This window comes from Culex pipiens, chromosome 3, assembly GCF_016801865.2.
Source record: "Culex pipiens pallens isolate TS chromosome 3, TS_CPP_V2, whole genome shotgun sequence".
Classification (NCBI taxonomy): Eukaryota; Metazoa; Arthropoda; class Insecta; order Diptera; family Culicidae; genus Culex; species Culex pipiens.
Window position 1 is genome coordinate 152,029,553 of NC_068939.1, and position 144,179 is coordinate 152,173,731.

General features: G+C 36.7%; 5 protein-coding genes and 1 long non-coding RNA gene across 8 annotated transcripts in view; all 6 read right to left on the minus strand.

Moving 5' to 3' along the window:
* LOC128093404 (uncharacterized) overlaps positions 1–12,522 on the minus strand; it is a gene marked incomplete at both ends in the record, with an annotated part of 23,593 nt that extends 11,071 nt beyond the window's left edge. Inside the window, 2 exons of the mRNA XM_052710002.1 lie at positions 3,923–3,985; positions 12,451–12,522. Of these exons, the coding sequence (XP_052565962.1) occupies positions 3,923–3,985; positions 12,451–12,522 (135 nt within the window). The remainder of the gene's footprint in view (positions 1–3,922; positions 3,986–12,450) is intronic.
* Positions 12,523–15,278: 2,756 nt separating this feature from the next.
* On the minus strand, positions 15,279–15,759 carry LOC120427303 (uncharacterized; the record flags this gene model as incomplete). Its single annotated transcript, XM_039592155.1, has 2 exons — positions 15,279–15,353; positions 15,703–15,759. Coding segments are annotated over 2 exons (132 nt in total), but the record flags the coding sequence as incomplete, so codon positions are not given.
* Positions 15,760–17,356: 1,597 nt separating this feature from the next.
* LOC120427304 (uncharacterized) lies at positions 17,357–110,183 on the minus strand. 3 transcript variants are annotated; one of them, XM_052709460.1, is made up of 6 exons: positions 24,878–25,447; positions 24,565–24,815; positions 24,220–24,400; positions 23,581–23,760; positions 17,567–17,635; positions 17,357–17,503 (listed from the first exon to the last, which is right to left on the minus strand). In XM_052709460.1, exons 1-6 carry the CDS (start codon positions 25,211–25,213, stop codon positions 17,372–17,374), a joined length of 1,149 nt encoding a protein of 382 aa, XP_052565420.1. In that variant the 5' UTR covers positions 25,214–25,447; the 3' UTR covers positions 17,357–17,371. The 3 variants fall into 3 exon arrangements, with proteins under 3 accessions (XP_052565420.1, XP_039448091.1, XP_052565419.1); XM_039592157.2 differs by lacking the exons at positions 24,565–24,815; positions 24,878–25,447 and adding an exon at positions 109,511–110,183; XM_052709459.1 differs by lacking the exons at positions 24,565–24,815; positions 24,878–25,447 and adding an exon at positions 80,816–81,408.
* LOC120427305 (uncharacterized) lies at positions 31,467–32,584 on the minus strand. The gene is made up of 3 exons (XM_039592158.2): positions 32,032–32,584; positions 31,720–31,973; positions 31,467–31,632 (listed from the first exon to the last, which is right to left on the minus strand). Exons 1-3 carry the CDS (start codon positions 32,365–32,367, stop codon positions 31,617–31,619), a joined length of 606 nt encoding a protein of 201 aa, XP_039448092.1. The 5' UTR covers positions 32,368–32,584; the 3' UTR covers positions 31,467–31,616.
* LOC128093273 (uncharacterized) lies at positions 32,819–33,493 on the minus strand. The gene is made up of 2 exons (XM_052709461.1): positions 33,130–33,493; positions 32,819–33,065 (listed from the first exon to the last, which is right to left on the minus strand). The coding sequence occupies exons 1-2, from the start codon at positions 33,487–33,489 to the stop codon at positions 32,826–32,828; spliced, it is 600 nt and encodes a 199-aa protein (XP_052565421.1). The 5' UTR covers positions 33,490–33,493; the 3' UTR covers positions 32,819–32,825.
* On the minus strand, positions 36,252–36,818 carry LOC120427306 (uncharacterized). The gene is made up of 2 exons (XR_005606849.2): positions 36,482–36,818; positions 36,252–36,420 (listed from the first exon to the last, which is right to left on the minus strand). It is a non-coding gene; the product is annotated as an uncharacterized LOC120427306 (long non-coding RNA).
* Positions 110,184–144,179: the final 33,996 nt, after the last annotated feature.

The window sequence follows — 144,179 nt, forward strand, 5'->3', positions numbered from 1 at the left end:
GAGTTGAGTTGATGAGTTGTGTGAGTGAGATTGAGTTGTGAGTGAGTGAGTGTGTGTGAGTTTGAGTTTGAGTGATGAGTGTTGTGAGTGTGAGTTTGGTGAGATGAGTGAGATGTGTTGAGTGAGATTTGAGTGAGTGAGTTGAGTGTGAGTGAGTTGGAGTTGAGTGAGATGTGAGTTTGAGTGAGTTGAGTGTGTTGAGTGAGTGAGATTTGATGTTGAGTTGAGATTGAGTTTGGTTGTAGTGTGAGTGAGTTGGTGTGAGTTGTGTTGTTGAGTGAGTGAGATTGTTGATGTGAGTTTGAGTTGAGTTGTGAGATTGAGTGTGAGTTGTTGTGTGAGTTGTGTGAGTTTGATGAGTGAGTGTGAGTGAGTGGATGAGTGATTGTGAGTGAGTTGAGTGAGTGAGTGATGAGTTGGTGAGTTTGTGAGATTGAGATTGAGTGTGTGTTGAGTGTGAGTGAGATTGTGTTGAGTTGAGTGTGAGATGAGTGATTGAGTGTGTGTGAGATGTTTGAGTTGAGTGATGTTGAGATGAGTTGAGATTGTGAGTTGAGTGTGAGTGTGTGAGTTGAGTGTGAGTGGAGTTGAGTGAGTGAGTGATGTTGAGTTGAGTGATGAGATGTGAGATGTTGAGTGAGTGATTGAGATTTGAGTGTTGTGAGATGTGAGTGTGTTGATTGTGTGAGTGATGAGTGAGTTGAGATGTGAGTGAGTGAGTTGTGATTGAGTGAGATTTGAGTGAGTGATTTGAGTTGTGAGTGTGAGTTGAGTGAGATGTTTGAGTGTGTGAGTGAGTGTTGTGAGTGAGATTGATTGTGAGATGTTGATGTGAGTGAGTGTGAGTGTTGAGTTGAGTTGGTTGAGTGAGTGTGAGTGAGTTGAGATTGAGTGTGAGTGTTTGTGAGTTGTGAGATTGAGTGAGTGTTGAGTGTGAGATTGTGTTTGTGAGTTGAGTGTGTGAGTGAGTGAGTGAGTGTGTTGAGATTGTTGAGTGAGATTTTGAGTGAGATGTTGAGTTGTTGAGTTGTGAGATGAGTGAGTGTTGAGTTGTGAGATTGAGTTGTGTGAGTTTGATGAGTGTGATGTGAGTTGAGTTGAGTGAGTTGAGTTGTTGAGTGAGTTGTGTGAGTTGATTGTGAGTGAGTTTGTGTGAGTGTGAGATGTTGAGTGTGATGAGTGAGTTGAGATTGTGTGAGTTTGTGTGATGAGTGTGTGAGTTGAGTGTGAGATGGTGAGTGAGTGAGTTGTGTGAGTGAGTTGAGTGTGAGTTTGAGATGTTGAGATGTGAGTGTGAGTGAGTTGAGTGAGTGTTGAGATGAGTTTGAGTGTGAGTTGAGATTGAGATGTTGAGTTGAGTGATGAGAGTGAGATTGAGTTGAGATGTTGTGTGAGTTTGTGTGAGATGTGAGTGAGATGTGAGTTGAGATGTTGTTGAGTTGTGTGAGTTGTGAGATGTTGAGATGAGTGGTGAGTTGAGTTGTGAGTGTGAGATGTGAGTGTTGAGTGAGTGATTGAGTGAGTGAGTGGTTGTGAGATTGAGTGTGAGTTTGTGAGAGTGAGTTGTGAGTGAGTTGTTGTGAGATGTGTGAGTGAGTGTTGAGTGAGTTGGAGTTGAGTTGTGTTGAGTTGTGTGAGATGATGAGTTTGAGTGAGTGTGTTGTGAGATTGAGTGTGAGTTGAGTGTTGAGTGAGTTGAGATTGTGAGTGAGTTGAGTGTGAGTGTTGTGAGAGTGAGTGTGAGATTGTGTGAGTGAGTTGTGTTGAGAGTGATGAGTTGAGATTGTGAGTGAGTGAGTGTGAGTTGAGTGTGAGTTGAGTTTGTGAGATGTTGTGAGTTGATGTGAGTGTTGATGAGTTGAGTGATGTGATGTGTGTGAGTTGAGATTGAGTGTGAGTTGTGAGTGAGTTGTTGAGTGAGTGAGTGAGTGATGTTGTGAGTGTGTGAGATTGAGATGTTTGAGTGTGTGAGTTGTGTGTGAGATTGTGAGTGATTGAGTGTGAGATTTGAGTTGTGAGTTGAGATTGAGTGATGAGTGTTGTGAGTGTTGAGTTGAGTGAGTTGAGATGAGTTGTGAGATGAGTGTGAGTGTGAGTGTGATGAGTGTTGAGTGTGAGTGAGATTTGAGTTGAGATTGAGTTGTGTGAGATGTGAGTTGTGAGTTGAGTTGAGTGTGATGTGAGATTGAGTTGTGAGTGAGTGAGTTGAGATTGTTGAGTGTGAGAGTGAGTTGTGAGAGTTTGAGTGAGTGTTGAGTGTTGAGTGTGTGAGTGTGTGAGATTGAGTTGAGTGTTGAGTGAGTGAGTTGAGTGTGATTGAGTGAGATTGAGTTGATGTGAGTGTTGAGTGAGATTTGAGAGTGAGTGAGTGAGATTTGTGAGATTGTGTGAGATGATGTGAGTTGAGTGAGTGAGATGTGAGATTGAGTTTGAGTGAGTGTTGGTGAGTGTGTGAGTTGAGTGAGTTGAGTTTTGATGAGATTGAGTGTGAGTTGTTGAGTGATGAGTGAGATTGAGTGTGATTGTGAGTGAGTTGTGAGTGTGTGAGTTGAGTGAGTGTGTTGAGTGTGAGTTGTTGAGATTGAGTGTTGTGTTGAGTGAGTGTGAGTGATGAGTGAGTGTGTGAGTTGTTGTGTTGAGTTGAGTTTGAGTTGTGAGATGAGTGTGAGATTGAGAGTGATGTGAGTGAGTTGAGTGATGAGATTGAGTGTGAGTTGTGAGATTGAGATGTTGAGTGAGTTGAGTGAGTTTGTGAGATTGTGATGTGAGTTGAGTGTGAGTGTGAGATTGTGAGATGTGAGTGAGTTTGAGTGAGTTGAGTGTGAGTTGAGTTTGAGATTGTGTTGAGTGAGTGAGTGTTGAGTGTGTGTGAGTGAGATTTGAGTGTTTGATGAGTTTGAGTTGTGATTGTGTGAGTGAGTGTTGTGAGTTGAGATTGTGTGTGAGTGTGAGTGTGAGATTGGTGAGTTTGAGTGGTTGAGATGAGTGAGTGTGAGATGTTTGAGTTGTTGATGTGTGAGTTGAGTTGAGATGTGTGTGAGTTGAGATGTTGAGTTGAGATTGAGATTGAGTGGATGAGTTGAGTGAGTTTTGAGTGAGTGAGTGTGAGATGTGTGAGTGAGTGTGTGAGTGTGTGAGATTGAGTTTGAGTGATGATTGAGTGTGTGAGTTGAGTGAGTTTGGTGAGTGAGTGAGTGTGAGTTGAGTTTGAGTGTGTGAGATTGTGTGAGTGTGAGATTGTGAGTTGTGTTGAGTGTGAGTTGTGAGTGTGAGTTGTGTTGTGAGTGTGAGATGTTGAGGATTGAGTGAGATGTTGAGATTGAGTTGAGTTGAGTGTGAGTGTTGTTGAGTGAGTTTGAGATTGAGTGTTGATGTTGAGTGAGATTGAGTTGTGAGATGTTGAGTTGAGATTGAGTGAGTTGTGTGAGTGATGATGAGTTGGAGTGATGAGTTGTTGAGTGAGTGTGTGAGTTGAGTGTGAGTGTGAGATGTGAGTTGTGTGAGTGTTGAGATTGTGAGTGAGTGAGTGTGAGTTGTGAGATTGAGTTGAGTGTGAGTGTGAGTGAGTTGAGATTTGAGTGAGTTGAGTGTTGAGATTGTTGTGAGATTGAGTGATTGAGTTGAGATGTTGTGAGATGTGAGTGAGTTGTTGAGTTGAGTTGTGTGTGTGAGTGAGATTGTGAGATTGAGTTGGTGTGAGTGAGTTGAGATGTGAGTGTGTTGAGTTGTTGTGTGAGTGAGTGAGATTTGAGTGTTGAGTTGAGATAGTTGAGTGAGTTGATGAGATTTGAGTGTTGTGGAGTGAGTGAGTGAGATTTGAGTTGTTGTTGAGTGTGAGTGAGTGAGTGAGTTGAGTGTGTGTGAGATTGTGAGTTGAGTTGTGTGAGTGTGAGTGTTGAGTTGAGTGAGTTGAGTGTGTGTGAGTGAGTTGATTGAGTTGTGAGTGAGATTGTTGTGAGTTGTGTGAGTGTTGAGTGATGAGTTGAGTGTGAGATGATGAGTGTTGTGAGATTGAGTTTGAGTGAGTGAGTGAGTTGAGATTTGAGTGAGTTGAGATTGAGTTGAGTGTGTGAGTGAGTGTTGAGATTTGAGTGGTGATGAGTGAGTGAGTTGTGAGTGAGATTGAGTGAGTTGGATTTGTTGAGTGAGATGAGTTGAGTGAGTGAGTTGAGTTGATGTGTGAGTGAGTGAGTTGTGAGTTGAGTTGAGTGTTGTGAGTTGAGTTGAGTGAGTTGAGTGAGATTGAGTTGAGTTGTGAGTTGAGTGAGATGTGAGTGTGTGAGTGTGAGTGAGTTGAGTGAGTTGAGTGAGTGAGTTGTTGTGAGTGAGTGAGTTGAGTGTGATGTTGAGTTGTGAGTGTTGAGTGTGAGTTGAGTGTGTGATTGTGAGTGATGAGTGAGTGAGATGTGATGAGTGTTGAGTTGAGTGTGAGTGATTGAGTGAGTGAGTGTGAGATTGTTGAGTGAGTTGAGTGAGATTGAGTTGTGAGTGTGGTTTGTGAGTTGATGAGTGAGTTGAGTGTGAGATTGAGTGAGTGTTGTTGAGTTGAGATTTGAGTTGAGATTGAGTGTGTGTGAGTGTGAGTTGAGTGTGAGATTGTGTGTTGATTGTGAGTGTGAGTGTGAGTGATGAGTGAGATGTGTGAGTGAGTTGAGTTGAGTGAGTGTTGAGTGAGTTTGAGTGTGTGAGTGAGTTGTTGAGATGTGTGAGTGTTGAGTGTGAGTTGTGAGTGAGTGTGTTGAGATTGAGTGTTGAGTTGAGTGAGTGTGAGTGTGTGTGAGTTGTTGTGAGTTGAGTTGATGTTGAGATGTTGAGTGAGTTGAGTGTTGAGATTGAGTTGAGATGTTGAGTTGAGTGTGTGAGTGAGTTGAGTTGTGTGTGAGATGTGAGTGTGAGTTGAGTGAGTTGAGTTGAGTTGTGTGAGATTTGATTGAGTGTTGAGATGTGAGTTGAGTTGTGAGATTGTTGATTGAGTTGAGTTGAGTGAGTTGTGTGAGTGTTGAGTGAGTGAGTGAGTGTGAGATGTGTGTTGAGTTGAGTGAGTGTGTGAGTTGTGAGTGAGATTGTGTGTGAGTTGTGTGAGTTGAGTGTGTTGAGTGTGAGATGTTGTGAGTGTGTTGAGTTGAGTGTGTGAGTGAGTTTGAGTGTGAGTGTGAGTGAGTTGAGATGAGTTGAGTGTGAGATGTGTTGTGAGATTGTGAGTGTGAGTGAGTTGTGAGTTGAGTTGAGAGTTGGTGAGTGAGTTGAGTGTTGTGTGTGAGTGTGATGAGATGTGTGAGATTGAGTTTGTGAGTTGAGTTGTGAGTGTGTGAGTGATGTGAGTTGATGTGAGTGTGTTGAGGTGAGATGTGAGTGTTGTGAGATGTTGTGAGTTGAGATGTGAGTGTTGAGTGTGTTGAGTGTTGAGTTGAGTGAGTTGAGTTGTGAGATGTTGTGAGTGAGTTGATGTGAGTTTTGAGTGAGATTGTGAGTGATTGTGAGTTGAGTTGTGAGTGATTGAGTTGAGATGAGTGAGTGTGAGTGAGTGTGGTGTGAGTTGAGTGTGAGTGTGAGTTGTTGATGTGAGTTTGGTTGAGTGAGTTGAGTGTGTGAGATTGAGTGAGTGTGTTGTGTGAGTTGTGTGAGTTGAGTGTGAGTTGTGAGTTGAGATTGAGTGTGATGTGAGATGTGAGTTGAGTGAGTTGTGAGTGGAGATTGAGTTGTTGAGAGTTTGTTGAGTGTGAGTGAGTTGTGTGAGTGTGAGTGAGTTTTGTGTGAGTGAGATTGTGTGAGTGAGTTGTGAGTGTTTGAGTGTGATTGGATGAGTTGTTGAGTGAGTTGATTGTGAGATTGAGAGTGAGTGTGAGATGTTGAGTGTGTGAGTGTGAGTGAGTTTGAGATTGTTGAGTGTGAGTTGTGAGTTGTGTGAGAGTTGAGTGGATTGAGTGAGTTGAGTTTGTGTGAGTTGAGTGTGTTTGAGTGTGTGAGTTGAGATGAGATGTTGTGAGTGAGTGTGAGTTGTGAGTTGAGTGTGAGATTGAGTGTGTGAGTGTTGAGTGAGTGTGTGAGATGTGAGATGTGTTGTGAGTGTGAGTTGTTGAGATTGTGATGGTGATTGAGTGATGAGTGTGTGAGTGAGTTGTGTGGAGTTGAGTGAGTTTGAGTGAGTGAGGTGAGTTGAGTGTGAGTTGATGAGTTGTGAGTTGAGTGAGTTGTTGTGAGTGAGTGTTGTGTGAGTTGAGTTTGAGTTGATTGAGTTGAGTGTTGAGTGTGAGTGAGTTGTGAGTTGAGTGTTGAGTGAGATGTGAGTGAGTTGTGATGAGATTTGAGATTGAGTGAGTTGTGTGAGTGAGTGTTGAGTGTTGAGATTTGTGAGATTGAGTTGAGTGAGTGTGAGTTGGTTGAGTGAGTTTGAGTGAGTGAGATGTGAGTTTGTGAGTGTTGGTGAGTTTGTGTGTGAGTGTGTGGTTGAGTTGAGTGTGAGTTGAGATTGTTGAGATTTGTGTGAGATGTTGAGTTTGAGTGATGAGTGAGTGAGTGTGAGATGTGTTTGAGTTGAGTTGTGAGTTGAGTTGAGTGTGTGTGATTGATTGAGTTGTGTGTGTTGAGTGAGTGAGATGAGTGAGTTGTTGAGTTGTGTTGAGTTGTGAGTTGAGTGTGAGATTGAGTGAGTGTGAGTGAGATTGTGTGAGATTGAGTGTGTGTTGAGATGAGTGAGTTGTGAGTGATGTTGATTGAGTGTTGAGTTGAGTGATGTGAGTGTGAGTTGAGATTGAGTGTGAGTGTTGAGATTGTGTGAGTTGAGTGTTTGAGTGAGTGTGATGAGTTTGTTGAGAGTTGAGATGTTGAGTGTGAGATGTGAGGTGAGATTGTGTGAGTTGAGATTGTGTGTGTGTGAGATGTTGAGTTTGAGTGTGAGTGAGTGAGTTGAGTGTGAGTTGTGTGAGTGTGAGTGTGAGATGTTGTGTGTGTGAGTGAGATGTGGTGAGTTTTGATGTTGAGTGTGTGTGAGTTTGAGATGAGTGATGAGTGATTTGAGATGAGTGTGAGTGATGTGAGAGTTTGAGTGTGTGTGAGTGAGTTTGTGTTGAGATTGAGTGTGAGTGAGTTGAGTTTGAGTGTTGAGATTGAGTGAGTGTGTTGAGATGGTTGAGTGTGAGTGAGTTGAGTGTGAGTTTGAGTTGTGATGAGTGTGAGTGTGTGTTGAGTTGAGTGAGATGTTGTTGAGTGTGAGTGAGTTGATGTGAGATTGAGATTGAGATTGTGAGTGTGTGTTGAGTTGTTGTTGAGTGAGTTGTGAGTGTGAGTGAGTTGAGATTGAGTTTGATGAGTTTGATTTGTGAGTGAGTGTTGAGTGAGTGTGATGTGAGTTGTGATTGAGTTGAGTGTGATGTGTGAGATTGTTGAGTTGAGATTGTGAGTGTGAGTTGTGTGAGTGAGTTGTGAGTTGAGTGAGTTGAGTGAGATGTGAGTGTGTTGAGTTGTTGTGAGTTGTGTTGAGTGTGAGATGTTTGAGTGTGAGTGAGTGTTGTGAGTGTGTGAGTGTGAGATGAGTGAGTTGAGATGAGTGAGTTGAGTGAGATTTGTGAGTGTGAGTTGAGTTGAGTGTGTGTGATGGTGAGTTGAGTGTGTGTGAGTTGAGTTGAGGAGTGTTGTGAGTGTGAGTTGAGTGTGTTGTGAGTTGAGTGTGAGTGTGAGTTGTGAGTGAGATGTTGAGAGTTGGTGTGAGTTTGAGATGAGTGTGTGTGAGATGTTGATTGAGTTGAGTGAGTTGATTGAGTGTGTGAGTTTGAGTGAGTTGTGAGTGGTGATGTGAGATGTTGTGTGAGTGAGATTTGAGTGTGAGTTGAGATTGAGTTGTGTGAGTGAGTTTGAGTGAGATGTGTGTGAGTGAGATGAGTGTGAGTTGTGAGTTTGTGAGTGAGTGTGAGTTGGATGTGAGTGTGAGATTTGTGTGAGTGTGAGTGTGTTGAGTGTGAGATTGAGTGAGTTTGAGTTGAGTTGAGTGAGTTTGTGAGTGAGTTGAGATGTTGAGTTTGTGTGAGTTGTGAGTTGAGTGTGAGTGAGTTGTGAGTGATGTGAGTTGAGTTGTGAGTGAGTGAGTGAGATGTGAGTTGAGATGTGAGTGTGAGATTTGAGTTGTGAGATGTGTTGTGAGTTGTTGTGAGATGTGAGTTGAGTGTGAGTTTGAGATTGTGTGTGTTGAGTGTGAGTGTGTGAGTGAGATTGTGTGAGTTGTGAGATGAGTTGTGAGTTGTGAGTGTGAGTTGTGTGAGTTGAGATGTGTGTGTGAGTGAGTTGTGAGTTGAGTGTGAGTGAGTTGAGTGTGAGTTGAGTGAGTGTGAGTTGTGTGAGTTGAGTTGAGATGTGTTGAGTGTGAGTGAGATTGTGTTGAGTGTGAGTTGAGTTGAGTGAGTTGAGTGTTGAGTGAGTTTGAGTGAGTTTGTGAGTGAGATGTGTGAGTTGAGTTGTGATGTGTGAGTGATGTGAGTTGTGTTTGAGTTTGAGTGAGTGTGAGATTGAGTGTTGAGTGTGTGAGATGTGAGATTGTGTGAGTTGAGATTGTGAGTGAGATTGTTGAGTGGTTGTGAGATGTGTGTGATTGAGTGTTGAGTTTGAGTGTGATGTTGAGTTGAGTGTGAGATTTGTGAGATGAGTGAGTTGAGTTGAGTGTTGAGTGAGATTTGAGTGAGTGAGTTTGATTGAGTGTTGTGAGTGAGTTGTGTTGTGTGTGAGTTGATGTTGTGAGATGTGAGTTGTGTTGAGATTGAGTGTGAGTGAGTGTGTTGAGAGTTGTGGTGAGTGTGGTGATGAGTGAGTGAGTGTGATTGTGTGAGTGAGTGTGAGTTGTGAGATGTTGTGAGTTGAGTGAGATTGTGAGTGAGTTTGTGAGTTGTGGTGAGTGTGTTGTGTGAGTGAGTGTTGAGTGAGTTGTGAGATGATTGTGTGTTGTGTGAGATTGAGTGTTGAGTGAGTTTGAGTTGTGTGTGAGTGTGAGATGAGTAGTTGAGTGTGTGAGATTGTGAGTGTGAGTGAGTGTGTGAGATGTTTGAGTGTGAGTGAGATTGAGTGAGTTGTGTGTTGTGAGATGTGATTGTGAGTGGTTGAGTGTGAGTTGAGTTGAGTGTGTGAGTTGAGTGAGATTGTGTGAGTGAGATGTGAGATTGTGAGTGAGTGTTGAGTGTGAGTTTGAGATTGTGAGTGAGTGTTTGAGTGAGTGAGTGAGATGTGTTTGAGTGTGAGTGAGATTTGAGTGTGTGTGAGTGAGTGTGTGATTGTGAGTTTGAGATGAGTGAGTGTTGAGATTGAGTGAGTTGAGTTGTGTGAGTTGAGTTGAGATTGAGTGAGTTGAGTGTGAGTGAGATTGAGTGAGTGTTGTGTTGAGTGAGTTTGTGTGAGTTGAGTTTGAGTTGTGAGTGTGTTGAGTTGTGAGTGAGATGTTGAGTGAGTGAGTTTGAGTTGATGTGAGATGTGAGTGTTGTGTGTTGAGTTGAGTGGTTGTGAGTTTGAGTGAGTGAGTTGAGTGTGATGAGTGAGTTGAGATTGTTGAGTGTGAGATGTTGAGTGTGAGTTGAGTTGAGTTGAGTTGAGTTGAGTTGAGTGTGAGATTGTGAGTTGAGTGTTGATGAGTGTGAGTGAGTGTGTGAGTTGAGTGTGAGTGAGTTGTGAGTGAGTTGTGTGAGATGTGAGATGTGTTGTTGAGATGTTGAGTTGAGTTGTGAGTTGAGTGTGAGATGAGTTGAGTGAGTGAGATTGGTGAGTTGAGTTGAGTTGAGTGTGAGTTGAGTGAGTTGTGTGTTGAGTTGTGTGAGTGAGTGTGAGTGTGTGAGATTGAGGATGTTGAGATTTGAGTTGAGTTGAGTTGGTGAGTGAGTGAGTTGAGTTGAGTGAGTTGAGTGTGTTGAGTTGAGTGTGTGAGTTGATTGAGTGAGTGGAGTTGATGAGTTGATGTAGTGTGTGTGAGTGTGAGTTGAGTGAGTGAGTTGAGTTGTGAGTTGTGAGTGATTGAGTGAGTGTGTGAGTTGTTGTGATTGTGTGTGAGTGAGATTGAGTTGAGTGAGTTGAGTGTGAGTTGAGTGAGATGTGTGAGTGAGATTGAGTAGTGAGTGTGAGTTGAGTGAGTTGAGATGTTGAGTGAGTTGTGTGAGTTTGTGTGTGAGTGATGTTGAGATGAGTGATGGTGAGTTGTTGTTGAGTGAGTGAGTTGAGTGTGAGTTGATGAGTTGTGAGTTGAGATTGTGTGAGATGATGAGTGTGAGATGAGTGTGAGTTGATGTGAGATTGAGATGTTGAGTGAGTGTTGAGATGAGTGTGAGTGTTTGAGATTGAGTTGTGTGAGTGAGTGTGAGTTTGAGTTGAGTTGAGTGTTGTGAGTGTGATTGGTGAGTGAGTTGAGTTGAGTTGAGTTGTGTGAGATTGAGTGTGTGAGATGAGTTTGAGTTGAGTTTGAGTGATTGAGTTGAGATTGAGTTGTTGTGAGTTGAGAGTGAGTTGATGAGTTGAGTTGAGTTGAGTGAGATGTGAGATTGAGTGTGAGTGAGTTGTGAGATGTTGAGTGTGAGTGTGTGAGTGTTGAGTTGAGTGTGTGAGTGAGTTGATGAGTTGTGAGTTGAGTTGTGAGTGAGTTGTGAGTTTGAGATTGAGATGAGTTGTGTGAGTGTGTGAGTTGAGTGTGTTGAGATTGAGTGAGTTGAGTGAGTGTGAGTTGTTGAGTGAGAGTTTGAGTTGAGTGATGAGATTGAGTTTGAGTGTGTGAGTTTGTGTGAGTGAGATTGAGTGAGTGTTGAGTGAGATTGAGTTGTGAGTTGATTGAGTGAGTGTGAGTTGTGAGTTGTGAGATTGAGTTGAGTGAGATGTGAGTGAGTTGTGTGTGAGTGAGTTGTGAGATTGTGAGTGAGTTGTGAGTTGTGAGTTGTGTTGTGAGATGAGTGTTGTGAGTGAGTGAGTGAGATTGAGTGTGAGATTGAGTTGTGATGATGTTGAGTGAGATGTTGTTGTGGTTGAGTGAGTTGATTGAGTGTGAGTTGTGTGTGAGTTTGTTTGATGTGTGAGTGTTGTGAGATTGAGTGTGAGTGTGAGTGGTGTGAGTGAGTGAGTGAGATTGTGAGATTGAGTGAGATTGAGTGTGTGTGTTGTTTGAGATTGAGTGAGTTGAGTGAGATGTTTGAGTTGGAGATTGTGGTTGAGTGAGATTGAGTTTGAGTGTTGAGTGAGTGTGAGTGTTGTGAGTTGAGTTGTGTGAGTTGTGATGTGAGTTGAGTTGAGTGAGTGTGAGTGAGTGAGTTGTTGAGTGAGTTGAGATTGTGTTGAGATTGTTGTGAGATGTTGGTGAGTGAGTGAGTGAGTTGAGATGTGAGTTGAGTGAGTGAGTGTGTGAGTTGAGTGAGATGTTGAGTTGAGTTGAGTGGTGAGTGGAGTGAGTTGAGATGATGAGTGTGTGAGATTTGAGTTGTTGTGTGATGTGAGATGTGTTGAGTGAGTTGAGTGAGTGTGAGTGTGATGAGTTGAGATGTGTGTGAGTGTTTGAGTGAGTGTGTGAGATTGAGTTGAGTTGTTGTGTGTGAGATGTGAGATGTTGTGTGAGTGTTGAGTGAGTTGTGAGTGTGAGTGTGTTGAGTGAGATGAGTTGAGATTTGAGTGTTGAGATGAGTGTGTGTGTGAGTGAGATTGAGTGAGATGAGTTGTTGAGATGTTGAGTGAGTTGAGTGTTGAGTTGAGTGAGTTGTGTGAGTTGAGTTGAGATGTTGAGTGGAGTGTGAGTGAGTTGTTGAGATTGAGTGAGTGAGTGAGTGAGTGAGTTGAGATTTGAGATGTTGAGTGTGTGAGATTTGAGTGAGATTGATTGTTTGAGTGAGTTGTGTGAGTGGTGTTGAGATTGTGAGTGAGTGATTGAGATGAGTGTGAGATGTGTGTTGAGATTTGTGAGTTGAGTGGAGTTGTGAGTGATTGATGAGTGAGATTTTGAGTGGTGTTGTGAGTGTGAGTGAGTGTGAGTGTGAGTTGTGAGTGTGTTGTGAGTGAGTGTGTTGGTGAGTTGTGAGTTGAGAGTTGAGTGTTGAGATTGTGAGTGTGTGAGTTTGAGTTGAGTTGTTGAGTGTGAGTTGTGAGTTGAGTTGGAGTGATGTGAGTTTGAGTTGTGTGAGATGTGAGTGAGTGAGATGAGTTGTGTGTGAGTTGAGTTGAGATTGATGAGTGTGTGAGTTGAGATTGAGTGTGAGTGAGTGAGATGTGAGTTGTTGAGTTGTGTGAGAGTGATGTTGTTGAGATTGTGAGTGATTGAGTGAGTTGGAGATGTGAGTTGAGTGTGAGTTGTGTGTGTGAGATGTGGTGAGTTGAGATTGAGTGTGAGTTGATGAGTGTGTGTGAGTTTGAGTTGTGAGTTGTGTGAGTGAGTGAGTTTGAGTGAGTGTGTGAGTTGAGATTGTGAGTGAGTGTTGAGTGTGAGTGTGAGTGTGAGATTGTTGATGTGAGTGTGAGATGTTGTGTTGTTGAGTTGAGTGAGATTGGATGTGAGTTGTTGTGAGATTGAGTTGATGATTGTGTGAGTGAGTGATGTTGAGATTGAGTGAGTTGATTGTGTGGTGAGTGAGTTTGAGATGTTGTGTGATGATGTGAGTGTGAGTGTTGTGAGTGAGTTGAGGAGTTGAGATTGTGTTGAGTTGAGTTGTGTGTTGATGTGAGTGTGAGATTGAGTGATGTTGAGTGATGTGAGTGAGTGAGTGATTGAGTGTGAGTTGAGTGTGAGTTGAGTGTTGAGTTGAGTGATGAGTTTGTGTGTGAGTGTGAGTTGTGTGTGAGATGAGTGTGATGAGTTGTGAGTGTGTGTGAGATTGAGTTTGTTGAGTGTGAGTGAGAGTGTTGAGTTGTGAGATTGAGATGAGTGAGTGAGTGATGTTTGAGTGTGAGTGAGTTTGAGTGTGAGTGTGTGAGTGTTGAGATTGTGAGTGATTGAGTTGTTTTGTGTGAGTTGAGATTGTGAGTGAGTGTGAGTGAGTTGTTGTGAGTTGAGATGAGTGAGTGTGGTGATTGTTGTGTGAGTTGAGTTGAGTGAGTGAGTGAGTTTGTGTGTGAGTGTTGTTGATTGTGATGAGTGTGTGAGTGGTGAGAGATTGTGAGATTGTGAGGATGTGAGTGAGTGTGTGAGTGTGAGTGTTGATGTTGTGTGAGTTGTGTGAGTGTGTGTGAGTGTGTGTTGAGTTGAGTGTGAGTTGAGTGTGTGTGATTGATGAGTGTGTGAGTGTTGAGTGGTGAGAGTGTGTGAGTTGTGGTTTGAGTTGTGTGAGATTGTGTGAGTGTGAGTTGAGATTTTGAGTTGTGTGTTGAGTGAGTGTGAGTGTTGAGTGAGATGAGTGTGTTGTGTGAGTGAGATGGTGAGTGAGTTGTGTGAGTTGTGTGTGAGATGTTGTGTTGAGTGTTGAGTGAGTGTGGTGTGAGTTTGTGTGTGGAGTGAGTTGAGATGTGGTGTTGTGAGTGTGAGTGTGAGATTGTGTGTTGAGTGTGTTGAGTGTGAGTTGTGTGTGAGTGAGTTTGAGTGATTGTGAGTTTGAGTGAGTGTGTGTGTGTGATTGAGTGTGAGTTTGAGTGAGTGTGAGATTGTGTGTGATGTGAGTTGTGTTGTGAGTGTGAGATTGTGAGTGAGATGTGAGTTGTGAGTTGAGATTTGAGTGTGAGATTGAGTGAGTTGTTGTGAGTTGTTGAGTGAGTGAGTGAGAGTTGTGTTGTGAGTGAGTTGAGTGAGTTGGTGAGTTGAGATTGTTGAGGTGAGTGTGTGAGTTGTGATGTTGTGAGTGTGAGATTGAGTGTGTTGAGATGTGTTGAGTTTGAGTTGTGAGTGAGATGTGTTGAGTTGTGTGAGTTGAGTGAGTGTGAGTGTGAGATTGTGTGAGTTGAGTGTTGAGTGAGTGTGTGAGTTGAGTGTTGAGTGAGTTGAGATGATGTGTGAGTGTGAGTTTGAGTTGTGTGTGAGTTGTGAGTGAGTGTGTGAGATGAGTTGAGTGTGAGTTGTTTGAGATTGGTGTTGTGTGTGAGATTGAGTGATGTGAGTGAGTGTGAGATTGAGATTGAGTTTGAGATTGTTGAGTGTGAGTTGTGTGAGTTGAGATGAGTTGAGTTGAGTTGTGAGTGATGAGTTGTGTGAGTGAGTGAGTGTGATTGAGTGTGAGTTGTGAGTGTGATTTGAGTGTTGAGATGAGTGAGATTGTGAGTGAGTTGTGAGTGTGAGTTGAGTGTGAGTTGAGTTGAGTGTGAGTGTGAGTTGAGTGAGTTGTGAGTGTGTGAGTTTGAGTGTGAGTGTGTGAGTTGATGTTGTGAGTGAGTGAGTGATTGTGAGTTGAGATTGTGTGAGTGAGTTGAGTTGAGTTGTGTGAGTTGGTGAGTGAGTTGAGTGAGTTGAGTGGAGTGGTGATTGAGTGTGTGTGAGATGTTGGATTGATTGAGTGAGTGTGAGTTGTGTGAGTTGTGAGATGAGTGTGTTGAGTTGAGATTGTTGTTGAGTGAGATGTTTGAGTGAGATGTGTTGAGTTGAGTGAGTTGTGTGTTGAGTGTGAGTTTGTGAGTGTGAGTTGTGTGTGAGATGTGTGAGTGAGTTGAGTGTGTGGTGAGTTTGAGATGTGAGTTGAGTTGAGTGAGTGAGATTGTGTGTTGTGAGTGTTGAGATGTTTTGTGTTGAGTTGTGAGTGAGTGTGTGAGTTGTTGAGTGTGAGTTGTGAGTTGTGATGAGTGTTTGAGTGTGAGTTGTGTGTGTGAGTTGAGTGAGTTGTGTGTTGTGTGAGTGATGTGTGTGAGTTTGAGTGAGTTGTGTGAGTTTGAGTGAGTGTGTTGTGTGGTGAGTTGTGAGTTGTGTTGTGAGTGTGAGTTTGGTGAGTGTGTGTTGAGTTGAGTGTGTGTGTTGAGTGTGAGTGTGTTGAGTGTGAGTGTTGAGTGAGATTGTGTTGTGAGTTGAGTGTGAGTTGTGTGAGATTGTGTGAGTGAGTGATGAGTTGAGTGAGTGGTGAGTTGATTGAGTGAGTTGTGTGTGAGTGTGTGTTGTGTGTTGTGTTGAGTGAGTTGTGTGTGTGAGTTGAGTGTGAGTGTGAGTGTGAGTGGTTGTGAGTGTGTTTGTGAGTGTGTGTGAGTTGAGTTGTGAGTGTGGTGATGTGAGTGAGTTGTGTTGAGTGTGAGTGTGAGTTTGAGTGTGAGTGTGTGAGTTGAGTTGTTGTGTGAGATGTGTTGAGTTGAGTGTGGTGAGTGAGTGTGTGAGATTGTTGTGTGTGTGAGTTTGTTGAGTGTGTTGAGTGTGTGAGTTTGAGATTGAGTTGTGAGTTGAGTGAGTTTGAGTGTAGATGTGTGTTGTGAGATGTGTGAGTGTTGGAGTTGGAGTGAGTGGAGTTGAGTGTGAGATTGTTGAGTTGTGTGAGTGAGTGAGTGTGAGTGAGTGAGTTGAGTGTGAGTTGGAGTGTGTGTGTGAGTGTGTTGAGTTTGTTGTGTTGAGTTGAGTGTTGAGTGAGTTGAGTTGAGTGTGAGTGTGAGATGTGAGTTGAGAGTGAGTGGTGTGAGTTGAGTTGAGATTGAGTGAGTGTGATGATGTGAGTGAGATTGTTGTTGGTTGAGTGAGTTTTGTGAGTGAGATGAGTGGAGATGAGTGTGATGTGAGTTGGTTGTGTAGTTGAGTGAGAGTTGAGTGTGAGTGTGAGTTTGGAGTTTGAGTGATTGAGATTGAGTGAGATTGTGAGATGTGTGAGTGTGTGAGTTGTGTTGAGTTGAGTGAGATTTGTGAGATTGTGTGAGTGAGTGTGTGTGAGTTGTGTGAGATTGTGAGTGAGTGTGAGATGATGTTGTGTGAGTGTGAGATGAGTTGTGTTGATTGGTGAGATTGTGTCATTTTTCAAACTATTGGCATTTAAGGTAGTTTTCATCAAAATCTACCATATTTTGGGAACATGTAAGTAAACTATCTAAGAACAAATAAACGTTGAAAGATGTTCGATGTCATTTAATTTTTTTTTTGTTATTAAGAAATTTCGAGAGGTGTTTCGTTTTTTGACCCATAGTCACCCCCACTGACGGTACAAATTAAATTTGTACGGAAAGACATGGAATCATACTGTCCGTGTTAGAAAAGTGTTCAAAATACTTCGAGAAGAAGTTTATTTTTAATTTTTTGTAAAAATCAAAAAGTTAGTTAACTAGAATTAAGAGGCAGTTTTGGTAGATTTTGCTCTGTTTGGTCCGGAGGTTGTATCGAGATGCTCCGTTTTGGATGAAACTTTCAGCGTATGTTTGTCTATATATGAGATGCACTCATGCCAAATATTAGCCCTCTACGACTAAGTTGAAGCACTTCAAAATGTGCCATAAACATCCGGGATTGGTTTGACTTTTTCATAGCTTTTGCAAATTACTGTTAAAAATTGATATTTTTCAAAGCTTGCTATCTATTTGGAACAGCCTTCAATACCCATACTCGTTTAGGTCAAAAGTTAGGAAATTTCATGGACTACAAGCCTACGGAATTAATTTCTAGGCCATTCGCAATTTTTCTCATAGTTTGACGATTTTTCTATAACAAATGGCTTTTTTTTTGTCTCAATTTTGACATATTCCGAATCCTCAGGAAATTCCACATTGGTTTGAGGTATTGAAGTTATAAATTTGATTGGAAAAAAGGTCGTTTATAATAAATTAAAATATTTTTAAACATTTTTTCGGGGTAAAGCAGATATTCGCCTACTTGATACAGCATTTTTCATATTGGTTACAGGGTAAACAAAATCGAACTTTTTTCATTTGCTGTTTTATTATTTGAAGTTGAATTCCCCTCCCCCAGACTTTTTGAAAACATAATGTAGTTTTTCGGAAAAAATCTAAAATATGGTCAGTCTAAAATTAAAAAAACCCTTTTAAATCAAAAAATCAAATGTTTTAATGAAAATGACTTTGCACATTTTTTGATAAAGTGTACAATTTTCAAGCTATCGGCATTTCAATGTAAAATATTTCGGTTTTTATTTGAAGTTTTTTTTTTTTGCAATTTGAAAATACTTTACAACGAAAAGCACCAAGCAAAAATTACAAATCTCGAAAAAATATTGCGAATTCTAGAGAAAAACTCAGATGCCAAAATTGTGTGAAGATTCATATGCCGTCTCATCATAACTTTTTCGGTCAATTGTCAATATTTGAGAAATACTGGCATTTATTGAGAATTTGTATTATTTGGGCCTTGACTAGTCGGGTCCTTTCTGAATTAGGTTATGTTAATTTGTATTACAATCAATTAATTGAGAGAGCTAATGCATTATATTTCTGATGCAAATTTATTAGTATTTATAAAGCATGAAGATTTTTTTTTGTCAAAGTGAAAGCAAACTGGCTTAAGATTGGATCTTCTATTCAAAATCCCAATGAATCAAATTTAGTTGATTGAATTTATTTTGCAACCGCCACCAGAGTAACTCACCGTGTACAGCAAGGTCCAATCGTAGACAAATAATCCACAAGTGATAACCGGGCTGCGATGGAGCAATTGCTGCGAGAAAATGTTAAGCTGCAAGTAAATGTAGATTAACTTTGTATAGAAACTGATCCAGCATGGCTAATTGACTATAACCTCGTTTATAACCGCAGTGGACGTAGAACAGTTGATGGCCTTGTGGACGAGCACTCCAATGCGTTTACCCTGTGGAATTTTGAAGAAGTGAAAAATCAACAAATAAATGAAAGTAGTTTCCGAGCACAAAGCATTCTTAGTGACGCAGAAATGGTTTGCTTAGTTTCCAAGGATCAATCCCTAGGAAAAGAGTCCCTGGGTCCTTTTGCTTGTAACGCCCCCAACTAAAGAGCTACTGTAGCTCATCCTTCAATTGTTGCGATTGAGTTGGTGCGTGTCAATGCGGTTTCTCGGTAGCCGTCCATTAACCCATTAAGCCTAGTTACGCATTTGTAGTTGGTTGATTTGAACACTTGAATGTCCACGTTTTTTTTTTAATATTTTGCGTTGCTTTACAAGGTAGTTTAGATTGAATTTGCAAAAAAAAAAAAACTTAAATCAAACATACTTTTCAACATTTATTTTCATCACTTAAGAGTGACACCCTCAACCTAGGCTGAAATTACATCCTTCACAGAAAACTGTTATCCTTCCGGTTCACAAAAGCACCCACCAGCAACCGCTCCAGTCGCTTGACAATCACCATCATCACCTCGAAGGCCTGTGCGAGTCGTCAACCGCCATCCGCGTGGGACAGAACGAGCTCTCGGAAGGAACATTAAGCCATTAGAGTCCCGGGTTGTGTGAGTGAGTTCTGCGAAGGGGGCCTTCGTCTGCCGCGGTCTACAGTGGAACCTTTCAGGATGAAGAATGGCTCGATGGTCTAGCAAAGCGGAACGCACGCGTTGATTTTAATTTTCTCCCTCGTAGAAAGCGACTCGTCACGGGGCCTAACCCTTTTTACAGAGCCATGGTTATTAAGTGGTTGAATAGGTGGTGTTTGTTCTTTTTGGGGTAAATTGAAATTCATTTTGATTTTTTTAATCTGTTTGTTTATCATTACTTCGTTAAGTTATTGTTGTTGTATTTTTGTATTTTTGTATTTTTGTATTTTTGTATTTTTGTATTTTTGTATTTTTGTATTTTTGTATTTTTGTATTTTTGTATTTTTGTATTTTTGTATTTTTGTATTTTTGTATTTTTGTATTTTTGTATTTTTGTATTTTTGTATTTTTGTATTTTTGTATTTTGTATTTTTGTATTTTTGTATTTTTGTATTTTTGTATTTTTGTATTTTTGTATTTTTGTATTTTTGTATTTTTGTATTTTTGTATTTTTGTATTTTTGTATTTTTGTATTTTTGTATTTTTGTATTTTTGTATTTTTGTATTTTTGTATTTTGGTATTTTTGTATTTTTGTATTTTTGTATTTTGTATTTTTGTATTTTTGTATTTTTGTATTTTTGTATTTTTGTATTTTTGTATTTTTGTATTTTTGTATTTTTGTATTTTTGTATTTTTGTATTTTTGTATTTTTGTATTTTTGTATTTTTGTATTTTTGTATTTTTGTATTTTTGTATTTTTGTATTTTTGTATTTTTGTATTTTTGTATTTTTGTATTTTTGTATTTTTGTATTTTTGTATTTTTGTATTTTTGTATTTTTGTATTTTTGTATTTTTGTATTTTTGTATTTTTGTATTTTTGTATTTTTGTATTTTTGTATTTTTGTATTTTTGTATTTTTGTATTTTTGTATTTTTGTATTTTTGTATTTTTGTATTTTTGTATTTTTGTATTTTTGTATTTTTGTATTTTTGTATTTTTGTATTTTTGTATTTTTGTATTTTTGTATTTTTGTATTTTTGTATTTTTGTATTTTTGTATTTTTGTATTTTTGTATTTTTGTATTTTTGTATTTTTGTATTTTTGTATTTTTGTATTTTTGTATTTTTGTATTTTTGTATTTTTGTATTTTTGTATTTTTGTATTTTTGTATTTTTGTATTTTTGTATTTTTGTATTTTTGTATTTTTGTATTTTTGTATTTTTGTATTTTTGTATTTTTGTATTTTTGTATTTTTGTATTTTTGTATTTTTGTATTTTTGTATTTTTGTATTTTTGTATTTTTGTATTTTTGTATTTTTGTATTTTTGTATTTTTGTATTTTTGTATTTTTGTATTTTTGTATTTTTGTATTTTTGTATTTTTGTATTTTTGTATTTTTGTATTTTTGTATTTTTGTATTTTTGTATTTTTGTATTTTTGTATTTTTGTATTTTTGTATTTTTGTATTTTTGTATTTTTGTATTTTTGTATTTTTGTATTTTTGTATTTTTGTATTTTTGTATTTTGTATTTTGTATTTTTGTATTTTTGTATTTTTGTATTTTTGTATTTTTGTATTTTTGTATTTTTGTATTTTTGTATTTTTGTATTTTTGTATTTTTGTATTTTTGTATTTTTGTATTTTTGTATTTTTGTATTTTTGTATTTTTGTATTTTTGTATTTTTGTATTTTTGTATTTTTGTATTTTTGTATTTTTGTATTTTTGTATTTTTGTATTTTTGTATTTTTGTATTTTTGTATTTTTGTATTTTTGTATTTTTGTATTTTTGTATTTTTGTATTTTTGTATTTTGTATTTTTGTATTTTTGTATTTTTGTATTTTTGTATTTTTGTATTTTTGTATTTTTGTATTTTTGTATTTTTGTATTTTTGTATTTTTGTATTTTTGTATTTTTGTATTTTTGTATTTTTGTATTTTTTGTATTTTTGTATTTTTGTATTTTTGTATTTTTGTATTTTTGTATTTTTGTATTTTTGTATTTTTGTATTTTTGTATTTTTGTATTTTTGTATTTTTGTATTTTTGTATTTTTGTATTTTTGTATTTTTGTATTTTTGTATTTTTGTATTTTTGTATTTTTGTATTTTTGTATTTTTGTATTTTTGTATTTTTGTATTTTTGTATTTTTGTATTTTTGTATTTTTGTATTTTTGTATTTTTGTATTTTTGTATTTTTGTATTTTTGTATTTTTGTATTTTTGTATTTTTGTATTTTTGTATTTTTGTATTTTTGTATTTTTGTATTTTTGTATTTTTGTATTTTTGTATTTTTGTATTTTTGTATTTTGTTTTTGTATTTTTGTATTTTTGTATTTTTGTATTTTTGTATTTTTGTATTTTTGTATTTTTGTATTTTTGTATTTTTGTATTTTTGTATTTTTGTATTTTTGTATTTTTGTATTTTTGTATTTTTGTATTTTTGTATTTTTGTATTTTTGTATTTTTGTATTTTTGTATTTTTGTATTTTTGTATTTTTGTATTTTTGTATTTTTGTATTTTTGTATTTTTGTATTTTTGTATTTTTGTATTTTTGTATTTTTGTATTTTTGTATTTTTGTATTTTTGTATTTTTGTATTTTTGTATTTTTGTATTTTTGTATTTTTGTATTTTTGTATTTTTGTATTTTTGTATTTTTGTATTTTTGTATTTTTGTATTTTTGTATTTTTGTATTTTTGTATTTTTGTATTTTTGTATTTTTGTATTTTTGTATTTTTGTATTTTTGTATTTTTGTATTTTTGTATTTTTGTATTTTTGTATTTTTGTATTTTTGTATTTTTGTATTTTTGTATTTTTGTATTTTTGTATTTTTGTATTTTTGTATTTTTGTATTTTTGTATTTTTGTATTTTTGTATTTTTGTATTTTTGTATTTTTGTATTTTTGTATTTTTGTATTTTTGTATTTTTGTATTTTTGTATTTTTGTATTTTTGTATTTTTGTATTTTTGTATTTTTGTATTTTTGTATTTTTGTATTTTTGTATTTTTGTATTTTTGTATTTTTGTATTTTTGTATTTTTGTATTTTTGTATTTTTGTATTTTTGTATTTTTGTATTTTTGTATTTTTGTATTTTTGTATTTTTGTATTTTTGTATTTTTGTATTTTTGTATTTTTGTATTTTGTATTTTGTATTTTTGTATTTTTGTATTTTTGTATTTTTGTATTTTTGTATTTTTGTATTTTTGTATTTTTGTATTTTTGTATTTTTGTATTTTTGTATTTTTGTATTTTTGTATTTTTGTATTTTTGTATTTTTGTATTTTTGTATTTTTGTATTTTTGTATTTTTGTATTTTTGTATTTTTGTATTTTTGTATTTTTGTATTTTTGTATTTTTGTATTTTTGTATTTTTGTATTTTTGTATTTTTGTATTTTTGTATTTTTGTATTTTGTATTTTTGTATTTTTGTATTTTTGTATTTTTGTATTTTTGTATTTTTGTATTTTTGTATTTTTGTATTTTTGTATTTTTGTATTTTTGTATTTTTGTATTTTTGTATTTTTGTATTTTTGTATTTTGTATTTTTGTATTTTTGTATTTTTGTATTTTTGTATTTTTGTATTTTTGTATTTTGTATTTTTGTATTTTTGTATTTTTGTATTTTGTATTTTTGTATTTTTGTATTTTTGTATTTTTGTATTTTTGTATTTTTGTATTTTTGTATTTTTGTATTTTTGTATTTTTGTATTTTTGTATTTTTGTATTTTTGTATTTTTGTATTTTTGTATTTTTGTATTTTTGTATTTTTGTATTTTTGTATTTTTGTATTTTTGTATTTTTGTATTTTTGTATTTTTGTATTTTTGTATTTTTGTATTTTTGTATTTTTGTATTTTTGTATTTTTGTATTTTTGTATTTTTGTATTTTTGTATTTTTGTATTTTTGTATTTTTGTATTTTTGTATTTTTGTATTTTTGTATTTTTGTATTTTTGTATTTTTGTATTTTTGTATTTTTGTATTTTTGTATTTTTGTATTTTTGTATTTTTGTATTTTTGTATTTTTGTATTTTTGTATTTTTGTATTTTTGTATTTTTGTATTTTTGTATTTTTGTATTTTTGTATTTTTGTATTTTTGTATTTTTGTATTTTTGTATTTTTGTATTTTGTATTTTTGTATTTTTGTATTTTTGTATTTTTGTATTTTTGTATTTTTGTATTTTTGTATTTTTGTATTTTTGTATTTTTGTATTTTTGTATTTTTGTATTTTTGTATTTTTGTATTTTTGTATTTTTGTATTTTGTATTTTTGTATTTTTGTATTTTTGTATTTTTGTATTTTTGTATTTTTGTATTTTTGTATTTTTGTATTTTTGTATTTTTGTATTTTTGTATTTTTGTATTTTTGTATTTTTGTATTTTTGTATTTTTGTATTTTTGTATTTTTGTATTTTTGTATTTTTGTATTTTTGTATTTTTGTATTTTTGTATTTTTGTATTTTTGTATTTTTGTATTTTTGTATTTTTGTATTTTTGTATTTTTGTATTTTTGTATTTTTGTATTTTTGTATTTTTGTATTTTTGTATTTTTGTATTTTTGTATTTTTGTATTTTTGTATTTTGTATTTTTGTATTTTTGTATTTTTGTATTTTTGTATTTTTGTATTTTTGTATTTTTGTATTTTTGTATTTTTGTATTTTTGTATTTTTGTATTTTTGTATTTTTGTATTTTTGTATTTTTGTATTTTTGTATTTTTGTATTTTTGTATTTTTGTATTTTTGTATTTTTGTATTTTTGTATTTTTGTATTTTTGTATTTTTGTATTTTTGTATTTTTGTATTTTTGTATTTTTGTATTTTTGTATTTTTGTATTTTTGTATTTTTGTATTTTTGTATTTTTGTATTTTTGTATTTTTGTATTTTTGTATTTTTGTATTTTTGTATTTTTGTATTTTTGTATTTTTGTATTTTTGTATTTTTTTATTTTTGTATTTTTGTATTTTTGTATTTTTGTATTTTTGTATTTTTGTATTTTTGTATTTTTGTATTTTTGTATTTTTGTATTTTTGTATTTTTGTATTTTTGTATTTTTGTATTTTTGTATTTTTGTATTTTTGTATTTTTGTCTTTTTGTAATTTGGTTAGCATCCCCTAGCAAAGTAATAGGTTCCGTAACTACACAGAACGTAACAGGCTCAAAGCCACCACTAAGCAAACAACAACAGATCAGACGGTCTGGCGGCCGTGTTGTAATGACTATAATGGTGACGGCTGGAACTCCCAAGAAGAAGGCGGATTGTTTTGGGGTGGTGGAATAAAAGTCATCAGCAGATACACACTCACCTCCCGGGTAATTTTGCTCCCGACGGCGATGAAAAACAGCACAAAGAACAGATAGTACATGTACCAGATGAAGTTCAGCACGCCCATGTAGAACAGCTCGTTCCGATAGATGAACGCCCGGAACAGCCCAAACGAGCAGACGACACCGATGACGAAGCACAGTCCCACGCAGAACGTTATCTGTAATTGGAGCGGAACGGTTAGTGTACAGGATGGAATGGGTACAACGGGACAACACCGGGCGAAAGGAGTTATGTTCCGCATAAACGGAAATGGTCAGGGTCGGCCACAAGAACTGTTTTTGGGTAATTACTTTTGGGCGGGTGAATAGTACTTGGAAATTCAATTTGGTAAAACACGTTAACGTTCAAGTTTTTTTTGTCACTATGTCGAGACGTTGTCATTGTTTATCAAAGTTATTTTTTGTCGCATAACTGTAACAGTGACTTTCTTCGTACAAAATCGGGTTTTCAAGCCACAAATGCTCTTAAGAGAAAACTAACCAAATCCGAGCTTTAATTACAAATCAGAACCCACAGCATTGGCTTGATTGAGTGCCATAAAATTGCATTATCAGTGGCGTCCCCGTCGTCACCAACCCGTGGATTCCCGGAAGAGAGGGTGAGACGATTCACCTACCTGCACCGAGAAGCAGTAATTAACCAGCTCGACCACGTCGTTCAGCTTGTCGTGCAGGATCTTGATCTGCCGCAGGACGGTCAGCTGTTCCTTCTCGCTGCAGACGGCCGTCTCGGCGGTGTGGCCAGGAGCCGTTGTCGTCAGGAACCCCCCGGAAGTGGGCGTCGTCGGGAAGTACATCCTGATGGGAGAGATTGGGAGAGAGAGTGGGAAGAAACCTTAATGAGGGTGGTAATTGATGTCGGCTGTTTGGAAGAGGACGTGATTCCTGGCGCGTCCTCATTAGAGCATCGTTAGAAGAGTTGGACAACTCTTCTGGGTTGGGCTGGTGTCGTGTGGCGTTACCTCAGCATCGTGTCGGACAGGGCTTGCAGTCGTTTGCAGGTGAACCAGCCCAGGGTTCCGGCAGTGCTGCAACAGACCGAGTAGTGCAAACTTATGTACGTTGTGGCGAAAAAATACCAAACATTTGAGAAATCAGCTTTAGTCCAGTACATCAGCATGAGCAAACACGTTGGAATCGTGGAAAGGTGCATCATTATTGACGACAAGTTTCGATGACTCCTGTAGTCTAGGTCAGTTTTTAATAACTTCAGCTGGAGAAAAAAACAGATCATAAAACACTTCAGCTTTTTTCAGCAACCGTTGTAAACTTCACCTGCCCATCGACGTATTCAAGGCAACTAAGAATCGATACTATTTTCCCGGAAAGAACCATGCAGAAAACGGTGCAACAAATCGGTAAAGCGTAGTTCATACAAACAAGAATCACAATACTGCGATTCATCACAGAAGATTTCAAGTCTTCATCAACGTCATCTGGAACATATTTGAAAATAACCCAACTAATTGCTACAAAAACCACCACCACTTGGCACCAGTTGACAACCTTTTGCCAAATCTTCACCTTTTCGGACGTGTAAAAAGGTAACAACCCGATCAACTTGCATGCAATTTCACACGGTCGGAACGCATCGCGGGCGTTTTGAGCCATGGTCTGCGTTGAGTTGCGAACGAATCGATACTGAGTTAAGATATGAACGATTAATTAGGTGGATAATATGATTGACAACCGCTGCTTTTTGCGCACTGATAAGAGATTTGATTGACAGTGGCATAAGCTCTCCAGAGAGTGATACCACAAGGAATTGGTATATATTTCTGATTTGAATTATTTGGATTTCTGGGAATTTCATCAACAATTCCGTCTTAAGAAGGGAGACTTTTGAGGTTTTGTAATATTTAATCTAAAAGTACCTAAATTGCTATAGTTTGATATTCAAATGATCTAACTCAGCCAAGAATAAAACTTAAATCTACTTAGTTGATAACTCCAAACAGATATTGGTGATATTTATCGCCACATTGAACAAGTTTGTGATAAACGGCTTGTGATTCGAAGTCTGCTTCTCGATGGCCACCTTTCTGCAAAAGAAAAGAAAACTATTTTAATTACAGATCAACAATTTAATTAACACTGGAACGCCCAACGCATGTCCAACTTACACGGACGCCCAAGCCTCCCAAAAAAGGTGGAACGGTAACTTCAACTCGCTGGTTCTCGAGCATTACTCAACCAATCAAGATAATTCTTCTTTCCAGTGATTTGTTAGGATGTCTAGATGATTCTAGAACTTTGCAGAACTTAATTTGATCAAGTCTGTAATTTTTGCGATCAAAAACATCGTTCCAACTTTTTCAAAAAGACTGCCTCCGCGGAATTTTTGGCGATTTTTTTTTACACGCGAAAAAAAAAGTTGGAACGATGTTTTTGATCGCAAAAATTACAGATTTGATCAAATTAAGTTCTGCAAAGTTCTAGAATCATCTAGACATCCTAACAAATCACTGGAAAGAAGAATTATCTTGATTGGTTGAGTTGTGCCCGAGAACCAATGAGTTGAAGTTACCGTTCCAACTTTTTTGGAGCCTTGGGCGTTGGAATGTTAACGAGATCGATTCAGTTTTTCTAAATTTCTCCAAATTGGGATAGGAATTTCCCGACGCAAAATAATTTGCCGTTTTCTGCCGTTAGTGTGGTACAAATCATAACAGCAAGCAAATTGTGAATCTTGGTTTTAAAATGGATTTTTTTCTGGCGAATTTGTTACAAGTAAAGTATTGTTTTCGCTCATCCGTAATTTAAACCGAAAACAATTTCTGGTTGGTAAAATATGTGATCAGTTGGGATTTCAAAGAAAAAGTTTATTAGGTGCCCTGAAACAAATATAACAAATATTCGAAATAGACGAATATAAATATGAAAAACCACAAAAAATCAATTTAAAATCTAGTCAAATCTCTGAAAAAAGGGCATTTCAGGGTTAACCGAAAAATGATACTATTAAAAAGTTTCTCATTTTCAACGAATTCATGAAAAATGTTTTTCCGATGTCTTTTCTCTAACTAAGTTTAAAAAATCCGAAAAGTTTCAAAAACCTTCAAATGTCCCATTCATACAAAATTCAAAAATTACGTTTAATTATTATTTTTTATTTGTCTCGTCCGTGTGGATCAATCGGACCGTGCACTGGATTCACAATCCAGAGGTCGCCAGTTCGAATCCCGCGGCGAGTGCTCTAAAATTCTTTGTGTAAATATGGGTATTCGGCGTCGTCGCTCCGTGCCATACATTCATACATTTAGGAGCCCAGGGCGGCGAAGTCCTTGTAGATAAAAAGGAAGACACTAGTGGTTGGTACTAGCAATGGTGGCCGACAGCTTTAAAGTCAACTTCGTTTTTTATTATTTTTGTAACATTTTTCTTTTTGATTTTATTTTTTTGGGAAGAGGCACAACCAATTTCTATTGACCTAAAATTACAAATATAATTAATTTACGGACTTTTAGATACGCCTTAATATGAATATACTTTTGTTAAAAAGCAAGAAAATCTTACATTTTGTTTGCATTGAAATTTTTCAAGTTAGCTGTAATTGAGAAAAACTAAACAAAACCTAACATTTTAATGAAAAAAGTGTTTTAAAATGGATTATACACCTGTCCAGATGTTTTGCCATCATAAGTTTCCAAAATATCTATGTAGGGGAAAGTGGGGCAAGTGTAACAAGCTCGTTATAATCCATTAAAAACGTTTAAATATCTGTGGATTTACTGGAATCATCTTATTCCAGGTCTTGACTGAGACTTTGATAGAACAAGTTTTTAAAAAATTCTGTTTTTTAATGTAAAAAATTGATTTTAAATTTTTTGATTTTTCGTACGTTCTACTCAACTAGTGGGGCAAGACGAACAACCCGTTGGGGCAAGAGGAACAATGCATGAAAAAACATGCTAATTTACTAACAATTGAACTATTATCACTTAGATACATCAGATTGGGATGCATTTGAAACGTTTCTTTCATTTTTAGATTAAAAAATTATATTTTACAAAAAAAATTACCGTTTTTACGAAAAAAAAATATTACTTAGATGATAAATAGTAAATTTTCATGATATTATTAAATAGTGTATGGACAATTTTTTAAACAATTGATTATCAGTTTTTAAGAACTTTTATGTAATTTTTTCACAATAAAATATGTTGCTGCAGCAATTCGTATTTTTTTCCATACTAAAAATCCATATGGTACACTTGCCCCACCTAAACATTTTTTTAAAACTCTCTACAAAAATAAAAAAAAAATCATACTTTATAATACGTGCAAGTCATTGGTAGGGACACTACTGATCTAGGAAAAATAGCATTTTGATAAAATGAGCCTTAAAACGAACCCTAAGCCTTATTTTGTACTTTCCAGATATTATAAGGAAACAAAGGTTTTGAAAAAAAACTTCATTAAATGTTATGCCCCGTGGCGTGTACGTCGTTTTGGTGGTTATGTGGTAGTAGAATCAGCTAATTGCATTGCTAGCAACAATTCCTCATACTGGAAATAATCAAAATTGTAAAAATTACGGCCTTACTAGCGATTGTTACTCTTGCCCCATATGGTCGTCTTGCCCCACCTTCTCCTGTTGACGAAAATTTTATTTTTTGCGAAAAATAAAATTTTTGCGGTGCTGTACACAGGAAATTCATAAAAAATCAAAACATTTTTTAACAAGCCCAAACATGCTTAATATGATTATCAATGCAGAAAATTGCATTTTAGCTTGTTTTCAATTGATTAGACTTCAATTTTCATGTAAATTTTGAAGTTTTTTGGAAATTTTTTTTTTTTGCCCCCTGATTATTACCACCAATTTTGAAGGAGGGGGGGGGGGATAAATATACTTTGAAAGATATAGTTTGAAAATATTTTGGTTTAAAAATATTTGAATCGTGCTAATTACCAAAAATAATGCCATAAACCACATATTCTTAAATAAATCCATTGTAAAGATATAGATTAGTATGCATTTTTATTTCCATTTTGCAAAAAAAAGCCTGCAAAATTGTTGGTTTTTTTCCAGCAATGTTCTTTTTTCCAAAATGGCTTCTTTTGACAATAGTTGATAAAGAGAAGTTTAAAATAATCTTTTTTTCTTAAAATGCAGCTCAGCAATTCACCCCGAAAACAACTGGGACTCCGTGGCCGAAATAATTAGAACCGTTTTTTTTGCTTGGCTATTACGGTGACCTACGCCGTGTTTGGGTGGTTCGATGAATGGCCATTTTCGCGGATTTTCGCAAAAACCACATTTTTGAAAAAAAAGTGTAACTCCTCGCCATTTCAACCGGATTTAGCTGTCTTGGACAAAAATGGCAATTTTTTGGGCAACCCTAACACGGCTTAGGTCATCCTAATGGCCAAAAAAAAGCGGGTCTAGTTATTTCGGCCAAGGAACCCCCACTCCATTTTTGAGCCCGATCGGACGCTTTGTTACTTTCGAATCATGCTGTTTTCGGGGGGAATTGCTGAGCTATAGAAAGGATAATTTCAAAAAAGAAAACTGTGTATATCCACCTATCCCTCGCTTGGTCCTGACCAAAATCAAGCATAAAGCTGTCAAACCAAAACTGTTAGACAAAAAGGGTGTGACTACCAATCCCCCTAGCAGACCAAAGATATTGGTAAACAGCAATTCCATTTGAAAAGAGCCTAAACCGAAAAAAAGTTCTCCGATCGGGCTCAAAATTTTTCTGGGGGTTCCTTGGCCAAAATAATTAGACCCGTATTTTTTTGTTTGGCCATTAGGGTGACCTACGCCGTGTTAGGGTGGTCTGAAAAATGGCAATTTTCGTCATTTTTCGCAAAAACCTCTTTTTTCGAAAAATCATATCTCCGCGCCATTTCATCCGATTTTAGCTGTCTTAGACGCAAAAGAAAGGTGATGAGTTTGGCTGTTTGGAAAAATAGTACGAAGTTTCAAAAATCTAGCTTAACATTTGAAAAAGTCGCATGAAAACTTAAAATGGCTTTTTGACCGTGTCTGGACCAAAGAGCCTATGTCTGAAAATATTTTTATCGGATTCCTCGGAAAATTTCACATATTATTATTAAAAATTGGCGATGTCAAACCGTACGTTTCCGAGATATGATTTTTTGAAAATAAAAACTGAGTTTTTCGACGCGCCACGCGCAAAAACGGAAAAATGACGAAATCGACAAAAAATCAACTTTTTTCACTAAAACTGCGATAACTTGAAAATTTCAGCGATGACCTATAGATATTTGGGTATCAAAATTTTCGTAATTGAAAGACGCAACAGAGGTTTTTGCGAAAAATGACGAAAATGGCAATTTTTCAGACCACCCTAACACGGCGTAGGTCACCCTAATGGCCAAACAAAAAATACGGGTCTAATTATTTTGGCCAAGGAACCCCCAGAAAAATTTTGAGCCCGATCGGAGAACTTTTTTTTTTTCGGTTTAGGCTCTATTCAAATGGAATTGCTGATAATCAAATTTGGCTAAAACAATGTTGCTAAAATAATATTTTGTCAACTTCGACGCTTCTGTGGAGCTTAAAACAATAGCATATCGCTCATAAAACGATTCAATTTATCGGCTTCTTGTAGAAAGCATGTAAAGTAAATGGATGTACAGTTTTTTTTGTTTACTTCAAATTTCAAATAAAATTTTCGGTATTCTCCTGAAGAATCTTGATATGCGTAATGCAGAATTGTGATTTCAACTACCGATATTTTTCAATGTATAAACTTTTTGTTCTTCATTTTTGTAAAACATTGTTACACTGTTAAAAATTAAAAAAAAGTTCCTAATAATTTAAAAATGGGAAAAAAAATCCAGGTTCTTCCGTTAAAAGGTGTCAATTTGAGATATCGTCAGCTGTGTGCTATCTTGTGACATAGACCATTTTGGTCGAAAATGAGTTAATGATGACGTTTTGCTATACTTAGCAAACACTACAAGATGCTTTAACCCGATTTTGGGAACTCGCTTCCGTTTCCCGGATATAGCAATACACACTTGTGACATAGACCAATTTATCATCAAAATGATCGTGCACACTTGTGACACGTCATACATGTTGTTGGAAAATGTGGAAATTTTTTCTTGTTTTTCACAAATTTATGTACACACACACACTTTCTAAAGGCAATGCCATCATTTGTTTTTGAAAATATACTGATTAAGTCGGTTAAACTATTGATTTAAGTCCATTTTAGTTTGTATGGAAATTCTGTGCACACTTGTGACACGTAGTGCAATTTTACTTTCAAAACACACTTGTGACACGTGCTTTTCAGATTTTTGATTACATAATTTACTGTATCATTTTGTAGAGAAAAGGGCGACAAATAGGAAAATAATTTAATATCAATATGATCAGCAAAATTGATGTTGATAAGAAAAAGGGTTCGTTTGCAGACTTTTTAATTCATTCGGGTATTTTTGGCATCACTGCAATTATTTGCGAGAGAAAATTTTGACGTTTGAGGAGAGTGAGCGGATGTGATAGCGTTTGACGTTTGCCGTTGGAGTGAGAGCGTGCCTCTCGCATGATTCATTCTGTTGGATAAATTTGTAGATGACGAACGCGAAGCGTCTATGCGTTTCAAAGTTCACCTCAGTATTCAAGGCTCTGAGCTTGCTATCGATAGCTTCGATTGTGGTCAAAATGAGGTTGATTTTTCCGGACATGGCAGCGCAGAGCACGGTGCACAGAAACGGATGCACGTAGTTCATTACGATGACCAGCACGAAACTTTGATTCAACACTAGCGATATCGATTCACTTTTCAGGTCGTGTGGAACACAAATTTTGAGAGCACAGATTAACATGTTGATAGTTAGCAAGAAGTGAGCACCGTTGGCAGCTTTTTGCCATAGTTTCAACTTTGTATGGAAATAAAGGGGTAGTAAACCTAGACACTTGCACACAACTTCACAGGGAGTAAAGACATCCCGCACTGTTTGGACCATGGTGTCGATCTGGCTTGGAGTGATGAAGAACCATTACTGAATTTTGAGGGTGTTGTTGATCCTAGTCTATAAACAGACTGAAATTGGAAACTCAATGGGGCCATTAATTATAACGTTGAATAAACAATACTGTTGGCGTAGGAAGCTACAGCAATTGGTGTTACCTCTGGAGAGTTGCGGCCAGGGCACGGAATCGCTTGTGCAGCAACCAACCGAGCGTTCCAGCTAGACTGCAAACAATGACGTGATGCAAACTGAAGTAAATTGACGCCAACAGGTAGCACAGGTCGGACATGTCTGTATTGAGATAGTACGTCGTCATGAAAATTACACAAAGCGGTGCAGTAGTCAAATTTGTGAAGAATCTTATAAACTTCCTTTGGTGATCGTTGTGCATTCGAGTGCCAATTTGTGCGAGCTGAGAAAAAGGTTTTGATAATTAGAATATTAGGTTTATTCAGACACCTATCACTAACCTTTTCATCAACTGATCCAATGTTGTCCAAAATCAAATAAATTTTCTCAGAGAAAACCCAACAGCCAACAGTATTGCAAAACGGCTGCACATAATACGCCACTATCAACAGGACGACACTCCGGTTCATCACCATCGACAGCGAATAATTGACCATATCTCTGGGCATACAAATCCCGGTGGACCAGGCCAGCAATCCGTAGATCGCCACCAAATGCAAACAGTTCGTCACTTTCTGGTAAAACTTCAACTCCCCGCGGAAGTACACCGGCAGCAGACCAAAGCACTTGCACATGACCTCGCACGGCCCGAACGCATCTCGAACGTCCTGGGCCATCACGCCGCACTTGATCTTGACAGTGCCGTGGTTGAAGCAACACTGGAAGACTTGGTCGGAATGTGTTCACGGCCGGAAACTGAAACAATAAACACCAAGCCCATGTTTGCGAAACACTTGGGAAGATGCGAAATGAATTAATTAAGCGTTAGGCGCTCCATATGGATTCCTGGTGGCGGTCGTTTTTAGCAGGGGGTCGTTTATTATAACGCTGAACAAACATGTCAGGGTGGCCAAGGTGTGACGGACAGCGGAATGAGAACGAAATCATAAATTCTCATTAATTAGTGATAGGTTGTTTCTTTCAGCAAAAAACAAAAAAAAAATCAGACGTTGAATGGAATTTACAAAAACAAACTAAAGATGAGTCAATTTTATGCAGTTTTCAAGCGACTACTATTTTTGACCGCTGCTCTTGAAAGGAGACAATACCAATTTTCATTACCTTAATGTCTCGTTCAGCTTCTCAAATTAAATCGTGATGAAACGAACTGAACGGTTACATACACTTGGGTACAATTCGCAATCAAGTACAACACGTATTGGACAGAGCTCAAGTTGGTCAGAATCAATCTGCTTAAAAAGTAAAACTGCATCTGAAGAACACATCCCGAGAACAATATGTAGCATCGGATGAAGTTGAACGCCTGTGTTCGATGGTGTCCAAAATTGACGCTAGTTTTGCATGCACATTTCAGCTGAAATATTGAAAATTAAATTAAATTTACAGTAATAATGTACAACTCCTCATTTCAATCAAACCTGAACGTCAAAATGATCTAGATCCTGAAGTATATTCTTGAGGCAGTCCGCCTGAACGTTCCCTATCAAAATCGACGCTAACGGCTGGCAGTACGTAATCAGTTTTATCGTGAAACTGGTCAGCAGGAATCGTGACACATTGGAGGACGATGCGTGCACAGAACGGGTTAGATAGTCCTGCTCAAATATGATTGGGATCAAGACGCACACAATTATGTTTAAAATAACATTCGAGCAGTTGAGCATTATTTTTGGAATGCTTCTTTTCTGAAAGCCTTGTTCAAACCACAACAGCGGTACGAATCCAACATATTGGAGAAGGCGCTCCAATGGACGAAATGAGCTGTAGATGTTCAGCATTGCGGTATCTAATGGAAACTGGAATCATCCGGAGCGTTAGTTGATAAGTGTTGTCAGTCGTTGTTGGCTTTATATTTATTGCTTATCACATTTCAAACATAATTTGCAGATAAACAAACCACAAATGGATGTGATTAAGAGTCATACAGCCCATTTACTTCTGGTGATTTATAACAAATAAATACCATTCAAACAAAATCAAAAAATCCTTCAAATCGTCGTTGTATCTTGTCGCTTGTGCATTTTGACCCAAATTGAGTTTTGAATAGGGGTGCTCAAAGTATTTGGAAGCCGGGCCAAATTTAAAGCTCAAATGAACTTGCGGGCCAAATTTATAAAAATAATTGCGTTATTTTAATTTAAAAGATTTAATTTCTGTTATTTAAAAAAAATCAATTCAAAATAATAGAAACTACAAAATAACGGTTTTCTATCGGTATTGTTGATTTTATTGTTTCAGGTATTTGAAAAAAAATGTTTTTAACTGAATGTACTTGTGTTAAAAAAAAGTGTTTTTAATTCGAAAATGGTAACATTACATGTTGAACAATTTATCTAAAGGCGTAAATTATCTATAAATTAAAGTGTGGCTAATGAAAAATCGTTGAAAGCCAGAATTTCACCATTTCAATGAAAAAAAAAAAAAAATGGTAATCCCAAACATGCTCAAATGATTCTAAATGCAAAGGAATGCACATTTAATTAATTTCAGGTGATTGCACTTAACTTTCATTTTTTTTTGAAGTTTTAAAGTTTTTTGAAAACATTTTTTTGCTCCTGGTTTTACGAGTCATTTTTTTTTTAAAATGGGGGAGGGGTGTGTTGATCGACGAAAGCATTGTAAAATATTTGCAACAAACTTGATCCTCCGATTTGCACATTTTGTTTGCCTGAATCAGTTGGTAGTTAATCAGATTCGTTATCTAACTGTAATGAGTTTGAGTCCCGAAGGAAGTGCAATGCATGTTTGAGGGTCAGTTCATAAAAGGATAATTATTAAAGAAAACATATATTTTTGCAACTATTGCAGAATTCTACCTAAGTCAAACTTGAACGTTTTTTTTTCAATATTTCCAAAAAAAAAATTGATGAAAATACTGTTGGAACACCCAGTGTAAACACTTGATAGAACTGATGGCAAATGAACAGTAAATTAAAATCCATTTTGTTGTTAGTTGTTGTTGTTGTTATTAGGTTTGTCAAAGTACGGGAAGTATTCCGCAATATTTCAATTTTTTTTTTCAACCGGATAAAAGGCGTTTTAAACGTTGAGGGCTTTGAATGCCATTTCGAACTACGTAGCAAAAGTGCACTTGACCAATAGATTCGTGAATGATTACCTAATGGTTCGTCAATTATTCAACTCAGAGTTGTGAAATAGGGTGACATTTTTTTTTGTTGGATAAGTGACCGGAAAAAGTCTCAATTACCATAGCATGATGGTATGGTTAGAAAAGAAATAACTTTCCAACAAGTTGAAAAGATCAAAGATCTGACAACCTTGTATCAAGTTATGGCAACTTAAATGAATGTGAAGGGTCCAAAATGGAGGAACAGTGCATTTTTAGGCAAAACTAGGCCAAATCCAAATCGGTTAAGGTTTAGGGGTCGCGCTTGAGCGTTGAAGTTTTTATCGGAGTTATGAAGAGAAATTATGAAGAAAAACAAAAATTTCGAAGTTTTACCGGAAGGTGGTGTTGGTTGTGTCAAACTTTAGTGAGACATTTTAATGAAAATTTAATGCTCTGCATTTTTTTTTCCAATGAGTACAAACCCAAGTAACATTTTTTGTTGCGGATCCTTAAATGCAACTATTTCGTAACACCCAAAATGTGCTATCACAACATAGTTAGAACACTCGTGGTGCCCTAAAAAGCGCACGAAAATTTTGTGTTGGCAACATTTGGCCGCTTGTTTCAACTTTGTTACGACGAAGTTCCAGGAACAATTTGTTTGTCTAAATATGTCGGTAAAGTAGATTGTTGTGTTAGCATGATGTTGCCATTATTTTGTCGTTTAATTTGCGCGAAACAAAAGAAATCTTTTTAAACAAAAAAACTAAAGTGTCCCTGTCGGGATTCTGGGCTGGTGCCTTCAGATCTTCACACCTTGCCTCTACCACTGAGCCACGGATGAATTGATGATAGGGTAAATGGTTGGGCTGAACTGTATCGAAGGATTTTTGATTTCAATTTTATCCTTAGCACACAAATCGGGCTAAGTCACAAGTAACCAATCAGCACTAAATCAAGTCACTATTCAGCACTAACAGCGCATTTACAGTTGCGTGTTAAAGCTAAAATGTTTTGACATGTGCACCAAAAGCGCTTTTACAACTGATTTGCAGCTATGTTTGGACTTTATATTTCAGTTTTACAGCTGGGCCCTACTGTTGTTGTTCCACCCCTGCAAAATGTCAAAAAAATGGGAGAGGCAAAAAATATCGTTTCCCTCTCTCTTTCTCGTCATCCTCAATTCTATTTTCGGTTTGTTTACTATTCTACTTAACCGACTCTGCTGGCTGAATGGGAAGCCGATTTATTTGATCCTTTTTGACAATGTCACTGATTCCTGGCAGTTCCGGCGCCCGTTCCATCACGGCTAAATGGGAAATTCGATTTCCAATGTTGTTTTTTGAGCTACAAATACTACTGTGTTGTGCCAGCTGAACGACTTTTTTTCTGTTTCCCACATGACCATTATTTGATAGAGTACCGTTAATTCTTTATTGCTGAAATCATTGAAATCATGATTTAATCACATATATTTATTTAAAAATCCACAAATCCATTTCATAATAATCACTGTTATCATCACTCATTTTCGCCTCCTTGAAGGGCGCCGAACACAAACAATTTTCCCTCGGCTGCTGCTGAAAGTATTCGAAGCGGCTGCTCAAGTTTCGTCAGTCGCATTTTGAATGTGGCAATTCTGAAAATGTACAAATATTCTCTTATAACACTTCAAGGATGCGTAATTGTTTTCTACTTACATTCAAATTTCAATCTGAACGATCTCAACACGATTCACCAGCAACAAATTATTGGTTTGAACTGCGGTTTAAATATTTATTTCCTTACTTTGAAGAAAGGTGAGTGAGCGAGAATTTGTTTTTAATCATTCTCTCTCTTTCACTTTCTGTCACAATCATAGCCGGGTTGCCAATTTCAAGAAAAAACATGACAGTGCTGCCAGTGATTGCTGGTAAACAGCATGATTTCAGCATCTTGCAGAGCAACTTTATTAGAGCTGATTTGCACTAACATATGCTGTTTTGTGACTGATTTGCATTGAAAAGCTAATCTACAGCTGAATTATGATTTCTTTTAATGCTGGATGGTTACTTGGGATGTTGCAAAAATGGAACCAATAAGTTTTCAATATGTTACGATTACAAAACGAAATGGATTGTTGCAAAGTTGTTTACAATTCGAAACGTTTGCAACATTGCAACGTATTGTTGCTAAAATGTCATTTATATGTTTCTACAGCAAAACAAAACAAAAACTGGACTTAGTCAAATTTATCATGTTGCCAAATGCGACTTGGGAAGCGATCCGAGTTGAATCTGACAACTGTTTCTCAAGTTAATGTGAATTAAGCGAAATTTGTATACTTTTTGAGACTGAAACTTGGACTTAGTTGGTTGGATAACAAAACAGAGTTTTTTGCTCACTTTGTTTTCAAATAGGTAATTCATATGGTTTAAGGAATGTTTTGTGTGATCCTTTTTTATAAGGAGTGAGAAAGGTTTCAACCACATAGGTGGATAAACCTTCAACCACATAGGTGGTAGAAGTTTTATCATTACTTTATATGTACTTGTTTAGTTCATTAATTTTTGGAATTTCTTAGTTCAATTTATTATATCTGAATAAATAGGTTTTCTTTTTCTTGTTTACTATTGACAACATAAGTTAAATTAAATTGTGTTTAACTGAAACCACCTTAAATACCTGAATATCCCGTTGAGGAGCCTAAATCTGGTCCACATCAGCCAGATCATAAACACAATCTGACCGCAGTTGGCGGCTATATAGAGATGAAATCGGTAGCTGCAAAAGAAGTCCAGCAGTGTGAATTTCAGAATTAACGAACTAACAAAGTCAAGAAAGCCAGTGTACAGTCCTAAGAATGCGATCATTTTAACGACAATTGTCCGCTGAGCTCGATGATCGATTTTACTGCGGCGCAGTTTGATGAGCTGAAATCGATTCAAACGTTAGTTTTAGTTTGTGGATTAGCACAAACGTAACTGTAACCTTCAAATCACATTGGTAAATTAGAAGCATAATTTGATGTAATCGATCTGCTAGCACAAATCCGGCAACTATTAGAACCAACGGTGTACCGTAGCAAACTACCAGCAGGACCCAATTGTTGCTAACGAGAACAACAAATTCTCGTTTTGAACTGCCTTGAAGGGTAAAACTTGACTGCACACAATAGGCAAGTGCAAGACTTAGCATGATGTTCCAAGTCATAATTATCACGTTTAATACTCGCTGACGAGTGGTGCAACTTTCGTGCCAAAATAATGGTAGAAATCCTATGACTTTGAGCGATAATGCAAGGGGTTCAAACGTGTCGAAAACGTTTCTAGCGTTGGCGACCATTTTGATAGGAATGCTTTTCAATTTCATCAAGCTGCTTCAAGTCGGAGTAATTTGCTAATGGCTTGTTTAAATTAATATTGGTTCATTGTTGAGATCGAGCTTGGATGAATAGCTGATGTATTGATATGAACAGTTTTTTAAAAGCTTTCTCATAGAAAAGAAGACTACCTAGTTAGCCTTACAAATGCATAAAAAAATGCGCCTGACAGGCTGACAGGCTGCCGATGTTAGTACGGAGCGTATGAGGCAGACAATTGTTAGAACAATATTTGAAACAATAAAATGGGTTAGGATCACAATGCAGCAAGGCGTTAATCCCATGACCAGGGAAAACACGATGATCCAGCTTTGCTGCGCTTGGAAGTCGATGCTCTCTGGTTGAATTTCCACCAGCTGTAATGATATGAAGCTGTAAAATGAATGCATTGAATAGAGTTTTTTCCTCAACTAACCGTTGAGCTACTTATTTGAAGATTATGTATTACTTGCCGTTGTTGATTTGCTAGCACAAAGTTTATAACTATGACGGTTAATGGTATTCCCAATATTATCATTTGATAGTACTTATTGCAAATGAATAGCATATTAAAGTCTGTTATGTTGTGATCGATAATTATGCTTTCAAAATATTGCGATAACACATACGAAACGGCAATGTCGATTGCAATATTGATAGGGTTAGTGAATTTTCACGATTTCGCGGACAGCGTAAAATTCGTGAAACTTGAAGATTTCCGTGAAACTTCAATTTTCTCAAATAAATTTTTTGGAGGAACTACATATTATATAGTTCATCTGTAATGACTTTTTAAGTTATTTTTTTTTCAGTTTTCAATAGAATGCTTGATGTGAACCATTTGAAGAATTGTTAGCAAAACATATGTTAACATAAAATTGTGACAACATTTACTGAGAAGTGAATGCTGCGAATACTTAAATCATGTTAACAAAAATCACTTAAAGTAAGAAACATATTCTTGGAACCAGAGCTGAAAATGTCAGGGGTCCTGACGCGAAAATCGGCGACGCATACACGATTTTTTCAGATCCATTCACTGAACCGCAAAACCGTGACATAAACAAACCCGACTCAGTCGTGAGTGCCCTAGGTCACTGAGCAGCTGCAATGCGAGGCAGTAGTCGACCAACGCTCATTCGACGTTGCACGCACACACATAAAGAAACAAGTTTTTACACAAAAAGTTGGTATTTATGCGTGGAAATGTAATTTTGAATATAAGTTATGGTTGTTTTAAGTGTTTTGCACAGTCTAGAACCATTCAATTGTTTAAAAATAGTCAAAATAGTGTTTAGAGAGGATTTTACGAGTCAGTCATACGACACGAATTGAGTGAGTGTAGCTCATTTTTTCACGTCTCTCATTCTCCAGCAGCCGACCGGCACGAGTCAAGCGGCAGTGGTTGAACGGACACAGTAGGCTTACAGTCAGATGCTAGCAGTGAACTGACATTTTGGTTTGCTTCATGTGTACGCTGGGTTGGAAACATTTTGCAGGCCTGCTTGGAACCATCAAAATATCACAAGGAAGATATCACCAATTATTTGATTGTATTTATTCTCATACCAAAAAGTTTTAATTTTTAAAAAATTGACCTTTTTATTTAAAACATGTTAAAATTGACTGAACAAGTAGGGGAAATATACCCTTTCTAATCAAACACCTATCTTCGTCATATGGAGAGTTTGATGCTCGATTAAAGCTCCAAAAATACTATTTAGGCTGTAAACTTACCAGCAACAGCACCGCCTGGAGTAAGCACGCAAATGTATCCCACTTACTGGCCAAAAAGATCGAATTTAATGCACTTTTGATCATAATTTCTATTTTGCGAGACCATTTCTCATCATTTTGGTGGCACACACATCCACACGCAAGATCAGAGTTTAACTGCTTAACGAAAGTCGCCATCAATATCATTTCACTTGCGCTAACGATTTCAAAGCGCTTAAGATATAAAATTGCTTCCAACTACCGGCAACATGTTCTTTTGACCGTTACTTAGTCACTCACTTGAAAAATAATCCCAAAAAATGTAAGTAATTAGCAAGCACCATCAAAAAAACAAACGCGCTAAGCCTTTTGACGTTTCAATTTTGACCATCTATTCTAATCGAAGGCTGAAGAAAACCGAGCGAGAAGCGAAGGCAAATAAAGAACAAAGGGTGGCCACTAACACCACTAGCAGAGCTTGTGGTGTTGCCAGGAAACTTTCTCTATAAATGCTACTTTTCGTGAGTGTTCGCTCAAAATTTCATCAATTTTGGCAGCACGAAGCAGACCCAAACGAGCGTTGGAAGAAAAAAAAAGAACTAAGCTGAAAATACAAAAATGGGCGTGGCCCAATGCACACGACTGATTAGAATGCGTTTTTGAAATATTTTTTAAAAATGCTTGTAAAAGGAATAGCATAACTTTTAATAGAAGTGAAATTAAACAGAAATGTTCACAAAAAGTTGCTCTACTCGTTGGTGTACTTGGTTTTAGTGAATTTCAAGGAACAATAGAGATTATCCAGCATCATTCAAACACGACCGCTTATTAGGCTTAAAATGGGTTTATTTCCCCTATAAATTTATGTGATAATTTTTGGTAGTTTGCACATTTTTTTCTTCAATTAATTGATTCTGAGTCCTGTTAAATTTTCACGAAATATTTGATTATTTAAGTAGATGGTTTCCGTGAAAGTTAAAAAATACCACTTTTTTCTGAATTTGAGTAAAATTTCGAAGATTTCGTTACTGATTGAAATATTTTCTAAATAGCGAGCTGAACATCTTAAAAAATATTTTTATCTTGGCAAAATGTCGCAGAAATTTAAGCTATCTCAATCATTTTGGCTGGAGAAGATAAATTTTGCTTTGATATGAAATTCAATAATATGTAAAAGATAAAGTAAATGCAAATCAGCTTTTTTCCTTAGCTTTATTAGCCGAATGTTGATAAAGCAGTTGAATGAAACGAAAATATATTTTTTTTTTGGAAATTAGAACAAAAAAATGTTGTGTCAAGAACGACGAGACGTTGAACGTCAGTTAGTGAAGATTTGTAAAGTTTATTGAAGAATAACATATAATGAAGCATAAAAAGAATTTTCTGTGTAAACATAACAACATAAGTTTTTCAGAGTTATTATTAACATTTTTCATGTTCCGCGAAATTTCCATGAAATTTGGTGTTTTGAATTTATGGTACCCATGAAATTTGCAATTTTTGAGCGTGAAAAATCACTAAGCCTAAATATTGATTACAAAAAAACAAAAATTCAGCACTTTTTGTACCACATTATTCCGATTTTACGCAAATATGGGGAGTATTACACAGAGTTTGAGAAGCAATTTCAACGGACGAAACACTTTGTAGATGTTAATGACTGTGAGTGCCATTTTAAAAATCTATGTAAATCTTTCAAAACACGAATTGAAAGTGATTTTTGGCATATTTATTGTGTTTTAACTCCATTTAACAAAACATATAAAGTTATTTGGTAAAATATATGGGTTTTTGTTAATTGAAGTTTCAAGATGGCAAAATTGCTTGGAAATGTTCAAAGTAAATCACCTGCAATGGAACAATAAAAAAACATGATGTTTTACTAGAAAAGTATAGATTTTCGTAGGGTGTCTCATTGTTCCCCAGCTGTCTCATTGTTCCTGCCAAGTGCGTCTACAATGAGATAGTTGAATAACTCTGACTGTAGACGTTAGATCGATCTCAATTTTTGGTCAATGTTAGAACACATTAAAAGAAAGAAAATGCAACAAAAAGCTCAAAAAATCATTGAAAGTTAAAAACCCAAAGTGTCTCATTGATGACTACCCTACCCTACATTTTGCTGGCCACTTTACTAAAATCACCTGAATATGCGATTGAGATGCCGAAATCTGGTCCACAGGATCCAAATCATGAACACAATCTGGGCACAGTTTCCAATCAGAGAGAGATGAAATCGGTAGCTGCAAACGTAGTACAGCAGCGAAAATTTCAAAATGAACGAACTTCCAAAGTGCAGAAAGCCAGTGTACAGTACAAAGGTAGCGATCACTTTTAGGACAAACATGCGCTGAGCTTGATGATCAATCCCGGCGTAATGTAACTTGGAGAGCTGAAAAGAGGCTACATTTAGTTGCTGCTTTTTGTAATATCTAAAATACCATTCTTGCCTTCACATCACATTGATAAACTTGAAGAAAGGTGCGTTTCAATGGATCTGCTAGTACAAAACCGGTAATGATTAGAACCATCGGTGTACCGTAGCTCAAAACCAGTAGGGCACAATTATTGCTCACGAGTATAATAAATTCTTGATGTCGACTGCCATGAGTGATGAAACTTGATACAATGCAGTATGCAACGGCAAAGCTAAGGGCGACGTTCAAAACTAAACCTATCGCGTTCATCACTCGCTGGCGAGTGGTGCAATTCTCATGCCAAAATATCGGTAGAAATCCAATGATTTTGAGAAACATTGCAAGCGGTTCAAAGGTATCAAAAACGTTACTAGCACTGGCAACCATTTTGTTCAGAATGCTATAGCATTTCAACTTTCCCAAGTTAAAAGCTTCTGACTTGGATGAAAAATTCGTTGAAACGTTGTCGTGATCACACACAAGTAATTGATGTTTTACGGCAACACCTGTATTTGTTAGTTAATTGCCTTTAAAAGGTTTTAACTTTTTGAATACCAAGAGCGAGAAAAACTAGGTTAGTTTCATATAAATATATATATATATTTTTTTGATTTACTTGGTATTTAAAGAGTTAAGAAATTGAAAAACTTTATTACAAAGGTTGTTAAGTAAACCTCTATAACCAAAATACAAATCGAATTTGGAGTACATTTTCCGCAATCTATTGGCGGAAGGGTGGACACCTTTGGGGGGGGGGGGGGGCGGTTGGCGATTGTCCACGATCCATTCAAACAAGATTTTTCTTTGGAAATTGTCCACGGGAAATGGGGGGGGGGATTGGGATTTCAAAAAAAAGGGTGGATGGTCCCTTAGGATGAAGATACATCTACGCTGAATTACCTGAATACATTGTTGAGGCCCCGGAATTGCCACCAAGCTAGCCATAGAATACCATGGAAATGGGCCTCATCAGCTGCCACTGTAAGTATGAACCGGGATTGGCAAATGAACACAAGAACAGTGGTCGGTGCTGCCAAATTTGTTATGATTAGTATGCAGCAGGGTAATAAACTCAGGACCACCGTCAACTCGATAATCCTGATTCTTTGGGTGTTGAAATGTATGCTGTCTGCGGCAAGTTCAACCAACTATAACGATAATATTTTGTTATTAAAGTTTGAAACTACATACTATTACCAACCATTCCACTACTTTTGTGAAGATAGTGAAGAATATTCATATTTTGCCTAGCCAACACATGATTCGTCAATATGGGAATCAATGGCACTCCCAATGTTATCATTTGATAGTACTGATTGCAAATGAAAAGTAAATTAAAGTCTGTTATATTGTTCTCCACAATTATGTTGTGATAATATTGTGACAGCAAAAAGGAAACGGTAGCTCCTACTACAACATTAATGACAAAGAACGAAACATTCAGTAGTTTGTGGAGTACGCCGAGATTATTCCTCGATAATATTGGAATTATTCCACACAATTTCAGAAACCATTCTAACGGACGAAACACTTCGTAGATGTTGGTTGCCTCGGAGATCATTTTAAACTGTTAAGACATTGTGTAATTTACTAATGGATACTAATATGTAATGGAATAGAGACTGTTTTCCATAATAATGTGTGCGGTACACTTAAGTGACTGATAATCATTACTTTGCTGCCTGAGTAATTCTTTTTTTTGTGTGTATGTGCGTGTGATCAGTGATGTCACTCAGTTTTCCCAGCACTGACTGGCTGAACCAATTTAAGTCAAACAGGCTGCATTTGATTCGATTAAGGGTGAACCTCTTTAAATGAGTGATAGAAAAAAAACTATCTTTTGATGGTTCATGCAGCAAGCAGCAAAATTTGCTGACTTTTTTGAAAAAAAAAAAAGGTTTTTAAAGCACATGGTTCAGTTTTAAGGGTAAAAAATATAAATAAAAAAAATATAAATAAATTTCGAAGCCATAACTTAAAAAAAAATTCCGGTAAGCGATCCTGAATCCTGAAAAGTTTTCATGGTCGCGGGTGACCATGAACGGCCATGATCAACGACGACCAACTTTTTCAAAACTTTTTTCGTAAAATCGCGATAACTCGTGATGTTTATGAGCAAACCCCTTATAATATATCAAAATGTCTACTACTTTGTAGAACATTATTACACTCTAAAAAATTACCCTGCAAAGTTTTAAAAAACACGACATTTTAAAATGAAAATTTTTGTTCTAAATGAAAAAATGACCCTTCTGGGTCAATGTAGATTCGAAAAGTACATTAAATTTCCCATAAAATGACATGTTCCAAATTTTTTTACAGTCGAGTAACGGAAAATGGGAGAGTTTAAAAAAAAATTGTGTTTTTATTCGAATAAAAAATACGTTTTTTCGGAATTCTGAGGACGCCATCAAATCGGGCGTCTAATTTTACATAAAAGTCCCTTAAACACCAACTTTCTATCTCATCACCGTTTCAGGCTGCAAATTATTGAAAAAAACTTTTTTCGCATGTTCAAAAATGGAAGGGGTCGTACCGCCCCTCCGTCACGACATATCAAAAAACGGACATCGGATTCGTGATCAGGGACAAAAGTCATCCCTAAGGACAAAGTTTCACGCAAATCGAAGAGGGGTCGGGGCAACTTTTCCCGATTTCGTGTGAGTTGGTAGAGAATAACCCTTTTAACCTTTTATATTTTTTATTTTTTATTCAGTTTTAAAACCAACACAAAAGGGTTGTTGCTGTTCATTTATTCATTTCTGACAGCTTTTACCTTATTGGTCGTACACTGTCCTACACAATAGAGTTGAAATTTGGAAATTGCTCTAGAATTTTCTCCAAGAAAGTTTTATGAAGAAAAATCAAAGTGTCTCATTGTAACCCAAGGGCTGAAAAGAGAGAGAATCAACGAGACAGCCCTGGGTTTGGGTGTTAGCGTGGCTCACGGACATATGAAAAAGACAAAAGTATTTAATTTCATTTGCATCAACCGGAATTGGAATGTACAATGTCACCAGATGCTAGCCTGAAATTTTGAGCTTAATTGGTTATGGTTTTGTTGCTCCAGTTTTGATCTGAAGTCAGTATGAAACATTAATCAATTTACTATGGAGAATTGTTACTTTTTAAATCTTCTTATATACAATTTCCCAAAACCCTGTCAAATTTTCCTTTTCTTAAGTTTTATCATAAGTTTTGATCCAGAGAACAACTTTATAGAGCATCACAAAGTGCTAGGAATTGATCCCGAAAAGATACAGGATGTTTCTTGGAGTTAACCTTTTTCGGCAAAATTTGCCTTCGGTATGCCCAAAGAAGCCATTTTGCATCATTAGTTCGTTCATATAATTTTCCATACAAATTTGGCAGCTGTCCATACAAAAATGATATGTGAAAATTCAAAAATCTGTTTCTTTTGAAGGAATTTTTTGATCGATTTGGTGTCTTGGGCAAAGTTGTAGGTATGGATATGGACTGCACTGAAAAAAAATGATACACGGTAAAAAAAATTTGATGATTTTTAATTTCACTTTTTGTCACTAAAACTTGATTCATAAATTTTCCTGTTTTTTAACCTTTGCATGGCAATATTTCAGCAACTAAGCGTCGTATGAACTAAGTTCAAAAATGCAAAATATAGAGAATTTTCTCAGCTTTTCAAAAATATGTTTTTTAAAGGTGGGCAAACATGGGCACAAAATTAAAAAAATGAAAAACTTCGACTATTTTCAAAAAAGTTACCTAAAAATGATTATAACTTGAAAACGGTGCACCTTATCAAAATTTCACTGATGTACTTTTTGATTGCAAATTGGATTTTACATCAAAAAATGAAGTTGAAAAAATTTTGCGACCAATATTTAATTTTTTTTTAAATCTGTATTGATTCAAAAAATTATAACTCGGTCAAAGATTTTTTGCCCATTCTGGAAATTTCTGAAAAGTTGTAATTTGATGTTTGATTTTTTTGCAAATCAAGTTTTAGTGACAAAAAGTGAAATTAAAAATCACCAATTTTTATTTACCTTGTATCATTTTTTTTCAGTGTAGTCCGTTTCCATACCTACAACTTCGCCGAAGACACCAAATCGATCAAAAAATTGCTTCAAAAGATACCGATTTTTGAATTCTCATGCATCATTTTTGTATAGACAGCTGCCAAATTTGTATGGAAAATTATATGAACTAACTAACGATACAAAATGGCTTCTTTGGGCATGCCGAAGGTACCAAAAATGTTTCAGCCGGATTAAAAAATACATAAATTAAAATTGAAGAAAAAATATCATTTTCGTAGAGAATCGCTCTTGGTGGAAATAGCAGCATTTAAGCGAAAATATAATTTTTGGCCATAAATTACTTTTACACCCCAGAAACAAAAAGTTATGAATAACAGACGAAGTTGGAATAAAAGAAATGATTAGATGTTGGGTTTAGCTCGTACATGAGATTATTGGGAACCTTGTAGTCACATGCATCAAGTTCAAACAACACTCGCCTGAACTGCTTGTTAGTTGAAAACCCGAAAATCATAGAGAAACGTGGCACATCTGCAGGAACTGCTCCAATATAGAAGATTCTACTCAAGGAGTCATTCAAGTCCGAATATATAACGCGAGGTTCGTAACAAACAGAAGGCAATGTTGAACAAGCAATAACGCGATGCTTAAAGTTCGCTGAAGTAACGTGGGGTGATCACTCCAGAGTGGTATGAAACCGAAAAACTTGAGATACAGTTCTAGGGGACGAACACTGGTGTAGATGTTTGGCGTTGCGATGGCCATGGTGAACTGACCTCTAATCATTTGAGTGCTTAGGCTGATTACCTTAATGCTTTGGCAAGTCGCTGGAAGCGGACCATCACAAGCCAACCACTTGTCACGGATTGGCACGATATACCGACAAGGTAGAGAAGGTATCGAAGCAGACACCACGCGGAAAGGGTAGCTCCGGAAAGCACAAGTTGATGCACGAGGGACATACAGGTCGAGAATGTTATTAGGTAGACCAGAAACTTCAAGATGGTTCTTCGATGGCTTGCGAAGTCAAGGTTTGAGCAGCATATCATGCGCAGCTGCAACGGGAAAATTTTCACTCAATTATTTTTTTTTTACAAAAAACACCTTCAAACCTTGTAGTCTGCTTTATTGAGCTGGTGAAGTATGCACCTGGCTCGATCAGCTTGGGCAAAACCAATCACAATGGCAGCAAGTGGCACCACAAATGGTATCATTCTCAGGATATAATTGTTGCCCAGAAAGTTCCCGAAGTTGATCCCCTTTACAACCTTTTGTTGGTAATCACTTTGTATCACGAATGTAACCAGTATGCACTGAAGAACGTTGAGGACAAGATGCGTCCCGTTGAGCACCCTACGGCTTAGGGAAAGCTTTTCGCCTTGAAAAGGTGGGACAATACCGATGATCTTGAGATAAATGTCAACCGGACGGTAGGTGTCGTAGATGTTGAACACCAGGCGAACCATTCTGAACTGTCAGAGGTACTTAGGGAGTTCACCGGTTTATTATGTCTGAAGTAATTACAATTTTTCAACAGAACCTATCAATACGGATGAATCTATTGATCAATGTTGATGGGGTGATGGAATACAAGTTCAAGTCAATTGCTGAACAATTTTCAAACATTACCTCAAAACCTTGCACAACACGCTAAACCGCAACCACACGAGCCACAGGATGGCAACACTGCCCACTCCAAACACCGCCAGGTTTATCGCATACCGTATCGTGAAGATGATGGCGGCGATTGGCACAGTTTGTATGGAAAAAAATGGTAAAAAAAAACTCAAATCACCTCAAGTTCGACTTCATTCAATTTTTGAAATATTTGCTTCATTTGTTTTGCCAGAGCAAATCCCAAGGTGCCAGTGGCGTAAGAATGAAGATCATTTTGGTAAAAATATTCAACCGGGCAAAATAAGATTCCTCAAACTTATTTCTGCGCAACGTCTAGGTTAGGTACGATATCACCAAATATTTGATTGTATTCGCAAGGCAATTTAGCCCATTCAAGAACCGATGATAATGGTTGTATTTGTCGGAGTCACTCCAGAACACGGGCAAGAGTCCTACCAGTTTGAAGAGGAACTCCGTTGGTCGAAAGTTGAGCAATTTTCTACCATTTCTATTTTTTGTATTTTTTGATTTCGCTCAAACTTTGTGGGGGCCTTTCCTATGACCAGAGAAGTAAAGAAGTGTCATTGATATACCCATACAAGTCTTCATACAATTTTGGTAGCTGTCAATATAAAAATGGTACGTAAATATTCGAAAATCTGCAACTCTTGAATACATTTTCTAATTAACTTGGTGTCAACGGCAAAGTTGTAGGTATTGTTGAGGAATACTAGAAAAAATAGGTACACGGAAAAAGAATTGTCAATTTTTAATTATTATAAATCTTTGACCTGAGGCAAAGTGTATAGGTTATCTTTATCAATAAACAAACAAATTTCAAATTATTTTTTTTTTGCACAAAAACTCAATTTCCCAAATAACGTTTTTGGGGACCAAAACCCGAAATTTTTAATCCATAGCGAAGTATTGTCAAAAATTCTGCCACCGAGTTATGATTTTTTTTTAAATAGTGGTTTTTTGAAAAAATCGAAATATTTGTAGTTTTTTGATTTTTTAAAAATAGTGACCTTGAGTGACCATCTCTACCATCGATTTTTAATGACTAACATTTCAAAGGGGCAAAACATTCAATATAACGCCCTTTTGAAATGTAATTCTTGATTTAAAAAAAAAACTATTGTTTTCAAAAATATCTTAAAATTTTACGAATGTTTCATATTTTGACATTTAAAATCGGACAATAAGGTGCTGAGATATCAACATTAAAAAATTGAGGGTTGTTTGGGTGAGACTTAAAAAACTTCAATTTTATATTTTGAAAACCTATATCAAAAAATCTGTAAAGTACTTTTCGATTGAAAATTTAATTTTACATTTATAATTTGATAAAAAAAATCATTTGTAAAATTTCGAGTGTTTCCAAAAATCACTGTTTTTCCTAAAATTCATAACTCGGCGGCAGAATTTTTGACCATACTTCAATATGGTTCAAAAATTGTGGGTTTTGGTCCCCTTAAACATATCAAAAAATCTCCAAAACAAAAAAAATACGTATTTTGGGAAATTTAGTTTTTGTAAAAAAAAAAGTTAATTATAACATCTGCAATTTTTTTTCCGTGTACCTAATTTTCGGGATATTCTTCAACAATACCTTAACTTTGCCGAAGACACCAAGTGAATCAGAAAATTTATTAAAAAGTTACAGATTTTAGAATATTTACGTACCATTTCGATATGAACAGTTGCCAAAATTGCATGGAGACTGGTTTGGATGAATCAATGACACAAAATGGCTTTTTTGGTCATAAGGAAGTCCCCCACAAAGTTTGAGCCAAATAAAAAAGTACAAATAAAATCCATTTCCAGTTTTTGTAGAGAATCACTCAGCTGTCTAGAACGTTCGGGTGGGTCAATTTACTTTTTAAAGCGTTAGAATTGCCCTTAGCTTGTTTGAAATTGAATATTAAAAATTTGTTCAACGTAATTGGGTCCTAAAATGAAGCTTAGATTGCTGATATTATTGTTTACAGCGATAAAGCTTATTTTTCTGAGTACAATGACTCTTTGTACGACCACAAATAGTTTAAATTGGGTTTTTAAATCAATTTTGAAAAATTAACCTCGCGGTCCTTCTTGACAGAAAAGCTCCTACTTGACAGCTCGTTCCAAGGGGACCATAGTTGATCCATCGAAAAAATGTTGTCTTGTCATATTTTTTTTACATTAAAATGAAAAAAAGTGATCAGAAATGGTTTTTAATCGTGTTTTTTACCGTTGTACATAAAAATTGACATAGGGCTTTAGTACCCAATTGCCTTACAAGAGAGGAAAACAAGATCACAAACATATGTATTGATATCAATTCCCAACGAAAACAGAACGATGCGAATAAAAAGTTTTCCGATCGGGTCCAAAATTGGAGTTGGGATTGGGATTCAAACTGAACACAGAAAAAAAGATAGCTCATAAATTCACCTGAAAACATTGTTCAGCCAGTGCAGTCGAATCCAAACCAGCCGCATGATTGTGCAGGGGTGGGCACTTTTGGCTATGAAATAAAACTCATAGCGTATCTCGCAGATCGTCTTCGTGACGGAGTTGGCTAGCCAAAAGTATTGCATTACAAGCACTACGGTTTTAGCTCTACACCCAGAACTGGGTATCGGCATACGAGAGGATAAAGAGCACGATTCGGTAGTAAAATGGTACTGTGTGCGGACGGAGAGGATAAATCCCGAAATTACCGAGAGTACTTTACTCATGGGTTCATCTTCAAAAAAAGTTCATCTGTCAAAAAAAAGTACCGGCACCGAGACTCGAACCCAAGACCTTCGGCATATTGAACCGTGCCTTTGCCGTATGGGCCACCATGGTTCGGTGACTAAGTGGCGGTCATTTGTCCATATAAGCCACTCAATAGGATGAACTGTTCCAATGAACGAATGAACACGCGAGAGGACTATACTCTCGCAAAATAGCACTTTCCTCACGTTTCTTTTCGTGAGGGCTATCCTCTCGTTCTTTAACTTTGGGTGTAGGGTGTAATAACAAAATCGATTTTCCAGCACAGCAATTTTTCAGTTCCTTTTGGGCTTCTAAACAACTCCCCAAAGTTTGAGAAAGATTGGTTAAGTCCTCACATTACGCAAAGCGATTTAATTTTCTATATAAATTTGTATGGGTATACCCATTTTTTTGAATTTGTTGTTTAAAAATCCACGTTTTACGCGATATCAAAACTGGACTCATATTCAGATGCTCTGGAATGTGCTCTACATCTTTCCCGAAGAGAGTTTGGTGCTAACTTGCTCCTGAAAGAAGATACAGCGTCCTCAAAACTCGTCTAAAACGTGATTTTCGAGCAAAAAACACGTTTTAGACGAGTTTTGAACACGCTGTATCTTTTTATAGGAGCAAGTTAGCACCATACTCTCTTCGGGAAAGTTGTAGAGCACATTCCAGAGCAACCGAATATGAATCCGGTTTAAATATAGCGTGAAACATGGATTAAAAAAAAATCAAAATCGAATAAAATGGGTTTCCCCATACAAATTTATATGGAAAATTGAATCGCTTTGCGCAAAGTGAGCACTTAACCAATCGTTCTCAATCTTTGAGGAGTTGTTTAGGACCCCAAAAGGAACTGAAAAATTGCTGTTGCATATTACACCCATATTACACCCTAATGAGCACTCTAGATCAATGAAAAGTGGGACAAATTGCGACACAAAGTTAGACGGTTTAAAAACCTCCACAAAACAAATCAACGTCTGTGACTAGAGCGAAATTCAAATAAATTCAAGAATTCAAAAAGCGGCTAATACAGCTAAAAAATGCAACAAAATGAAGGGTGAAGCATTAGGGTGTAATATGGTTGTATGAAAAAAAAAATAAAGTTGTCCAAATTTCGCGAGCACAGCAATTTTTCAATTCCTTTTGGGGTCCTAAACATCTCCCCAAAGTTTGGGATCGATTGGTTAAGTGTTCACTATGTGCAAAGCGATTCAATTTTCTATGGGAATTTGAATGGAAAGAACCTATTTTTTGGATTTTGGTATTTATAAAATCCACGTTTCACGCTATATTAAAATTGGATTCATATTGGGATGCTCTGGAAGGTGCTCTTCAACTTTCCCGAAGAGAGTATGGTGCTAGCTTGCCTCTGAAAGAAGATACACTCTTCGGGAAAGTTGTAAGAGCACCTTCTAGAGCATCGAAATATGATTCCGGTTTTAATATAGCGTGAAACGTGTATTTTATAAATACCAAAGTCCAAAAAATAGGGTTTTCCCATACGGATTCCCATAGAAAATTGAATTGCTTTGCGCAAAGTGAGGACTTAACCAATCGATCTCAAACTTTGGGGAGTTGTTTAGGACCCCAAAAGGAACTGAAAAAATGCTGTGCTGGAAAATCGATTTTGTTATTACACCCTAGTGAAGCATCTATGATAGTTGTTAAATTCCTGATAATTATTTACCTCATCACATCATTCAGCGTCTTCAATCGAATCCACACCATCCACATGATTATGTTTACTTCAGCACTGTTTGTCATGAAGTAAAGTCCGTAGCGTATATCCCACAACATTTTACTAAAGGTAAACTCCAACGTTGAACAGTGTGAACCAACTGTTACCACAGTTGTGTAAAACGCAAAACCACTGACACCCTTCAAAATCCAAGCCCGATGGTGACGGTGGTTAAGTTTTGTATGATAGCTCGTTACCAGCTAAAAAAAGAGTAGAGTAAGATGAATGAGTATCGTCCAGGGAAAAGTTTCAGGTAACCCGTGCCTGGTAGTCGAAATTGTGAAATTCTCGCAAAATTTTCCGCAATCTGCTGGCCACAAAAATCCCCGCAATAATGGAGATGACTGGTTCCAACAAATATATACTTTTAAACAGGTTGCTCTTATGAATTTCATAATCCAAGTGAGTAAAGTTTCGTTCATATGATTCGAGTGAAATGTAAACTGCTATGCAACAAATAGCAACGTTGAGTGTGGAATTCAACCAGTTCAACAGTAACTTCCACCACTTTGTTTCATCATCCCAGAAAATGGGAATGTAACCATTAAATTTAAGGTACCACTCCAAAGGACGAAAGCTGTCGTAGACAGTAGCTACCGCACCGAACGGCATTTTAAACTGGGTAATAATCCTGTCTTGGTTCGAAGCTAATACTTCCAAGATAATGAATAATATACATAATTTAACACTGTTGTTGCTGCACTAAACTTAATTGCTTGACAACTCCTCGGCATAAGGATGAAACAGGAAACTTTGAAAAATCTTGTTGAAATAGGTAATTTGGTATAAAATTATGGAATTCAATCTTTACACAAACATAAGCTTAATCATTACCTGAAAGCATGGTTCAGCCACTGCAGTCGGATCCACACCAGCCACATCACCGTGCAGTGGTAAGCACTATTAGCTATGAAGTAACACTGATAACGTATGTCGCAGATCATTTTTGCAACGGGCATGTCAAGTAAACAGGTTTGCGTTACCAGAACTATGATTGCACCAAACATGCAACCAGCTAGACATTGCAATATTCTTTGCCGGTGGTGACTATAATTGAAGTTAACGTTGCAAATTATACGCAGCTGAAACATTAGAATTTATTTGAGTTATTTTTCTGCGCGATTTTTTTGTGTAGTTATCACCTTATTGTCTACCTCGTTCAGTTCTTGTAAGATTCGCTTAACTTTGTTAGCCAATAGAGATCCCATTATTATCGAAACGGTTAGCGAGAAAACATATATAATCTTGAAGAAAACACTTTTTTGAATTTCACTTCGCAAGTCATTAATGTACGAATGGTAATAATCCAAAGAAGTACATATTGTTACGATGTATGTAACAAAATTAAGTGACTGATAAATCGAGTTTAGAAATATCTTCCACCAAACTGTTTTCTGGTCCTGAAAAATTGGAACTATTCCGTTTAGTTTAAGGTACCATTCCAACGGACGAAAGCAGTCAACGATATTCGTGACTTGTTTGGTGACCATTTTGAGCAAACTGACTGAATTCTTCAAACAATTAGCAAAATAGAATGGCTTTCCGTGTTTGCATAATTGATGATGTAATGTTTGAAAGCATTTAATTCAACCTGACATGGGTCGTGTTCAACGAAAACCGAGTGATTTGAATTGAGGATCAATAATATTGATTTCTGTTAGAGCGTCCAATTTCCCGTCCCGGGAAAAATTTCCCGGGAATTCCCGGGATTTCTCGAAAAAAAAATTTCTCGTTTCCCGGAAAATTTCTAAATTTCCCGGGAATTCCCGAAATTCAAGTTGAAGTATTGACGTAGACTTACGTCTTTGTCGAAGGTACTGGGGTGCCATTCCAAAAAACCCATGCCGAAGGCCCTGGAATACTGCGTCATCCGTCAATCGCTTATATCTTCCTTCCCTCAAATCGAATCGGCACGATTTTGGTTCCATTCGATTCGAAAATTATTCAGCAATTTGCTATTAAATTTTCAATGTTGGCAAAATAGTTTTACTATTGTAACAACTCAATGTTTTAAAATGTTTTCAAAATGCAGAGATTTTGCAAGCAAAATGAGCGCTTCCCACTCACGGACGGGAAGGTCAAGTACCTATTTTGAGGGGAAAATCACACAAGCAGCGCGACCGGTACCGGTCGCGTAAAAGGAGGGGAAGTAGCGGGCCGAAAACATATATAAGAAACTGCGCCAGATTTCAGACCATCATTCACGTTTTAGACGTCGGACCGGCAGCAGCAGCAGCAGCAGCAGGAGAGAGAGGGACCAGAACTGCAAAAGAAGTGCGCATCGCCTTCTCGTCGTCACCGTCAGCCAGTTGCCTCTCGATGGCCGGACCGTTTGGATCGTCCCACCCGGGACGAGGCAGCAACAAGATGAGGCGCGCGCCTGCTGCCTTCTCGCCGAACAGTTGCCTCTCGTGGGTCAAGCCGTGGTTGTGAAACAATCAGGAAGGGGGTGAAGACTTCCCAACTCTTCGGAGTTGCCTCACTCCCCGTCTCTCGTCCCACCCGTGATGAGTCGGTGAAATGCATTTCAGGAACTAGTGTTGGTCTTTGGGGGTGACGGATTGCACAGCTTTCTGAGGCTGCTCCCCCCCAACCCCTCTCTCTCCCCCATATTATGCTGCCAAACTATCATTCGGTTCGCGAAAAAATCGTTTTTCGTTCTTCTCTCCTCCATTCGATGTTTCCATTGTTTAAATAAGGCTTTCTAGTCAAAGATTTACCAACACATTCAAAGTATGGTTACATGGCAGTTGCGGTCCGATTGAGTTGACTGGAGTGTGTAAGTTCTGTCTTGTTGGGGGGTCCATCTCCCATTTACGATCTTATTCCGTTAATGTATTTCAAGTATCTAGCTAATTCTTCAAAATTAAGTTATGGAAAACTCTATGTCCACATCTCAAAACTTTACGTAGTCTACGCCATTCCGGTTATGTCTGTGACATAACTACTTTGACTTTTTTATTAAGTTTTCGGTAATTTTTTTAAAGTTACAAAAAAAAATTAATGAGCTTAATTTTATTTTATTAAATTCAATTTACTGTTCTTATGGAACTTTATTTCAAGATTTATTTCAGATGATATTAATTTCTGAAGCATTCACAACTAGGAATAGATCTTGTTCATTTGTTGGGCTTTTTGCCCAAATTACAATATTATGAAATGAAAATTATTAAAATTTGTGTATGCTTTTTAAACGAAATTTGTTTAATGTCATTTGAAAATAAGGTAACTCTTTCCGCCAAGATCAAAATTGATTTTTTTTAAACGTTTTGTTTACCGTGACCAAATTGGATGAAAATTGAATTGGTATCATTAAATGTATCGAAGAGGATTTTTGCTAGGAGAATTAGGTTAATTTGTTTAAAAGTGTTCGAAAAATTACAGAAAAAAAAGAACGAAGTTGACTTTACAGCTGTCGGCCACCATTGCTAGTACCAACCACTATTGTCTTCCTTTTTATCTACAAGGACTTCGCCGCCCTGGGCTCCTAAGTGTATAATACAGGGTGGCCACCAGTTTTGGATTTTCAATTTCCCGGTTTTTTCCCGGTTTTCTCCCGAGGCTTGAAAGAATTTTTCCATATAGTTTTAAATCAAATTACATTTTTTTTATAGACTGACGTTAGTATCAAAATTCTTTTTGAACGTATACACAACGTATAAATTTGGTTCAATATTTTTATTTCTCAAGAAAGCTTTCAAATTGAGAACAAAAAGTAAGAAGCCTTTTTTAACAGGTTTTAGTCCATATCCTTAATTTCCGTAATTCTTGTGATTTTTCATCTCCATGCTCCACAATTTTTCTTAACTTAAAATCAATAAAAAATCGTTTTGTATTAAATTTGAGAATTACATAAATTATAACTGGAAAGCAGGAAATAGCACTTACAATGTTGGGTATGAGTATGGGTAGAAAAGATTTTTAAAAGACAACAACATTTATGCAAATACACCATATTCTTTTTTTAAGTCACCTTTTTTTAAACGATTCTCGATTTACACAACTTTTTTTAAGTCATGACTTAAAATGAGAATGAACATGACTTAAATTGAGAATCTGACTTAAATCAAGAATCTTTGGGATTTCGTAATTTGTCGGAGTATTTTCAAAATGTATCAATTGTATTTTGTTTAGTTATGTTATTAAAACATTTAAGCATGGTTTTGGAACACCTGGGATGTTCTAGTCCATCCGAAACTTCCGGGAATTTTGTGCAACTGGCTTAACAAAAAAACAAGTCGAAACTTCAAAATTTTGACAACGGATCCTACCCAGACTACTCCAATGAGTGCGGTAGGCTACAGCACATTGTTCTAACAACTTATTGGAATGATCTGGGTCATCCAAGGACTCCCTGGAGTTATGACCTGTGGGTCTACCACCGTAACAAGCCAGAGGTCGACGGTTTTTGACCCCGGAACATACCCGCATAGCTTCAGTGAGTATGGTAGACTACTTTCCAGATGTGTTTGGATGTCCTGGGTCATCCAAGGACTCCCTGGAGTTAAGATCTGTGGGTCTACCGCCGTAACAAGCCAGAGGTCGACGGTTTTTGACCCCGGAACATATCCGCATAGCTTCAGTGAGTATGGTAGACTACTTTCCAGATGTGTTGAGATGTCCTGGGTCATCCAAGAACTCCCTGGAGTTAAGATCTGCAGGTCTACCGCCGTAACAAGCCAGAGGTCGACGGTTTTTGACCCCGGAACATACCCGCATAGCTTCAGTGAGTATGGTAGACTACTTTCCAGAAGTGTTTGGATGTCCTGGGTCATCCAAGGACTCTCTGGAGTTAAGATCTTTGGATCTACCACCGTAACAAGCCAGAGGTCGACGGTTTTTGACCTCGGAACATACCCGCATAGCATCAGTGAGTATGGTAGACTACTTTCCAGATGTGTTTGGATGTCCTGGGTCGTCCAAGAACTCCCTGGAGTTAAGATCTGAGGGTCTACCGCCGTAACAAGCCAGAGGTCGACGGTTTTTGACCCCGGAACATATCCGCATAGCTTCAGTGAGTATGGTAGACTACTTTCCAGATGTGTTTGGATATCCTGGGTCATCCAAGGACTCCCAGGAGTTATGACCTGTGGATCTACCACCGTAACAAGCAACAGGTCGACGGTTTTTGACCCCGGAACATACCCACATAGCTTTAGTGAGTATGGTAGACTACTTTCCAGATGTGTTTGGATGTCCTGGGTCATCCAAGGACTCCCTGGAGTTATGACCTGTGGGTCTACCACCGTAACAAGCCAGAGGTCGACGGTTTTTGACCCCGGAACATACCCGCATAGCTTCAATGTGTATTGTAGACTTCGTTCCTGGTATGTTGGGATGTTCCAAAAAGTCCTTGGATGACTCAGGACATCCAAACACAAAAATACGTCAACAATACGCACTGAAGCTATGCCGATATATTCCAGGGTCAAAAACCGTCGACCTCTGGCTTGTTACGGCGGTAGATCCACAGATCTTAACTCCAGGGAGTCCTTGGATGACCCAGGACATCTCAACACATCTGGAAAGTAGTCTACCATACTCACTGAAGCTATGCGGATATGTTCCGGGGTCAAAAACCGTCGACCTCTGGCTTGTTACGGTGGTAGACCCTCAGATCTTAACTCCAGGGAGTTCTTGGATGACTAAGGACATCTCAACACATCTGAAAAGTAGTCTACCATACTCACTGAAGCTATGCGGATATGTTCCGGGGTCAAAAACCGTCGACCTCTGGCATGTTATGGCGGTAGACCTGCAGATCTTAATTCCAGGGAGTCCTTGGATGACCCAGGACATCTCAACACATCTGGAAAGTAGTCTACCATACTCACTGAATCTATGCGGATATGTTCCGGGGTCAAAAACCGTCGACCTCTGGCTTGTTACGGTGGTGGACTGGCAGATCTTAACTCCAGGGAGTTCTTGGATGACTAAGGACATCTCAACATATCTGGAAAGTAGTCTACCATACTCACTGAAGCTATGCGGATATGTTCCGGGGTCAAAAACCGTCGACCTCTGGCTTGTTACGGCGGTAGACCCTCAGATCTTAACTCCAGGGAGTTCTTGGACGACCCAGGACATCCAAACACATCTGGAAAGTAGTCTACCATACTCACTGAAGCTATGCGGGTATGTTCTGGGGTCGAAAACCGTCGACCTCTGGCTTGTTACGGTGGTAGACCCACAGGTCATAACTCCAGGGAGTCCTTGGATGACCCAGATCATCCCAATAAGTTGTTAGAACAATGTACTGTAGCCTACCGCACTCGTTGGAGTAGTCTGGGTAGGATCCGTCGTCAAAATTATGAAGTTTCGACTTGTTTCTTTGGTAAGCCAGTTGCACAAAATTCCCGGAAGTTTCGGATAGACTAGAACATCGCAGGTGTTCCAAAACCATGCTGAAATGTTTTAATTACATAACTTAACAAAATACAATTGAAACATTTTGAAAATACTCCGACAAATTACGAATTCCCAAAGATTCTTGATTTAAGTCAGGTTCTCAATTTAAGTCATCGATATTCTTTTTTTAAACGATTCTCGATTTAAACACCCCCATTTCGTTGTGTAAATCAAGAATATGGTGTACTCTTCAGTTTTCTTTGAAAAAGCTTTTGTAAATTCAAGAAGAACGATTCTTCAAGAGAAAAAGTGCCATATATTTAAACAATCGGAAAATTAAAACATTTTTTGCTGATCGATTTAGTATCTTCGGCAAGGATTTAGGTATTGATGAGATGATTTCTAGAAAAAAAGGAACTGTCAAAAAAAAAACCTCATCGCGCAAACATAAACATAATTCTCGATACATCCTTTGTATGAGCCGTGCCAAATTTATTGAAAAAAAGAAAAAATAAACATGTTTGGATGTTTTTAAATTTTTGAGTAATGGTAAAAAATCAATTGACCTTGCTGCGATTTTCTGAACAACACAACCGAAACAGTCAAAATTCAGTTAATCTTTTTTTACGGAATTTTCAGATGAGAATTAAATAAAACCCAACAAAAACTCAATAGAATAAAAATAAAAAGTGACTGTTTGTATTGAAATGACTATTATGCAGTTAAACTCTAAATATTTTGTTATTTTAAAATTCAAATTTAAAAGATAACTATATAAAAATATCTTATATACCAAATATTTCCGACATTTTAAAATTATACAAAAGTACTCAAATCTGATTTAAAATCACAAGCACAAAGTTTCATAGCAATTTGTCCTTAAAAATTTGTTTGACTGAGAAAGCCAAAAATCAACTTATAAAATTCTACAGAAAACAGATTTTTGAAATTCCACCGAATGTTTTACAGTAAAAATTGTAAACAGTCCGTCTCGATTATCCGAAGGTTTGAACAATAAAAAACATTTCGTATTTTTTTTATTTTCTTACTTTTAACATCAAATTCGAGTTCAGCGACTTAATTGATTGTTGATTGCCTATTAAATTTAAAAATGCACTTTTTCAATATTTCATTTCAGCCATTTTGGCCGCCATCTTGGATTTCATAGTTCTTAATCATTTTAAAATATTTAAGGCTGGTACAAATTTTATTTAAAGTTTTTGTCTCCTCCCTTCAAAATTGGCACGAAAAATCAGGGGGCAATTTTTTTCAAAAAACTTCAAAATTATAAGGAAAATTTAAATGGAATCAACTGAAATTAATTTTAGAACCATTCACCTGCGTTCAGAATCATTTTTAGCATGTTTGGGTTGATTTAAAAATCATTAAAATTTTGGAAAATTTTCGATGTTTTTTATTTTTTTCGCTATTTTTTTTGTTTTCGTCAAATTTTACATTATTTTAAAACTAATGATTGCAAAACAACTGAACTAGTGTAAAATGCATTTTAAAACACTTTTTCCATGCAAATGTTGAAACTGTGGCTTTTTATTTCAATATATTACATTTTTTATTTTTTTCCGAGGCCTTCGGATAATCGAGTCTGAATTGTATGCTTATTTTTAACGGCGCACATCAAGCTAAGCTTTTTGCACCACGATTTTCGGTACGCACATTTTAGTATCTTCGAAATTCTGGGAACTATCGGTTATTTATTCCCTAAAGTTACTGTTTACAAAAAAAAAAATAAAGCAGATTTTGACTCTTTTTACAATCATATTGTTGAAGGGTTAAATCCGTAAGTTTGACAATTTTGGAATGAAAAGACAACAACTTCCTTGGCTGCTGTGCTCACTCAAGTTGATATTGAAATACATAGTAAAACAAAAATAATTTTTTTTTGTGCTTATGAAATTCAATACTTATTGAAATAAGACTTCAAAAATCATAGCGCTGAGTAAATTTTCTATTGAACCGCGAACTTGATCGGAAAAATTGCAGCTTATCATACATTTGTTTTTTTAACCTGGTCCGGTGGTGTAGTGGTAATCGTAGTTGCTTCTCCCCCCTCGCCTAAGAAATATATCATGGAATACTCAACAGAAAAAAAACAACCAAAGCCTAGTAGCTTGAGTCAAATTCAAATTCAAACATTATTTTCCCGAATTCTTCTTTTAGAATAACTAGAATAATATTCTAGTAGAGAAAAGTATACGTTGAAGTCATTTAAGAGGAAATTGTCGAATTTTAACTAAACTTAAAATATTTTCCCGGTTTGTCTGTCGAATTCCCGAGTTTTTCCCGGTTTTCTCCCGGTGATAAAAATTCCCGGGTTTTTCCCGGTTTTCCCGGTTTTTTCCCGAGGTGGCCACCCTGTTGTAGAGGGTACCCATAGGGACTCTCAACCCAAATTTGAGCTCATTTAGTTGAAAACTGGCTTGTCGCTCGGGGGTTAAAGTTTACATGGAAATTACTATGGAAAACGCGAGCTTTAACTTCAAACGCTCCTACAGACTAAGCGACAAACCATAGTCCACACTTACACTAAATAGCCGTGTCAGGGGTGGTCCAAGGAACATTTTTCTCTAAGGGTTCATGGTCATCCGTTCAACCCTGAGCTTGCGCAAAGCCGAAACATCCGGCGACGCCGGAATCCTTCTAAATCTCAGTTTTAACGGTCAACGCATGCTACGAAACTATGACAGAAGCATTGTTTGAAAGAATGAAAAACGCGACGCTGAACGTCAACAAACTAAAATGGAAGCAGAAAAGAACGGTTCATCAGTATTGTTTTTACTTTTTGCTTTAAATAACAAATGATTCAAAATTATCGTTTTACAGGTTGATCGTCGCACATGGCCAGCGGAATCGATGGCGAGGGGTTCACGGAAGGAGTCTTCGGGATAGACAGGACACGTGGAGATAGTTACGGTTGGACTTTATGGAGGGACGCGGTTGGTCGACGCACAGGGTCAGCGGAATAGACGGTTTGGGCCACAGCATCATCGGCGGATTTTCTCCGGAAGAGCCAACGGGAAGGACAGAACAGGGATGGATTGGCCTTTATGAAGCGGTTATGATCAGCTTACCTGCTTATTTGTGAGAAACATACTTAAGAATATAGCTTTTTTCATTTATTTTGAAGACCAATAAAAGTTATTTTATTCAAGTTTCATCAATATCTTTAACATTGTATTACTTGAACTTCTATTGCACGCTATTTTTGGTCGCTCTGTTGCAGATGGTACGGCTCTTGTAGCTTCGAAGCACGTTCTGAACGATCCTGGACTGAACCAGTTCCACCTCATCGACTCTCTTCCAGTGAACCAGGAACAGCCTTTCGCCGTCCTCTTCGGTCACTCCTTTCAACTTCTCCGCCACGTGTCCTTTTCGATTCCGTTTTTGGCCTTTGTGCGTTTAACCGGAACCACCGGAGGTGGGGCTATGTACTCCAGCGTCAAACTTCTCGACGCTATTGGCAGACACTAGAGTTTCGGTGGCGCTTTCTCAACATCTTCTCCGGCCCGATCCATGTTTGAGTAAGAGTCCGTCGAAGATCGCTTGCCGTGGCTGCTGGCCCACTTCTCGCCTTCCTCGCGCGCAAATTTTTCCAGAAGATCTTGGCAGTTGAGATTTTCCTCCGGTTCCCAGGAGTTTTCGGAATCGTCGCAGCTAGAGGGTGACGATTCTCGAGATTTTCAATTTCCCGGGAATCGAGAGTTGAATTTGACCATTTCCCGGGATTTCCCGGGACCCGGGAGTTTTTTTTTTACTATGCCAATTGTGCCAATAGACATAATAATTAGAGCATAGATACAATAATTTAAAAAGGAAAGGTCACAAATTTGTTTCTTTTCAATGAATTCAGTTACAATTAATATATACTTATTCAAAGAAACGTTAATTTAAGTAGCCTCATTATTTTAAGGAACTATTTCAACCATTAGATTTTTTTTCTGAATCTGCAAATACAAGCTCTTTTTGTGCTTTTTGGGACTTAAAATTTTAGTTTAAAATGTTAAATTCGCACAGAGTGATTTTTCAAAAGTTGCGCAAGCTTGTTGCAAGAACTTGTCAAGTGGACTCTTTCGTTGTCGATATTGAAGGGACCGTCGAGAGCGGAGGTTATCAAATTATAGAACGGAAAATCAAAGCAATCTGTTTGAAGGGACTGAAAAATTTATTGACAGCTGGAGTAATATTGATATCGAGAAGATCGACAGCCATACAGTCCACTGTATTAGATTTTTGTGAAGTAAAACAATAGCAAATATATAATTTGCATTATGATACATAACGACTCAAAACAACAATTTGAACTTGTTTTTTTTCCTCTTTAATGTCAACTGAAATATTCATTGAAGAAATATTTACATTTATCAGGAAAACCCGAATGTTCACAATTGGCGGACCTTAACAAAGATTAAGGCAATCTTTACAGATTAACTGAGTTTTTTTCCAAAATATAATCTGGTTGATGACTTATTGACATCAAAAAAGGAAATTACATTGAAACAGTGAAATTAACATACTTAGAATTTATAAAAAAAATGAGAATAGCTATGCTCTAGAGAGGATATGGAAATTGAATTTTTTGAAAAGGGTTTTCCCTCTTAGAAATAATAAATGAAAATAATTTTAAAAAAAACTCTGTGATTTTTGGGGTGTAACTGCTAAGTATAAAATTTCCCGGGACTCTCGGTCAAATTTCCCGGGAATCGAGAGGTCCAAAAATGGTCGATTTCCCGGGAAATTTTTCCCGGGAATTCCCGCTCGTCACCCTCTAGTCGCAGCCCTTCCACTTGATCTGAAACTGGACTCATCAGAGCTTAGCTTTTTGATCCGATCCGCTGAATTTTATTTTCAAATTGCTTATTAAATTTTATTACCATATTTTCAAGTAAAAACACCTTTTTGGGAGAGCGCAACCCCTCACTTGTTACTTTTATTTTAGTTTGTTGACGTTCGGCGTCGCGTTTTTCATTCATTCAAACAATGCTTCTGTCATAGTTTCGTAGCATGCGTTGACCGTTAAAACTGAGATTTCGAAGGATTCCGGCGTCGCCGGATGTTTTGCTTTGCTCAGGGTTGAACGGATGACCATGAACCCTTAGAGAAAAATGTTCCTTGGACCACCCCCGACACGGCTATTTAGTGTAAGTGTGGACTATAGTTTGTCGCTTAGCCTGTAGGAGCGTTTGAAGTTAAAGCTCGCGTTTTCCATAGTAATTTCCATGTAAACTTTAACCCCCGAGCGACAAGCCAGTTTTCAACCAAATGAGCTCAAATTTGGGTTGAGAGTCCCTATGGGTACCCTCTACAAGGTAAACTTTATTTCAGCCGGATCCGAGCACTTTCGAAAAAAATGACCCACCCTAATTTATATTTTCTTGAAGTTGTATGTTTTTTTTACAAGCAGCCAAGGCATTCATTGACGCTAACACTTATTTTTACCATTATAGTTGCTATTTTATACTATTTTGTTGCAAAATATTAATCAAAACCAAGATCAGAACAATTTTCAATAAATTTCTAATTTCCCGGGAATTCTCAGGATTTCCCGGAAAATTTGTTGAAAATTTCCCGTTTCCCGGGAATTTTGTGACCCCGGGAAATTGGACGCTCTAATTTTTGTTCTTCAAACTAATCAAAATGAGGATCCCAAAACTGTTAAAACTTTTAAAAAAATCTCAAGAATCAAGAATTTTCATTGAACTTTCAATATGATTTTTGGACAATATAAAAAGCATTAATTGATATTGTAAGTGTTGATTTCGATAGTTATTCTATGGATAGATGAGTCCAAAAACACTAAAAAATGTAATTTTAATTGAATTCTATGCAATGAGCGTGGTCGGGGCAAAATGCACCGCTGTGATGCTCCTTTGTAAAAACAGCGGTGCCATCTAGTGGTGACTAGTGAAAACTGCCTTTACCCGTTGCATTTTGCCCCGTTGTTGTAGTGCATTTTGCCCCACATGACAAATTGTTTGGAATGAATCAAAAATATTTTTATTTTGCATTTTTAAACAATTTTGAGGTTTTTCAAAACTTTTTACACATGGATGACGAAGAATATTAGTTGTTTTAGAACATCTAACAAAATTCTTCCACAGAAATGCTGTTATGGTTGAGAAATCTCAGTATTCCGTTAGGGGGTGCATATTACCCCCTCTCCCCTTACCTTACCAACGATAACATGATGGTATTCGAGTCGATTTCCGGTCACTTATTCAACATCCGGAGAATTACAAAAACAAATTTTCAAACATAACTTTTGAACTACTTATTGAAACTTTATAAAAATCAATAGGTACCGTCATCAGGGGTGACATTGGGTCTGGGGGGTGAGATTGGGTCATACAAATTTCCGCATTTTTGTAGGACCCAATCTCACCCCCCAGACCCAATGTCACCCCTGATGACGGTACGTATGGGACCTTAAACCAAATCGAGTGCAACTGGTTTGACACACAGACATTTTTTCAGCTTTCGATTCTGAGTCGATAGGTATACATGAAGGTGGGTCTACGAGCTTTCTGTGAAAAGTTTATTTTAAGATCAGGATTATTGTCGTACTTCAGTGGGGAAGGCAAAAAATAGACCACTTCCGGTCGAGCAGTTTTTGCTTTTTTTCTCGAATCTAGATATCATTGTGACAATTGCTCGTAACGAAGCTCTGTTTTGGTATGTTATTTTTCAATGATTTTTTAGGGTTTTTATTTACGTAATATACCTTAAAATGAAATAGATTCCGAGACATGATTTTTTGATAAAACAAAATAATCGGAATCGGTTAACTTATTGAACATTAAGCACCAAGCGTCTCCAGCAAAATGTATTGGGACTTCATTTAGATGGAGAAATATGGTACTATTAGTTTAATTGATTTAACTATTAGTTTAATTGATTTAACTAAATCCGTTTCTTGAAGAATATCTCAGTATCCTGTTAATTGATATCAAGGATATTTTTCGTAAGATATCCTGAAAAATGATAAAAATATATTCAGTCCAACTGCCAATCAGTGACTCTACCGAGACAGGTCCCAGGGAGGCGACCTGGACTGAGCTAACTACCTAACCTCTAGGTTAGACCGGGGCCAACATTTACTTCCCCGTCCAACGGAAGGCGTGATCATATAAATCTCGTCTCGACCTTTGAGACATTCTGGGATCGAACCCAGGCCAACTGGGCTGAGAGGCAACCGCGCTTACCACTGCACCACCGAATCCAGGCACCTGAGAACCTGCAAAAGCACAAAACTATAGTTACCTAAACGTTGCGTTCAACTTCTGGAAACGGATGACTATCAACCAGTTCAGTACGACGAATTGAGCACAGACTCCAATAATGTATAGTTGAAATCGAAAGTTGCACAGCATTGGGGTGACGCCGGTATATATTTTGAACAGTGTCAAAGATATAATCAACCCCATCGAGATGCAGCTCAGTAGAAAACTTATTATGTTAACAGTGTGCTTTTTATAGTTCAAATTCGACTTTCTGATTAGTGTTAGCTGGAATGAAAATTTAAGTTTGTAAAGATCCGGTAACCTTTCTCTATTGATTGAACCTTGCAAAATTTCACATTTTATAACATTTTTTGCAGCAAGCCCGTAGCTCATTTTTGCCCGCGTGTAAACATGTCAGCGATCTGCAGTTCGCACCAACACATATAATGCTGGCCCGTCCCTGAGCAACACTCCAAAGAGAAGCATATGTTGGTGCTCTTTCACTCACTTTTCATCAAGTGTCCATGGCGCGGTGGTAGCGTGTCGGATCAGTAACCAAGAAGTTGGTGGTTCAATCCTCGTTCTGCTAAGTGTTTTTTTTTTGTGAAATACAACCAAAAAGCCGTCGGTAATGTCGATAATTGTCGGTAACGGGCAAAAATGTCATACCCCTATATCGCAAAAAATGCATGAGGACAGTTTTCATGCAGATTCTGATATACTTTCATTCCGCCATGCATCACAATCATGCGACTGCCAGTTGGGTGCAGACGTCATTTTAAACTGACTAATAATCAGGTAGTGCATTGAAGCTAGGAGCATCAAGTAATAATATACATCATTTACCACTTGAGAAATAGCTGCACTTAACTTAATCTACACTCAGAAGTGAGCAACAAATTCCTCTGTTTAATTTTTCAGAATCTCTGTTTTCGTTCTCCAAAAAGTGTATCCCGGGCAGACGGTAATAACAAAATTCATGCCATTTCAATAACAAATACTGTTAAAATAACAGAAAATGTTATGAATTCTTCTTGAAAAATCAATTTTTGCATAAGAGTTTAATAACAGTTTATGTTATCATAACAAAATTTGTTATTGGTCTGATATTGGTTGAAAGCCAAAACAACTTTGGAATAACATATTTTGTTATGGAAGCATAACTCCAACTGTTATTGGGATGATCGGATTAGTTGTTAAAATAACAAAAAATAATAACAAAGATTTGTTCGAAGAATAACTAAACATGTTATTAGTCTGTTATTACAATAACAATCCAATAACAAAAAAATCATAACGACGAATAACAAATCTTGTTATAAATAACATGAAATGTTATTGGCCAAGTATTTTCAAATAACAAAAAATGTTATTCCCAAGTTATTTCCGTCTGCTCGGGATAAATAACACTTAAGTGCTAATAACTTTTAATACGGTTGTCAGATCCTCAATGTTTTGGGCTCGTTGGAAAGGTATTTTCAATACCTTTCTAAAAATGTATAACAAGGCTTACAAAATCCACCCTTTTACATTCTTCGGAAATGTAGTCATGATCGTTTTTTTTAGCATAACTTTTGAAGTACTTAACTAATCTGGCTGATTTTAAATAGAGATTTATGGGACTTCAAAACGGATTGAATAAGACCAAAGCGATAAAAAAAATACAACTTTGTCGAGGACCCCAAATCGATCAGAAAATTTCTTCTCAAGATACTGATTTATTAACGTTAGCATAGCACTTTTCTATGGACAGCCGCCAAATGTGTAAGGAGACTTGCATTGAGAAACCAATAATGCAAAATAGCATATTTGAGCCTAAGTCTGCCCAAGTAACATTTTTTGTTGCGGATCCTTAAATGCAACTATTTCGTAACACCCAAAATGTGCTATCACAACATAGTTAGAACACTCGTGGTGCCCTAAAAAGCGCACGAAAATTTTGTGTTGGCAACATTTAGCCGCTTGTTTCAACTTTGTTACGACGAAGTTCCAGAAACAATTTGTTTGTCTAAATATGTCGGTAAAGTAGTTTGTTGTGTTGTCATGATGTTGCCATTATGTTGTCGTTTAATTTGCGCGAAACAAAAAAAAATCTTTTTTAACAAAAAAACTAAAGTGCCCCTGTCGGGATTCTGGACTGGTACCTTCAGATCTTCACACCTTGCCTCTACCACTGAGCCACGGATGAATTGATGAAAGGGCAAATGGTTGGGCTGAACTGTATCTAAGGATTTTTGATTTCAATATTATTCTTAGCACACAAATCGGGCTAAGTCACATGTTGCAACAATGGAACCAATAAGTTTTCAATATGTTTCGATTACAAAACGAAATGGATTGTTGCAAAGTTGTTTTCAATTCGAAAGGTTTGCAACATTGCAACGTATTGTTGCTAAAATGTCATTTTTATGTTTCTACAGCAAAACAAAACAAAAACTGGACTTAGTCAAATTTATCATGTTGCCAAATGCTACTTGGGAAAGTTGGCACTAGTTTCAATGAAACATGTTTAATCTTACCTGAATGCTTCATTGAGCCGCTGATACCGAGCCAACACTAGCCAAATGACTGCGATTGATTCGGCACAACTTGCCACAAAGTACAGTCCATAGCGTACGTCACAAAACGCCTTCACTAAGGTCCAATCTACAAACCAGCGGTACGTGATTGAGAGTGTGGTTGTAGCGGTCAGCAAGTAGCACAGAAACAGTAAACTTTGCACAAAATGGCGGTTTAGGCTGGCCTGACCTATCATTCGCAACTGAAATGGAAAGAAAATCGTTTGATGGGGAAATTTTAATGCAGCTGGGTTTATTTGCCTTTAAATCAACGTTGCAAAGCTCACGAAAAACTTGTTGAATTTTTTTCGCCATAGAAAACCCTATTATCATCGACGCCGCTGGTTCACAAAAAATTAAAAATTTCATAATGGAACTGTCTAGAATTTTATTCTGCAGACCGGAATCAAACTGTTGAGGGAATTCCATTGAAAGGTACGATGTAATGGTACAAACAGCAAAATTCAAAACCAAAAATATCCAGTTGAGTACTTTTTTCCACCATACAGAGCATTCACTCCAGAAAATTGGTACGAAACCGTTAAGCTTAAGGTACCACTCAAGTGGAAGAAAGCTGCCGTAGAAACTAGAGACCACTTCAGAGAACATCTTTAAAAAGTGATGTTGTGTTATTTGGATGATTAGCAGTTATATAGTTCACTCCAATAATTAATTTTCTAGAGTAGTGTTTGAAGAAAGAATCTACAAGGGAATGTTCAGAGCCAGAACCTTGTTTTCGAATTGGTTACCATGGTAGATAAAACTTATTAGCTAAATTTTATTGGCAAAACTATTAGTTCAGGTCACAATTTATTACCTCACAGCTCGACACAGTCGGTTGAACCGAATCCACACGAGCCACAGTACGGCCAGAACTTGAGCGGCAAACGCCACCATGTAGATGTTGTACCGGAGGGCACATACTGTGCTGACCACCGAAACAGGAAACACGTAACAATGCACCAGAATCATCAGGCACTGTAAAATTGCATGCAAACTGGTGTAAGTGACGATGGTTCGCCTTTGCTCGCGGTAGTTGATGTAGGTGATAGAAATGGAACTGATCTAGAAATTAGAAAGCTAGTTTTGGGAAGGTTTTTTTTTTCAATTTCGCCTCCAACCTCCCAGTCAATTTGATGCAGTTTGTGGAAGATTTTCTTCACTCGTCGTGCCATAACAAAAGCCAGCACGATTCCAGTTTGTGGTGTAACGTACGTTACCACTTCATTGATGATGATTTTCCGGGCAAAGTTGGTTCCGTCAATGTGGTGCTCTCTTTCGAGCTTCAAACCAACGTGTGACACTAGGAAGCAAATCACTACATTCAGTACCAGATTTATCCAGTTTACAATTTGCTGGCGGGTGCTTGGCTTTCCGGCATTCCAAAATATCGGCAAAAATCCGGTGAGTTTTAAGAACAGCTCCAGCGGACGGAAGCACTCGTAAACGCATGAAACTACGCGAATGCTCATGGTGCACTACTTGATGATACTTCAGTTACACTGAGTTTTAAATTGATACGTTGTTGCAACAATGTGTTTGCTACTTCAATATTGATTAGCATTTATTATTTAATTTATCCATATCAAGTCAACCATAATCTACAATTTGCTATCTCTGTGACTCTTGGTGACCTTTCGAGAAATAGTGTAGAAGTGATTCAAACAAGCATAACATTGGGTAATGTCAAGAGGCGAAATTGATGGTCTACAAGCTTTCTATTGAAAGTTCATTTATAGAGCAGGATTACCCGAGCATGGGTAATAAAAAAGGGAAATGCGTAATAATACCTTTCTCTGGTATCATTATGGGAAAATTTTGACCAATTTTGATAAGGTAATTAATTTTGCGCTAAAAAGATGTCTCAAAGCGAATCTTCATTGAAAACCGAAAATCTCAAACTTGATTTTAATTTTTTTTTTATATACCCTCTAAAGAAATGACTTGAAATTGTGGAAAATTTTCATAGGCAGGATATCGCATTTTGGTATTATTTTGGTATTAGAGTATTTTATCAATTTCTTCTGAAACTATGAGAAAATTTTGTTTTAATATTGCGCTAAACTGACTTGAAAACCAAAAATGTTAAAAATGATTTTTAAATTTTTTGATATACCCACTAAGAAAATTTTGACACCGTTTCAATGTCCCTTAATCGGGATAAAAAATACTTTGATTAACGAGTCAATCGATCGTATTATTGAATTTTTGATAACTTGAATCCAGTTTAATTTAATAACATTTATTTTTCAATCTTGTTATTTTTCAGAAGCTTCAAGAACTTCAAGGATAAGCCGTTCATCAATGACAAATGTATTCGATGTGGCGAAGAATATCACTGAGAACAACATGGAATCATCAGGTGAGTAGATTTTGCTGTTGCATGTGGAACATTGTGACATAATTTCCGTTTTTTCACTAATTGCAACTGCTGCAAAAATGGCATGAAAATACCAAATTATGGTATTACTTTTGCCAATTACAGCGACCAAAATGTGCCCTGAGCAAGATGGTAAAATATCATGAAATCATACCAGAATCATGTATGTGGAAGACCACAGGAACACCAAAATCTGATGTTCCAAGGGCATGGGAATACCAAAAAATAAAACCAAGGCAATACCAAGTTTTGGTATTCAAGCAATGTTTTAAAATCCAGAAAAACTCAACTTGGTATTGAAATGGTTTTATGTTGTGGTATTATTTTACCCTTATTATAACATGTTTTTGTATTCTTGTGGTCTTCCACATACATGATTTCGGTATGATTTTATTGTATTTTAAGATATTTTACTGGGCAATCAAGGACACATTTTGGTCTCTGTTATTTGCCCAAGTAATACCAAAATTTGGTATTCCTGTGATATTTAACCCTGATCGGGAATGTCTATATGTGTGTTAGTATGTGTTAAAAAAAATAGTTGCCAAGCTCCTATGACCGCGAGGTTCCTGGCGGCGTACTGGATTTTCAATGCAGAGATCCTGAGTTCGATCCCAGTACCGGGATGATGCAGTTTAAAAAAAAAGCCATAAAAAAACAATTAAGATGTTACCTCAAAATTCTGCAGAGCTTTTCAAATCGTATCCAAACGAGCCACAGCACAGCAAGGCATTCAGCACAAAACGCAACCATGTACAGTTCGTAGCGAATCGTTAGTACCATAGCCACTAAACTGGTAGGATTTGCCAAGAAATGAAGCGTTATTATGACTAAATATAAACAAGTGTGGACCATCGTGTACGAGACAATAACTGTTCTTTGTCTGCGGTGATTTATGGAGTTACAGGATAGATAACTAATCTAAAAGAAAATGAAAATATCATTAGATATCTATTAAAATCATGACTGATAATTTGTACATGCCTTATAGTCAATTCGATAAAGTTGGTGAAAAATCTGCTTCATCTTTTCGGAGAAAACAAATCCCAGCACGATAAGGACCAGGGGCGTAACGTAGGCGACAAGTTCATAGATAACGATATTACGCGCGAAATTTCCATCGTTTATGCGATTTTTGTGACGCGGATTCAACGCGTAGTTTGTCACCACCAGACAGCACACGATATTGAGGGCCAAAAAGGCCCAGTTGAGAAAACGTTGCGCGAGTCGACACTGGCGGACATGCCAGAAGATGGGCAGGAATCCACTCAGTTTCAGTACTATCTCCAGCGGCCGGAAGCTGCTGTGAACGTTACTATCCGCTTGAAGGCCCATTGCAGACTGATCCCGTGCGGAGCAGAGGTGAATTTGCGGACGTGCAACTAATATTGGCTTATTCAATATTGGTCGAGGTGCAAAGTGCAATTAGTTGGGAGATTAAAAACGATTTGAAAGAGTTATGTGCAGGTAACATCGAATGACGTTAAGGCTGTATACAGTGCTGTTATTAAAGAAAAGTTCTTTCTAATCTAATCTAATTAAACCCTAGCGCAGCCAATCTTTCAAAGGAATCCTGGAGAAAGCCTTAGGTTAGATAACGCCTAGCCTTCTTCTTGTCATTTATTAACATTTGTAGTGAGCCATTGCATTAGAATGCGCCAAATTTTAAGAACCAGGTTGCATTTGAAAGAGGAAATCTAGCACTACAAACTCTGAAAAAATCTAAGGGGTGTTTTTCTTTATACTCAAGATAGCTTCATTTGAAAAAGTCTAATTTTCAAGGGAAAACCATATGGGACAACCCAAACGAAATCCGAAAATTTTCCAAGTATATGTTTTTCTATGTAATTTTGCCCGCTGAATCTGGATCTGCCCTCAGAATTGACCGAAATTGTCTAAAAATCGATTGTTGGTCATATTTCGGGTTTAAATTATAATTTTACATGGAAACCCAAAATATGACCAAAAATCTACTTTTTGGCAATTTTTGTCAATCTGAGGGCAGATTAAGATGAGGGCAGAAGTCGAGATTACGAGATAAAATATTGGTGTCTTCGACAAAGTTGCTTGGATTCGCAAGCCCAACAACTTTTGAGAAAACTAAAAAATTCCCAAAAATATTCCAGAAAAGTTAGATTTTTGAAATCATCCTAATAGTGAACCACCCTAATTTTCAACAAATCCAAAATTTGCCCCTTTCCATTTGCAACAACTCTTCTGAAGACACCAAAGCTCCAAAACTTCACCATTTATCGGAAAATCCATTTTCCACTTAATTTTGCGATCTGGACCTCTGTGCAGTAGGTTGAGTTTGGGCACGGACTGTTTATACAACAACACAATTCTGAATCTACAGGGGAGGAAGAAGCGTGGGGACTAGGGTGCCCAGAAAAAATTACCACCTGCTCCACAAGTGAATATCGATTTTTTTGGGTTTTTTAAGCATCTGTGTACATTTTGAGCGATTAGATTAGATGAGATTAACCCATTGATACCCGAGCCTAAAGTTGACAAAAAAAAAAGTTTTTCATACAAAAATGACCTTTTTAAATCGCTGATAACTTTTCAGGATCGAGTTTTACAGATTTGGTATGTCCTACAAAGTTGTAGAGCACTAAATTTTCAATAAGAATCTCACTTTTGGGAATATTTGGATGGAAGTAGTGCATCGTGCAGACCAAACCGTAAGAAACTTGAGGTTTCCATACATTTTTTCGATTTTTTCCATACAAACTTCACCTCCGAGTATCAATTGGTAAATGATGACCGATTTTGCTTATATTTGGCCCAGAGTCCTAAAATAGGTCAAGGAACAATATTCAGCTTGTGGAGCGAGGTTTTGAAAAAAAGTCCCATATTCTGGGCACCCTAGTGGGGACACACCACCATACACTCCGAAATTTGGTTTATTCGTAGGGAGAAAAGTTTTAACGAACTTTTGCTAAAATCACTCTTCCAACAAAGATCGTGCTTACCTTAACACATTGTTCACCTCTGCAAAACGCACCCAAACGAGCCAGATGGTGATGCATATCGCATTGCACTGTGCCAATACGCAAATCTCGTACCGTACGTTGCAGACAACGACAACGAGTGGTTGCACGTTTTTGTAGAAGTAAATCGAAACCGCCGTACAAGAGCAAACCACGTAGATTCCGATGAAACGAACTATCAGTTTGCGCAGCCGTTGATGATCCACAAAGCAGTGACAAACTGTTCTGAGCTAGAACAGGATGACCGTTAAGATGGCGTCAGATGAAACTTTCTAAACTGATACCTCGTAATCAACCTGATGCAGCAAGCTGAAGATCTTCCGGAAGCGAGATGCCACACAGAATCCCGCGATCGTTATGACGATTGGAACACAGTAGTTCAGCGCTTTGCGGATCAGTCCACGGCGGAAAAAGTTGGAATCGTTAGCGGAAACTTTTTTCAGCATGCAGTCGGAAACGGCTACGCAAGTGGCGAGATTCAAGCCCAGTACGATCCAGTTGAGGAATCGCTGGACGAAGGTGGTATTGCTACGCCAGAAGAGCGGAAGCAATCCGGTGAACTTGAGGTAAAGCTCCATCGGACGAAAGCTGTCGTAGATGGTGAACGCCATTTGAGATGCAGTGCATTACTGCGAGGTCGGTGCTACTCTAGATGATTACCACTCATGTTTTTACAGACTAAACAGTCATGAATTATGCAAGAGATCGGAACTTAATCAACGGAAAGCAGAAAACGCAACTTAACTCATATTGACGGGTTCTTCTACTCTTAAGCTTTATCATATTTGGGTAATTCTCTACCAACTCACATGAAATTGGGAAAAGATTCCCCGACCCCTCTTCGATTTGCGTGAAACTTAGTCCGAAGGGGTAACTTTTGTCCCTGATCACGAATCCGAGGTCCGTTTTTTTATATCTCGTGACGGTGGGGTGGTACGACCCCTTCCATTTTTGAACATGCGAAAAAATAGGTGTTTTTCAATAATTTGCAGCCTGAATCGGTGATGAGATAGAAATTTGGTGTCAAAGGGACTTTTATGTAAAATTAGACGCCCGATTTGATGGCGTACTCAGACTTTTAGGGTTGGAGTTATCATTTACGGAACTTTTGAATACCTCACAGTCAACCTCGTGCAGCAAGCAAAGAACCTTGTGGGTGCGATCCGCTCAAAGGGCAATTCACTTCTGATATTGCACCAATATGAAGCCAATATTGGAGTCGATACGGTATGCAGCCAAGGAATACTGCGCGAGTATTAGGCGCGTATGATATTCACGCTGATATTTGGGTAGATATGACCTCAAATACGACGAATATGGGGTCTATATCGTCAATACGGTATGCAGACAATGAGAATATTATGTGCGTATGATACGCGTATGCAGTATACTCGAAGTGATTAACCCCTAGGATCCGCTACGACGAATCCCGCCACGGTTACCACCGTTGGGAAGCAGTAATTCACGACATTGCGGATTGTGCTGCGCTGATTAAAGTTAAAAACGTTCAGCGCCACCTTCTGGGACATGAAGAAAAACACTGCCAAACAGTAAACTAGGTTAAGACTCGGAGCGATCCAGTTTATGATGCGCTGAGTGAGCGTTAGATTGCCCCTCCAGAAGACAGGGAGTAGTCCGGTGACCTTCAGGTAAAGCTCCATCGGGCGGAAACTGTCGTGCAACGTGAACGCCATGCAGGATCGATTGGTACTAGTTGTAGTTTCTTTTAAGGTAATTGTACTACAGCAATAGCATGTATGAAAAGTAATCTAGTAAATTGTCCCTGAACACTCAAACGATTGCGTTCCCTTGGATGTTTAAGTAATTGCTTGTAATACGTCTATCTTAACATTAAACATCGTGCAGCTTCTGGAATCAACTCTTAACGAGCGAAATGGTAAAGCATATTTGAATGCACATTGTTACCAGAACAATCTCACAAAGCACAGTACAAACTATGCTCATTTTGTGATATCTTCTACAGTCATGCCTCGGTTTTGCACGCCTCGGTTTTGCACGCCTCGGTTTTGCACTGCCCCGGTTTTGCACCGTTGAGCTGCCTCGGTTAAGCACGGCCCAGTGCTTTACTGAAGCACAGAGCTTATGGAATTTTGGATATATGGGAGACATTGGCTTTAATCGTACGAAAAATCATGCAAACATCAAAAAATTATAGTGTTTTGGAATCGGGATGATGTCAGTTATCCATTAAAATTATTATTTCATGAAAATTTTCACAAAAATATGTATTTTTCCTGTATTTCGAAAATGCATTTTTTTCTCTAAAGAATCCAAAAATATATTGTTATTGCAATATGGGTATCAAATGATCAGGTTTTTTCATACATTTCGGATGTAATAACATTTTTAGAAAATATTCCAAATTTTCACAAAACTACGTTATTTCGAAAAAAAACTCAAAATTTCAATTTTTACAATATGGGTATCAAACGATCAGGATTTTTTCATACATTTCGAATGTAATAACAACATTTTTAGAAAATACTCAAAATTTTTACAAAACTAGGTATTTTCGATAAAAAATACTCAAAATTTCCGTTTTTACAATGTAGGTATCGAACAATCGGGATTTTTTCATACATTTCGAATGTAACAACAATATTCTTTGAAAATACTCCAAATTTTCACGAAACTACGTATTTTCGAAAAAAATACTCAAAATTTCCGTTTTTACAATGTGAGTATCAAACGATCGGGATTTTTTCGTACATTTCGAATGGAATAATATTTTTTTGCAAATACTCAAAATTTTCACAAAACTACGTATTTTTGTAAAACTTTTCAAAATTTCAGTTTTAACATTATGGGTATCAAATAATCAAATCATTTTTTTTTCAAAATACGTAGTTTTGTGAAAATTTTGAGTATTTTCATTTTTTTAATAACTTTTGAAATGTATGAAAAAATCCCGATCGTTTGATACCCACATTGTAAAAACGGAAATTTTGAGTATTTTTTTCGAAAATACGTAGTTTTGTGAATTTTTTTAGTATTTTCAAAAAATATTGTCATTCATTCAAAATGTATGAAAAAATCCTGATCGTTTAACACCCATATTGTAAAAACGGAAATTTTGAGTATTTTTTTCGAAAATACGTAGTTTTGTGAAAATTTGGAGTATTTTCTAAAAATGTTGTTTTTACATTGGAAATATATGAAAAAATCCCGATCGTTTGATACTTACTTTGTAAAAACGGAATTTTTGTGTATTTTATTCGAAAATACGTAGTTTTGTAAAATTTTTGAGTATTTTCTAAAATGTTGTTATTACATTCGAAATGTATAAAAAAAATCCCGATCGTTTGATACCCTTATTGCAAAAATTTAAATTTTGGGTATTTTTTCGAAACGACGTAGTTTTGGGAAAATTTGGAGTATTTTCTAAAAAAATTGTTATTACATCCAAAATGTATGAAAAAACCTGATCATTTGATACCCATATTGCAATAACAATATATTTTTGGTTTCCTTAGAGAAAAAAATGAAATTTCCAAATACAGGAAAAATACGTATTTTTGCGAAAATTTTCATGAAATATTAATTTTAATGAATAGCTGACATCATCCCGATTCCAAAACACTATAATTTTTTGATGTTTGCATGATTTTTCGTACGATTAAAGCGAATGTCTCCCATATAGCCAAAATCCCGTAAGCTCTGTGCCTCGGTTATGCACGCCTCGGTTTTGCATCCCCCATATGCGGTGCTAAACCGAGACATGACTGTACTCTCAAACCATATCATAGCTACTGTACCTTAACGTATTGTTCAACTCCCGGAAACGCGTCCAGACGAGCCAGATGGTGATGCAAATCTGGTTGCACGCCGCCACCAGGCAGATGTCGCATCGAATGTTGCAAACAATGAAAGAGATTGGACGGGGAACTACGTAGAGGTAGAACAGCGAAAAGGAAAATGCAGATATTCCGTAACAGCTGGCGTATAGTACAATCTGTTTGCGATGTGTTTGATGATCAACGAAACAGCCACATGCTCTTTTGAGCTGGAATTGGAAGTACTTTTAAGGTAATAGTTACCTTATATGAAACCGTTTTGAATACCTCACAATCGACCTCGTGCAGCAAACAAATAACCTTGCGGGTGCGATCCGCTACGACGAATCCCACCACGGTTACCACCGTAGGGTAGCCATAGTTTAAAACTTTGCGGAATTGACTGCGCTGAACAAAGTTAAGATCGTTAAACGATGTCTTCTGCGACAGGAATATGAAGACGGCCACACAATAAGCAAGGTTCAGTCCAAGGGCGATCCAGTTTATGATCCGTTGAGTTACGGTACGATTATTTCTCCAAAAAATGGGGAGTAGTCCGGTGGCCTTCAGGTAAAGCTCCATCGGGCGGAAGCTGTCGTGAACGGTCAACGCCATGGGGGATCGATTGGTACTAGCAGTTACTTCCTCTATGAGTAATTGAAATACTAATCATGCTATGTACTGTAATCTGGTAAATTGGTACAACTGTCTACTTTCACCCGCGTTTGTCATTCACAAGCATGCTTAAGTAATTGCCTGTGAAACGTCTATCTTAAATGAATGCAGTTTCTGGAATCAACCAGACCGATCTCTCAAAGCACAGAACCAACTATTGCTCATTTTGATGGGATGTTCCAAAGCTAATCTAAGCTATATTACCTTAGCGTGTTGTTCAGTTCCCGAAAGCGCCTCCAGACGAGCCAAATGGTTACGCAAACCTGGTTGCACACCGCCACCAGGCAGATGTCGTACCGTATGCTACAGGCAATGATTACGATGGACCGGGGGACTACGTACACGTAAAGCAGCGAAATTCCCCAAGCTAATATTCCGTAGAAGCTGGTAAACAGCACGATCTGTTTGTGATGTTGACGATGGTTCATGAAGCAGCAGCAAGATCTTTTGAGCTATAGTTGGGAAACCCCTGTTACGTCAGGACTAGCTGGTATTAAACTATTCAAATACCTCACAATCAATTTCATGCAGCAAACACAGGATCTTACGGATGTGATCCGCTACGACGAATCCCGCCACGGTTGCCACCGTCGGGAAGCAGTAGTTTAAAGACTTGCGGAATTGACTGCGCTGAACAAAGTTAAGTTCGTTATACGTCGTTTTCTCTGACAGGAATATGAACACGGCTACACAAAATGCAAGGTTCAGTCCTAGAACGATCCCGTTAACGATGCGCTGAGTAATCGTAAGACTGTCCCTCCAAAACACAGGAAGAAGTCCGGTGACCTTCAAGTAAAGCTCCATCGGACGGAAACTGTCGTGTACGGTGTACGCCATCGAAAACGGATGAGTACTAAAGGTAACTTCCTCCTAACGTGATTGTACTACAACAGCTATAACATGTATTATAGGCAATCTAGCAAATTGGTTTGGCAAACTCTTAAACGTTTGTCATTCCCCCGAATGCTTAAGTAATTGGCTTACCTCAAAACATGGTTCAGCTCCCGGAACCTGGCCCAGCCCAACCATATGGTAATGCATCCCTGATTAAACATGGCTGATCTCGTACCGCATGGCACTGAGAACGACTAAGCTACGCTTCCAACGGAACAATGCAGGCCCATATCCCGTAACTGCCAGCGAACAAAGCAGCGACACACTCTTCGCAACTGGAAGAAATGAATCAAATTATCCACCATGCGTAAAGACATCATTTTGAACTCAGGCCTCACAATCCACCTCGTGCAGCATGTCGACAAACTTTCACGTACGATCCGCCAAGGCGAATCCCGCTTCGGTCACAACTACTGCGAAGCAATAGCTGATAATCTCGCGAAGCAGACTTTGTCGAACAAAGTTAGCGTCCGACGGAAGCATGTCGAGCATGAAGAATGTAACGACTGCGCAGGCTACCAAGTTCAGCCCGAACGAGATCCAGTTCAGGACCCGTTGGGCTGTGGTAATGTTGTCCCTCCAAAAAAGGGGGATCAGCGCCGGGACCGTGGTGAAGGGGTAAGCGTGGTTGCCTCTCACCCAGTCGGCCTGGGTAAAAAGAGGTTTGCAATTGCCTCAACAATCAAGCCTTCGGACACCTAGTTTCGAGTAGGAATCTCGTAATCGAGAACGCCAAGGCAATGCTGTAGAGCGAATAATTTGATTGATTCCCAAACCAGCCTTCTTACCTTAAAACGTCGTTCAGCTTCCGGAATCGAGTCCAACCCAACCAGATGATAATGCAAATCTGATTACACATCGCTACCAACCCAACCTCGTACCGCATGGTACAGAACACGACTGCAAGCGGTTTCGGCAGCATGTAAAAGTATATCAACGAAACAATGCAGCAGCATGTCCCGTAACAACTTATGAAGAGTACGATTTGCGTTCGATGTCACTGATGGTTCACAAAACACCGACCCACCCTGCGCAGCTGAAACAAAGGCGACCATGGTTAACCTTAGCTAAGCCGTCGTCCAAAATCCGGACCATACCTCGCAATCCACCTGATGAATTATGTCGAATATCTTTCGCATATGATTTGCAACTGCAAAGTCCACCGTTGTAACGACAATTGCGTAGCAATAGTTGGTTGCTTTGCGGATCACACTTCGGCGGACAAAGTTAGCGTCATTCGACGGTAGTTGCTTCAGCATGAAGAACGATACCGCTACACAGGTTGTCAGGTTAAACCCGAACCAGACCCAGTTTAGCACGCGTTGAGTTGTGGTAAGACGGTCTCTCCAAAAGATTGGGAGAAATCCGGTTACCTTGAGGTAAATTTCCATCGGACGAAAACAGTCGTACACTGTGGACGTCATCGTGGGTAATGCATTGAACTAATATTTGAACAACAGAATTGCAAGATTTCCAACAGTTTTGAAGCGTATAAGAATAGTTATACTAATTTGTACACGTCCATGGAAATTACCCCCCTCAGCTAGTCATACCTCATCGCTCGTCCCAGCGCCAGATATCTGGCTCGGATCAGCAGCAGAAACAGCGTCGGCTGCAGCCACAGCTGCGTGTACGTGCAAAAGTACAGATTCTTCACCGCCCGGAACATGACCTGGATGTACACCACGAATCCGCGAGCCTCCATGTACACGTGAAACGTTCCGTAGCAGAACCCGGGCAGAACCAGTGACATCAGCTGCGCCGAGCGGATAAACGCACTCGATTCGGAAATTCCGAACGTTCGTTGACAGCCCAGGTCCAGGATTTGGCGGCTGACGTCTTCCAAGGTTGTGAGCAGTCGCTGCGTGCGAGCCAGGTTGTACCAGGCGAAGATCGGAACGACCGAGATCATCACGTACCGGTAGACACAGTACACGTCGAGCATCCGCTGGAGCAGAATCGATCCCGTGCACAGTTTGATGACTTCGGATTCCAGGGAAAAGCTCACCAGAAGGTACCCGTTTAGAACGATTGACGCAACGATGACGGCTAGGTTCAACAGCTGAAGGCCGACTTGGCGAAGATGCTTGACGTCGGATACCGGTGGATACAGTGCCAAACACTTTAGCGGTAATACCATGTTATGGTAAACTGTAGACATTGATTTATCAGAGGAGCGAAATTTACAGGTCATTTCGAGAGGGAGCTCTGACGATAACTGACTAGAATTGGGAAACGTCGAAAGCGCCATTCGATGATCGAAATTCACTGTTTATTTGAAAGAGGACCCACTAGCAAACAATGTCTGGCAACCATCCTAGTCGTAGAAGATAAACACTGGTTATTCCAAGTGAAACGTGATACATTTACTATTTGCGGAGTTATTGACCGAAACTGGCGACGTTTTGTCCACGATAACTCACCTGAACGCGTCTTTTTTTGTCGTTTTTATTTTTTTTTTGTCTTTTTTGTCTTTTTTGTCTTTTTTGTCTTTTTGTCTATTTTGTCTTTTTTGTCTTTTTTATCTTTTTTATCTTTTTTGTATTTTTTGTCTTTTTGTCTTTTTTGTCTTTTTTGTCTTTTTTGTCTTTTTTGTCTTTTTTGTCTTTTTTTGTCTTTTTTTGTCTTTTTTGTCTTTTTTGTCTTTTTTGTCTATTTTGTCTTTTTTGTCTTTTTTGTCTTTTTTGTCTTTTTTGTCTTTTTTGTCTTTTTTTTTTGTTTTATTGTTGATAACAATTATCTCACAAATGACGTTTGGCGTGTATCTTTCGAAAAAAAATGACAGCAGATATTTTTGCCTGATCATTGTCGGTCTTACCTTAAAGTTTCCACAACTCGTTGATAACGAGCGCAAACGAACCACACAATCACCACGAAATAAATGCATATCGTTGCAATATGTGCATGACCAAGCAGTTGGCACAAGATAAGCTCTAATTTCAGAAATCGTTTGCCGTACATTAAGGGATGACAAATCAATATCAAGGTCCCTGCTACCATCGCGATACCGATCATAAAGATTATCACTGCTCTACGATGTCTTCGATGGTTGAAGCTGAACCCGGTTATTGCGTTAAGCTTTTCATCCATCACATGCAATTCTTCGATTATTGCTTCTAAAGAATCACTCAAGGCAAAATTCAGCACCAGCAAGAGGAGAGGATAGAGCAAGCTAACTGTTTGAAACACGATGCCACTTTTGATTGAGATCTGCGAGTCAAATAGGTTCCAAAAGTCAAAGTCATTGTTCCACACGCCAAGATAGCAATAGTTCGCCGTACAAACAAGAAACTGAACCCAGCAGAGCACCCGCCGGCGGGGGTGTCCGGTGCGCCGCTCGATACAGGGTGACAACCCCAGCACGATAAGAAACAACTGCAACGGACGAAAGGCACACCAAACGGTGGTGTTGGTGCTGGATGCCACCCGGTTGGAAGCCATTTCGCAACTGAGCCGGATTGATGTAACGTCAGACTGTTGACGGCTGTCGATGGGAGTGGCTATAATTTTCCTAATTGATGGCTGATTCATTCGGAATATCTCAGCGTGAATTATGGAATCTGTTTGCGAGTGGAGAAAATTCGGAAAAGAAAATCGATGACTATCGATCTTCGTCCGAGACGTAAACATTTGTTCTGTTTTCATTGTTTCCACATGTTCAGTTACCTTAGTGCACACAGCTCAATCGCTGAAATCGAATCAACACCAACACTCCTATCACCACAAAATTGACACATGTGGCAGCGACATGCAGCAGTAGGGTGTAATATGGTTGTATGGAAAAAAATAAAGTTGTCGAAATTTAGCGAGCACAGCAATTTTTCAGTTCCTTTTGGGGTCCTAAACAACTCCCCAAAGTTTGGGAACGATTGGTTTAGTCCTCACTTTGCGCAAAGCGATTCAATTTTCCATACAAATTTGTATGGGAAAATCCGTTTTTTTGGATTTTGATATTCATAAAATCCACGTTTCACGCTGTACTAAAACCGGATTCATATTCGGATGCTTTGGAAGGTGTTCTACAACTTTCCCGAAGAGAGTATGGTGCTAACTTGCTCCTAAAAAAAGATACAGCGTGTTCAAAACTCGTCTAAAACGTGTTTTTTGCTCGAAAATTACGTTTTAGACGAGTTTTGAGGACGCTGTATCTTCTTTCAGGGACAAGCTAGCACCATACTCTCTTAGGAAAAGTTGTAGAGCACCTTCCAGAGCATCCGAATATGAATCCGGTTTTAGTACAGCGTGAAACTTGGATTTTATAAATATCAAAATCCAAAAAAACGGATTTTCCCATACAAATTTATTTCGAAAATTGAATCGCTTTGCGCAAAGTGAGGACTAAACCAATCGTTCCCAAACTTTGGGGAGTTGTTTAGAACCCCAAAAGGAACTGAAAAATTGCTGTGCTGGAAAATCGATTTTGATATTACACCCTAATGCAGTAGGTTGTACAATATCGTTAAACACTGCATATGCTTAAGCTCGATGCGGTCCGGATGGAGGACATTTTGCTACTGGTTAAAGCGGAAACAAAGCGGAAATAGGTTACCCAGTAGGGTGCCTAGAATAAGAGACTTTTTTCAAAACCTCGCTCCACAAGCTGATTATTGTTCTTGAGCTATTTTAGGACTCTGTGCCAAATATGAGCAAAATCGGTCAACATTTACCCATTGATACTCGGGGGTGAAGTTTGTATGGGAAAAATCGAAAAAAATGTACGGAAAACACAATTTTCTTCCTGTTTTGTCTAAACGGAGCATCCAAATATTCCCAAAAGTGAGATTCTTATTGGAAATTTCATGCTCTAAAACTTTGTAGAACATACAAAAGTTTTAAAACTCGATCCTGAAAAGTTATTAGTGATTTAAAAATGTCATTTTTGTATGAAAAACATTTTTTCACCAACTTCAGGCTTGGGTATCAATGGGTTAATCCGCTCCAATTTCGCTCAAAATTTGCACAGATGCTTAAAATAACCCAAAAAAACCCTTTATCAAATTTTCAGTAAAGTACTTTTTGATTGCAAATTTGATTTTACAGCGAAAAATAATGTTGAAAAATGTTTGAAACCTAAATCTCGATTTTTTGAAAATATCAGTATTGATTCAAAAGCTCATAACTCGGTCAAATATTTTTTGCACAACCTGGAAATTTCTGAAAAGTTTGCCTTTTATGGCCTCTAAAACATAGCAAAATATATAAAAAAAATATTTTTGCAAATCAAGTTTTAGTGACAAAAAGTTAAATTAAAAATCACCAATTTTTTTTACCGTGTTTTATTTAATTCAGTGTAGTCCTTATCTAAACCTACAATTTGCTGAAGACACCAAATCGATCAAAAAATACCTTCAAAAGATACAGATTTTTGAATTTTCATACATCATTTTTGTCCATACAAAAATGCTGCCAAATTTGTATGAAAAATTATATGGACAAACTAATGATGCAAAATGGCTTCTTTGGGCATACTGAAGGCACCAAAAAAGATTAAGCCGGATTAAAAAATACAAAAAATAAAATTAAAAAAAAGATCAATTTCGTAGAGCTGCTCTTTACTAATGACAAATGCAGAGTTTTTGAAATACTTACAGCTACAAAATAATTCAAATACAATCATTGGATGAAATGAATACAGCAAATTTCAACAATTAAGCGAGAGCAGAAAAAAACTGTTCAAAACAACTGCTACTATTGGTAGGAAATTTTTGTTTTCGGATTTTGAGAAAAAAAAGTGTGAGATAAGATCAATTCAATACCGGGATTTTTTTTCACCGTGAACAGATTTTTTACAATTCTTATACAGTCCAGACTCGATTATCCGAAGCCTCGATTATCCGAAGCTTCGATTATCCGAAGCCTCGATTATCCGAAGGTTTGTATGGGACTTCGGATAATCGAATCACGAACAAAAAAAAATCTTATTTTTTTCATTTTCTTGTTTTTAACATAAAATTCGAGTTCTGCGACTCGATTTTAGTCAAATTTGAATTATTGATTGCATATTAAAAATAAAATGCGTTTTTTCAATATTACATCACCACCATTTTGGCCGCCATCTTGAATGTAAAATTTCTAAAATATTTTAGCGTAGTTCAGGGGTCATACCTAAGCTCGACAATCAAAAATTAGACAACCAAAAAATTTTTTTCGTTTTTCGATTATCCGAAGTGAAATTTTTCTGAGGCCTTCGGATAATCGAGTCTGGACTGTATATATGTACAACTTTTTCCAAGATACCAAAACGATCAGAATATTGCAATTCTTTCGAATTTAAACGTATCATTTTTGTATGGGCAGCTGTCAAAATTGTTTGGAGACTTGTATGGGTGAACGTATGACACAAAATGGCTACAAAGTTTGATTTTTTTTTCTTACATACACAGTTAAAAAATAATGTAAATTTGGAAGCTGTAATTTTGGAAGGTTGAATATTACCTCTTTTATGATGTAATTTTACCTCAATTTAGACTGAAAAATTGACATTACACCAGAAAAGTGGTAAAATTACACATTTCCAGAGGTAAAATTACACACTTTTTCTGACATAAAAGATGTACCCCTTCCCAGATGTAATATTACCATGATTTTTTTTCTGTGTAGAAAAAAGAGACTGCGAAAGGTAACCAACAAGTTGATCTGCAACTGTTCGAAGGATACTGAGCTAGAAAAAAAATTATATACAGTCCAGACTCGATTATACGAAAGTCTCTGAAAAACTTCGGATAATCGAAACTTTCTCTTTTTTGATGGTCGAGCATAAGTATGAGCCATATACTACTCTAAAATGATTTAGAGTTTTTAAATCCAAGATGGCGGCCAAAATGGCGGTGAAAACATATTAAAAATTGCTTTTTTTTAATTTAGATGGCAATCAAAACAGAACTCGAATTTGATGTATAAAACAAGAAATTAAAAAATAAGAAAATATGTTTTTTGTTCGTGATTCAATTATCCGAATTCTCATACAAACCTTCGGATATTCGAACTTCGGATAATCGAAACTTCGGATAATCGAGTCTGATCTGAAGATGCACAGAAAAAAAATCATGGTAATATTACATCTGGGAAGGGGTACATCTTTTATGTCAGAAAAAGTGTGTAATTTTACCTCTAGAAATGTGTAACTTTACCACTTTTCTGATATAATGTCACTTTTTCAGTCTTAATTGAGATAAAATTACATCATAAAAGAGGTAATATTCAACCTTCCAAAATTACAGCTTCCAAATTTACATTATTTTTTACCGTGTTTAACAAGACTTTTTGATGTCTTTTTTAGGTGTAATCTAAATTTTAAAGTCCCACAAAAAAAATTAAAAAAAATCAGAAACATACCTCAAAGCTGCGATCAGTTCCTGAAATCTTTGCAGAACAAACATTTCTGTCACTGCAAAGTTTGTGCAAGTTGCAATCACGTGTAGCAAGTTGTACGTAAGCGTCAAGCACGTCATGATTCCCAGCTCCGACAAACCGTTAACGAACGCGTTATAGCTCAACATGAAGCACATGGAGATGACGATGAGACCGAATAAGCCGATTGCAATCCAGCTTTGCTGTCTTCGATAGTTGATCGCTTGTTTGGTAAGGGATTGAAACTGCAAAAAATAGAGTTAAATTTGATTGAAAATTGTTCAGATTCATACCTGAGCATCAAAGTGGTGTAACTTCAGCAACATTCGTTGTGTTTTCGAACTCAGCAAGTAACCCGCCACGATGGCCATCGTTGGTTGGCAAAAGTATACCGTTTGCATCACAATGCCACTCTTGATAGCCACCGGTGAGTTCCACTTGTTCCAGTACCGGTAATCGTAGTTCCACACCATCAGGATGCTACAAACGAGCAAACACGCACAGAACTGAACCCAGATGAAACGGTTTTGACTTGAACCGGTTGAACTGATTTGCAATGAATACGGCTGTAACCCCAGCGGAACTAGAAGAAATCTTAGGGGAAGTATTGCATCGTACAAATTCGATGCAACTAGGATGAACGCCATTTTGCAACTGTTTGACGGTGCATCGATTGCTCACGAAACTGACACGAATCCATTAGCTTAATTGTATGCAACTATCAAATTTCACATCAATTGGTTTGAAAGCACTCACCTCAACGTTTCATCGACTCTGCGGAAGCGCAACGAAACTGCCAACACTGTAACGATTGGGGTGCAGCAGCATGAACGCGTACGAGCACTGCACGTAGAGATTGGTTGCGATTACCAGAAACTGTTCCGGTTTGACGTCAAGGGAACATCCACAAACCACGTGGACACTTTTTTAGAAATCTCAACCCCCCCCCCCCCCCCTCGTGGACAATTGTCCATACAAAAAAAATCTTTTTTGTATGGAGCGTGGACAATCGCCATACCCCCCCCCCCCCCCTAAAGTGTCCACGTGGTTTATGGATGGTCCCCAATCTGACTGTTCAAAAACACTGCTCCCAATGCAAGCAGTAGAAAAGGCGCCAAAAATCCAAACACTATCATCCGGTGTATGAATCTGTCAAACGCTACCAGCGTTCCAGTGTTGCCAGCTTGAGCCAACTCGCGATCCACCGCGTCCAAGATGGTGGTTATTTGGGCAACACTCTCGTACAGTAGCTGTCCAACTGCTACCAAGCCGACGATACTGTACTGTCGGTGAACAATCTCCATGATGAGGATCATCAGTGAGGAGTTGACCACCTGGACAATCGTTTCCCGAAAGGACATTCGCAAGATCGCAACGTAAGCTGTCATGGAAGCGGCTAGTCCAAGGTAGTTCAAGAAGAGGTACAGCGGACGTCGGGCCGTTTTGCGCTCCAGATTGGTGAACAGAGGAATGATTCCGAACAGCTTGCAGCACAGGTTGAAATGCACCAAACAGCTCGCTGCGGTCGGCAAACTTGCCGGCTTGCTTATGTTTTTCAAACGACGCGCCGAAATGTTCATTTTGCTACGCAAAATTTTAAATGCTGCTGAATTAATACCTTAATCGACACTGCTAGTTGATGGAAAGTAACTTCCTGTTGGAACCAATTAGAAGAGTGCAAAAGAAAGGGTGGAGCTCACAACGATTAGATAAACAACTGCTCTGTGAAGAAACGTGGGGCACACATTCTACGTTATTTGTCACGGAGGTCGCACCGCACATATTTACCTCAAAAGTTGATTCACGGCCCGCACTCTAAACAGCACTGCCGACACTGTCAGAATCGCGTTCAACGACAGACACGTGTAGGACAGCAATACGTACAGTGCGCACATCATCACAAACTGCTGGCCCGCGGACATCCAAACGTTGCCATGTATTGCCACAAACCCACCCAGATGGCTAAACAGTGCTCCCAGAAAACCAAAAATTACCAATCGGACCATCACGCGGCGGTATGGCAACAGTGTGTTGCTGCATTTGGGTGTCGATTTGGTGCAACAGTCGTGGAATTTGCTTGATTTTGCGTAAGAGCAGATTGTTGGCGCAGATGGCAACCGTTTGGCCGAAGTAGTATTGGCACTTGATAACTTCAATGACGGAGAGATGTACGGAAGAACCGGTCACCTGGACCATTGTTTCTCTTGAGGAGAGCTTAAAGATGGCGGTGTAGATAGTAAGGAATACGACGAGAGTTAGATAGTTGATAAGCTTTGAAAAGTTAGCCCATTTTTTGAGTTCTGGATTTGGGAACACTGGAGCAGTTCCAAAAAACTTGCAAATCGACGTCGTCGTGCTATCTTGTCGCACCCGCCATTTCGACGTTCCGAGAAAAACGCGTTTTAATGTTTGACCTTGAATAAACAAAAACGAGAGCACGCGATGTAAACAATAACAATCACGTTTTGTTTGGTTGACCATTCTGTGCATTGTCCCGAAGTTTGGTTGAATTTGGTTGCTGGAGTCCCGAGTTATAATTACAAATGTTTACGGTAGTCTAACTTGTACGTGCGTCAAACGCATTCTGACCTGAAATCCCTCTGGCCAGTTGTCGCACTTACATCAATTTTCAGGGAGTGACAAGATAGCACGACAAGATTGAAACTACTTTCATATGAAAAGTGACAAAAAATTTCGGAGCTTTTTTGGTTTTCATTGAATATCTTAGGACTGCAATCAAATTTTGGGGATCTGTGAAGGTCAAAAGATGAGGCATTGTGAGCTGCACAAAATGGCGTTCTTAACTCAATTTGGCCCAAAATGCACGTACGACAAGTTAGCACGACGGCGACGAAATAACAGTAATTCCGTTGAAGCAATTAATTGCAGTTGGTTTGTTTAAGGTGCACAACTATCGTAGATATCGCTGAAACATTTTTAACTATTCCAATGAGAACACTCTTACTTGTATGTCATACTTAGGCTTAGTGATTTTTCACGCTGAAAAATTGCAAATTTCGCGGGGACCTCAATTTCAAAATACCAAATTTCACGGAAATTTCGCGGTTCTATATATATTTTGAAACAAAATGTAGGGCATGCGTTTTCTCATTTATTGAACTGTTTTTTTTATATATATTCGACTAACATAGCTATAAAGTTTTCGCTGATTTATTGAACATCATATCAAAGTAAGATTTTTTCCGACGATTCTGCCCAGTAAAAATATTGTTATGGTTTTCATCTCATTTTTCAAAAACTAAATTGTGTTTTTTAACTTCTATGTGAACCATCCACACAATTAAACAAGACTCAGAAAAAATCTGAAATGTTTTTAAAAGATGATTTTAAAGCTAAAATATACTATTAGTTTTATCATGAATCAAAGAAAGCTTGAATATCTTCTAATTTCTTTAAAAATTATACTTTTAAAATAAAATAGTAGTAAAATTGTTATTACAGCGAATGAAAATATTACTAAATTAAGTTAGTTTCCTTAGAAAAACTGATACACTAATTAGTTCTCTATTGCTCAATATTTTTCTCTTTTCACATTTTATATTCTTATCGCTTGTACGTTCTCAGGGAATAGACTGTTTATGCTGAATGTTTCTTTTGCATGAATCTTTGCTTTTAATTGATTTCTAGAAACAAATCAAATAATTGATGTTATCTTCCGTGTAAAAACTTGATGATTCCGGGAATATGGTTTTAACTTTGAGTGATTTAAAAAGTATTCACAGCATTTACTTCTCAGAAAATGTCATCACAATTTAATGTTAATGTATGTTTTGCTAAAAATTCTTCAAATGAAAATTATTTGAATTTACTTCAGAGGTCTTTATGGATCAAATATTTAATATGTTGTTGTTTCAAAGAATTGATTTGATAAAATTGATAAATTTCACGGGATTTCACGGAAATCTTCAAATTCCACGAATTTCACGCTGTCCGCGAAATCGTGAAAATTCACTAACCCTAGTCATACTTTACAATACTGAAGGGTGTCGGAGTCGGAGTCGACAACAACGCAAATGAACCTCCTGTCCAATCTAATTGATTGAAATGAAATTTAACCTGCATTGTAAACACCGTTTGTAGCGTGCATTACATCCAAGTACCTGACAATCCAGTTGAGTGCTCCATACCGCTTCCAAATCAGCAGCATGACAAACGTTGGCTGCAACCATAGCTGGACGTAGCAGCAAGAGTACACGTACCGAACAATCTTCGACAGCATCCCAATGTGCGCGGTTGCACCACCAACTGTCAAACAATAGTTCACAATGAGCACTCCAACGAAGGGCACTACGAACGACAAACCCTGAACGATACGCAAGAACCGCTGCGAACTAACAAATCCAAACAACTCCCCCCTGAACAAGCTCAGCTTCTGCAACCGATCGCTGCACTGCTCCAGCTGCTGCAGCATCCGCTGAGATCGCTCCAACGAGTAGTACCCAAACAGGGACACAGTGATGCACATCGTATACCGTGCCAGGTAGAAGAAGTCCAGCATCCGATGCACGATAATCGACCCGCTGTTGAGTCGAAAGAACTCCGAGTCTAGCGAGTAGTTCCACAGCAAGTACCCGTAGAACCCAATCGAAGCAAGGATCAACGCACAGTTCAGCAGTCGATAGTGCAGCTTCCGACGGTTTCGACCATCCGTCACCAGCGGGTGCAGTCCGACGCACTTTAGCGGCAAGGTTATCTGCCGGTGGGCGTCCAGCACGTTGGCCACCATTTTTCGATCCGGGTTGGGCGAACGGACGGTGACAACTAAACGCAAACCAACTGGTCCGTTGGCGGATTCTCTAGCTGAGGGCGTGCATTAGAATGTTTACACAGGAAGTGGGCTTGTTTATACTGCGAGGTAATTTTGCGTAAATTGGTGGCCGCAAATAAAGTGTTTAAGCAGCAAGGCGCCCAAGAATAATCTTTTAAGGGAAATATAACAATTTGATAACATTTTTTTTAATTAAATCTGTGACATCCAGCTAGAGGAAAATTTTGTCTTAAAACGGTACTTTTCTCCTATACATCGAGATTTTCGTCGCAAACAATTTAATACACTCAACCCCCGGTGGTTGGTCACTTTTTCGTTTGACACTTTTTTAGTTTGTACCCCGTTGGTTGGTCTAAGTCAAACTAAAAAGTGACGAACTGTCACTTTTCACACGGCGCTCACGCACACTATCAAAACAAACGTTTGGTAGTGTGTGTAAATTCCGTGTAAAAAGGGGATCAAAATAAAAAAGTGACACCGTTCGTTTGACAACAGTTGGTGTCAAACCATCGGGGTTTGAGTGTATCTTTTATTTTATGCGAACATACAATACAGTGCAACTCCAGAATTACCGTTTCCATAGCACGATTCGAAAAAAAAGTTTTTCGATCGGAAAAAAAATTAAATACGACCTTTTTTCTTTGACCGAAATAATTAGACCCGTATTTTTTGTTCGGCTATTAGGATGACCTACGCCTTGTTAGAGTGATTCAAAAAACAGTCATTTGTGTCAGATGAGAGCTCATTTCTCGCGCCTTATCTAAACTGCTTTTGTAAGATTTCTTGGACGCAAGTGAAAGGTAATTAGTTAAGCTTTTAGCGAAAAATAGGACCAAAGATTCTGAAATAGTAGTTAATCCAACAAGTTGCAAAAATAAGATTTTTTCAGCGCGAGTCATACATTTAATATGACACGTGCTGAAAAATAAAGTCAAATATCAAAACATTACTGAAAAGTATTACTTTTCTTTTTTTTTTTTTTTTTGGGAGGGTGATCTAGCCGCACATCGTTGATGTCGAAACCTCTAAACTGGGCCCTCGTCCTGTCACGTCCGTCAGTACTCTTGTCGTACATTAAAACTAGAATCAGATCTGCCAATGAATTAGTACACTTCGACCAAATAAACACTGACGCTGTATGGATCTGACTCTAGAACAAATGCACAGTTGTGTGTTATTCATAAGTCCAAAATGTTCAATTATTCATATAAGTCCAAATTTTCATTTGCGGATAACTACACGCAAACCTGGCGCTTATCAGATCGATCTCTGATAATCGTCTATCAGAGATTCTCTGATAAACTTTTTGGTTTGTGTTCATCCAAGAAAATAACTTTAACGCACACATGAGCACAACATTGTATCGTACACGAGAATTCACCCCGAATTCATCCAAAGATCGTTGCGCCCCAAGTGGCGGATATCGGCATAAGTCGTCATCTCAGATGGGGAGCATTCAGCGATTATGTGAAAAGGGGCATTCAAAAAATACGTTACCCAATTAATTATTTGATAAATAGTTTTTTAATTAATTTTATTTGATTGTTCAATTGTTAAATTGTTTAATTTGTCAAAATGTCAAAATGTCAAAATGTCAAAATGTCAAAATGTCAAAATGTCAAAATGTCAAAATGTCAAAATGTCAAAATGTCAAAATGTCAAAATGTCAAAATGTCAAAATGTCAAAATGTCAAAATGTCAAAATGTCAAAATGTCAAAATGTCAAAATGTCAAAATGTCAAAATGTCAAAATGTCAAAATGTCAAAATGTCAAAATGTCAAAATGTCAAAATGTCAAAATGTCAAAATGTCAAAATGTCAAAATGTCAAAATGTCAAAATGTCAAAATGTCAAAATGTCAAAATGTCAAAATGTCAAAATGTCAAAATGTCAAAATGTCAAAATGTCAAAATGTCAAAATGTCAAAATGTCAAAATGTCAAAATGTCAAAATGTCAAAATGTCAAAATGTCAAAATGTCAAAATGTCAAAATGTCAAAATGTCAAAATGTCAAAATGTCAAAATGTCAAAATGTCAAAATGTCAAAATGTCAAAATGTCAAAATGTCAAAATGTCAAAATGTCAAAATGTCAAAATGTCAAAATGTCAAAATGTCAAAATGTCAAATGTCAAAATGTCAAAATGTCAAAATGTCAAAATGTCAAAATGTCAAAATGTCAAAATGTCAAAATGTCAAAATGTCAAAATGTCAAAATGTCAAAATGTCAAAATGTCAAAATGTCAAAATGTCAAAATGTCAAAATGTCAAAATGTCAAAATGTCAAAATGTCAAAATGTCAAAATATCAAAATATCAAAATGTCAAAATGTCAAAATGTCAAAATGTCAAAATGTCAAAATGTCAAAATGTCAAAATGTCAAAATGTCAAAATGTCAAAATGTCAAAATGTCAAAATGTCAAAATGTCAAAATGTCAAAATGTCAAAATGTCAAAATGTCAAAATGTCAAAATGTCAAAATGTCAAAATGTCAAAATGTCAAAATGTCAAAATGTCAAAATGTCAAAATGTCAAAATGTCAAAATGTCAAAATGTCAAAATGTCAAAATGTCAAAATGTCAAATTGTCAAATTGTCAAATTGTCAAATTGTCAAATTGTCAAATTGTCAAATTGTCAAATTGTCAAATTGTCAAATTGTCAAATTGTCAAATTGTCAAATTGTCAAATTGTTAAATTGTCAAATTGTCAAATTGTCAAATTGTCAAATTGTCAAATTGTCAAATTGTCAAATTGTCAAATTGTCAAATTGTCAAATTGTCAAATTGTCAAATTGTCAAATTGTCAAATTGTCAAATTGTCAAATTGTCAAATTGTCGAAAAATGTTATGCAACCCACATAGTCATGAACTATATAACTACTTTATGACAAATAGTTACTCAACTATTTATCAAATGGTCTCTACTATTCATTAAATTGTAACCCAACTATATATGTACGATATATCAAACCATTAATTCCATTCCCAAAATAGTTTTGGTCGATTTTACTATATGAGAAATTAGTTGTTAGGCAGAAAACTATATGAGGTTTTCATACATATGTAAATATTTTTATAAACTTGGATTTTACGTCAAATAGTCATTGCCCAAAAAATTGACTATTCCCTATATAGTTTCTGAAAAACTACTTTACCGACACTACTTTGCCGACACTTTAAAAAAGACCGCAAAAATGAACCCTACAATTGTTGTGATAACTACTTCGGATATAATCAAATTTGATTTTTAAGTTCTATCGATAGTTGGTGAATGTTTACCGCCATTATATGTGATGTTATTTACGTTGCTGCCGAACTGCTGCCGCCTTATCCGATTGATCTATATCTGTTGGTGGTTTTTCAGTGGTTTTGGTGACATGTTGTGTTAGAAGGGAGCAAGCTCGGGGGCAAGTATTTTTCGATAAGTCCAAGTAGTCCAAACAATTGACTCATTTTATAGTGAACAGTAATAGTCTACCATGTAGTACACATATTTTTGGTGTATGGTAAGAACAGCATGCCTACTTTTTCTGGAATAGTGAAAGTCAATTTCATGAGCCCTCGTAACATTTTTCTTCTTTTGGGGAGTTTTCTGATAATCTGAGGAGAAGTGGGGGTGTTGAAGGTTCTCTATCATCCAGAGGAATCGACTGTGATCAATTTACTTGATAAAAGTTGAAATTTTTGTACCAATCGTTTAACATATAGTTGGATTATATAACAAACTGTAATTGTACTCCATACTGTTGAAATATTGTTTGAACTATTTGGACTTATAGAAATTTTTAATTCAAAATAGTATGGTGTATAGTAATTTTACTTCATGTAAGTTGACAAATTATTTGGATTATACAAACTTATCGAAAAAAATGTGGCCGCCATCAATTGTGTTCTACTATAGCATTTATAGTAGGTTTTTAGTTCTTACAGGTTCTGACTATAAAAATCTAAAATCTGTGGAATTTTGCTATATTGTTCTCAATAAAGTTGATAAATTGTTTGAACTATTTGGACTTGTACATTTTTTCGTTGAGTCACGTTGTCTAAACAATCCGAACTGTTTAGTGTAAGGTTATTGTACCCCAAATAGTTCAAAAATAGTTAGAATCATTAGATTTACTTCAATAAAGCCGCGGATTTTCCCTGCCAGCTTTTTGCATCTTCTCAGCTGTTAGATCCTGATAAACGAAAGTGTACAGTGTAAAATATAAGAAAAATAAATGATCGAAAACTGTTTCATCGTCTGATTTCATTCCCCCGAAACAAGATTTCCTCCTTACTAATGCAAATTCACTAGTGTAGTGGTGTGCGTGCGTTTTTTTTACAGGAACGACGCTAGCGCTGCCCAAGCGGCGAGATTTGGCAACAAAACTTTTGCTAAAAGTTCACCAACACAATCAAAGAATTCATCTGTCAAATCTGCCCGCGTGAACCTCATGAACTTTATCAGAGAATGTCTGATAAAGCTTTGACGGAGAATTCTCTGATAGAGACGCTCTATCAGAGAATCTCCGATAAATTTACCGAGTATTTCGGTCAATTTGACCGAAGTCTGGGTTGCGTGTACCTAACTTGAATTGAATACAAGATTTAAAGCAAGCTATCCGAAAGCTACTCTTATCTCAAATCCCCGACATTTTAATTAATAGCCAAAAAAACGTTTCTTGTAAAACCTGTCTGGCTTCTTTAAAAAAAAAAACAAAAAAAAAAAGAATAACATCATGATCATATTTTACAAGTCGTGAATTGAAATAGAGACGACGATTGACGATTTGATCGTCAAAATTACAGTAGATCCTCGATTCGCAACAATGGTCGATACAATCATAATCCGACAACCGTTAGTTCAACAGATCAACGAACATAGTCCGATATCATTTCACTATTGATTGATCGAGACTCTACGGAAATTTTGCCAAATCATAATGGTTTTTATGCTACTTGAATGAAAATCACCGAGTCTGATAGAATTACTAAATTCACTGTTACTAATTTTGTCCCTAAATAACTAAAGTATTAAAAGTTGATATTTATTGTTAAAATCCTAAATTCTACAAAAACTAAATTTTAAAAAACCCGCATCCTAACCTGACACCCACATTAAGATAGGGAAAAATCACATATGTTCATTGTACAAATGTGATATTTCCACTATCGGAGAACCTCCTTGTCTCGATGACAGCTTTCCGGCCATCGATTAAGCCCTGAGACTGCGCTAAAGTGGGTTCTCGCAGCATGAAGTGGTGTCCATGTGTAAAAATGGAAGCTTCAGCAATATACACAGAAAAAAAAATGATGGTAATATTCATCAGGAAATGGTGACAGATTTTGTGGCAAAATAAATGATAAATTTTACCCCAGAAAATGATGAATTTTCATCAGTTTTTGATGAATATTCATCAGGTTCACATTTTTACACAAATAAAGAGGTAATATTCAACCTACCAAATTTTCAACATTCCAAAATTCAACTTTTTTTTTCTGTGTACACAGCAAAAAAAAAATTGAATTTTGGAATGTTGAAAATTTGGTTGGTTGAATATTAATCATTTTTTGAGTAATATTACTCAAAAAATGTTTAAAAATGTGAACCTGATGAATAATCATCAGAAACTGATGAAAATTCATCATTTTCTAAGGTAAAATTTATCATTTTTTTTGCCACAAAATCTGTCACCATTTCCTGATGAATATTACCATCATTTTTTTTTCTGTGTACTGAACACTTCGATTTTAATTCCACATCGAATCAAATCATACTCTTTGCCAAACAAGCATCAAGCCTGTGACACTCATTATGACAAAGCCCAGGGATTACTGAAAAGTATTACTTTTCAATACAAATTCTGAAATGTTATAATTTAGCAACCATTTTCAATGCTGAAAAGTAATAGTTTTAAGCCCTTGTATCAAAAAGAATAATTTTTCAATTCTGTTTTTTTTTTTGTAGAGAAACGTAAGCCATTTCGTCGTTCAAGAAAGACAGGAAAAATATATTTATCTGATTCCTCGCTAAAATTTACCGAACGTCCCGAAAAATGGGAGAACTTCATTAACAGGGTTCCAAGAGTAGATTTTTTGGAAAAAAAAATACTAGGTTTTTTGACGCGCACAAATGCTCTGAAAGCGCTGACCTACACTTTTTTGGGTACCAAAAGTTGCCACTTTAAATTACAAAAAAAAAATGGTTTTCCAAAAAGTATAGATTATCGCAAGGATCAGTGAATTTTCAAGATCTCGCGGAGAGCGACGAAATTAGGGTATTTCCGTGTTTGGACAAACATTTCATTCGCAAAGCCTTTTTTTGTAAATTATATTAGTTTTCAATTGAAAAGTGTGATAAAAACTGTTTGAAGAAACCAAAAAGCATACATAACTATTACACAAAATTGTTACAATGTTTACTAAGACACTAATGCTAAGAATACTTGCAAGAAGTAAGTAAGAATCAGTTACATAGAAAGAAAATATAAACGGAATCATCAAATTATCACAAAATGCAAAGAGTAGGATCATAGTTTATATTTCTAGGAATTTAGGATTTTTGTTGTGAATGTGAATTAAAAAAAATATATTTTTATGACCAATAAAATTAGAAGATTCAAACTCAAACTTTTTTTTATTTTAAAGATTTTGTAACAGATAACATTTTCTTGATTCTTTTATGAGAAGAAAACTTAAAAGAACATGTTATTGCACTTTAAAAGTGTTTCGAAGAAAATTCAAGTTACCAAAATCATGTTGCCTAGATAAGCCAATTGAATCTTGTTTTGCTTTGGAATTCAAATAAATGTAAAATAAATAAAAAAAGATGCGAATCAGAGAAAACATTTGGGCCATTCTTTGCCAACTCACACGCAATCGGAAAAAGTTGCCCGACCCCTCGTCGATTTGCAAAAACTTTGTTCCAATTGGTAATTTTGGTCCGCCAAGTTCTGACTGAGTATGAAAGGTGGAAGGGGGGGGGGGGGGCATTGTATTGTATTAACCTGAAGGTGAGTTTATGAATCAGGAAATTAATTTTTCAGTTAAGAAAGCTAAAAACTCACCTGAAGATCTGATTCAGTGCGGAAAACCGCTGCAGTGGTAAAATCACCATTGCCGTTGCGTACAGCATCGTAAGCAGGTAGTTGAATATGTACACCAGATAAATAGTCTGGCGCCACGACGCGTTCGTTCCTGTTTTGAGCGCCACCATATAGTAAACATGAAATGTTGTGCACAAACTGATGGCCGAAAGCAGCACGACAAACACTGTGGCCACCAAACGTACGAAATAACTGGCGAAGTTTACTTGAAAGTTTAGCTTGTTGAGGATTTTGTCCATTTGGTGCTGTTCTTCCAAAATGGCAACAACATCGAAGCGTACAATGTACAAATATATTATTGAACTTATGGCATTTAGCAAATAGATGATATAAAACAAATCGAATGATTTGCTCATAATTTTGGAGGTGAACATCATCGGCATTTGATTCTCGACCAGACTGTAATATGTGAAGAAAGTATGCAAAACGATGAAGAATACAACATAAGCGCGCGATTTGAATTTGGGCTTTAAATTTGGAGAAGAATTCCATGGAATTGCACAGAACCCCATCAGCTTTAACGAGTAGTATAGAGGTTTGACAGCGTCATAAACACTATTTATAGCGGCCCACTTCATGATTTGAAACAACTTTTCACTTCAGCGTACTGTTTCATACTGGTAATTGCCGAGCAGCCTTGCGTTTGCATGGCATTGTTGTCAGTCATCAATTTAGCAAATGGATTCAACTAATATTTCTTGGAAAGTTGAATATCCCTTTTGAATGCAGAGTGGCGAGCGAACATTAGTCTTAAATCCAACAGCTCACCTAAAGACCTGATTGAGAGCAGCGAACCGCTGCAGGGGCAGCACCACCATCACCGTTCCGTACAGCATCGACAGCAAGTAGTTGTAGATGTACAACAGGTAGATAAACAGTCGCCACGATAATTATAGTTCCGTTTTAACCACCACCAGGAAATACCAGAAATATGCCATGCACAAAACGAAAGCCGAAATTACCACGCTAATCACTGTGATTGTCAGCTGAATGTGATGGTTCAGGAAATCTCCTTTAAAGTTTAAATTATTTAAGGCCTTATCTATTCGATGCTGCTCTTCCAAAATGGCAATAACATCTAGTCGAACGATGTACAAGTAGACGATTGAACAAATAGCATTTACTAAGTATATGATATGGTACAGGTCAAACGAATTGAGCACAATGGTTGAGGTGAATATCATTGGCATCCGATTCACGAACAGACTGCAGTATGTGAAATAGAAGTTTAAACCGATGAAGAACACGACATAAGCACGAGGTCCACACTCTGTATTTGAAGAAGAATTTAAAGGAATGGCACACAGTCCCATCAACCTTTACGAGTAGTACAGAGGCCGTATTACGTCGTGAATACTGTTAATGGCAAACCACTGCATGATTGAATCTGCTAGAACTTATCACTACAGCATTTTGTACTGCACTGAAGGTGTACCACCTGCTCTGTGACACTTGTTGAAATTGATTAATTAAGCTAATGGATGCAACTTATTTAGTTGTCTTACCTGAACAATCTGTTTAAGGCGGAGTAGCGAACCATCACCAGTATCACGATTATAGTGCCATACAACATCACCAGTACAAAGTTGAACGCGTACGCCAGATATAAGATTGGCCACAAACAACTGGACCAGGCTTCGCCCATTTGATGTATCTCGGTGAAGCTCCAAAGGTATACGGCACATATTGAAAGAGTAGATCCGTCAATGACCAACAGTGCCGTTGTGAACCGAAAGTGCCATTTGGAGTTGTCAAGTAAGAGGTGCCTTCCGCAAAGGGAGACATCGAAGAGATGCAATTCTCGTACTGTTTGAAAGATTTTTGCTCGCGTCTTATAGAACCATACCATGGTATTGATGGCGTTCAAGAGACAAATGGCGTGGGATGTCTCATACACGAAGTTCAAAATCAAAGAACTGTAAATCAGTGGAAACTCGTGTCTGAACAAAGTTACGAAGGTAATGTAGGAGTACAATCCGATGAAGAAAAGCAGGTAAGTTATGTTGGAAGGTGGAACTTTCTTCGGCGTAATCCCTGACCGCGGAATATCTGCGCACAGCCCGAACAGTTGCAAGTGGCGGAAAAGCGGCTTCACCGTGTCGTAAACGTCGTTTGCTTGGAAGCAACCCATTGCGATGCACTCGGGGGAGTGGCTGTGATGGAACTAAATCGGGTAGCGGTAATTTGCATCTTCTGCTATACTATGATATCTAATAGGGTGACAAGTCTTTAGAAATGTATACACCCCAAAGATAACACCGACCAACAAAATTTCTGCGCAGGCCCAACTCAAGGGGAAGCATGAAGTTTAGGGTTCCCAGAATCACGTGCACTTTGAATTTTTCAAAAATATTTGGGCGGGGCCGAATCATAGACTAATAAGTCTATGTCTAGTCTAATAAGTCTATGGCCGAATGGAAATTCTCCAATGTTTGTATGGAGAATTAGTGCTGTTCGCTATTCCCACATGCATGCAACAGCAGAGCAGTTCTCTACGGAATCGGTCTTTTTTCTTTAATTTTAATTTTTGCATTTCTTAATCCGGCTGAAACTATTTTGGTGCTTTCGGTATGCCCAAAGAAGCCATTTTGCATCATTAGTTTGTCCATGTAATGTTCCATACAAATTTGGCAGCTGTCCATACAAAAATGATATGTGAAAATTCAAAAATCTGTATCTTTTGAAGGAACTTTTTGATCGATTTGGTGTCTTCGGCAAAGTTGTAGGTATGGATATGGACTACACTGAAAAAAATGATACACGGTTAAAAAAATTTGGTGATTTTTAATTTAACTTTTTGTCACTAAAACTTGATTTGCAAAAAAAAACTTTTTTTTATTTTTGATATGATTTAGAGGACATAAAATGCCAACTTTTCAGAAATTTCCAGAATGGGCAAAAAATCTTTGACCGAGTTATGATTTTTTGAATCAATACAGATTTTTTAAAAAAATCGAAATATTGGTCGCAAAAATTTTTCAACTTCGATGTAAAATTGAATTTGTCATCAAAAAGTACTTAAGTGAAATTTTGATAAAGTGCACCGTTTTCAAGTTATATCCATTTTTAGGTAACTTTTTTGAAAATAGTCGCAGTTTTTCATTTTTTAAAATTAGTGCTCATGTTTGCCCACTTTTGAAAGAAATATTTTTGAAAAGCTGAGAAAATTCTCTATATTTTGCTTTTTTGAACTTTGTTGATACGACCCATAGTTGCTGAGATATTGCTATGCAAAGGTTAAAAAACATGAAAATTGATGTTTTTTTTTAAATTAAATATGTCTTTATTGAACATTCTTATAATAATTACATTTCTTTTACATGATAAGTGGTTTGGCCTAATGCTCTTCATCTTTGTTGTATTTTTCGTTTTATTATTAACTGATCACATTTATTTATTTGCTTCAAATTGTTTTACATTTTTGCACTGAATTGAATACATTTGGGTAAAAAAGAAAAAAAAAAACACTTTAACAACTAATCCTAACTTAAAACTAAAAAAAAAAATTCATTGAAATATTCAAAATCATTAGAACGAGTAAACTACGAACTGTATTTTAAGATGAATGCTCCAAGAGTTCTTACTTGTTCCTGGCGAGTTTTGCACCCACGCAGAGTTGTTGTCATCTCGATGAAAATGTTCAGAAGTTCTTGTGGTGAAAACAGGTCACTACTGCCTTCACCCGTTGATGTTGGTTGGTTTTCCCTCGGTTGCTGACTGAAGCCTGGAGGTGTTGTATGCTCTGCAACTCTTTGCCGCTGATTCAACGGCAATGACTGCAGATTTGGAACCACTCGAGTAGATCCTGCTCCTGGTGACGCCAAAGCAGGAAAATCCACGTCCGTGTATGCTAGTGGTGTTTTGCGACGATTTGGTTGGTGCCTCGTCGTCGCTTGCTGCCGAATTTTTACAAACTCAGCACGTTTTGGGCAGCTTCGATTCTTGGTAGAATGGTCGCCGCCGCAATTGAAGCATTTCGCTTCGATGTTCTCGTTGATTGTTTCGCAAGCTTGAGTTTTGTGCTCACCTCCGCAGGTTGCACAACGACTCTTGATGAAACAGTTCCTTCCACCATGCCCAAACTGCAAGCAATTCGAACATTGTGTCACGTCACGGTGCACTGGACGATAACGTTCCCAGGTCACGATGATGTTGAAAATTGCCCGAACTGCTTTCAGCTCAGACGGCGTTGTCGATCCTCTCTCGAGATGAACCAGGTACAGTTGATCACGTTACTTGATGTCCTTGTTGTGTCTCGTCATCTTGAAGACTTCGATCACGTTCAACTTCAGAGTTTTGAGCTCTTCTTTCAGCACACTCACATCCATGTCGTACAGGCCTCGGAGGACCTGTTTCATGGGGCGTTTACCTGGATCGTCATGGCTGTAGTATTCAATCTTTGTGTTGTTCAGGAAATCCCGAACGTAGTTGTAATCTTTTCTGGTAGGTAGCAGAATTTTGAGTCCATCAGCACACAAGCGAATGGAAGCTCGTAAAGCACCAGTTTTGATAAATCCGGTCAGCCACTTTCGCACCGAATCCGATGACGATGTTTTCACAAAAATGGGTGGCAACTTTTCCCGTCGTTCAACTTCTTCCTTCTCGCTCACGTCCACAGGGAGGGTAGCGAACTGGTTTCCAGACAATTATTGAGTGTCCTTGCTCAAACTGCCTGGCTTTGCAGGTAGCGCTTCAGCATTCTTTAGCTTCTTCAAATCTGCCGATCCTGCTGGTGAGGACCGCCTCTTTTTCTTGCCGTGAGGCATTTTTGCACTTTTTAAGCACTTTTCAGGAGCTAAAATCCAGGAGTACCTCACTGAATGATGGTCCACAAAGGAATGGAAAATTGATGTTTTCTAAGTCTCACCCAAACAACCCACCATTTTCTAATGTCGATATCTCAGCAACTATAGGTCCGATTGACAATATTAAAATATGAAACATTCGTGAAATTTTCCGACTAACATTTCAAACGTTGGCCCGTTTTTTTCATTCATTATTACGGCCATTTGAAATGTTAGTCTTGATTTAAAATTTTTGAAAATACATTTTTCGAAAAGATCGGGAAATTTCACGAATGTTTCATATTCTAACATTGTAAATCGGACCTATAGTTGCTGAGATATCGACATTAGAAAATGATGAATTGTTTGGGTGAGACTTAGCAAACATCAATTTTTCTGTTTTTAAACCTTTGCATGGCAATATCTCAGCAACTAAGGGTCGTATCAACAAAGTTCAAAAAAGCAAAATATAAAGAATTTTCTCAGCTTTTCAAAAATATTTCTTTCAAAAGTGGGCAAACATGGGCACTAATTTAAAAAAATGAAAAACTGCGACTATTTTCAAAAAAGTTACCTGAAAATGGTTATAACTTGAAAACGGTGCACTTTATCAAAAATTCACTACAGTACTTTTTGATTGCAAATTCAATTTTACATCGAAAAATGAAGTTGAAAAATTTTTGCGACCAATATTTCGATTTTTTGAAAAAATCTGTATTGATTCAAAAAATCATAACTCGGTCAATGATTTTTTGCCCATTCTGGAAATTTCTGAAAAGTTGGCATTTTTTGTCCTCTAAAACATATCAAAAAATAAAATAAAAATAAAATAGTGTTTTTTTGCAAATCAAGTTTTAGTGACAAAAAGTTAAATTAAAAATCACCAAAATTTTTTTTACCGTGTATCATTTTTTTCAGTGTAGTCCATATACATACCTACAACTCGGTTAAGGTTAAGGGGTCGCTTCTTGTGAAGTTTATATGGGAAAATTCGCATAATTGTATGGGGAAAAACATCGCTTCAGGATTGTGGCAGCAGGTGGCGCGGGTCTCGCCCAAAATTGTCCAAGTGTGAGATTCTTGGTGGAAATTTAATTTCCTACAACTTTGTCCAAGGGTACAAGAAGATCCAAGTTGAGTAAAGAACGCCATTTTTTTGCAGCTTTCAATGCCTCACTTGTTGACCATTACAGATCCCCAAATTTCGATTTCAATCCTGAATCAATCTTCACATAAAAGAAGTTTTGACCTGACCGTGCTGTCGTGTCACACCCTGCAAGTGCGTCAACTGGCCAAAGGGAACTCAGCCAGATGACGTTTTGTCACATGTAAATGCCCGACTGCTGTTCACATTTTATTTGTTTACCGGCAACCAAATTCATTAAATCGTGTTTGATTTTTTCCCCACTGTTGAGTTCCGTTTTACACTAAAAGGTGCGCAGTAGCTTTGTAGTACAAGCTGGTGACTATTAATTTAGCTAATGGAAGCACCTATCGTTTATGGCTTACCTGAATATCCCGTTCAACGCAGAGTAGCGAACTAACAACAGTACTGCCATCGTTGTCCCATACACCATCACCAGTACAAAGTTAAATGCGTACGCCAGATATAAAAGTGGGAACAAATAAACAATCCACGACACACTTATCAATTGCATCCGGGTGATGCTCCAGATGTACACACCACATATGGAAAATGTCACCAAATCGGTTATCAACAATGGCATTGCAAACCGGTAGTACCACCTGGAGTGGTCGAGTCTGAGGTGCATTTTGCGCAGGGCAACATCAATGTGATGTAATCTGCGCACGATACCAGCAATCTTTGCTTGGGACAGGTAGAACCAAACCATAGCGTTGACGGAGTTCATTGTTCCAATCGCGTGGGCCATTTCGAAAATGAAGCTCGAAATAATTGAACTGAAAATTAAATCGTGTCTGGATATCCTCAGAAAAGTGATGCTGGCGTAGAATCCGATAAAGAACGGTAGGTACATCTTCAAGCGGATATCGTTCTTCGGTGTAATCCTTGGCGACGGAATGTCCGCGCATAGCCCGAACAGTGTCAAGTGGAAGAACAGAGGTTTCACGGTATCGTAGATGTTATTCGCTTTCAACCAACCCATTGCGTTGTACTTGTGGGAGTGGTTGTGATAGAACTGAATCAAGTGTCGGTACTTTGCATCTACTCTTATACTACGATGTCTGATAGGGTGACTTGGAAACAAATCTCACCTGAAAGCACGATTTAACGTGGCGAATCGTTGATGCGGCAGAACTATCATCAACGTTCCGTACAGCATCATCAGCAAGTAGTTCAAAATGTACACCAGGAAGATGATCTGACGCCATGATACGAGGACTCCCGTTTTGATGACCACCAGAAAGTACCAGTAATACGCCGCGCACAGGATCAAAGCTGAGAGTTCCACAGCAAGTACCACAATCGTCACCCGGATGTGATGCTCGCGAAATTCTACTTTGAAGCCCATTTTGGCAAGCGTTTGATCAACTTGGTGTTGCGCTTCCAGCAAGGATGCAATATCCCACCGAACGAGGTAAAAATGCACCACCGAGCTAACGGCGTTGAGCATGTAAAGCATGTGGTACACGTCAAACGAACTTAGCACAATCGTGGAAGTAAACATGATCGGCATGCGATGCTCGGCCAAACTGTAGTACGCGAAGAAGACATGCTGGGCGACGAATGCGATGACGTAGACTCGAGGTCCGAGGGTGTTTTGCGTGGTTGATCGACGGTTGAAAGGAATTGCGCAGAGTCCCATCAACTTCAGTGGGTAATACAGGGGCTGGATGACGTCGTAGATATTGGACACTTTGAACCACTTCATGGTTGATATCTAGGCGGCACAACGTTAAGGTTGAAACTGGGAGGAGTTTCTGTCAAGCACCAGCTTCGGACGCTCTGTATATTGACAATAAATTTGAGTAATGGGAGTTGAGTTACAATTTCTACACAACTGCCAACTAGTGCATTACACGATGTACTGTACACTCAAACGAGGTAAGTCAAATCTTCTGACAAGATTGACAGCATCAAATAAATCGTTAAACTTCGTGCATTGTTTTCACTTTTCAGTTTTGTTCTGATCGTGCTATCTTGACACACCCTGAACATTGCTGCACGTGCGACAACTAGCCAAAGGGGTTTTAGTCAGAACGCGTTTGACACACGTGCGTGACCGACTACTTTACATATTTTTAATTATAATTTGGGTCTTTGTTAACCAAATTCAGACAAACTTCGGGACAATGTACAGAATGTTTAGCCAGACAAAACGTATTTGTTATTGTTTACATTGCGAGCTCTATTTTTTTTTTGTTTATTGAAGGTCGAACATTAAACATCCGAAAACGTCATAAAAGAGACGTGCGACAAGATAGCACGAGAACGTCGATATAAAGTATGACACAACTAAAAAGAGTTAGAAACTTACCTCATCAGCTTGTTCACAGCTCCGAATCTCGTCAACAGTAGCAACAACATTATCGTCGGCTGCAGCCACAGCTGCACATATCCACAAAAGTACAAGAACCTCGTAATCCGAAAGTACAGCCCAGGTTTGGCTCTAGTCTTATCCAGCGCATCCACGACACTCATGGCCAACATTCCGCAAAACACCGGACAAGCCACCGAGGCCACCTGTAGTGCAACGAAAAACCGGCTCGAACTCAGCACCCCAAACGGAACCCGCTTCGAAACACCGTGCAGCAGCTGCACTATCTCCGCGGAGCATTCCTCCAGCAGCTGCAGCATCCGGAAGGACTTTTCCAAGGTCAGCAAGGCCGTCGCCGGTACGGCAATGGCCGTCACGTAACGCACCACGTGAAACGCATCCAGCATCCGCTGCACGATCACCGACTGCGTGTTCATCCGAACGGCCTCCATATCCAGCGAGTAGTTCAGCAGCAGGTACCCGTAGAACGCGACTCCAAACAGGACGCCGCAGCAGTTTAGTGCGCGGTAGCGCGTCCGGAAGCTCCGTCCCGGATCGCTCACCAGCGGGTACAGTCCGAGACATTTCAGGACGAGCGTAACGCGTGCGTAAACCTGCGTAACGTTACCGTCGTTACGGCTGGACATGGTGGCGCGCGCGGGAATCCGATACCAATATTGACTGGTTTTGCTTTGATCAGATATTGGCCACTTCGGTGGTTCCCCGGAGGACATTCAGAACCGGTTCCGGAGTGGCCACCAAATTATTTTGGTGGACCATTTTTGAGATGTTCTTCCAAAATGAAGAATTTCGATACCAATATTGACTGGTTTTGCTCTTATCAGATATTGGCCACTTCGGTGGTTCCCCGGAGGACATTCAGAACCTGTTCCGGAGTGGCCAGTGGCCACCAAATTATTTCGGTGGACCCTTTCTGAGATGCCCTTCCAATATGAAGAATTTTGATACCAACATTGACTAGTTTTCTTCTGATCAGATATTGGCCACATCGGTGGTTCCCCGGAGGACATTTAGAACCGGCTCCGGAGTGGCCAGTGGCCACCAAATTATTTTGGTGGACAATTTCTGAGATTTACTTCCAAAATGAAGAATTTCGATACCAATATTGACTGGTTTTGCTTTGATCAGATATTGGCCACTTCGGAGGTTCCCCGGAGGACATTCAGAACCGGTTCCGGAGTGGCCACCAAATTATTTTGGTGGACCATTTTTGAGATGTTCTTCCAAAATGAAGAATTTCGATACCAATATTGACTGGTTTTGCTTTGATCAGATATTGGCCACTTCGGTGGTTCCCCGGAGGACATTCAGAACCGGTTCCGGAGTGGCCACCAAATTATTTTGGTGGACCATTTTTGAGATGTTCTTCCAAAATGAAGAATTTCGATACCAATATTGACTGGTTTTGCTCTTATCAGATATTGGCCACTTCGGTGGTTCCCCGGAGGACATTCAGAACCGGTTCCGGAGTGGCCAGTGGCCACCAAATTATTTCGGTGGACCCTTTCTGAGATGCCCTTCCAATATGAAGAATTTTGATACCAACATTGACTAGTTTTCTTCTGATCAGATATTGGCCACATCGGTGGTTCCCCGGAGGACATTTAGAACCGGTTCCGGAGTGGCCAGTGGCCACCAAATTATTTTGGTGGACCATTTCTGAGATGTCCTTCCAAAATGAAGAATTTCGATACCAATATTGACTGGTTTTGCTTTGATCAGATATTGGCCACTTCGGTGGTTCCCCGGAGGACATTCAGAACCGGTTCCGAAGTGGCCAGTGGCCACCAAAATAATTCGGTGGACCCTTTTTGAGATGCCCTTCCAATATGAAGAATTTTGATACCAACATTGACTAGTTTTCTTCTGATCAGATATTGGCCACTTCGGTGGTTCCCCGGAGGACATTCAGAACCGGTTCCGGAGTGGCCAGTGGCCACCAAATTATTTCGGTGGACCCTTTCTGAGATGCCCTTCCAATATGAAGAATTTTGATTTTTTTAATTTTGATTTTTTTATTTACAATTTAAAATTCATTTCGAACCATTTTGCAATTTTTTAATTAAATGTACTTTATTTATTGCATTAAACAATTCTACTGCCCATTTTATTTGTAATTTGAATAGCGAAAAGCTGAACAAAACATCAGAATCAATTTAAATCGCTTGATTTGCAAGCGACTGACCTCGGTTTGCACAGGTCGGTCGCGCGACCAATTTGACAGTTGCTTGTTCGTCGCTTGTAGCGCAGCGAAAAATCGCTTCTACTCTGAATAGGCGAGCGATTTCTGCTGGCCGCAAATGAGTCGCGCGTAGTCGCTTCGCCTGTCAAATTAGTCGCGTCGCTTGTAGCGTCGCTTGCAGCGTCCACTCTGTAAGGGCCCTTTGGCGAAATTTCTTGGCAGACTAAACGGTGGTCACTCGCGAAATTTGTGGTGGACAGAACCGGGAGGGTGTGTGTTTAGCTGTTACGCGGGCAAGGCAATCATGCTCACCGCAGGGGGTTATGTTTTGTTTATCTAATGGTTGGCGAAAAACGGAATCAATGTTTGTCTATGGTGTGGACGAGGCTAGCAATTGTTGAGACAGTAGACTTCGATGTCTGTTTGATTTCGTAGTGGTTGATAGGTAATTTGTGTAATGGACTGTGGTGAATGGTCGTTTCTGTTTATAGCCGAGATGTTATGAACTCTCAAGATTGTTGGCGATATAATGGCAATTGTTGAAACGATATCGAAGAATAAAATCGTGACTAAATTACCTGAACGTTCCGTTGATGGCCGCGAAGCGATCCTTCGCCAGGAGCACCATCGTGCTCGCCTGGATCATCGACAGCGTGTACCCGTTGATGGACAGCAAATAGGCAATTACGGTTTGCGCGTTGTACAGGAACGTCGCAAAGATGGTCGTGTAGTAGCAGTACCCGACCCCAACCATGACACCGGTGACAATTGCGACGCTCCAAATGGCCACAGTCAGCTGGAAATGGGCCCGTTGGTGATCACTGTTGATGGCGCTTGGGAAGTCGGCTAATCCCCGATCGACTTGATGCAGAAGGTGCAGCAGTTTTGCCAGCTTGTCCCGAACTAGGTAGAGAAACACCATCGAGAAGACGATGACCACGTACATAATGACGGCGTACGCGTACTCGGTTCGCCCGACGATTAACGATTTGTACAGCACGTGGAAGAGCTGCACAAAGATCGTCAAGTAGGTGGAGTACGTATACAAGGCGAAGAACGCCACTAAATAAACTACGGAGATCCAGGTGGACCCTCTCGTTGGCACCAGGCGGGAAGACCAGGACGTCGGGTTGTAAAAGACCGGAGTGGACGCCAGACCGAACAGTGTCGACAGGTGGGCCAGGGGGCGCACCACTTCGTAAACATCGCGAACCGCGAACCAACGACGCATTGTTCGATTTCTTCTTCTTTATTCTGACGGTTTTCACAACTTGGACGCGATGTTTCGTGGACGAGCGCGCGATTCAAACTGGTGGGCGCTCCGGGGGTGGACCAGGACCATTAATTACGGGGTGGCGTGGGTGTGGCAAATCACCCGCCGTATTTCTGTGCGTGTGTGTAAATTAATATGTTGATTAGGTGGCGGAGCGTTTTGTGTTAGTGACGGCCAATCAACTTGGGCATGATTTATTGGATCGTGCAAAATTAGGTGGAAATTATTGACCTCCTCCCCGCCCCCAAAACAACACTAATCTAGTGTTATCTTGTTTTGAAAGTTAAATCTGATTGAACTTTCGACGATTCCGCTTCATTTGAGAATGAATGAACTTTGAACTTGATGCATTCGCCGTTCCGAGAACTGGTCAATTTAGTTTGCGATGGATTTAGGTCAAATGAAAATTGAGTTCATTATTTATGCATTGAATTATTATTAATTAACTAGTTTAGCATCATGACCAAGCTCAACAATTGTTTTCAAATTGAAATGAATTAAAAACGAAAAAAATATCTCGATAACGATAACGATAGTTCTATAATAGACGATAACTCATTTTAAGATCTTTTTAAAATCGACTTAATTCAACCATATCATTTTAAATTTTTAATGCTTCCACTAAGCATATATTTTTTGAAAATCTAGTAATTTTCAATGTAAAAAAAACACAATATTGTTACAAAACCCGAATTTCGAAAGTGCTTAATTTTTATAGCTTGCAATATGAGTTTCAAACGGAGCGAAATTTTGTATGCTTTTTTAGTTTATTTATTCTTTTTATGCAAAATGTAAAAAAATCACAAAATACCGTATTTTTTCGTAAATGCTCAAATTTTAAAAATATCCAATATTGGTATCAAACAAAGCAAAATTTTGTTTGTTTTTTTTTTCACATTATAAGAGTTTTTTTGTGAAAATACTGAAATTTTCACAAAATACTGTATTTTTTTCGTAAATACTCAAATTTTCAAAATTTGTATTATGCAATCAAATGACGAGAAATTTTTAATGCTTTTTTAGTTTATTTATATTTTTTTTTGCAAAATACAAAAAAAAAATCACAAAACACCGTATTTTTTCGAAAATTCTCAAATTTTCAAAATATGCAATATGGGTATCAAATGAAGAAAAATTTTCATGCTTTTCAATTTATTAGATTTGTTTTTTGGAAAATCTTAAAATTTTCACAAATTATAGCATTTTTTCGAAAATACTAAAATTAACTAAATATGCAAGATGGGTATCAAACGAAGCGAGATTTTGTTTGCATTTTAAGGCTTTTGGAGTTTTTTTTTTTAAATACTGAAATTTTCAAAATTTGCAATATGTGTATCAATGAAATTTTCACAAAATAATGTTTTTTTTTAAAGTACTCAAATTGTCATAATTTGCAATATTGTATGCTTTTTTTAGTTTTTTAAAGCTTTTTTTTTTGCAAAATATAAAAAAAATCACAAAGTATCGTATCTTTTCGAAAATACTCAAATATTCAAAATATGCATTATGAGTATCAAACGAAGCGAAATTTTGTATGCTTTTTCACTTTATTAGAGTTGTTTTTTTTTTGGAAAATACTAAAATTTTCACAAAATACCGTATTTTTTCGAAAATACTCAAATTTTAAAATTTGCAATATGGGTATCAAATGAAGCGAAATTTCGTTTGCTTTTTCAATTTATTAGAGGTGTTTTTTGGAATATTTTTTTAAATGCTTAAATTTTCAAAATATGCAATATGGGTATCAAATGAAGTGAAATTTCGTATGCTTTTTCAATTTATTAGAGTCGTTTTTTATTTAAATACTGAAATTTTCACAAAATACTGTATTTTTTTGAATGTACTCAAATTGTCATAATTTGCAAAATGGATTTCATACGGAGCAAAAGTTTATATGCTTTTTTAGTTTTTTAAAACTTTTTTTGCAAAATATAAAAAAAATCACAAAATATCGTATTATTTTCGAAAATACTCAAATTTTCAAAATATGCAATATGGGTATCAAACGAAGCGAAATTTTGTATGCTTTTTCACTTTATTAGAGTTTAATTTTGTATAAATACTAAAATTTTCACAAAATACCGTATTTTTTCGAAAATACTCAAATTTTCAAAATTTGCAATATGGGTATCAAACGAAGCGAAATTTGTATGCTTTTTTCAATTTATTAGAGTTGTTTTTTGGAATATTTTTTTAAATGCTTAAATTTTCAAAATATGCAATATGAGTATCAAACGAAGTGAGATTTTCTTTACTGATTCATATTTTTAGAGTTTTTTTTTTAAATACTGAAATTTTCACAAAATAGTGTATTTTTCTTAAGTACTCAAATTGTCATAATTTACAATATGGGTTTCAAACGGAGCGAAATGTGGAATGCTTTTTTAGTTTATTTAAACTTTTTTTTGCTAAATATTAAAAAAATCTCAAAATACCGTTTTTTTTCGAAAACACTAAAATTTACAAAATATGCAGTATTGGTATCAAACGACGCAAAATGTGGAATGAAGCATACACAACTTGAATGTTTGTATGAAGGTATTTTTCGTTTGATACCCATATTGTTTAATTTGAAAATTTGAATGTTTTCGAAAAAATACGATAATTTGTGAAAAAATAGTATTCTCAAAAAAAAAACCCTAATAAATTGAAAAAGCATACAAAGTTTTGCTTAGTTTGATACCCATATTGCAAATTATGAAAAGTTTAGTACTTTCGAAAAAAAAACGGTATTTTTTCTACAATTTTGAGTTTATAGTTATACAGTCCAGACTCGATTATCCGAAGGCCTCGGAAAAATTTCACTTCGGATAATCGAAACTTAGGATAATTGAATCAAAAAAAAAATCGTTGTCTAATTTTTGATTGTTCAGCATAGGTATGACCCCTAAACTACGCTAAAATTATTAAGAATTTTTGAAATCCAAAATGGCGGCCAAAATGGCGATGATGTAATATTGAAAAAATGCATTTTATTTTTTAAAAGGCAATCAACAACTCAAATTTGACTAAAATGGGGTCGAAGAACTAAAATTTTATGTTAAAAATAAAAAAATGAAAAAATACGATTTCTTTTTTATTTGTTCGTGATTCGATTATCCGAAGTCCCACACAAACCTTCGGATAGTCGAACTTCGGCTAATCGAAACTTCGGATAATCGAGGCTTCGGATAATCGAGTCTGGACTGTACTTTGAAACTTACTACATTTTCAAAAAATATATTCTTAGTGAAAGCATCGAAAATTACACATGATAAGGTTGAATTAAGTCGATTTAAGAAAGATTTAAAAAATGAGTTAACGTCCATTACCGGCTATAAGATTATCGACGATAGATTTATCGAAATAACGAAAACGATAACGATAGATTATCGTCCAGACGATAACGATAACCTTTATCGTTATCGATAGACGATAATATTATCGACGATAATTGTATCGATTACTTACCTTGATTAGAAGCATAAAAATTAATAACTATGAATAAATAACTACAATATTGCTTTAATGGTTTCTACATTCTCTTGTCACAACATACAAGTGATGTGATGTATTGACTTAATACATCTTGTTTGTAGCTATTGACTGCAACAACAAAGTAAAACTCACCCAAACAGTCGCTGCAGTGCCTCGTACCGCCTAACGACCAGCGTCACCGCGACGATTCCTTCCAGCAGATCCACCGAGAACACCGTCGTCGCGAGTACAAACACCAGCAGGTAGAACAGCTTCCCCGTCCAGCCGTCCCCGTGGTTCAGCTCGATCAGGGCCGCACTCAGCTGGCCGAGAGCGCACAGCGTGACCACATTCAAGTACAGCCCCGTCCAAATGGCATCGTACTGGCGCTGATGATTGACGGGGGCACCCGCGCGGGCCAACTCCCCGTCCACCGCGCCAAGGTCCCGGACGATTGTGCGGGCCTTGGACCGGACGGTCCACGCGTGCAGCACGTGGAACAGCGTGTTCAGGAAGAGCAGCCCGCAGTAGGTGAGTTCCGCGCCGGACAGCAGGAACGACTCGTAGTTCGTGGTGAAGGACTCGCCGGTCAGGTACGCGACGAAGATGGCCGAGTACAGCAGGACGAAGCCCCCGGTGTAGGCCACAGACCAGGCCCGTTCGGTTCCGGCGCGTTTCGCGGACGGTTGTGGACCAGAGTCCGTAACTAGCAGCGGGAGCGGGGCAAAGCCGAACAGTCGCAGCACGAAATAGTACACTCTAATCGATTGACCCACGTTGTTGACAGTTCCGGTGGTCATTTCGGTGCCGAATTTAGGGAAGTACGTGACCGTCGCGTGGAGAGTGAACAACTGATACTGAGCGAACTAAGGACGGTGCAGGGACTTGGATATGTGGAATAAAAATAAATTACGACAAATTCCGTAATCCAAAGTTGACGAAGGGGCCTTGGGCTGAGAGACCGACGATGAAGAACGGAACAAATAAATAACATTGTTTTCTGAGCGAGCTGGGCGATACGCTGATGAGAGGTGATGATAAAATTTGATGAAAGGCACGTGGTTTATGGCGTGCGTTAGCTCAACGTTATGTTGAAAAGTTTCCGCTCACGAAACCAAACAAACAAATCAATTTACCAAGCTGCAAGGTGTCAAGTTTCGCATATTTTTAAATTATAATTAAAAATAAACAAACCTCTACATTTTCACCACTGAAATACTTCTAAATTATCTTCACCTTATGCGTTAGTTATGCACTGAGAGTAGGTATGTAAAAAATTAAGAAAAAAATGTTTGTATCTTGAGAATGAAAAAATCATCGACTTGATGTCTGTGACGAAGTAAACGCTATTTTAAGCATCTATATATATAAAAAATTTCGACGGTTTTGTTCGAACGCGAATCAGTTCAATACGGAGCGTCGGATCGAAGTGCTTTTTGTTGCGTTGGGTTCGTATAAGCCCAAGGAAGGTTCTTACGCCAAAAAGTTACAACTTTGGCCACTCTGGAACCGATTCCGGAAAATCTGCAGATTGTATGGGAAAAGTTACGTAAAATCAAATTTTGATCACAGGAGGCTGAATAAGCAAACAAGCTTAAAACGTCAAGAAACGAAAAAAGGCAGAACGAAGTTTGTCGGGTAAGGCTTGTTTGATATAAAAACCCACAATTGAAGTTTTTGGAGAATTATTCGCATTAATGTCCTTCCAGTGTTTCCATACGAAATTTGCTGCAATGCACAGTAGTCCAGATCGTGAGTGGAAAATAAATTTTCCAAAAATAATGAAGCTTTGGAGATATGATGTTTTTAGAAGAGTTTTTTGCAAATGGAAAGGGGTCATTTTAGGCTTGGTTGAAAATTAGAGTGGTCAGGGTTAACGGTCCACATCAACCAAAGCTTTTTGCAACAAGATTTATGTTAGATGCATTTTCGTACACTCAACACCCAAGTCAATTTGAACTTAAGGGTCAAAAGTTACAGCAATTTTAAGGTTAAAAAAAGGTGCAATTTTAAAACATAAATATTTCGAAAATGCGCAGCACTCCAAATACTGAAAAAATCTCAGGAGTGGTTTCTTAGTTCGAAAACGTCTAATTTTCAAAGGAAAAGTGTTTGAGACCTCCGTGACGAAATTCGAACATTGTCCAACTACATGTTATTTCATGAAAATTTGCTCGCTGAATCTGAATCTGCAATCATTATTGAGTCAAAGTGTCAAAATATCGATTTTTGGTTTCTATGTTAAATTACCATGTAAAAAAAGACTTCACCATTAATTGCAACATTATTCCTGCAAAGTTAGATTTTCACAATCACCCGTGAACCACCCTAATTTTCAATTGATCCAAAAGTTGAACATTTAAATTGCCATTACTCTTCTGAAGACACCAAAGCTCCAAAGCTTCAAACTTCACCATTTTACGGGAAATTAATTTTCCACTTAATTTTTGATCTAGACCACTGTGAAATGGTACGTTTTTGTGTTTATATCAATGTCCGATTCTGCCCTTCTGCTCGGCTTTTGATCAGCTGATATTAGGAACAGTGAAGACTGGAATTTAATTTTCTGTTTCTTGTTGCGTGTTTGTTTCCATTAATAAAAAATGATTTTAAAATAATGTTTTTACATGTATTGTCACAAATTCCATGAAAACAGAAACCATTTTTTCAATATCAAAAATTCTATTTCAACATAAAAAGGGAAAAGTAATTTATCACAAAATGCTGTAAAAATTATAACATTTTTGCTTTTGTACTTTTGGTTTGCATTAATATTTCTCCATGAAATGACAAGTAAGAAAAGAGTATTTTTGAACATAATAATTTCAGATGCCTTAATTTTTTGTAGAAATAAACGCATTGAATTATTTCAGGGCCAGGAATAAAATGCAAATCATTTTTCAAACCATAAAATCTGGTTGAATCCAATTTTAAATGAATCCATTTCATGATAAAAAAAAATGTGAAAAGCCAATAAGGAAAAAGTAAAAAATAAAATGGAAAACATCAAACATGCTAAAGTTAACAACTGAAGATTGAGATCAGATCTGATATATCCATTTAAAAACAAAAAAATATGCACATAAAAATATAATGAAAAAATGAAGAAAAACAACAAAAGGGAATCAAATGGGTCATGAAACGAAGTTAAAGGATTTAAAAAAAAATGTGCAAAACATATTTAAATTAAAAATTCATCATCACGATTCATTAATTATTTAAAGTTTGTCGTTGCTTGCTTTAAGCACTTTTCTAATATTGCTTGAACAACATTTTAGCAAAAAAATAATAATAAAAGTTCACCAACACCAAATGTCTAAAAAAAAATTATTTTTCCCGTGTTCAAGAGGTCATTTTGAGCAACTTTTGTTCTACGAAAAACTTTACCTTCTTGTTTTAGGTTTTTCTTGTTTAATTTTTAGTATTTTAATTTACATTTATCTTGTTTTGTTTATGATTGTTTTTGGTAGTATTTGACCTATTCTAGCACCTCCTATCATGTTTTTCACGACTGTAAAAGTCACTTTTTAATTTTTTTTGCTTGTTTTTCAAATTTTTATGCTATAGAATGGCACCATAATGATTTAAATTGTAAAAACATGCGTAGATGCATAGTCAAGGACACTACAAAAATTACTGCATTCTTGTTTTTACTTAAAATTTAGGAAATGTTGATAACAAATACTGCCATAAGTAAAGTAAATCTTTCCCAGTTCCTGAGGGGAACACCCATGAAGAGTATCGAGGCCGGCATTTACAAAGCGGATTCAGTGGCAATTTCATTCTCAACTTAATGTTAACATGTTAAGGTTAATGTTAACATTCCATAGGTCGCCTCCCTAAGGTGTCGTGATAAGGTCCAGTTTGTGACGATACACTACCTTCCCTTTACTAAGCAATCGAATCCAGAAGAGAAAAGATCACCACTGCCATAGTTGACCCCTAAAAATATTACAAAATAACATGGCAAAGTCACATAAAACAAGTAAAACTTCCAACCCATCAATTTGCTACAATTTTATGAGTTCTTCTTTCCAATGCTTTTTAAAGATCAAAAATTGGTGAAAATAGATTTTTGGCGATTTAAATACGGGGTTTGCAGGTTTTTTAAAAGAATGTTAAAGAATTTACATCACCACCGCTGAAACTTTTTGTTTTCAATTTTTTTTCTTGAGCTTGGAGACATAATGTTCAAAATAGAGCGATTCCACAATTCAGATAACATAATCCAACACAGCTAAAAAAGTTGTAATCCAGCTGCGTGTAAAAGGCCTGGGTGTAAAATAAATATTGCATTATTTTATGCAATTTTATGTGATTTTACACCCTGAAATATGTAGCCCATCAGTATGGGAAACCTACTTGACCGAAATGGCAAGCTCATATATGCGTTTATCCTTACAGCTTCACATCGGTCTGATGGCCGAGTGGGCTAAGGCGCCAGTCCTTACTGTTCGTACTGGGTTTGAATCCCGTCGGTTGCAACTTTTTTTTGTGTTTGCAAAAAATGTACATGCAGTGTGTAAAATTAAGTGTTTATTTTGACGAAGGTGATGTGCATGCTTTTGCATGCGATTTTACTATCGGATTTTTTGCTGTGTAATCTTTGCCAAATTTGTATCATTATCAGTCTTATTTATACTGAATTGTTTCATAAAGAAATGTTTTTTCAAACCAAAAGTGTTGCATTTTAAAATTTCAGGTTTTTGGGACTGATTTCCAGACCGGTATTAGGCAACTGAGTGTAAGTCTACTAAAATTTATGTGGTAAGGAAGTTTCATGATAATAGAATAAGTCGAGAAGACAAATTATTGTTTCCTACTGAATTATTATTAAAGGCAAAGGGCACAACTATTCAGAGTCACGGCTGAAGACAGTGACATCTTCAAGCAGCTAATCTTTTCCGGTCTAAAAGGACCGCAAAATAGCAAACCATTGTCTGTCACAAGTCGCTTAGCTTCATTCATTCAGACAACAACAACATCAACATTACTTCTGTGCCACAAATCCTGAAGAAAATGCCCAGCCGCAACCGTCCTCCGACCGTTTGTTAGATGGCGTTGCTCTGATTCTGTTTCAAACGGCACAACATTAACTTCATCTTAGCTACACACAGCACACCGCCCAATGCCGGAAGCGTACATCAGGATCATTTATTCTTACCCCTTTCCTGCCTCGTCCCGCCCAGAAAATCTCGTCATAAACAACACCAGGTCATCTCTTTATCAAAAAGCCAGGCAAACATCCTTCACCTAGGAGCGATGCCCATCATGACGACTGGAGCGCCTCACGAGCGGAAATGGCCTCGACTTTTGGTCCTGCTCAGCTAGCAGCAGCAGCAGCCGTGACACTGAACTCCAGGTTCCATTAGCTTCTTTTCGGGAAGGAAGGGTGGTTGGACGGATGAAGTTGACATCTTCAGGGGGACCATGTAATATTTGCATAAATTTCTAATTTATCAGCAACATGTGCATTATCTCGTCTGGGGTTTCCCCTTTGTTGAGTTCCATTCTGGTGCTGGGGAATGGGGAGTTGGAGGAGTCGTCATAATTTGATACTTTCCGGCCAGGGCGTGGACCATACAAGAGAAAAATTTTAATTTATGCTTTGTGAAAAGTTGAAATTTATTTAAGGAAATGTTTAAAACAATTTGAGTGCTGAAAAGCTCAACTTTTCAGTACTTCAAAAGCTCAACAAACTAATTTTCGAAAAATCTGCTCATTTCATGTTGAATTTATTTTATCGTCAAGTAACACAATTGTTTGTAATGCCATTGTAATATTTGATTTTTTGTGATGTTACAAGTGAAATGTACAAGATCTAAATCCCAGAAACTGTTTCATTTGCTAGCAGAATAGAAACTCGATTACTGCAGATAAAACAAATCGTTCTGCAAATGTCATGTTTTTTTTTCAGATTCCCTGAAATTTGTCACCATGCCACCGGTTACAGCTAGGAATAAAGCTGCAAGGATACCCAGTTTCGGTAGCACGGAACGACCAAGCTGGTAGAGGAGAACAAGAAAAGCTTTTGCTAAAACAACAGTTCCAACGAGCAAAGGCAGCACTTTCCGGGAGATGAATTGGATGTGGTTTCCAGCTCGACCAGAAAGTGAATTAAATCTGATGATGAGAAATTGTGTAATTGTGTTCCATCATGTCGGACTCCCTTCGTCCCTGCTTCCTGGATTGTACCTCAGTTCTGGATTCGGAAAAGACAAAAAAATGCACAAAGGAGTTCCTCGAGAGGACAGAAACCACTAAATGTTGTACAGATGTACGTGGTGCGGTGCTGCCATCTGTTGGGGAACACTTCGACGAACCATCTGGGCTTCGGAAATGAATCTCTATGGAAGCGTTCTTCAATGCAGAGAGCACACACACTCACACACACCTTGATTTATTGAGGAACTTTTCCAAACTGAGATTCCTGAATTAATGCCATTGTTGGTGGTGGTAGAATGGGGACCATCATGTAATGCACTGCACTAAATGAACGTGGTGCGCTTTGTCGGATTTAATTTTGCAACTTTAAGGTTCGATTGACGTGGAATGTTGGGGAGAAGATTTGACCATAGATGGGAACAACAAAGTGATTAATGCTTCATTCTTTGTTGTTCAAAGAAGACAAGAAAGCCACTTCTTAACATTTTACATGTTTAATTCAGTTCAGTTCAGAGTTTAGTTCCATGTTCAGTTCAGTGTACAGTTCTGCGTTCAGCCTTCATATCAGTGTTCAGTTAGGCGTTCGAATCAGCGTGTTCAGTTCAGTGTTCAGCGTTCAGTTTACAGTGCAATGTTCAATTCTGAGTGCAGTTCAGTGTTCAGTTCAGTGTTCAGTTCAGTGTTCAGTTCAGTGTTCAGTTCAGGGTTCAGTTCAGTGTTCAGTTCAGTGTTCAGTTCTGTGTTCAGTTCAGGGTTCAGTTCAATGTTCAGTTAAGTGTTCAGTTCAGTGTTCAGTTCAGTGTTCACTTTAGTCTCAGTTCAGTGTTCAGTTCAGTGTTCACTTTAGTCTCAGTTCAGTGTTCAGTTCAGTGTTCGATTCAGTGTTCAGTTCAGTGTTCAGTTCAGTGTTTAGTTCAGTGTTCAGTTCAGTGTTCAGTTCAGTGTTCAGTTCAGTGTTCAGTTCAAAGTTTAGTTCCGTGTTCAGTCCAGCGTTCAGTTCAGTGTTCAGCCTTCATATCAGTGTTCAGTTAGGCGTTCGAATCAGCGTGTTCAGTTCAGTGTTCAGCGTTCAGTTTACAGTTCAATGTTCAATTCTGAGTGCAGTTCAGTGTTCAGTTCAGTGTTCAGTTCAGGGTTCAGTTCAGTGTTCAGTTCAGTGTTCAGTTCTGTGTTCAGTTCAGGGTTCAGTTCAATGTTCAGTTAAGTGTTCAGTTCAGTGTTCAGTTCAGTGTTCACTTTAGTCTCAGTTCAGTGTTCAGTTCAGTGTTCACTTTAGTCTCAGTTCAGTGTTCAGTTCAGTGTTCGATTCAGTGTTCAGTTCAGTGTTCAGTTCAGTGTTCAGTTCAGTGTTCAGTTCAGTGTTCAGTTCAGTGTTCAGTTCAGTGTTCAGTTCAGCGTTCAGTTCAGTGTTCAGTTCAGTGTTCAGTTCAGGGTTCAGTTAGCCTTCAGTTAAGTGTTCAGGTCAGTGTTCAGTTCAGTGTTCAGTTCAGTGTTCAGTTCAGTGTTCACTTTAGTCTCAGTTCTGTTTAAAAGCTACGTTTCATCCCATAGTTATTTTTTTTTTCAAATAAAGCTACTGATTAAGATTTACCGCATCTTAGGCCGTTAATTATGCAAATTTGAAAACATGTTCCGCTTTGGCTTGCTGCCAGAATCAGCACTTCAATTCCACGCGAATTTAATCTATTTGCACCAGTCTGCTCGATAAATCTCGAAAACGGGTTTGGCCCCGCGAAAGCCACGTCCGCAGATCACGTCATCTTCGCAACCGGCAAAACGGTTCAAGTTTAAATTAAATTCGATTGTAATTACCGAAAAAGCAACCCTTTCACCTTCCGTCGCTGGGAGTCTTGGAATCTTTTTGTGAGAATAGATTTTTTATGCTCAGTGATGGCAAAAAATCGTAAATATTTTGGTTTTTTTAATGATATAGAATTAAAAGTAACTTTTACTTTCTCATTTTCTAGAAATTTATTGAAATCAAAAAAAATTTTCATCAAACTTTTAATCACCGAGAATCGCGACAGTCAAAGAGCCTACAAATTCGCAGAAGGTCAGCCAGTTTAACAAGACTTCAGGCGGAATCCACGGCTATAGCAAAGGGTCTGTCTTTGTCAGGATTTTTACACAGCTGCCGATTCGTACCGAGAATTTCCATAATAAAACCCATCTGGCCAGCGTCGGCGGTGGCGATTTCTGTGTGCTGCAAAGCTGGCCCACAGTGGATCGAAACCATTTGGAATGAAAGATTTTCTGTTTGCACTTGGCATTCGCTGCATACTAATGCAGGGGGATTTTTTTTGCTCTGTTGACTTTTGGGAAATAAATGGGGATGTTGGAAAACAAAATTTCAACACCTTAAATTAAAAATTTTGACAGGTTCAAGAATAAAACTCATTTTAAACAGTTCAATATTTTTGAAAACTAAAAATCTGAAAATGTTGACATCCCCACCACCACTAGCCAGAAAGGACACTTGACTGATGGCCGCAGTCAAAACGAGCATCGGCACAGAAATGCATTTGCGTGAAGCGGGAAGTTCACGAGGATAAAAATTAAAACGACTATGCTTGATTTCCCCTTACATTGTTGACGCCCGAATCATCCTTTGCCAAGTCGAGCATCTGCGTAACCCTCCACGAGATATTTTTTGTGTAAAAATCTCAAAAAAAAACATCATCTTTTTCATTTGCAATAAAAGATGAATGTTTAATGTTCATTTTTGAGAAAGGATTATCTGATCGATTTAATGTCTTCGTTGATGTTTCAGGACGATTTCAAGGAAAAAACATGAAAAAAAAATATAAAAAAAAAATATTTTTTTATTTTTGGAATATTTTGAATGAGTGAGGGACTAAAAAGTCATCTATTGCGCTAGAGTTTAAATTGAATTAAAATCTCGGACCAAAGTTATGAACTTTTGAAAAATAATGATTTTTGAAATGAAATATTGTCGCACTAAATCTCAAAAATTATGTGAATAATGTAAGATCAAAAAATCATTCGAACATGAAGTTGTACAGTTTTTGATAAAATGAACCGTTCTCAAGTTGTAGGCATTTTAGGGAAACATTTTTTGAGTAATGAAACAGTGAAAAAAATCTACAATTTTCCATTTTTGACATTGTTGATCGGAATACTGGTTTTTCTGGAATTATGTTTTTCTAAAAAAAAATTACTCGCGATAGCTCGGAAACTATTGGTTCGATTTTCAGTACACAAAATTAAACTTTTGTAAAATTCTCTGCTCCTTTTGTTAAAAAATATTCAACCATATTTAAAATAAATCTATCCTTTAAAAGGAGCTGTAACACTCATTTCTAACATTTAAAAATGTACGAAATGATCTAAAACTTTTAAAAATATTTATATAGAAAAGATCAGAACACAGTTACCCATATATTAATAGGCTATCTTTTGTTAAAATTTTCGAAAAATGCCCGGATATAGCAACAAGTGTTAATCAACATTGTCAACACGGAAAATTGTACCAATTTTTCAAAGCATTTCAAAAATATGTATAGCAGAGGTGCTTTTCCTTTATCAAATATTTTGAAGCAAATTGTTTTTGAAAGTTTTAACCTAAATAAATTAAATTAAGCAGGCCTATAACTTGGAAAAGGTGCACTTTTTCAAAAAATGAAAAATAAATTGATATATTTTAGACTTTTACCACAAATTAAACTTGTTTTCCCAAAATCATATCTTAAAATTCAGATTTTACATCTTCTTAAACTATAACGCAAAAGAGCAATTCTCTACGAATTCGGTCTTTTTTCTTAAATTTTAATTTTTGTATTTTTTAATCTGACTGAAACTTTTTTGGTGCCTTCGGTATGCCCAAAGAAGCCATTTTGCATCATTAGTTTGTCCATATAAATTTTCATACAAATTTGGCAGCTGGCCATACAAAAATGATGTATGAAAATTCAAAAATCTGTATCTTTTGAAGCAATTTTTTGGTCGATTTGGTGTCTTCGGCAAAATTGTAGGTATGGGTGCGGACTACACTGGAAAAAATGATACACGGTAAAAATTTTTTTGATGATTTTTGATTTAACTTTTTGTCACTAAAACTTGATTTGCAAAAAAAAAACACTATTTTTGATTTTTTTTATTTTTTGATGTGTTTTAGAGGACATCAAATGCCAATTTTTCAGAAATTTCCAGGTTGTGCAAAAAATCTTTGAGCGAGTAATGAATTTTCGAATCGACACTGATTTAAAAAAAAAATCGAAAAATTCGTGGCAAAAACTTTTTAACTTAATTTTTCGACGTAAAATCAAATTTGCAATCAAAAAGTACTCTAGTGAAATTTTGATAAAGTGCACCGTTTTCAAGTTAAATCCATTTTTAGGTGACTTTTTTGAAAATAGTCGCTACTTTTCACTTTTTTAAAATTAGTGCACATGTTTGCCTACTTTTGAAAAAAATCAGTATTTCAAAAGGGCCAAACATTCAATATTACGCCCTTTTAAAATGTTAGTCTTGGTTTAAAAATTTTGAAAATATTTTTTTCGAAAAGATCAAAAAATTTCACGAATGTTTCATATTTTAACATTGAAAATCGGACCATTAGTTGCTGAGATATCGACATTAGAAAATGGTGGGTTGTTTGGGTGAGACTTAGAAAACATCAATTTTCCTGTTTTTAAACCTTTGCATGGCAATATCTCAGCAACTAAGGGTCGTATCAACAAAGTTGAAAAAAGCAAAATATAGAGAATTTTCTCAGCTTTTCAAAAATATTTTTTTCAAAAGTGGGCAAACATGTGCACTAATTTTAAAAAATAAAAAATTGCGACTATTTTTAAAAAAGTCACCTAAAAATGGATTTAACTTGAAAACGGTGCACTTTATCAAAATTTCACTAGAGTACTTTTTGATTGCAATTTTGATTTTTTCAAAAATTCATAACTTGCTCAAAGACCTGGAAATTTCTGAAAAGTTGGCATTTGATGTCCTCTAAAACATATCAAAAATAAAAAATAATTAAAAATAGTGTTTTTTTGCAAATCAAGTTTTAGTGACAAAAAGTTAAATAAAAAATCATCAAAATTTTTTTTACCGTGTATCATTTTTTTCCAGTGTAGTCCGTATCCATACCTACAACTTTGCCCAAGACACCAAATCGATCAAAAAATTCCTTCAAAAGATACAGATTTTTGAATTTTCATACATCATTTTTGTATGGCCAGCTGCCAAATTTGTATGGAAAATTATATGGACAAACTAATGATGCAAAATGGCTTATTTGGGCATACCGAAGGCACCAAAAAAGTTTCAGCCGGATTAAAAAATACAAAAAAAATCGAATGACCGAAATCTGGGAGAACTGCTCAAAATATTCCTTTTCTTAACCAAAAAAATCAAAAAAAAAAAATCAAAAAAAATTTGGAATTTGTAAAATTTTATTTTAAGGCCGTTGCAAATATTTTTTGAAGTGCATGTCTCTTCAAAAATCAGGCGGCAAAAAATATTGTTTTCAAACTTAAAAATTTTAATGGAAAAGGAAGTCTAATGAACTGAAAATAATTTGGAATGCATTTTCCTTAGTTTAATATCATAATTAGCATATTTGAGATCGATCAACAATATTTTATTTTATTTTGGTGAAATTCCCTAGTAACATTTTTAAACTTACAGGTTTTATAATGGTTCTGGAAACCCTAAAACAACCTAAATAAGCTTTTATGGCCTACTTAAAACTTAAAATGTTACTAGGGTTCCGTTGCAGTACTGCGAAAAGGTTTCTTTTTCGACAAAAAAAAAATTGCCGATATTTTGAAAATTAAAGATTGCAAAACATCTGGGCTGGTATAAAAAGCATTTTAAAACACTTTTTTCATTCAATATTAAAACCATGGCTTGTAATTTCAATTTTCATATTCTTTTATTTGTTTGCAACATGTTTGAGCATGATTCTGAGTCGATATGTATACGTGAAGGTGGATCTAGGTGGTCAAATTAAGAAGTTCTTTTTTCGAATGCTGACAGCCTTTCCTCAGTAAGGTGAGGAAGGCAAAAATCACAACAAAAGAGGATTGAAGGAGATTTTTGCTTGTTTTGATGTAACCAAAAGCTCCACAAAAATTGAGCTTCATCAGAAAAAGTTGAAAACAATAAATTCAAAGAATTAAAAAGAAGAATAAAATCTGTGAATGAACAAATTTGAAAAAGAATCCGCTTTATTGAAAGATAATCTTGAATGAAGGTATAGAAATCAATTACATAATGGAATTGCAGGGTTATCCCTTTGAAGCACGCCGATTTACGCCATCAGTGTCGGAGGGCAAGGGAAACGGTTCAAGGCAGCAGCTGCAGTAAGTCATGTAAAATCTGCTCCCACAGTGATAAAAGCGGATTAGGGAAAATAATGGGAGTGCTCGTATAACTTGCAGAAAAAGTCACATTTTTTTCGTTCCAAATCTGCTGTTCAAAGGGAACATTTCTCCTGGAGCTTTTAGGTATAAGTGGGGTTAATAGCTTGAGAGAAAAACTAGTTTCAAAATTGTTTTTTAATACCATAACATTTAGAAAAAATCAAGTAAAAAATTAGACAATAGATAATTATTGTTCAATATATTGAAAATCAGTCAAAATTTCACCCCAAGCAACCCATGTCACAAATCAACGTGCTCGATCGAAGAAAAAAAGCGCGAAAAAGCGAACTTGCTTCAGTTGCACTTTTAATATTTCCATTTTGATTTTCCCGCGGAAAGCTCGCGCTCGCGCGCTTTCCGTGGATGTGGAATTTGTCTTTGCGTTTTTCCAATTGATGAAGCAAAAGTGTCGATCGGAGAAATTTTGCTCGAAATGATGAGCAAACGGCTTCCAGAACTGTAAACTAAGCGGTATTTGCATAAAAGGTTTTCGAATGCAAATGGATGGGCAATCCTTTGCACGAAGTGGGGATGAATGGATGGGACTTTGAGAGAAGAAAAAGAATGCAACTGGATGGATTGGGAATCAATTTGAAGAGGATTAAAACCAAAATTGAAAGCAACACACAAAGTCAGTTATATCTTCCGTTTAAGTTTTGAAGCTATCCAGAACTTTTCGGTAACAAAATAACGTAATGATTCGAAATCCGGACACTTAGTATACTAATATGATATGATATGATATGATATGCTATAGCATATCATTTTTGTTATAGTTGGCAAAAAATCATGTAATAAGTTGGAAATGTAGAAATCTCACCAGGATGTAGTATAAACAGTCAGTTTCATGAAAATGCATGCAAAATATGTCTTTTCTAACAATTTTTCATCAGAATTTTAAAATTAAGATGACTTGTTGTGCTTCGAATCCCGGACACTGATAAAAGCTGATTCGAAATCCAGACACTTTTGCTTCGAATTCCGGACACTCGATTTTACTTATGAATCGCACTGAATTTGGACTGAAATGTTAGTGCATGGCATTCTTTAGGTCTCAAATAAGCTGTTAACATCAAAATAATCGATAGTTTATACAAAAATTTGTTAGAATTTAAGGAAATCTAACCAATACATTTCTGCTTTGCCTTCCCGGTGCTTCGAACGCCTATGAAATATTTCAAGTGAAATGTTTCGCATTTTTAGTAAACTTATAATTTTTTTGTATTTAATTGTTTTGGCATTAACTACAGCGTTCAAATAACTTTAAATGAAAATTGATGTTGGAATTCATCAAATAACACAGTTTTGACATTCATAATGCGAACTTATATCCAAATAATTGATAAAACAAGATGAAGTGTCCGGGTTTCGAAGCGTCCGGGAATTTGAATCATGACGTTATAACCATTTTTTTTTCTTTTGCTGTGTGCTTCTTTCTTATTTATTATACCCGCTGCAATTTCTAAACTGACAGCATTTTGACTCAATTCAGCCAAGATGTATGCAACTGAAATATTTCAACTTTACAGCATTACTGAAAGCTTGAAACTTGTTTTACATCAGTGAATAATCAACACTGTTGATATTATTGCTATCTTGACTTTGTATCAACATGTATATTGATTTAAAGTTGAACATAACTCTGCTTCAATCTATAATCATACGATACTGATGCTGAGTCAGACATTTAAAAAGTTTCTTCAACAATGTCTTTTAATACAAATTAATGTTAATGCCATAGTTGACCGTAGTCCGGAAGTGTCCAGGACTGATCCATAAAACCACACTGCTGATTATGTTGACATAATTAACACCTTGGCAGTGTCACGTCGTTGATTGTGTGTGATTGTACAGAAATTCTGAGGGCAACACTCCGGATTGGCACTCGATTAAATCATCATTAATTACCGTACACAGCACACATTGTTACGGGCTTTGTGAGGCTTATTTTGCCATGGCATGGCTGCAGAGCCTATTAGACTAGCCTCTCAGGGGTGTCATAAGAACTCTCGGAATCCACACTGCCCGATACATGCCCTTTAGGCCTAACATAATAGGATTGAAATGTTGCTACTATAGAATGCAAAGGCTCATAATCACCACTGGTATTGCCTGACACAAAGGGCAGTGTATGTTGCTATGTTCCTATGTTTCCTGCCTAAAAGTGTAGATTTTTTCATAAACCTTCAACTTTTTTAGTCATCTTAGTTCCAAAAAAGCAAAGCAATCCACTTTCGTAGTTCCGTAGCTCCATCCTAGTTCAATCAAACAATGTCATGGTTTAAAGTCAGAATGCCAGGGAGGCGGAGTCTTGTCGCAAAAAGAACGAAACACGCCTGTGAATCCGTTGACGAATTCGCAAGGTTTAAGAGGGCCACATCATAAGGTGTTACGTCGATTCCGTTTTTAATTCCAGCAAACCGGGGCAGAATATTTTTTAAATCCCGGGACTCGACAATTCCAGGGTGAGAATGATTCTGCGAGTTACCGAAATGAATGGACGCATTAGCCTCATTTAAATAAATTCTTTAAAAAGAACTTGAACCATATTTTGAGTTTATTTCTCTACTACTTTTAGTTATTTGGAATTCTGAACGGTGAAATGATAAAAAATCTACTGTTGAGCTATGTAATAGTGAAAAAAAATTAATTGCTTATTTTTTGAAAATTTCAAATTATGTTATAGGGGAAATATACCCATTTTAATCATTCTAAGCCGTTCGATCGATTCTCATCACTTTTGCCGTTTTCCGCAATTAAATCAACATTTTCAGGGGTCTAGCTCATTTCCCCGAATGACATTTCCCCGAATGCCATTTCCCCGAAAATCATTTCCCCTAATTGGCCACATCCCCGAATACCACTTCCCCTAATCAGCCACATCCCCGAATGCCATTTCCCCGAATGCCATTTCCCCTAATCGGCCTTTTTCCCGAATGCCATTTCCCCGAAGTGACACTTACGCCAATTGCCGTTTATTTAAATTTAAATTTTCATATCCCCTAATCATTCTTTTTGGCTAAAGCCTTTTTCCATGAATATCAGTTATTTTCTTTCTAAATTTTACCGAACAAACAGCTTTTTCGGGTATGCTGTTGATTAAATGTTGTAAATTGGGTAGTAAAGCCCTTTGTCAATTTTTATGAACAACGGTAAGAAACATGATTAAAAACCATTTCTGATACGGTTTTTTCATTTTAATGCAAATAAAAAGTTGTTGACAAGACAACATTTTTTCGATGGATCAACTATGGTCCCCTTGGAACGAGCTGTCAAGTAGAAGCTTTTCTGCCAAGAAGGGCCGTGAAAATCCATTTTAAATCCTTTGCGGTCGTTCAAAGGGTCATTGTACTTAGAAAAATAAGCCTTATCGTTGTGAACAATAATATCACAAATTGAAGCTTAACTTTAGGACCCAATTACAGTCCAGACTCGATTATCTGAAGCCTCGATTATCCGAAGTTTCGATTATCCGAAGTTCGATTATCCGAAGGTTTGTATGGGACTTCGAATAATCGAATCAAGAACAAAATTTTGTTTTCGTTTTTTTTTCTTTTTCTTGTTTTAAACATCAAATTTGAGTACTGCAACCCCATTTTAGTCAAATTTGAATAGTTGATTGCCTATTAAATAATAAAATGTTTTTTTTTCAATATTTCAACACCGCCATATTGGCCTTGGATTTAAAAGTTCTTAATCACTTTAACGTAGTTTAGGGGACATACGCTCGATAATAAAAAAAATAGGCATCAAAAAAAATAATTTTTTTTTCGTGATTCGATTATCCGAAGTTTCGATTATCCGAAGTGAAATTTTTCCGAAGCCTTCGGATAATCAAGTCTGGACTGTACTAGATTTTTTTTGTTCAATTAACATTTGTATTCAACCGCATAATTAGATGTTGTTTTTGAGAAATTTGCAAGGAAATTTGTGAACCTCGTTGGATAAATGTACGACTCGTGCTGAAAAAACCTCTTTTTGCAACTTGTTGCATAAACTACTATTTTCATTGTAGCTTTGAGAATTGATTTTAAGAGCAAATGTTGTTTCTTGTATTAGTATTGATTTTTTTAATGGTTTATTAGATTAAGAATGCCGTCTTTAAATTGTCAACATGCCGAATTGATTCAAGACCCACATCTTGCGAAGAGATAATTTTATTCCAAAATCGCAAGCCCAACTGCAATTGAATTAAGGCTCCGGAGTACTCCAGAACGGCAAACCTGCCGGAAAATCCGGAAAATTATTCATCGCTTCGGTTTCGACACCTTCTCCGGTCACACGTGAAACAACCAAAATGACCCGAAACTGAAATTCTTGCCTATTAAGCCACCGTCCACCACCATCTCACGAGCCCTTGTTTTGGTTCATCCCATTCCACGTGCGAGGGAAGTGGGGGTCAAGCCCGATGGTTTCCGGTCGTAGCCTTTTGGTATGCAAATAGCCTTCCGTGCGGACGTCCTTGCGAGCTCATGAATTTTGAATTCTCTACCAGTCGCCACTTTTGTTCAACCTTAAGGTTTGGAAGCGGGGAGGGAGGGGAAAAATTTGGTTTTTGTTTTTCCTCACACAGCCTCACGAAAATTGGAAAATTGCCTTCAAACATTTTTCCCCGGCGCTCTGCTTCTTGGCCACGAATCTTTTCATCTTGGCCGGGCTCGAGACATAATATAATCATAGGCTGGGGAAATTTTCCTTCAGCTTGAGAAAAGCAGATTTTCCGCTCGGGGTCCGAGACGACGACGACTAACCCACATTTGCATTTAAGACGGAAAAGAGAACGCACACACACACACACACACACACACTCTGTACACTACACAACCTGCTGGAACGAATTATAAAATTTTGCATTTTATTGCTTTATTGGTGCAGAGAGAGAGAGAAAGAGAGATAGCAGCTCCGGAAAAGCTGAAAGAAGTGGGGGGAAAATGAATTGCATGCATATTTGTGAACGGTGTCGGGGAGGTGAATGTTGATGGGTGGGGGGAGGGGGTTAAAGTTTAAGGGTAGAGTGCAGCTGCTGGCACCTCCTGTGGATAGAATACTAAATTCGATGTTTAATCATTGCTGATGGAAGTCGAGCTGGCTGGCTGGGAAGTGTTTAGAATAAATTTGAATTATTATACCGGAGGAGAGGACGATAAGTGGGTAGTAAATTTTTCAATCAATCGGAAATTGTATGTTCAGTGAGGAAAAATGTAGTAGGGCTGGAGGAAGGAGGGAAATTCCGATCAATTTGCTGCATAATTTACCATGTCTGGAATTGGTACATTGTATGCGAAGAAATGTTCTCGACATGTGGAAGCTTTTGCGTTTTGATAACAACATATGAATGCCCATTTAATCACTAGGAATTTATTTGACTATCCTAAAACTTTTTAAACATGTTGGATAAAAATTACTAAACAATTCTTATCATCAAATCCTAATCTACAAGCAACGTTCTTCTTTTTTGTTTTCTTATATTTTCAAGCTATTTTTATAGAGCAATTCCAGCTCAAATCAGGAATTTTTCTGGTACTTTTGTACCCGACCCTCTCCGATTTCAATGAAACTTTTTAGACATGTTATCCTAGGCCTATATAAGCCATTTTTGTGTATATGGAGCCAGTTGCACTCGAAAATGACATTTGAGAAGGGCGTAAGTAATTTAAATATTTTTGTATTTTGTAATTTAAAAATTACTGTAACTCAAAGCCGTTGCATCGTATCAAAAAGTGGTCAAAGACAAACTTGTAGGAAATTGGACGGGCTTTCTGAAAAAATACACTGAAAGAAAAATACACGCCACTTCCATGAGATTTTTCAATTTTTAAGTTTAAAAGTTAAATTTGAAGGTGATGTCACGATTTTTTTTCGTTCAAAATTTTTGAGGAAATAGCCTAAAATGTTACAAAAAGACTCACGAAAAATGCAGGATGGTATGTCTCTCCTAAAAAAATACAAAAATCATTTACTAAAACTGTTTTTTTGAAAAGTGGTCTAAACGTCAAATTTTCAAAAACCGATAGTGGGAATCGATTCCTCAGACAATTTTACATAAAAGTCTCCATATTGACCATTGTCCTATGTCCAATCCTTGTAAAGATACAGCGGTTTTAAAAATAAAAATGTTGAAAAATTAGGTTTTTTGATGGTTTTTTGCAATTTCTAAATGACAGACTTGATTTTTCAGTCTCGAAAATATTTTTACCGGAAAGCTCGTCCAATTTCCTATAAGTTTGCCTTTAACAGCATTTGAATTGGATGTATGGGCTTACAGATATGACCTTAATTACATTGCTCATAACTGAGAATAGTATATTTTTTCAGTGTGGTAGAAACCTGGATAGTAAATAAGCTTACGTAAATATTAAAACGAGTCAAATTAAAAAGCTGTCAAAGGCAAACTTATAGGAAATTGGACGAGCTTTCCGGTAAAAATATTTTCGAGACTGAAAAATCAAGTCTGTCATTTAAAAATTGCAAAAAACCATCAAAAAAACAACATTTTTATTTTTAAAACCGCTGTATCTTCACAAGGATTGGACATAGGACAATGGTCAATATGGAGACTTTAATGTAAAATTGTCTGAAGAATCGATTCCCACTATCGGTTTTTGAAAATTTTGACGTTTAGACCACTTTTCAAAAAAACAGTTCAATTAAATGATTTTAGTATTTTTTTAGAAGAGACATACCATCCTGCATTTTTCGTGAGTCGTTTTGTTACATTTTAGGCTATTTCCTCAAAAATTTTGAACGAAAAAAAAATCGTGACACCAGTCTTCAAATTTGACTTTTAAGCTTTAAAATTGAAAAACCTCCTGGAAGTGGCGTGTATTTTTCTTTCAGTGTATTTTTTCAGAAAGCCCGTCCAATTTCCTACAAGTTTGTCTTTGACCACTTTTTGATACGATGCAACGGCTTTGAGTTACAGTAATTTTTAAATTACAAAATACAAAAATATTTAAATTACTTACGCCCTTCTCAAATGTCATTTTCGAGTGCAACTGGCTCCATATACACAAAAATGGCTTATATAGGCCTAGGATAACATGTCTAAAAAGTATCATTGAAATCGGAGAGGGTCGGGTACAAAAGTAACAGGAAAAATCCTGATTTGAGCTGGAATTGCTCTATACAAATTTCATCAATATTTTTTTAGGTTTTTGGCATTGCTTAAAAAAAAATGTCAAACCAAACATAAATTTAAAAACTACTTGATATTTCTGAATTATATTCTTTAAAAATCTAAAGATTTCGCTTATCAAAGTTTGCGTCGGATTATTTAATTTAACTTTCTCATTTACATCTCCCAAAATTTAGATATGTATTTTTATTTGGCAAATAGTGTGGCCCAAGCCAAGTTAGGTTGGCTCCAAAAATTGATTATTCCGTAACAACGTCAACAAAGTAATTTTTCACCATGACTCCTCGTCGTTTTAAACGTTTTTAGTTCTCTTTGTTTCAATTGAATGGTTACTAGTTGAGCTTTTAAAGCAAAATAATTCAAGGAACTAAAATATTTAATATTTAATACTAATCTAACTTTAATTTTAGTTTTTTAACTACTTTTTTCCATGTTATTTTATTTGCAGTTATGTGGAAAAAGTGCATGCACTCATTAAACAAATGTATATCTGCAAAATTTTCTGGTCAAAATTACACATTTTTCTGTTACAAACACAGTTAAAAAAACACTCATTGTAGAAGATTAATTTTGGAAGTATGTCAAATTATTTAAAATCTAAAGTTGAATAAATATGATAACACAATAAGATGCAAATATTTTGTGAAGTTTATGATCCTTGAGTCTGACCATTAAATCAAAAAAAGTAAAAAATAAATAAATTACAAGCCAGGGCTTTACTTTCGGTAATTTTAGTGTGATTTATTAGAGCTTAAAAGCCTTAAACCTTAGTTTATTTTATAATTTATTGAATAATTTGTTGAAAGAATCGAAATGAGCTATTCTCTACGAAATCGGCCGAATTCGACCATTTTTATTTTTTTGTATTTTTTATTTGGCTCAAACTTTGTGGGGCCTTCCCTATGACCAAAGAAGCTATTTTGTTTCATTGGTTGACCCATAAAAGTCTCCATACAATTTTGGCAGCTGGCCATACAAAAATGGTACGCAAATATTAAAACAGCTGTAAATTTTTAATGCATTTTCTGATCAATTCGGCAAAATTGTAGGAATTGTTGAGGACTATTGAGAAAAGTCAAAGTAGTTATGTCACAGACATAACCGGAATGGCGTAGACTACGTAAAGTTTTGATATGTGAACCATTTCTTAATTTTGATGAATTAGCTAGACACTTGAAATACATTAACGGAATAAGATCGTGAATGCGATCGGTAAATTCAATCGGACCGTGTACGTACCGGTTGTTGAAACAGAATTTATATACGATTCGAATTGGCTTTTACTAGAAAGAGATGGCAAATCTAATGCGAACAAAACCGCAGCTACCATGTAAACATACTTTGAATGTGTTGATAAATCTTTGACTAGACAACATCGAATGGAGGAAGGAAAGAGAAGAACGAAAAACGATTTTTTCGCGAACCGAATGAATGTTTGGTAGCAGAATGAGGGGGAGGGCAGCCTCAGAAAGCTGTGCAATCCGTCACCCCCGAAGTAAATCGTGTCAATTCAATTAGAGGGAAGGAAGATATAAGCGTTTGACGGATGACGCAGTATTCCAGGGCCTTCGGCCCGGGTTTTTAGGAGTTGGGGGCGAGAGCAGCCTCAGAAAGCTGTGCAGACCGTCGCCCCCGAAATCCAAAATTTGTTCCTGAAATTTAAACTGTAATTATTCATTGCGCTGCCTCGCCCCGGGTGGGACGAGGGACGGGGAGTGAGGCAACTCCGAAGAGTTGGGAAGTTTAACAACTAGAATTTGGAAGTTTCACAACCACGGCTTGACCCACGAGAGGCAACATTTCGGCGAGAAGGCAGCAAGCGCGCGCCCCATCTTGTTGCTGCCTCGTCCCGGGTGGGACGATCCAAACGGTCCGGCCATCGAGAGGCAACTGGCTGACGGTGACGACGAGAAGGCGATGCGCACTTCTTTTGCAGTTCTGGTCCCTCTCTCTCCTGCTGCTGCTGCTCTGGTCTCTCTCCTGCTGCTGCTGCTCTGGGCTGAGCTTTCCTGCTGCTGCTGCCGGTCCGACGTCTGAGACGTGAATGCTGGTCTGAAAACTGGCGCATTTTCTTATATATGTTGTCGGCTCGCTACTTCCCCTCCTTTTTCGCGACCGACACTCGGTCGCGTTGCTCGGATGATTTTCCCCTCAAAATAGGTACTTGACATTCCCGTCCGTGAGTGGGAAGCGCTCATTTTGCTTGCAAAATCTCTGCTTTTTGAAAACATTTTAAAACATTCAATTGTTTCAATAGTAAAACTATTTTGCCAACAATGAAAGTTTTATAGCAAATTGCTGAATAATTTTCGAATCGAATGGAACCAAAATCGTGCCGATTCGATTTGAGGGAAGGAAGATATAAGCGATTGACGGATGACGCAATATTCCAGGGCCTTCGGCCCGGGTTTTCTGGAATGACACCCCAGTACCTTCGACAAAGACGTAAGTCTACGTCAAAAACAACAGGTAAAAGAAAACAAATTGACGATTTTTTAGATCACATTTTTTTCACAAATTCCGCCCCCCCAGCCCTCCACCACTAACCCTTCCGGTTTTTTTTTATTTTCGAGATTTTTTGATATGACAAAAACCCGCAACTTCTGAGCTATAGAGAAGTATGGACAAAAAATCTGCCACCGAGTTATATTTTTTTTTTGAAAAAGCAGAGATTTTTTAATAAATCGAACTTTTATGCAAAAACAAATTTTAATTTATTTTTTATGTAAAATTGAATTTGCTATCAAAAAAAGTATACAGATTATTTGATAAAGGGCACCGTTTTCAAGATATTGCCACTGAAAGTTTGATTTTAACGAAATATTTGCAGTTTTTCAATTTTTAAAAATAGTGACCGTTTCCAATATATTTTTTTTTGAAAGGTTCAGAAAAATCAAAAAATTGTCTAAAAGACATTGAAGATTGGACCTCTGGTTGCTGCGATACAGCGGCTTAAAGAAAAAGAAACATGAAAATTGAAGTTTTCTACGTCTCACCCACCACCATTTTCTCATGTCGATATCTCAGCAACTAATGGTCCGATTTTCAATGTTATAATATGAAACATTCGTGAAATTTTACGTTTTTTTGTAAAAGATATTTTCAAATCTTTTAAATCAAGACTTGACCCTTTTGAAATGTTAGTCTTGATTTAAAAATTTGAAAATATCGTTTACAAAAAAAAAACGTAAAATTTCACGAATGTTTCATATTATAACATTGTAAATCGGACCATCAGTTGCTGAGATATCGACGTTAGAAAATGGTGGGGTTTTTAGGTATGACTTAAAAAACATAAATTTTCCTGTTGTTAAACCTCAGCAACTAAGGGTCGTATCAATAAAGTTCAAAAAAGCAAAATATATAGAATTTTCTCAGCTTTTCAAAAGTATTTTTTCAGATCTGGGCAAACATGGGCACTAATTAAAAAAAATAAAAACTGCTACTTAAAAAAAAAGTTACCTTAAAATGGCTTAAACTTGAAAACGGTGTACTTTATCAATATTTCACTAGAATACTTTTTGATTGCAAATGTTGATTTTACATCGAAAAATGAAGTTGAAAAATTTTTGCGACCAATATATTGATTTTTTTAAAAAATCAGTATTGATTCAAAATTTTTTAACTCGGTCCAAGATTTTTTGCTTAACCTGGAAATTCTGAAAATTGGCATTTTATGTTCTAGTTACTAAATGTTTAATTAAAAATCAGCAAATATTTTTTACCGTATATCATTTTATTTCAGTGTAGTCCTTATCCAAACCTACAATTTTGCCGAAGACACCAAATCGATCAAAAATTCCTTAAAAAGATGCAAATTTTTGAATTTCAAACATCATTTTTGTATAGACAGCGAGATTAAAAAATACAAAAATTAAAATTAAAAAAAAAGACCGATTTTGTACAGAATTGCTCATCATCTGTTTGAAAAAAAAAAAATTGATTTTTGTTACAATTTTTAAGTCAGAGAGTTGAACATAAAATATGTCTAACCCTTTCAGGTAATAAAAATCGTTTTCCCATCAATAATATTTTTTTAAAGTTCAGGACTTAAAGGGTTGAATAAAAGTCTTAATTCAATCTTATTTTATTAAAAACCTTTATTCTGTTTGCTTTGACAGCGATTTCAGATAAATTCAACAGATATTTGCAATTAATTTCAGTAATAACAACACTCATACAGCTTTTTGCAACCAAATCTCCCTAAGAGGAAGCAGATATCATTCCAGTGCGATGAGATGCCACTGCTCATCTGCATCGGAATGGGACCTTGAATGCGGGGGAAAATTTTAATATTTTATGTGCCTCGGTGAGCACCTCATAAAAAAGGCACTCTTTCCAGGCTCCGACACTTCGTGCTCATCCTACCTTAATTCAGCTACGGGCCACGTACACGAATTAAACATTATTATGCAACAAAATGATTCAATGTCGGCGCTTGGAGAGCAAAATGGGATAAAAAGAATATTTTGCTTCGTTTTCTGATATTTTTTCTCTCTCTCTCGAGTTCCTATCGCACCTGAACACGTTTCTTATGATATTCCTTTTTTTTATTCCAACGGGGAAAAATGGAAATAAAATCACTTCCATTTCATCAAATTGTTAACGTCGAAGTTAGAATCGTTAAAAAATTGCTCGTTAGACGTGATTTTCGCGAACTCACCGGGTAAAAAGTGCCATCATCCACCTACGCACACATTTTTTTTTGCATTCTCACACGCACAAATACATATTGGCACGAATACTGAGTGGTCATAAATTCCGCAAGGTATACTACTGGCAGTGGCACTTTTTTGCCTTCGGAATTGAAAAATTCATTTTTGCAATTTCGTCGTGAAACTACTTACATTTCCTGTCATTCTTGAACGACGAAATAGCCTACTTTTCTGTACCAAAAATAACAGAATCGAATAGCAACACTTTTCAAAATAAATGCTGAAAAGTTCTACTTTTCAGCACTGAAATGGGTGCTGAAAAGTTGAACTTTTCAGCACTTGTTTCGAAAAGTAACACTTTTCAACATTTTTTGATTTAAACGATTTATTGACAAAATACATGAAAATTCGACTTAAAATTTCACTCAATGGGTGTTTTTCGAAATTGCAAAAAATGTTGTATGGAACTCGTTGCAAAATTTGATTTTTTCAGCACTCGTCGTATTTATCCAACTCGGTGAACCTCGTTGGATAAATGTACGACTCGTGCTGAAAAAATCCTCTTTTTGCAACTTGTTGCATAAACTACTATTATTAACACGTTAAAAACGTGTGAAAAGGATGAAAAAGTTTTCGGTTCAAGGGTTGCCAAAAATACTTATTTTTTTAAACTTAAATTTTTTATTTCTTTCTTCTAAAATAACATTCAAATTCATTTTTTAAACTAGCGATGCCATTGTTTAACTGATTTGAAAAATTTCCGCTGGCAACCCTGCACCCTGTCGATCGCGCAGGAATTTAATATCCCTTGGTGTGCGTGTCACAGCGTGGTTTTCCCACCACACACACCTCTCTTAACCCGATTTGCACACCGGAGCAAACGGGTGCTATCGTTGTTTGTTGTGTTTTGAATGAAATTTTAATTTTATAACCGACCAAAATGGGCGCACGGAAATCGGCCTGATTGTTCTGGCAAACCCTTCCCATCGCAATTTTTGTACACAGTCGAATGTCGGGTGCTATTTTTCGCCATATCCATTACTGGCACCGGGTTCGAAACAAACATTACCCAGACAATTTATCACTTTTAACTGCTTTTTGGCGATTTGGCTGATGGATGGTTCAATTTTGATTTGAGCTATTTGCAGTGATTTTGCGTGAGTAAATGCGAAAGTTTATTTTATAATGCTGTTTATGAACTTTATCAAAATTGAAATAAATGTGCGCTCTAGTGCATTGCCTTTGCGTTCTCGATTGCTAGGTTCCTTCTCGAAACTAGGTGTCCGAAGGCTTGATTGTAGAGGCAATTGCAAACTCTTTTTTTTTACACCTAAGCTTCCATCCACCTCGGGATTTGAACTGACGACCTTTTGTTTTTGTTTTTGTTTTTGTTTTTGTTTTTGTTTTTGTTTTTGTTTTTGTTTTTGTTTTTGTTTTTGTTTTTGTTTTTGTTTTTGTTTTTGTTTTTGTTTTTGTTTTTGTTTTTGTTTTTGTTTTTGTTTTTGTTTTTGTTTTTGTTTTTGTTTTTGTTTTTGTTTTTGTTTTTGTTTTTGTTTTTTATTTTGTTTTTGTTTTTGTTTTTGTTTTTGTTTTTGTTTTTGTTTTTGTTTTTGTTTTTGTTTTTGTTTTTGTTTTTGTTTTTGTTTTTGTTTTTGTTTTTGTTTTTGTTTTTGTTTTTGTTTTTGTTTTTGTTTTTGTTTTTGTTTTTGTTTTTGTTTTTGTTTTTGTTTTTGTTTTTGTTTTTGTTTTTGTTTTTGTTTTTGTTTTTGTTTTTGTTTTTGTTTTGTTTTTGTTTTTGTTTTTGTTTTTGTTTTTGTTTTTGTTTTTGTTTTTGTTTTTGTTTTTGTTTTTGTTTTTGTTTTTGTTTTTGTTTTTGTTTTTGTTTTTGTTTTTGTTTTTGTTTTTGTTTTTGTTTTTGTTTTTGTTTTTGTTTTTGTTTTTGTTTTTGTTTTTGTTTTTGTTTTTGTTTTTGTTTTTGTTTTTGTTTTTGTTTTTGTTTTTGTTTTTGTTTTTGTTTTTGTTTTTGTTTTTGTTTTTGTTTTTGTTTTTGTTTTTGTTTTTGTTTTTGTTTTTGTTTTTGTTTTTGTTTTTGTTTTTGTTTTTGTTTTTGTTTTTGTTTTGTTTTTGTTTTTGTTTTTGTTTTTGTTTTTGTTTTTGTTTTTGTTTTTGTTTTTGTTTTTGTTTTTGTTTTTGTTTTTGTTTTTGTTTTTGTTTTTGTTTTTGTTTTTGTTTTTGTTTTTGTTTTTGTTTTTGTTTTTGTTTTTGTTTTTGTTTTTGTTTTTGTTTTTGTTTTTGTTTTTGTTTTTGTTTTTGTTTTTGTTTTTGTTTTTGTTTTTGTTTTTGTTTTTGTTTTTGTTTTTGTTTTTGTTTTTGTTTTGTTTTTGTTTTTGTTTTTGTTTTTGTTTTTGTTTTTGTTTTTGTTTTTGTTTTTGTTTTTGTTTTTGTTTTTGTTTTTGTTTTTGTTTTTGTTTTTGTTTTTGTTTTTGTTTTTGTTTTTGTTTTTGTTTTTGTTTTTGTTTTTGTTTTTGTTTTTGTTTTTGTTTTTGTTTTTGTTTTTGTTTTTGTTTTTGTTTTTGTTTTTGTTTTTGTTTTTGTTTTTGTTTTTGTTTTTGTTTTTGTTTTTGTTTTTGTTTTTGTTTTTGTTTTTGTTTTTGTTTTTGTTTTTGTTTTTGTTTTTGTTTTTGTTTTTGTTTTTGTTTTTGTTTTTGTTTTTGTTTTTGTTTTTGTTTTTGTTTTTGTTTTTGTTTTTGTTTTTGTTTTTGTTTTTGTTTTTGTTTTTGTTTTTGTTTTTGTTTTTGTTTTTGTTTTTGTTTTTGTTTTTGTTTTTGTTTTTGTTTTTGTTTTTGTTTTTGTTTTTGTTTTTGTTTTTGTTTTTGTTTTTGTTTTTGTTTTTGTTTTTGTTTTTGTTTTTGTTTTTGTTTTTGTTTTTGTTTTTGTTTTTGTTTTTGTTTTTGTTTTGTTTTTGTTTTTGTTTTTGTTTTTGTTTTTGTTTTTGTTTTTGTTTTTGTTTTTGTTTTTGTTTTTGTTTTTGTTTTTGTTTTTGTTTTTGTTTTTGTTTTTGTTTTTGTTTTTGTTTTTGTTTTTGTTTTTGTTTTTGTTTTTGTTTTTGTTTTTGTTTTTGTTTTTGTTTTTGTTTTTGTTTTTGTTTTTGTTTTTGTTTTTGTTTTTGTTTTTGTTTTTGTTTTTGTTTTTGTTTTTGTTTTTGTTTTTGTTTTTGTTTTTGTTTTTGTTTTTGTTTTTGTTTTTGTTTTTGTTTTTGTTTTTGTTTTTGTTTTTGTTAATAAAAGGTTTGTATTAAAATGTAATTAGAACTTAAGCTTTTCAAAAAACTGATTGATTTTGAATATAACCTTTTTATATATGAATTTCTTTGTTGCCATTTCCAAATGTTTTGAAAATCTTACAAAAGTTAAACTACCAAATTGCATACCTCTTTGTTTTAAAGGTTAACAGCTGCTTACAAATTAAGTCATCAAGTTAATGTCATCAAATAAATCAATCCGTTTTTGGTTAAGTAACTCGAGATCCGATATCACTTTTTCTCTTTACAATACACCTGCCAATCATGGTTATTTGTCACACAAACCCCAAACTGCGTGGCCATCAAAATCGTTGCGGATATGCCATCGACAGTTATCCAACAAACGAACAAAAAGCAAAAACAGAAGAAAAACTTTGAAAAGTCAACTCCCCCCTCTAACGTAATAAGTACACCTTAAGTAATCTCCCAAAACTGGTTCACTTTGGGGGAAGGGGGGGGGGGCACGGGAACGCCACTCCTCGGCGGTGTCGGCTGCTGTTATGATCGTTTGTGCGCTCCGAAATTATAGATAATTAGCAAATATGATTTTTTTTCTTCCTAACTGTTTCTCAAAACCGCGGAACAAAAACCGAAATCCGCGCCGCCCAGCAGCGTTTGTCAACCTGTAATTTATCTGGTCTGCTCGTTTTTGTGTGTGTGTGGCTTCCCCAACGACTCGGCGGGTCGTCACCGACATTAATCCGTCACCCAGGGGAGTATTGCTTTAGCTTAAGGGGGTACCTACTTTTTCAAGTTTTGAACACCTTTTTATTAAAAATAAAATTGACGATTCTAACTTATCGGCAATTTTTTCCTCTTGCCTAAAAGTATCATATAATTTAGGCTAACCCCTTAACCCAAAAAAAAAAATGACAACCCATTGAGAGACACCAACCACTTGGCCAACGAACCCGGGGTCGTGCCAGTTGTGGGCTTGATTTCGGTCATGACTCGAGCGCGCCATTTGGCTATCATACCGCGCAACTACCGGAGAAAGGTAGTACTAAATTATTACTTTTTTTGTGGTCTCATAATCTCTTTTTCCCGACATTGACAGCCGGTGCTGAGCTGGGGGCATTATGTAATCGGGGAACACCTTACCCTTATCCATTTAGAGCAAGAAGTGTTCCAGTTTTTGATAAACGATTTTGATTGTTCCGTTTACTTTTTTTACATTTTTGAGACCTTGCTTAATTTAGGAGTAAATTGTATTGTTTTTGAAATAGCTTTTATTGCGAAATATTCAATTCATTCTTAAATTCAAACAATCATATTTCAGTATAGTTTAAACCTACCAACTTTAAAAAGCGTTAAATTTGCAACAAATTGATTTGAATTTCCCCTTCACTCTTTCATCTGCCCAACCGAAAATGCAGGTCAAAGTTCAAACCAAAATATTCACCACCCCCTCACACACACACACACACGCTGCACAAATCGTTTAAAATCGCTGAAATTTTCAGACACCTGTTGAAAATGTTCTCCCACCATAAATTCCGCCCCCCACGAAACTGCACTCAAAATTTAATGCAATCCAAACTATGCAAAGTGACCTTCTCCTCCTCACCACTCACCACCACTCATCACACTCTTTCGAAAAGTTCAACCGCGACGAAATGATTTATGAATATTGTGGTTCTCATTAAAAAAGATCCAATTTAAACCCGACAGCGGCGGCCGGTGGCGACTTCAGAAATTTAAGCTTATTTTCTCAGCGAGTTCGAGCTTTTTCTTCTCTCTGTTATCTTGCTTTATTTCCCCTTTCATCATTTGTCACGATTGTTTCCTTTCTTTGCTTCTTTCTTTCCTCTTTTTGGTTGTTTGTTTGTCATTTTTTTTTTCTTCTCCTGGTTATTAAGTGGACTGGACCCGCTGCCGCAAGGTCGAAAGCGAAAGTGGCAAAATTACCATCACACGGGGGCGCAGATGACAAATCGATCAACCTGATGCTGTTTAAATTTATTTTAAGGGTATGAAAAGATATTATAGAACTTGTATTGAAATGATTGAGATTCGTTAAAAGGGAAATTTGTACCCATTGGTGATTTTTTATCATGTTTTTGTTGTTGTCAAAACTACCACGTTTGAAAAATACCATACGTCCGATATCAATTTTCAATAGTTTCAAAATAGCAGTTAAGCAAAATGTTGAAAAAAGAAAACTTTTTAGCACGAGCCTTACAATCATCCTTGGATAACTACGACGAGCACTGAAAAGGTTTGCTATGAGTTCAGACTCAATCATCCAAAACTCTTGAAAAAAAAAATCACGAAAAACTTTTTTTTAACGTTTTGAAAGTTGAAAGAAAAGTTTTGATTGTCGAGCTTAAGTATGACCCCGACACTACTCTAGAATGATTTTAACTGTTAAATCAGAGATGGCTGTTAAAATGGCGGAAATGAAGTATAGAGGAAAATTATTTAGATATTTAATAGAGGCAATCAACTTTATAAATTAGACTGAAATTGAGTCACAAGAAAAAAAAACACGAACAAAATATTTGTTCGCGATTCGATTTTTCGAAAAACAAACCAAAGGATAATAGAACATTGTATTATCGAGTCTAGACTGTACAATTTTTACTGTGCAGTTACTGAAAACAACCTTCGAATTTGATTTTTTTATGAAACCTCTGTTTCCCGCTTGCCGTCAAGATTAGTGTCAAACTCCAAAAAAATATCGAAAAGTATTACTTTTCGTTACAAGTGCTGTAAACTTGAACTTTTTAGCACTCAAATGGATGCTGAAAATTATTTTCAAGGCCATGTCGTCATTCAAGAATGACAGGAATGTTCTGTAGTGCAAGGGGTTTCCAGCATCAAGGGTTACTGACCAGTCTAAATGGAAATATCAGGATTACTGACAATTTGCCACGAAT

Excerpts from the sequence above, each read along its gene's own strand:
- LOC120427304 (XM_039592157.2), bottom strand. The coding sequence starts at position 110,163 with ATGCGTCGTTGGTTCGCGGTTCGCGATGTTTACGAAGTGGTGCGCCCC. Across the intron at positions 24,401-109,510 it reads GCCATCAACGGAACGTTCAG|GATGTACTTCCCGACGACGC; the intron begins GTAATTTAGTCA and ends CTCTCCCATCAG. Across the intron at positions 17,504-17,566 it reads CCACTGCGGTTATAAACGAG|CTTAACATTTTCTCGCAGCA; the intron begins GTTATAGTCAAT and ends ATTTACTTGCAG.
- LOC128093273 (XM_052709461.1), bottom strand. The coding sequence starts at position 33,489 with ATGCTGAACATCTACAGCTCATTTCGTCCATTGGAGCGCCTTCTCCAA. Across the intron at positions 33,066-33,129 it reads TAGATCATTTTGACGTTCAG|CTGAAATGTGCATGCAAAAC; the intron begins GTTTGATTGAAA and ends TCAATATTTCAG.
- LOC120427305 (XM_039592158.2), bottom strand. The coding sequence starts at position 32,367 with ATGGCCCAGGACGTTCGAGATGCGTTCGGGCCGTGCGAGGTCATGTGC. Across the intron at positions 31,974-32,031 it reads TTGGATCAGTTGATGAAAAG|CTCGCACAAATTGGCACTCG; the intron begins GTTAGTGATAGG and ends CCTTTTTCTCAG.